The 135263-nt window shown below is 33.1% G+C and overlaps 7 protein-coding genes, 2 long non-coding RNA genes and 1 pseudogene across 23 annotated transcripts in view; 3 read left to right on the top strand and 7 right to left on the bottom strand.

The window, feature by feature from the left end:
• The window catches only part of LOC127150042 (uncharacterized), a 3812-nt gene extending 1371 nt beyond the window's left edge, over positions 1 to 2441 (bottom strand). The window contains exons 1-2 of the long non-coding RNA XR_007821973.1: positions 2349 to 2441; positions 1 to 1124 (exon numbers count right to left, since the gene is read on the bottom strand). The exon at positions 1 to 1124 is cut by the window's left edge and continues 1371 nt beyond it. This is a non-coding gene — a long non-coding RNA (uncharacterized LOC127150042). The remainder of the gene's footprint in view (positions 1125 to 2348) is intronic.
• Positions 2442 to 19033: 16592 nt separating this feature from the next.
• On the top strand, positions 19034 to 32179 carry LOC103493367 (cytochrome c-type biogenesis CcmH-like mitochondrial protein). 2 transcript variants are annotated; one of them, XM_008454080.3, is made up of 5 exons: positions 19034 to 19409; positions 20646 to 20732; positions 30389 to 30566; positions 31348 to 31479; positions 31573 to 32179. In XM_008454080.3, exons 3-5 carry the CDS (start codon positions 30423 to 30425, stop codon positions 31771 to 31773), a joined length of 477 nt encoding a protein of 158 aa, XP_008452302.1. In that variant the 5' UTR covers positions 19034 to 19409; positions 20646 to 20732; positions 30389 to 30422; the 3' UTR covers positions 31774 to 32179. The 2 variants fall into 2 exon arrangements, with proteins under 2 accessions (XP_008452302.1, XP_008452301.1); XM_008454079.3 differs by lacking the exon at positions 20646 to 20732 and having other exon boundaries at positions 19036 to 19409.
• A 1304-nt stretch (positions 32180 to 33483) lies between these two features.
• On the top strand, positions 33484 to 36132 carry LOC103493369 (protein PLANT CADMIUM RESISTANCE 8). Of its 2 annotated transcripts, XM_051086765.1 has the most exons (6): positions 33484 to 33731; positions 33863 to 33947; positions 34077 to 34244; positions 35253 to 35324; positions 35582 to 35794; positions 35886 to 36132. In XM_051086765.1, exons 3-6 carry the CDS (start codon positions 34085 to 34087, stop codon positions 35966 to 35968), a joined length of 528 nt encoding a protein of 175 aa, XP_050942722.1. In that variant the 5' UTR covers positions 33484 to 33731; positions 33863 to 33947; positions 34077 to 34084; the 3' UTR covers positions 35969 to 36132. The 2 variants fall into 2 exon arrangements, with proteins under 2 accessions (XP_050942722.1, XP_008452303.1); XM_008454081.3 differs by having other exon boundaries at positions 33486 to 34244.
• Positions 36133 to 40549: 4417 nt separating this feature from the next.
• Positions 40550 to 48515, top strand: LOC103493370 (probable CoA ligase CCL8). 4 transcript variants are annotated; one of them, XM_051086764.1, is made up of 18 exons: positions 40819 to 40957; positions 41263 to 41366; positions 41818 to 41987; positions 42365 to 42523; positions 42677 to 42875; positions 42957 to 43045; positions 43184 to 43255; positions 43358 to 43408; positions 43500 to 43607; positions 44212 to 44310; positions 44540 to 44632; positions 44765 to 44842; positions 46143 to 46247; positions 46639 to 46729; positions 47550 to 47623; positions 47728 to 47907; positions 48015 to 48068; positions 48149 to 48515. In XM_051086764.1, the coding sequence occupies exons 3-18, from the start codon at positions 41838 to 41840 to the stop codon at positions 48191 to 48193; spliced, it is 1647 nt and encodes a 548-aa protein (XP_050942721.1). In that variant the 5' UTR covers positions 40819 to 40957; positions 41263 to 41366; positions 41818 to 41837; the 3' UTR covers positions 48194 to 48515. The 4 variants fall into 4 exon arrangements, with proteins under 4 accessions (XP_050942719.1, XP_050942718.1, XP_050942721.1 ...); XM_051086761.1 differs by lacking the exon at positions 41263 to 41366 and having other exon boundaries at positions 40551 to 40957; XM_051086763.1 differs by lacking the exons at positions 40819 to 40957; positions 41263 to 41366 and adding an exon at positions 41431 to 41569.
• Positions 48516 to 56433: 7918 nt separating this feature from the next.
• Positions 56434 to 57696, bottom strand: LOC127149762 (F-box protein At2g17036-like). Its single transcript, XM_051085633.1, has one exon. It carries the CDS (start codon positions 57694 to 57696, stop codon positions 56434 to 56436), a length of 1263 nt encoding a protein of 420 aa, XP_050941590.1.
• Positions 57697 to 59158: 1462 nt separating this feature from the next.
• Positions 59159 to 75046, bottom strand: LOC103493372 (diacylglycerol kinase 1-like). Of its 7 annotated transcripts, none has more exons than XM_051086759.1 (13): positions 74350 to 74552; positions 73817 to 74021; positions 73605 to 73727; positions 73322 to 73450; positions 72789 to 72874; positions 72214 to 72310; positions 71275 to 71323; positions 70441 to 70523; positions 69977 to 70044; positions 69521 to 69595; positions 69283 to 69370; positions 59651 to 59767; positions 59159 to 59518 (listed from the first exon to the last, which is right to left on the bottom strand). In XM_051086759.1, exons 1-13 carry the CDS (start codon positions 74403 to 74405, stop codon positions 59456 to 59458), a joined length of 1239 nt encoding a protein of 412 aa, XP_050942716.1. In that variant the 5' UTR covers positions 74406 to 74552; the 3' UTR covers positions 59159 to 59455. The 7 variants fall into 7 exon arrangements, with proteins under 7 accessions (XP_050942716.1, XP_050942717.1, XP_016901206.1 ...); XM_051086760.1 differs by lacking the exon at positions 59651 to 59767 and adding an exon at positions 69073 to 69189 and having other exon boundaries at positions 74350 to 74547; XM_017045717.2 differs by lacking the exons at positions 59159 to 59518; positions 59651 to 59767; positions 74350 to 74552 and adding exons at positions 68353 to 68932; positions 69073 to 69189; positions 74898 to 75046.
• LOC127150041 (uncharacterized) lies at positions 59804 to 64587 on the bottom strand. Of its 4 annotated transcripts, none has more exons than XR_007821970.1 (4): positions 64300 to 64587; positions 61295 to 61383; positions 60101 to 60564; positions 59804 to 59940 (listed from the first exon to the last, which is right to left on the bottom strand). It is a non-coding gene; the product is annotated as an uncharacterized LOC127150041 (long non-coding RNA). The 4 variants fall into 4 exon arrangements; XR_007821971.1 differs by lacking the exon at positions 59804 to 59940 and having other exon boundaries at positions 60076 to 60165; positions 60393 to 60564; positions 64300 to 64585; XR_007821972.1 differs by lacking the exon at positions 59804 to 59940 and having other exon boundaries at positions 60076 to 60165; positions 60469 to 60564; positions 64300 to 64583.
• An 11278-nt stretch (positions 75047 to 86324) lies between the features above and the next one.
• On the bottom strand, positions 86325 to 87200 carry LOC103493375 (calcium-binding protein KRP1). The gene has a single exon (XM_008454090.3). The coding sequence runs from the start codon at positions 86809 to 86811 to the stop codon at positions 86455 to 86457; it is 357 nt and encodes a 118-aa protein (XP_008452312.1). The 5' UTR covers positions 86812 to 87200; the 3' UTR covers positions 86325 to 86454.
• A 14355-nt stretch (positions 87201 to 101555) lies between these two features.
• Positions 101556 to 102750, bottom strand: LOC127149761 (G-type lectin S-receptor-like serine/threonine-protein kinase SD1-1; annotated as a pseudogene).
• A 611-nt stretch (positions 102751 to 103361) lies between these two features.
• LOC127150040 (uncharacterized) lies at positions 103362 to 104843 on the bottom strand. The gene is made up of 5 exons (XM_051086757.1): positions 104592 to 104843; positions 104286 to 104501; positions 104019 to 104210; positions 103583 to 103937; positions 103362 to 103497 (listed from the first exon to the last, which is right to left on the bottom strand). Exons 1-4 carry the CDS (start codon positions 104748 to 104750, stop codon positions 103590 to 103592), a joined length of 915 nt encoding a protein of 304 aa, XP_050942714.1. The 5' UTR covers positions 104751 to 104843; the 3' UTR covers positions 103362 to 103497; positions 103583 to 103589.
• Positions 104844 to 135263: the final 30420 nt, after the last annotated feature.

Raw genomic sequence — 135263 nt, 5'->3', positions numbered from 1 at the left:
TGCATAACGCGTCTTTCAATGCCAGATCACACAACAAGCAAAAGAAAATGCTTGTTGTACCATATATATGCATGCAAAAAAAAAAAAGAGGTGAAAAGTAACAATTTAATAATAGCAATTTTAATCTATGAAATGAACGTCGTAGTTAAGAAGATTAAGGAAAATGCTTTTAAGAAAAATATTGCATTTCATGAAAAATATATATGCATGGAGAAAAATTAGTGGAAACACAAGATCAAAGCTTAAATTATTACTAGGAACATCGTAATTAGAAGCTTACTTAATTCGATGTACAATATATATGCATGAAAAAATGAAACATCACGATTGATACTAAATATATTGAATGAATATCATAATCAAATCAATTTACAAAAAAATTGTGTTTTGGATCTCCAATATATATTTTAGAAAAAAAAATTGCGAAAAACCTAGGTTGTAATAGTCTGCACACCAAAAACAGTTTATAATAACACAGATAACGGTAGTCTGCACCTCAAACACAGAGTATCATAACATATAGACTATCATAGTCTGCACCTCAAACGCAGACTACTAAAAGATACTATAATAGTCTGCGCACCAAACGCAAACTATCACAACACATACCATAATAGTTTGAGCTCCAGACACAGACTATCATAATACTAACTATTATAATATTAGCACTATCATAAATCATTGATTGCACCAAACGCCCCCATAATAGTTGTTAATCTATTATAAATGAATAATTAATTAAAAAGTGTATCCTCTACATATAATTAACCATTAAAAAAGATAAAATAACGATTTAGAATTTATACTCGGCAGGCATTTTGAATTTTTGTACCTGTGAAGAAGTTGTGAAGATGGAGGAAATCACTGGACTATTTTGTCTTGTGCATGTCACAACCAACAAGGAATAGAGAGATGTGGTCAAGATAATTGATGGCCTTATTTTTGTTAATTAAACTAGTTTGTATTAGATTGTAGACAGGACATGAGTCTACAAACAATTTGTAAATGAAAGAAAAAGAAAGGAGGCAAACCTTGTTTTTGTGGAAACCGCAGGTGGACGCCCCCTTTCATGTGAGATGATGTTCAGTCGGTTGACGTAGGGTACTATTCTACAACTTCAGCTTCTTAAACACAATAGCATATATATATATTATAAAATTTAAGAGGGAAATGAAATGAAGAGTAAAAAGTTGTTTGGGATTCAAAAGGGAGAGTCACCTACGATGTCGATTTTAAACCAATACGAAAGATCCATTATTTTTAAGAGAAACCGACATTGTACATCCATTTTTAGTTTTTTCAACCGACTTCAACTAAACCCAATTTTTTTTGTAGTGAAAATTTTTCTTTACGTAATTTTCGACATTTGAAATCATATGATTTAAACCCATTTTCTCCTTTTTCTTGGTTTAAAAGAAAAGATATATTAAACTTGTAAAAATGATTCGAATAGATTAAATTCTTAAAATGCATTTTTAAATAGTCCATAAAAAAGAGATAGTGACATATTTGTATTAAACAATGTTTTTTAGCACATAAATTAAAGGTAAAAAATCCGAACCACAAACTTTGTGATGAGTGCTTATACATTCAAATAATATATGGTAAATTAATTAAGCTTTTGTTGAGGTTAAGTTAGGGAGCATTCTTTCTATTTTGATTAGACAACTCATGCAAAGTAGCATAGGGTTGGAATAAAAGTTAAAATAAGAAATAAAAACAAAACAATCTCATTGTTCTTGTCACCCTTTTCGTCTTTTGCTATACATTAATTATTAGATGAATGTTTTGACACATAAAATTTAAAAATGAATGAGTGGTCCAGTCCAAGTGTAGCACAAATTTTGGTACACATATCCTCCAAAATACTTCATAAAGAAAAAAGAAACAAGGCTGAAAAGGACAATGGAAAGAAAAGAAAAAGAGAAAGGGAAGGAGATGGAAGATTTACAAGGACGACAAGAACAATGAAAAATGTTATATGGTAACATAAAAGATTTACCCTACTACTTTTAATTCTTTTTACTATCCCTTAGTTCTTCAAATTTCAAAGAGAAAGAAAAAAAAAGAGCCAATCAACTTCTAACTTTTAACCTTTTTTTTTTCCACAAATTCTAAAGTTTAAAATATATCTTTTCTTTTTTAATTCATAGATCAAAGAAGACGAAGAAATAAATGTTATGAACTTAGTTTTAAAAAAAAAATTCCTTTTAGTTTTTGAGTTTCACATCTTGTTTTGAAAAGTTTTTTGTGGTTGAATATTTTACAATGAAAAATTTAAAGGACCTTACGATCTTAACAAAATAGATGGACTATGGCTACAAGAAATTGAAGAACTTTTCACTTACGTGGCTTCATTATTGTTGGGAGATGAAAAATGTGGGAGCTTGAGTGTTGCTTTGCGTATTGTTGTGGGTCTTAACGTACACTAGAGGTTTGTGTAATGGCAAGTTAATAATTAACCATAGTTTGGTGACACTTAAAAATATCATAAATGTTCAAAAACATGAAGAAGTCAACATTTATTCTTGCAAAGAAAAATTGTACATTTTAGTATTTGTGACAATTTTTCTTGCCACTTAATTTGACTATACTCTTGTATATTGGACAACCATTTTTGTTATACTTCTACTCCTTTGCATATTAGGTTTGAGATGAAATATCATGTTATCTAATAACCTTTTCAAGTAATTTAGTTTAGTACTTTCATATGTTGACATAACATTTATGGTTAAAATACCATTTGAATTTAAAGTTTGTTGAATGTCAGTGTTTATACTTTTTAAAATTCAATTTTAATTATTACATTTTTAATAAATTTTAAATTCAATCTTTCCTATAAATTTGTCGTTGGTTTAAAAAAAGAAAAAAGAAAAAAATAATAGTCTACTTTCATTTTTAATGCATTCACAAATTATTAAATCCATTTGCGAAAGGAAAAAAAAAAGAACTTTCATAATCTAAATTTAAAATTTATTGAAAGTGAAGATTTGGACAAGTGAAATAATAGAAACCAAAATTAAAAAGAAAATCTAAATACAAGGATTAAAATTAAATAGTATTTGACCTAAATTTTATTCTTTTTCTTAAATTATATTAATTTAAAGTAATAGATTTTACTTTATTTTATTTACAATTTTTCAAAGATATTTATATATAATTGAATATATCACTCCTAATTAAAATGTCAACATTGTGATTGTCCCAAATAATTTACGATCCATTAGTGAGATATATGCTACATTGATTGGTACATTTAACTATAAATTTTGAAAAAATTTCATTTGCCTCAATAGATCACAAAAATGGGCATGATTGTCACCACACATCCCCTCAACTACTTAATATCTTATTTGATTCAATACAATTCATTTATTCTTACCTTATCTTAATTATTTGACTTTAAATGTTACCTATGATTTTTTCTAATAATATATAATTATTTGTCTTTTATCTCTTTTATATATATATATATATATATATATATATATATATAGAATAATTTAGAGAGATAAATATATAATTGTCTTTTGAAATTAAATGATTGCAATAAAATATTAAAATATTTATACTGTATGAACAATTTTGAAACAAGAAAAAGTCCACAAGTCCACAACGTGAAATAACAAAAATACCTCGCGATTAATCGGTCACACACGTGTGAAAAAACAATCTTGTACCTAGTTTAAGCGATATAGTACCCTTGTACAAGTCTAAACGATTTTGTACTCTTATACCTAGTCTAAACGATATTATACCAAATCTAAATGATTTTATACTAAAGTTGTTTAATCTATTAGTGATAATAGTTTATCTCTGTCTATTTGGGATAGACAACTGATTATTTATATATTGGTATACGATTGTTTAGATAGTGTACCAATATCGTTTAGATCTTGTACTAAGAAGAAAAAAGAAGATGAGAAAAGAAGAAGGAAGAAATTCTAGAAGAGGAAATGAAGAAATAGCAAACCATAAGTGGAAATATGAAGAGGGAGAAGTAATATAATATGAAGAAGAGAAGAATAAATCGCAAAGAAGAAGAAGAAAAGACTCTAAAAAATCATCTCGCAATAATCAAAATTCAATAAGGGCAAATATGAAATTTATAAATAGTAATTGGTTTATGGACTTTTATTAAATTGTAATACGGACCCTATATATTTAAAGCTTTTGTTATATTTATGTAAATTTATCTAACATATTTGTTTTAGTACAAAGATTTAATCTACGGATTTTCAGCGTACACTACGAGTTAGAGTTAAAAGAGTCAAGATGGTTAGCATAATAATATGATTGATACCCATTATTTTATTGGGCATCATGTACTAAACTACATATCAATAAGTAATATTTTCTTTTTGTAAATGATTAAAGTAAATGTATTTGTGATGATATTTTATTGAATAAATGAATCTTTGTAATTACATCAAAGAAAAGGGGGATAAATACAAAGACCTATGTGATAAATAAGGAAACAAATAAAATAAAATAATATATTCCTAATTATAAAAGATATTACACATTAATACTCTCTCTCAAACTCAAGGTGGTAGAGTAGCTGTCAGCTTAAGTTTGGTAAGTAACTAATTGAAGCGGGTAGATGGTAAAGTTTCGGTGAAGATATATATGCTGGTTGCTCAATGGTGGAAACAGATTGCAGAAGATGTGTGTTTCTCAAGAGATGATGACGAATGAAGTGACAATCATTTTCGATGTGTTTTGTACGCTCATGGAAAACATCATTGTGGGCAATCTAGATAACACTACGATTATCACAATAAAGGGGAGTGGGACCCTGCTAGGGAACACCCATATTAGTAAGGAGCCAACGAAGCCATAAGAGTTCAGCGGTAGCATCAGCAAGAGTACAATATTCTGATTCAGTACTGGAACGAGAGACAACACTTTGTTCCCTAAGAAACGAGAGAATCGCTTAAGTAGAAATAGTAACCTATTGTAGAACGTCGATCGGTAGGATCCCCAGTCCAATCTGCATCATAATATCCAAATAATACAAAAGAGAATTGAGAAGAAACTGAAGTCCATGCCCTAAAGTTCTCTTGATATAGCGAAGAATACGTAACACAACAGTAAAATGGATGGTTCAAGGAGTAACCATAAACTGACTAACAATACGAACAACATATGCAATGTCTGGACGAGTCATTGTTAGATAAATAAGACTGCCAACGAGTTGTCAATACAAACTGACATCTTCAAGAGGAACACCATCATAAGGGGTCAAATGAACATTGGGATCTAAAGGCGTCGAAGCTGTGTCGGAGTTAGTGATTCCTGAGCGAGTTAAAAGATCATAGGCATATTTGGCTTGAGACAATAAATACCAGTCCGAGCGTCGAGAGACTTCAGGCCAAAAAAGTAGTTGAGAAACGCAAGGTCTTTCATCTCAAAATGTTGACTAAGATAATGTTGGAGATCGAATATGGTCTGTGGATAATTACCAATGATAATCATGTCATCAACATAGAGAAGAAGAAGAACAATACCTTGAGGTGTATGGCGAGTAAAGAGCGCAGTGTCATTAGGGCTAGACGTAAATCCAAGTTGAGTGATGGTAGAGCTAAATGTGGCAAACCAAGCTCGTAGAGCCTGTTTCAAACTATATAGTGCTCGACATAGGAGGCACACCTTGTGAAGAGGAGGAGAAGTACCAAGAGGTGGCTTCATATAGACTTCTTCAGAAAGAGCCCCATTAAAGAAAGCATTTTTAACATCCATCTAAAGAAAGGGCCACTACTTAGCGGCAACAACAACTAATAAACTGCGAATAAACGTCATTCGAGCCATAAAAGCAAATGTTTCTTCATAGTCAATACCATATTCTTGCGAATATCCTTTTGCAACAAGACGAGTCTTATAACACTCAACAGTACCATCAAAGTAAGTCATGATTTTGTAAACCCACTTGCAGCCAATGGGTCTTTTACTGGGAGGTCAATCAACATAGTCCTAAGTGTGCACCTTTTCAAGAGCTTGTAATTCATCTTTCGTTGCTTTCTGCTATAAAGGGTCAGTACTAGCCTCTTGATAAGAGGTAGGTTCAACAAGGAAAATAATAGTGGAAAAATAGTGATAATCTTGGAGATAGATGGGAGGTTCCCCTACCTGAGTAGAACAACGACGAGGGGTGTCTAGAGTAAGTTTAAGACCATCTTCAAAGACGGATGACAGGTTCAGGTTTGCAGGAGCAGGTGTAGATTGAGAAAGCTCGATATCAGGAGTGGATTCAGAGAGAAGAAAAAGTTCAACAGTTGTATCAGTGAAAGAAAGGATAAGGACTAAAGAATGAGGTATGGAAGGAGGAAAAGCGAGAGAACATAATGTGCTCCCAAAATGTGACATGGCGAGATATTCAAAGTATGTTGGAAAGAGGATCCAAACAAAGAAAACCTTTATGCTCTGTGTCATAGCCAAGAAAACAACAGAGGCGGACACGTGGTTCAACTTTATGAGGATGCAGAAGAACAAAGTAAGCATAACCAAAGACTTTAAGGTTAAAGTAGTTGAAAGGAGTACTATATAGTCTTTCGAATTGAGAGATGTTCTGAAGAATAGAAGAAGAATAGAATAGTGGAGTCTTTATACTCCAAGGCATTATCAATGCGAAGAGTTTTGATAGGATAAGAGAATTTAGTGTGAATCATGTTAGCGAACTCAAAATAAGTGTAAGATAATTCAGAGCGGTGTTTAAGAAAATAAATCCATGTAAATCGAGAGAAATCATCAATGAACAAAACATAATAGTGATAACCATGGATAGTGGTAGTAGGGGCTAGACCCCAAATGTCAAAATGGATTAAATCAAAAGGTTTATCACATATAGAAGTGGATTGAGAAAAAGACAAAGCATGTTGCTTAGCAAGTTTGTAATTTAAACAATTAAAAGGGACAAACTTAATAACATTATTTAAATTGTTAACGAAAATTAAATGACAAAGTTTTTCAGAAGAAGCATGACCAAGAAAAAATATGTCACTGACATGTATCAGAGTCAGTGACAGAAGCAGAGATGGATGAAGGAGGAGGAACCTGAAGTGATAAGAGCTCAAACAATCTTCACACTTAGCAACTCATCCCAATCGTTTGTACTGTCTGCGGATCTTGAACCTAAAAACCATTGGGAGAAAAAGAAACAGTTAAGCCAAGATCACATAGTTGACCAACAGACACTAGATTAAAGGTTACGTTTGAGACATAATAAGTATGGGAAAGACTCAAACTTGGGGTATTAATGGTGTCAATGTGAGAGATGTCCATACAATTGCCATCAGCAGCATAAATTAGAGGTAAAGATTTAGCAAGACTAGGAGTATTCATAAGAGAACAATTAGATATCATATGATTGCAACAGGCAGAGTCAATAAGCCATCGATTACCTGGTAAGAGGGCAAGTGCAGAGGAAGATGTTAAAATTAACTGATTTAATAGGCTCTGAAGCTCACTTATCTGGAAATGGGGGGAGGTGGAATTATCTGAAGCAGCAGCAACAACAGAGGAGGTACTAGGTTTAGTAAAGTTATTTGCTTTTGTAGAATAGCTTCGAGGTCGAGGTAGTCTTACGGGACAATTATCCATAATATGACCTTGCTTATGGCAGTACCTGCATTCTATTTTAGGACAATCAATAAATTTGCGACCTGTGAGTTTACAATTCTTACAAAATATGCTTCATACTCCAGATGGTGGATAATGCATACAAGAACAACATGAGAATGTTTGGAGAGATTGATGCCAATAAGTTTTTCTTTAAATAATATCTCTTGGATAGTTGCATCCAATGAGGATAAGGGACTACGGTGTAGTAAGGCAGCCCTAACAGATTCATATTTTAGACACAATCCCATAAGGACCTTAATAAGACGAAGATGATCTTTACTGATTTTAGTTTAATCAAGCTGAGTCCATATTGGTTCACTACTACAAAACTGGGTTTACTTGACACTTTTACAATTGATATACTTGACAGTTTTAAGAAAAACTGTCAAATAACATAAAAGAGCGTCAAGAATAAGAGAGATTGAAAAAAACCAAAATTTTTTGTCTTTTTCTTTTAAATACTTGACAGGTTAAAATTGTCAAGATTACTTTTAATTACTTGACATTTAAAAAATTGTCAAGTAATATATAATTTTTTCAATTAAAATTTTTTCTCTTCTTATTTTTACTTTCCCAACCTTTTTCCCCAAATTTTGTAAAAAAATTAAACCCTAACAATTAATTTTTCCTCTTCTAATTTTACTCTTTCCCAAATTTTTTCCCCCAATTTTGTAAAAAAATTAAACCCTAACAATTAATTTTTCCTATTCTAATTTTACTTTCCCCAATTTTGTAAAAAAATTAAACCATAACAATTAATTTTCCCTCTTCTAATTTTACTTTACCAAATTTTTCCCCCCAAATTTTGTAAAAAGAATTAACCCTAAGTTTTCCCCCACCCAATTTTTGGAATTAACCTAAGTTTTCCTCCTCCCAATTTCTCAATCTCCCTCACACAAAGTCCTCCAAAGCTGTCACCGCTCGCCATCCGCCGATCGTCTGTCGCTGTCGTGTGAAGATTCATCTGTTGCCCAAGCCGCCCGCTCGTCTGCCGCCAACACCGCCCACGAACGCCCGCTCGGCTGCCGTCCACACCGCCCACGAACGCAGCCCGCTCGGCTGCCGCCCCACGATCGAAACCCGCCCACCCGCTCAGTTGCAAGTCGCTGCCCCTACACAATGCAACTCGTCTCCACCCGCCGCCGCTTCACGTTTCTTCTTCCGCAACCGTCGCCGCAAGCCGCCGCTTCACGTTCCGTCTTCTACAACAGTCCGCCGCAACCGACCACCGCCGCGAATTCTGCCCTATTTTCCTCCTAATTTTATCCCTAAGTCATTTTAATTAGATTTGTTTTGATGTCATTTATTTTTTTCATTTTTTTTATTTAGTTTCATGCTAATTTCTGCATCTATCTATTATTTGTTTTCAATTTTGTTTGGTGTTGGAGATTGAGGGGATATGAAGTTTCTTGATGTTGGAGATTTAGTGTTCACTTTAACCCACTGTATGTATTGGCCAATACGACTTTGTTATTGTATTATTTTCAATTAAGTTTATAGGGGAAATCATGGACCACCAAGCTTTTCTATTTGAGATATCATTGAAGTTATCTTATAGGGAAAATCATGGACCACCAAGCTTTTCTATTTGGGAGGATATTGAAGTTATCTTATATTGAAGTACTCACTAGAAACGTTTAGGAATTGTTTTGGATGTACTTTATAGTTGATTTCATCCCTTTAAAAAACCTAAAAAAACCAATCAAAATAAGCACTTATAGTATGTATTTTGATATTCCTTTGTGAAGAAGGTAGAGTACCCATTTAGACTTTATTTTAATAATTGCATTTGTTTGCATGCAAGTTCTTATTCCTTTGTATTTTGATTGTTGGATTTAATGTTATAGATTTGGTTATGGCCTATAATAACTTGTATTCTTTTTGTTTGTAGGAGTTGCTAAAATCTTGTATTTCTTGTATTCTTTCATATGAATTTCTTTCATATTATGAATTTCTTGTATTCTTTCATATATTATAATTCAAATTGATAACCGTTACTCAATAAATTCTCTTAGGACTTACACTTATGGATAGATCATGGATGCACAAGAGTAGGTTACCGAAAGATTATGAATTGGGTGTAGAAAACTTCATAAGTTTTGGATTTTCTAATACAAAAGATGCCTCTATTCGTTGTCCTTGTTTGAAATGTGGGAATTGTGAAAAGCAAAGTCGTACTACTATTAGAGATCACTTATATGTCAATGGAATAGATGAAAGGTATGGATGGAGTGATATTAGCTTTTCGGAACTATTGAAAACTTTAAAGGAAATTTTGCCTACTTTCAATGAGATCTCAACATCCATTTATGAAGCAAAGAAAACTTTAGGTGCATTAGGAATGAGTTATGAAAAGATTCATGCATGCCCTAATGATTGCTGTTTGTATAGAAAAGAACACGCTAATGCAACTGAATGTCCTGAATGTGGTGAATCAAGGTGGAAGTATGCTAATAATGCAAACGAAGGGAAAAAATAGATTCCTGTAAAAGTTGTATGGTATTTTCCACCGATTTCACGTTTCAAAAGATTGTTTCGAAGTATTAACAATGCTAAAAATTTGATTTGGCATTCTAATGAACGAGTAATTGGTGGAAAATTACGACATCCTGCAGACTCTCCAACTTGGAAATTAATAGATTTGAAGTGGCCAGACTTTGGTTCTGAACCTAGGAATATTCGTTTAGCATTGTCAGCGGATAGAATCAACCCACACAGTGAAATGAGTTCTAAATATAGTTGTTGGCCCGTAGTGATTGTTATTTACAATCTTCCACCATGGTTGTGCATGAAAAGAAAGTTCATGATGTTATCAATGTTAATATCGAGTCCAAGGCAACCAGGAGATGACATTGGTACATATTTAGCACCACTCATCGAGGATTTAAAACTCTTATGGGAAAGTGGTGTTAAAATGTTATGATGCTAATCAAGAAGAAATATTCAATTTAAGGGTTGTTTTGTTATGGACAATAAATGATTTTTCTGCATATGGAAATCTTAGTGGATTTAGTGTGAAAGGGTATAAGGCATGCCCAATTTGTGGAGATAATACATCCGCTATAAGACTAAAATATGGGAAGAAAATGACATACCTTGAACATCGAAGATTTCTAGCACGCAACCATTCATACCGGCGTCAAAAAAAGTCATTTAATGGTGAAAAGGAGCTATGTTTGGTTTGTATATGCCTAGTATGCCTAATATAATCTTCATCTTTCTTTGACAGTATATTCTCTTTACACATGGAGCAAACGATAGTAATAGACGATCAAGACAAGGAGGTTGGTGGAGCAGAGATTGATGGATTAGTTGTTAGAGTGGTTAATGAACATGTAGAAAAACCTAAACAACAAAGAAAGCGGGGACCAACGATTATGTTTGATGTGACACATGTTCGAAGCGAAGGTGAGAGAAAATTGGTTGAATACAACGAAGATGGCGTACCCATTGGAGAAAATGGGGCGAAGCTTAACTCCTTTATCGGGTCGTGTGTACACTACCACATCCCTATTATCTATGCAACATGGATAGATGTGCCTACAGAATTGAAGGAAAAGATATATACCATAATTGAGGTAAATTTAATTATAGTAATTTTCGTACAAGTTTATTTAAATTGGCAATATGAAACTAACTAACCTTTAATCTTAAACTGCATTTATAATCGACAATAGATCTAGGAAGAGCATTCTTAAGACTGCAGGAACAGCATTCCGTCAATTTAAGCATTGGTTGACGAAGAAGTATATTTTGCCTTTCAAGAATGAACCTAAACTCTTGAAACGACCACCATACATGTATTCTTATATTGACCAAAAACAGTGGAAAGAATTTGTTAGATCTAGACTATGTCCACATTTTGAGGTATCATTGAATTTATTTATATTTTATGTATTAAATATTTGTTAAGAAACTTTATAAAACTTTAATACGATGCTATATTGTGTAGGACAAAAGAAAACTTCAACAAGAGAGACGAAAGAAGAATAAGTATAACCATAGACTTTCAAGAAAAGGTTATGCTAATCTTCGAGAGGAATTGGTAAGAAATAGTTTATGTTTGCATTAGTCTTAAAAGCTTCTTACTCAATGTAATGAATGTATATGTTGAAATGTAGAAAAATATACCTTCAGAAGAAAGTGAGCTTGACCGAGCTAGCATGTGGAAGAAGGTTCGTGTAGATAAGAAGGGACAATACGACAATGAAGATGTCCAAGAAGTTGTGAATCGTATAGTAAGACACATTACAATTTTACATTCTTTAAAGTTTTAAAGTTTTATGAAATTAAATTATATTTTTGTGCATTTTTAGGATGAGATCTCCAAAACTTGTGCTGATAAAGAGTCGTCTCCAAACGATGTTTTGACACAAGCTTTGGGTACACGAGAGAGTAGTGGACGTGTACGTGGAGTTGGCGGGTTTGTCACCCCAAGTACTTATTTTCACACAGCAAAACGCTCAAAGAAACGGAATGAAGAAATTGACAAGCTTAGTGACGAGAATGAAAAGCTTCGTTTCAGAGTTCAAGTATTAGAGAATATTCACATATTAACACAATCTACACCGACGTTTGCACATGAATCTTGCTCCAGACCAAGATTGGAATACGATATTCAATGTAAAAAAATGTGGAAAAGGAGGTAGTTAAAGATGAGGTGAATGTAGATGTGATTATTTTGAATGATCTACAGAAGGATGCTATAGAGGTAATTAGTTATGTTTTGGCACAACTTGATGCATGAGTTTCTATAAGTCTTATTAAGTTTATTAATGTTGGATTTGTTTTTCTTAGGTTCGTAATGAAAAAGAAGTTGTATGTGAGTTTAATATGAAGATGCCACTACCTTTGAAGACAATACTCAGATTTGCTGAAAAGGTAATGGACAAAGATTCAGGAATTCGTTACCAACTACCATTCTCGTTGTTTGGTATCGGTAGGAAGACGTGTGTTCTTCGAGAAGATATTATTGATTTTTGTAACATGCGAGAAGTGAAGACTTTGACATTTGTTGCATATATGGTGTAAGTACTCATTCATCCACTCCAATCTTTTTCTATAAATACTTGTTTATTGATTTCTCTATCTTTCTTAGGTATTTTCATTCACAAGATAAACTTTCAAATTACATCTTCGTTGATCCATCCCTTATATCTGTTGGACACAACACCCAAGAAGTTAGAGCTCGCAATCTTTGCAGTAGATTGATGGCTTCAAAATCAAACCAACTCGTTCTTGCTCCATTCAATCCAGGGTAAGTAATTACTATACTAATCAATTAATTATGTGAAGACAATCTGGTGGTGGTGGTGGTGGGGGGGGGGGGGGTTATGAAATTAAACTATATGAAAACAATCTACTTTATTCTTTCTATGTAGTGGTCATTGGGCACTTCTAGCTATTAAGGCATATGATGAGGCAGTCTATTATCTTGACTCACTTCGAACAACATCAAGAGTAGATATTAGATATGTTACTGACATGTAAGTAAGCTTTCTTCATATATGATGTTTTCCATCTTAAAGTTTACTTCATTATAACGTCTAGTTGTTTGTTGGTATTAGGGCTATTACTATCTTCCGGTCTCAGAAGAATATTCAAACAAGTCGTAAACAACCAATATGGAAAACAGTGAAGGTAAGTGTACACATATTTCTTGACAATATGCATTATATTGGGTAGTATGTGAATGTTTCTTGGCAATATGAATACTATGTGGTTGTGTCTTGGAAATATGCATTATATTGGGTAGTATGTGGTTGTTTCTTGGAAATATGCATTATATTGGGTAGTATGTGGTTGTTTCTTGGAAATATGCATTATATTGGATAGTATGTGATTGTTTCTTCACAATATGCACTATTTTGGATACTATGTAATTGTTTCTTGGCAATATGAATACTATGTGGTTGTTTCTTGGCAATATGCTCTATATTGGGTACTATGTGTGGTTTCTTGGCAATATGCATTATATTGGGTACTATGTATTTACAGTGTCCTTTGCAAGTTGGAGTAGTTGAATGTGGATACTATGTGATGAGATACATGAGAAATATAATCACCAATAGGAGCGTAGTAGTCACAAATTTGGTAAGTTGTGTTTAAATGATTGTTTGAATTATTTTATAAATTAAATTCAAGTAATCAAAGTATTAACTTCAATATTTTGGGTTTTATATCAGATTGATACTAGGACCTCATACAGTCAACTCGAGTTGGACGAAGTACGAATGGAGCTTGCTGATTTTTTGGGTGGCCACATGTGAAATGGTTATAACTAAGTTCTTTTTGGGTTAGATAGACAAATTATGTTAATACTGGATATATGTGAACTAGTTTTATTGTTATTTTGTTGATACTGATTATATAGGTGAACTAGTTTTGTTGATAGTGGGATATAGGTGAACTAGTTTTGTTGATATTTTGTTGATAGTGGGATATAGGTGTGAACTAGTTTTGATATGGTAACGACACCTTTAGGCTACATATATATTTTGTTTATATATCGACACATTGATGGAAAGTTTAGGCTATTGTTAGAAGTTTGGGCTACACATATATATATGTTGTAATTAACTATGTAATCACAAACTTATATATGTGGTTTATTGATATATCTATGCAACTTCTTTGATGGAAAGTTTGAGTTGATTTCAAATTTTTAATTGATGTGTATTTTAATATTGTTGGACTTCAAAACAGGTTAATGATAAAATATATGGATATTTCAAAATATATAATTTTTTATTTGAACAAACCTTATATACTTAATACCTATAAACTGTCAAGTATAATTTCACTTGACGTGTAAAACATGTCAAAAATAAAACCCCATTATTCTTGACACATGATTATTTGACGCATAAACACTGTCAAGTATAATTCCATAATTGACGTGTTTTAAATATCAAGATAATTATACTTGACACTTCGAAACTGTAAAAAATAAACCCCTTATTCTTGACACTGGATTAGTTGACGCATAAAAACTGTCAAGTATAAGTATATACTTGACGCTTTTTCAATGTCAAGTATAATTATACTTGACACGTAAAAACTGTCAAGTAAACCTTCCTTATTCTTGACACTGGATTAGTTGACACATTGAAAAGCGTCAAGTAAACCAATACTTGACAGTTAAAAAGCGTCAACTAACTACAGTTTTGTAGTAGTGGTTGAAGCACTGCTAAATATTCATTAATAGATTGACCAACATCTTGATTGAGATTGATAAGACTATTGTACAACTGATAGTAATGAGCTAATCTGACAGATTTAAACCGTGTAGACAAAAAATTCCATAACTCCTTAGCATCTTCAAATGCATCAAATTGTGTATGGATAGCAAGGATTGATGTGTTACTAAGCCAGGTAATAATCTGATGATTTTTGTTGTCCCAATCTTCGAGGTGTTCGACAAATTTTCTATCACATTCTTTGTCCTGTTTGGTTGTTTTGGTTATATCATTGGTGACAATATGCCATAATTTTCATCCAATTAAAAAGCTTTTTATTTGATTTGCCCATGTAATATAATTAGAGACATCAAGAATAGTGTTAATTGAACGAGCAATTTCACTTTTCTCCATCTACTCACAATAAGAAACAAGTCAGCTATCAAATAAACAAAGCATAAACACATATCTTAAAGGAAAACTTCAGATAATAACGAAAGATTGAGCAGATCTACACAAGAAAAAATTAAAACTCAGAGAGCGGTGGTGATGAGCAATAGGGCCGCGGAACTATGCTGAGGTTGAACGGACGAATAGGGACAAATTTGGTCGAATATGTTCAGGTTGACGATTTGCCCTTCGTCGCGAATGGCTAGGCCGAACGGAGCGCATAATAGGGCAGAGATGGATGAGCCGATATGTGCCGAATTAGGTCGGAATAGTGAAGATGCGAACGAAGACGGATGGCTTTGTCTTAAAGCAAACAGAGACCGGAGAACGGAGCGATGGATGGCTTCGACTGGATTTCACGGAGACCGAAAAGTGGTTAAGAAAGGAGGTTTTGCTGTTTGATGCAAATGGAGAAAGGGCGGCTGATGGCTTCCACTGGGTTTCACGCGAACGGAGAGCGGATGCGGAGACTGGGTTTCAATCGAGTCAGAGGATATTGGGAAGGAGAGACAATGAGCAAAGAACGTCGTCAGCGAGTTTCATCGCCGAGGAGGCAACGACGACAGCTAACCAGTAAACCTACATTAAGCTCTGATACCATGTGATAATATTTTATTGAATAAATAAATATTCATAATTACAAAAGATATTACACATTAACAGTATTAAAGCAGACAATGGTATTGAAATGGGTAGTTTTAGCTGTTTTATGTTCTAAAAAGAAATCGACCTATTTATTAAGACCAAATAGGTAATTTTGTGTAATAATATATATTAAGCACTTTTTATTCTTTAACGTTGGGAGAAAACGTGGGATTAAAGGTACATAGATTATATTAAAAACCAAAGCGCGAACATGGGACCGAAATTATATTTTATTTCATCTAATTAAAATGGCAACCTTCCCTACAAATTAACTTGAGATTGAAGAATAAAAAAATATATATGAGATTTCATCTCAACGTATTAAAATTAAAACATTAGTTTTAATAATAATAATAAAAAAAAATCAGCTTCATTTGCTAATTCTAATTGTTTCATTTTTTATTTTTAGTTAAAAACAATCCTTAAAAACTTGTTTTCTTTTAAAAATTTTCCAAAGCATTCAACTCTTCCACCAAATTGAAATTGAAGTATTAGGTTTAATTTTCAATCCCCAAATCAGAACCCTTTTACGAGAACGATGAGATGCCTATAATCTTTTCGACAAATAGCTAATTGATTTTGAAATTGAAACCTTTGATGATCTGTGCTCAAAACATTATATGTCTTGGTCCCAATAAAGGGAAATGGAAAGAAAAAAAGACAAACAGAGTATTCTTCTCCATCCCCACTTTAGGAGAGAGGAAGATTTGAATTTGAATGTCCATTAATATGTAACCCAAAGCTATTTACAAAAAAGAAAGTGAATTGAAGCTTCATTACAAAACTTCAAACACAAAAACCATCACAAACAGATACAAAAACAAGAGAAGAAACAACCTATATATATCATTTCTCTAGAAGTACTTTCTTTTTTCGTTTTTTTTTTTTTTTTTTCTTTTGGTAAGAACATTATATCTTCTACCCACATGACCAAGACCCACCCATAAACAAAAAACATCTCTAGAATCTAATAGTACTAGGTCCCAAACAGCTCAAATCCATAACTTTCCTCATCTTATCCTCTCTAGACTTATTGATCTGGTAAGCAATGGCGGAAGAAGAAGAAGCAGAGAGCTTCTTAGCTTGATAGTAAGATCTAACTTTGGTCTTCCCATGTTGTTGAAGAGATTTAATCACATTATTCCACCGGCAAACCCCTTGATCCTTCAACGCCTCCACCGCCCCGATGCTCGCCGCCACGAACCATGCTCTGCAAACTGCGCTCCTAGACATGCTGCTCTGTTTTTTACACAGTCTCTGTTTTTCTAGGTTTGGTGAATTGAATTGATGGGAGGAAAGGAAGAAGAAGAAAGAAGAAGGAAGAAGAAGAGATTTGTAATGGGCTTGTGGGAATTTTGGTGAGATGTGAGTATTTATAGAGAGAGAGGAAAAAGAAAGGGAAAATTAAAGGGAAAGGAGGAAGATTTTGGAAGCCATGGTTTTGAGGAGAAAACAAGGTGCTTGGGTGCAGGAGGATTCCTGGATTTTGTGAAAAAGGCGTTTACGCTGTTTTCTTCTTTCAATTGTTTATTTATTAACGTTACCTGTGATTTCAAGGACTAATTATTTTATTTTTCAAACTTAAATTACTAAATTGTCCTCATTCATTATTAAATATCTATGTCAATTCCATTTGCTAACAAAATATTCATACGTTAAGGTAAAATTATGTAGCGAGGTTTTTTTTGTAATTTAGTGGTGTTCTACTAAATCTTTTGCTTTTCATTGTTTTTTAAATAATTCTTTAGAAATAATTCTTTAGGTTAATTTTTAAGTTGTTTTTACTTCCAAACCCGATGTTGGATTGAATATTTGACATTTATTCTATTTTACGAGTATTTATAAAAAGATATTCGTGAATATTTAATATCGATATCAATTTAAATTTTATTGTTGGTGTTGAGCCTAAAGATATTCATGAGATGGAATGAGGTTTGAGTTGTTTCTCTTGTCCCTATCTCTGGGCTTCACTTTTCGTATTTGCAAAAAAAATCTCATTTAATTTTAAAGAGATTGTAGCAAAGAAGTTGCGATGCTTGAATTAATGCGAAGAATCATTTTCCATTTTCTTTGGAAAGAAATTAATTAAATTAGAGAAAATTGGTTGAAATTTTGTAATTAAATAGTTAGTTTTCACTGAATATTTTTATGTAAATGATTAATTTAACCTGATTTTTTTTAGTGCAACTTAATAATTAATTACATATCGAAATTCTCGTGTATATAACTTAAATATAAATGTTTAATTTAAACATATTCATCAAAATATTAGTTATTAAATACTAAAGGTTGAAATCTGCATATAATATTATATTTAAGTAATAATAGTATTACTAGCTACTACAATATTGATAATGCAAGATAATAATAATAATAATAAAAGTGGCAGTGTGTTAAACTTATTCTTTACTTTCACAAACAATAATATATTGTATAAAAGAAGAATGGAAAAAGAAAAAAAAAATAGAAAAAGACATTACTTAAAATTAGGTGTTGCAAAAATAATGTTGTATGGAATCCACATGTTGAATAAGAACTTTATGAAACCGCATACGGTAAATCCACAAGTTTTAATGGAATCCATTGAGTTTGATTTTCTTCCAAAAAATGAAAAATAAAAAACCACACGACTCAATGACTAAGTAATCACTTGGATGGGTTTCAAGATTCAACTTGAAAACCACTTTGACGAATTTATTGTCTTATTATTATTATTATTAAAATGAATTTTGAGTTTTCTCTTTTTTTGCCCACGTTTAATAATTAAAATTTAAATCTACTAAGTTTGTTAATTTATTCGCATATTCTATCGGATGAAAATATTTGTTAAAAGAAAAAATAATATTATTTTATTCTCTCAAGTATTTCAACGTTGATTATTTTAGAACGTGGAACTTCATGTACCATTGATTGATCAATTGGTTTGGACACTTAGACACTTAAGATTTGAAATGAGGGAGGTGATAGGCAAATGAAGATATGTCTTTATTTCCATGCACCGTCGTACTTGTTTGAAAAGTTTTACCGCTAAGAGAATGAATTTTAATGATATGAAATTTTTAATGATAACATAATGTAATTTTTGTTGACACAAATTATACAAGGTACATAATTTTTGTATCACCTTAAAAAAAACAATATTTTCCTTACTTGCCACCAATTTTCCTCCCTCTCGCAAAGTCGTTGAAATGTTTCTCACTATTTTTCTTTTCGCCGTCGTCTCTCTCCCTCAACCCCTCACGATTTTTTCGCCGCTGCCGTCTCTCTCTCAAACCGTCACAATTTTGGGCGTCTCCCTCTTGCGAACTCCCTAAAAAAACCCTCACAATTTTGTGTCGGCGCCGTCTCTCTCTCCGGTTCAGCTTCGCACGATTTTTCCTCTCTCTCGCAAACGATCCAGCCGCGTGAACTTGGAGTTTACCTTACCGTGAGTTGCTTCTCCTCCCTTCTCCGTCCGTTTCTGCTCACATTCATTCCTCAGTCTGTTTCATTCGCAGAAGGCTCACCAAGCATCAGGTAAAACTTTTCTTCATCTGAAACTTACATAATTATTGATTGCTACTTTTTGTTCCTTCTTTTAAATTTTTTAGGGCGGTGTGAGTGTAGAAGCTTGTAATGTGAGTATTTATAGTGGAATGAGGGTTCTCTTAGTAGCAATTTGAGTATTATAATGAGGAATTACGGCCATGTGAGGAAGGGTTGGCATTGTGAGATGTGCTTTAGGTTTAAAGAATCTTTTATATTTGTTTTACAAACTGTTTTGGTTTTCTTGTTACATTTTGGATCAGAAGAGTCGATCATTAATCTTGGTTTTGAAACTCCCGTGAACAGTATATTTTATTCTAATGGATTTTATTGGGGAAGAAAATGATTTGTTTTTTCTTACTCTCTTTTCAAGTTGAGAAGGAGAGGTTTTGAGATCTTGAAAGTGAGAAGTTTGATTTCTTGAATACAAGATATTAGGAACACCCTAGTTGAGAACTTAGAACACAAGAAATCAAACATCATTACTACTAATGTGTGAACCCCTAGTTGAAAACATGTCATGAATAGTGTTGTCTTATTGATTGTTCATCAATTTTATCCCTTTTATAAGATAAAATTTTAATGAGGCCGGCATCCAAGTTGGTAAATTTCCTGTTAAACGGAGTTAAAGTCTTTATATATATATATATATATATATATATATATAGTTGATTCGAGTGTAAACTAATAGTAACAAGATTAGTAACCTTTTGAAAATAGGACTGTAGTTTAAAGACTTACTAAACTTTCTTAAGACTATAGGGATAAACTGAAATGGAAAGTTATAATTTAGCCTTTGGATTCTTATGATGTGCGTATTGTATAACTTACCTTGATCAAACTTTGTAGCCTATTCTGAAGAAAATCTTGATAGCCACTAATATTGTACTGCAACTGCCTAGTGGGAAGGTCATAAAAATTGATGTTCAAGTCATTGGTTCCTGCACTAATAACAACCAAAGCATTGCTAATAATCCTCTTACTTTCATCCACACCCACAATACCTTGAAGCCTCTGAATGTAGTTCTTGAAATGATCAATTTCATTTGTATTTTTTCTTTGATTTGCAAGTCAATTGACTGAGGCGCTCCGTGTTCATTGAATTAATATTCGGTATATTGGAAAAGTTAGCATCTATGTTCATAACGAATCACACTAACATTTTGATGTCCTTGTATTAGTGGTATGCCCTTAAATAAAGATTTACTTTGCAACTATTTTCAACAGGTTGCTGAGGGCACTAGACATTTACCCCATTTATGGGACCTTTGTTACAATAAGATTACAGTTAGATCTGCAAAGCACATCCTCAAGGTGCTAAATCTAATTTATTCCTCCTTTTCTTACTATGATATTTATTACTACGGAGTGCATTATGCACTTTCTCAAAGCAATTTTGATATGTAGAATTTTATAGATTCTCCATGTTTGATAATTCAATCTGGCTATTTATGGAATTTGAGACGATGTGTTTCTCATGTTGTGGTTGTAAGTCTTACCTGCAATTAATGAAACGAACAGGTGTATTTTCATTCCTATTATTTCTTTTTTTTCCATTATTTTTAACGAAAATTAAAGCTCTTGCCTGATATCAAACACATTTTAATCTCTGATTGTTAAAATGCAACAATCTCTGATTGCTAGCTCTTCTTCGTTTTATTACACTTTTTACAGTTGCTTATTGCATTAACATAATCATTTTTAATCTCTGATTGTTACCCTTTCTTCATTATGCCAATATTAGAATTATGGTTTCTCATTGGAAAAAAAACAAACAAATGTCGTATGAATTTGCTTCTTTATTGATTCAATTTCAGTAGAATATTAAGGATTGAGTATGTCTCAATCCTCTGTACAAGCTAATTTCTGTTCCTCTCTCTCCAGAAGAATTCAGAAAAAACATGTTCTTACAACAATCCCCCCTTTCCCGCCCAAAAGACAAACACTCTTATACTCACTTTTCCCGCCCACCGACCTACTTATATCCCACGTGTTTTTATTTAAAAAAATCTATTTCTTCCTTCTACTGTACACTTGCCTAATAAGGGGTCTAACATTACTTTCCCCTTTTAAATTCACCTTGTCCTCAAGGTGAAAAGTTGGGTATTTTAACTGCATTTCATCATAAGACTCCCAAGTAGCTTCATTGCCCAGCCACGGTCTTACGATATTCAACAGCTTCTTCCGGAATAGATTTCCACACATAATTCTCATCAACAAACTGAATAGTTGGCTGTGAATCCTCATGCTGTCCAACTAATTTTCTCAACTGTGATACATGAAAAACAGGATGAATTTTTGAACTTTCTGGTAACTGAAGGCGGTAAGCAACAGGCCCTTTCTCTACAATTTTATACGGCCCAAAAAACCGAGGAGCAAGCTTTTCATTTCGTCTACTATGCACAGTAACCTGTTGATAGGGTCGAATACGCAGAAACACATAATCACCCACACAAAATTCTACATTTCTCCTTTTACGATCCGCATACACTTTCATTTGTTCTTGTGCTAAGCGCAAAACGCAAAGAAATCAAAACAACATCCCTTTCTTGCAACATCTCTTCAACAGTTGAGTTCTTAGAAAGCGAGCTTCCATAAGAAAAAATAGTAGGAGGCTGTCGTCCATAAACAATCTGAAATGGAGTCATGCCGATAGACCGTTGGAAGGTGGTATTATACCAATATTCCGCCCATGGCAGCCACTTAACCCACTCCTTAGGTTTCTCATTACAAAAGCACCGTAAGTAAGTCTCCACTCCTCTGTTGACAACCTCAGTTTGGCCGTTCGATTGAGGATGATAGGCTGTACTTTTATTCAGTTTAGTGCCTGATAATCGAAACAATTCAGTCCAGAAATGACTAAGAAATATCTTGTCTCTATCTGACACAATGGACAAGGGAAATCCATGCAACCTTACTACTTCTTTCACAAATAACTCTGCCACCAGCTTAGCAGTAAATGGATGTTTCAGGGGTAAGATATGTCCATATAATTTACTTAATCTGTCTACCACAACCAAAATCACTTCAAATCCACTAGATTTTGGAAGGCCTTCCACAAGATCCATTGAAATATCGCTCCATATGGACTGAGGAATCTCCAACGGCACCAACAAACCAGCCGGGGATAAAGCCAATGATTTACTTCTTTGGCATGTTAAACACTCTTCACAGTGTTTTTTAATATCAGCCTTCATCCCATCCCAATACAATTCAGTGGCTACTCGTTTATAAGTTCTCAAAAATCCAGAGTGACCCCAACCACAGAATTATGGAAAGTGTCTAAAATTACTGGTATTAAAGAAGAATGCTTTAAAATTACCAGTCGGTTCTTGTACATCAGTAAGCCATTCTGCAATGAATATTTGCTCTCAGTTGGTTCCTCAAATTGCTTAATTTGCTTTACAATCTTCTCATACTTTGGATCTTGGGATACTTCCTTTTTAATTACTTCCTGATCGATAGTAACTGGTACGGACAGCCCAAACAAATGTACTTCGTCTGGCTTTCTGGATAATGCATCAGCTGCTCTATTTTCAACTCCCGGCTTGTAAACTACTTCAAATGAATAACCCAAAAGTTTGGCTATCCATTTTTGATATTGAGGCTGTATTATCCTCTAATCTAACAAAAATTTCAGTGCTCTCTGATCTGTTTTCACTTTAAATTTTCCTATCAACAAATAAGGTCGCCATCTTTGTACCACCAATACAACAACAGCCATAAGCTCCCTTTCATACACTGGCCGGGCCCTATCTCTCAAAGCTAACGCATGGCTATAATATGCTATCGGCCTTCTGTCTTGAACTAAGACCGCTCCAATTCCAAAACTAGACGCATCAGTTTCTATTTCAAACGGTTGATTGAAATCTGGAAGGGCTAATACCGGCAAGGATAGCATCGCTGATTTCAACTTGTCAAAAGCCATGGTTGCTTCTTCAGTCCATCTAAACCCTCCCTTCTTTAACAACTGAGTTAAAGGAGCAGCAATAGCTCCATAATTGCGCACAAAACGACGGTAATACCCCGTTAAGCTCAAGAATCCTCTGATTTCCTTTATATTCGTGGGTTGTGGCTAGTCGGATATAGCTCTAATCTTTTTCGGGTCCACTGCCACACCTTCTCCAGAAATCACATGACCCAGATACTCTATTCTTTTCTGTGCAAAATGACACTTCTTCTGGTTAGCATATAGTTCATGTTGCTGTAAAATTGACAACACTTTTCCCATGTGCACTACATGATCAGCCTCATTTTTACTATATACTAGTATATCATCAAAAAAAACCAATACAAATTTTCTTAGGAATGGCTTGAAGATAGTATTCATCAAAGGCTTGAAAAGTAGCCGGTGCATTGGTCAACCCGAAGGGCATTACTAAAAACTCATAATGTCCTTCGTGTGTTCGGAAAGCAGTTTTCTCTACATCCTCATCGGCCATTCTGATTTGATGATATCTGGACTTCAAATCAATCTTGGAAAACAGAGTTGCTCCACAAAGCTCATCAAATAATTCTTCTACTACCGGAATAGGAAATTTATCCAGAATCGTGGCGTTATTGACTACTCTATAATCTACACAAAAACGCCAGCTACCATCCTTCTTCTTGACCAATAAAACAGGACTAGAATAAGGACTGGTGCTCGGTCTTATTACCCCAGAATTCAACATTTCTTTCACCAACTTCTCCATCTCTTCTTTTTGATGAAAACCATATCGATATGGACGAACATTAATGGGATTGGTTCCCTTCTTCATGTGGATATGATGTTCTATCTCCCTTCGTGGTGGTAGTTTTTCCGGCCACTCAAAAACATCTTGGAACTGACTAATGACAGAGTTGATCGGGCCATTGCTCAAAACTTCTGCATTTTGCAAACAGCAGTCATTACTCTCTACAGCTTTCACTTCTATTGATCGACATTCAATCAAGAACCTGGCATCCTTATCTCCCCAGTTTTTCATCATATTTTTGAGGCTGATCCTTGCTTTCGTTAGACTAGGATCTCCCTTAATATTCATAGATTTCCCATCATCAGAAAAAGTCAATGACAGATTTTTCCAGTCTACTGTAGTCACTCCTAGAGAATATAGCCATTGCATACCCAAAATTACATCAACACCACCAAGTTCTAGGGGCAGGAAATCCTCTACTATCTTCCAATTGTTCAACTGCACTTCCAATTTTTCACAGATTCCCTTACCTTGTACTGCAGCCCCAGAACCTAAGATCACTCCATACTGTGAGGTTTCTTTGATGGGTAAAATGAGCTTCTTCATCAGCTTTTCTGACACAAAGTTGTGCGTCGCTCCACAATCGATCAATATAATCACATCCTCTCCCATCAGTTTATCTCTCACTTTCATAGTCCCGGGATCATTTAATCCAACTACTGAGTTGATTGATAATTCAACCACAGTAGTAATATCCTCATTGATTTCTATGCGGCCCAACTCCTTTTTTTCTTCTTTTTCTTCTTCTACAATTTCGTATTCTCCTTTATCTTCTGTCACCACGAACATCCTCAATTCACGTTGTTCTTTCATTTTACACTTGTGGTCTGCAGAATACTTCTCATTGCAACGAAAACACAATTCTTTCTCTTTCCTGGCCTAAAACTCAGCATCGGGTAGCCTTTTATAAGACTCTTCCCTCCGATTTTCATTTGGACCGGAACTCCTCAAGGTGATGGTGCGGATCGGAAATGAAGTATTTCCTTTACTCTCCCCTGCTACACTACTGGAAGCAACTTTTCCATTTCCCGCCCACCGACCTACTTATATCCCACGTGTTTTTTAAAAAGATCTACTTCTTCCTTCTACTGTACACTTACCTAATAAGGGGTCTAACAACAAACTATTCTTTGCTGATAAAGGTAGTCATTTAGGTAATGAATATGGTTAACACCTTTTGCAATTGACAATGTTACAAAAATGTAGTCATTTTATGTTACTTCCAAATTCAAAGCTTGTGGTACAAAATAATCATTTTTTTTCCAATGACAATATTGTTTTTGCATTGCTCTTGACATTTTCTTGTGTAACATATCTATCTTGGTTATGTGGATTGTTATTCCTGGTTTCTTATCAAAAAAAGATAAAAGTAGTTTTTGTGGTAATGCTTGATTATGAGACGGAGTTGTGATATATTAATTTCTTTGGGGATAATAATTAATTAATTATGAATGGTGACTGTTTAATTTAGTAAAGTGGTAGAAAGCAGATGGTCTTCTTTCAGATTCGTGGGTGTTGTAACCTTTATGAGTTTGGTTGAAGTTGAAGCTTATTGCTCTAGAACTCATCTTCAAAGAAGGGTTATTTACCATAGATGATCACACAAGTTACACACAATGTTACTATAAGATCAATAACAAGAAATAAAATAGGTAGAAAAGAGAGTAGAAAGAAACATAAGGTTTAACAAGGAAGAAGGGTAAAAATAAGTCTGTCTTATTATATACATTGGGCATGACATCAAGTGTGAGATAAAACTAATTGATAACTGAATAACAAACTTCAGTTTATATGTGATACTCCCCCTGATTGAAAATATTCAACAAACCCATCTTGGATAAAAATGATGGATACAAAACAATAGATGTAAGTGGCTTTGTGAGAGTATCTACGAGTTGAATTCAGGAATTGATTGGTAAAAATCTTCAAGAAACCGAACAGAACTTTCTCTCTTATGAAGTGACAATTGAGTTCTATATGTTTTGTTTGTTCATGAAAGGTTGGATTAGAGGCAACGTGGACAACAACTTGATTGTCACAAAATAAGATAGTGTTTGAGGAAAGAAGTTGCAAATCTTTTAACCAGGACTGTAACCAAATCAGTCCACACATTGTCAACACAATGGATCAATATTTTTCATCTGCTGAAGATCTTGAGACTACATTCTACTTCTTGGACTTCCATGACACTGAGCATCTCCCAAGAAAATGCAAAATCATGGAGGTCGAACGTCGAGTATCAACACATGATGCCCACTCTGAGTTTGAATGCTTTCAATTGAAAGTTTTTGGTTGGTTGAAGAATCACACCTTGTTCTAGAGCATTTTTCAAGTACTTCAATAAGTGATGGGGAGCGGAAAGGTGAGCTTGACAAGGTTGAAACACAAATTGGCTTAGCTTGTTGACAATAAAACTAATATCCGATCTTGTTATAGTAAGATAAAGTACCTATCAATCATCCTTCAATATGTAGAGGAATCTTTCAAGGGCTCACTATTGGCCTTACTCAGTTTGAATCTAGGATCCATAGATACAGGTTCTGGTTTTCAACCAAGAAAATCAATATCTTATAGTAGTTGTAAAGTGAAATGTCTTTGGGATAGAAAAATCCCTTGAGAAGATCTTGCTAGCTTAACCCCATCAAGTATTTCAGTTCTCCTAAATCTTTTAACTTAAACTTCTTTATTTAGGAGGATCTTTAATTGTGTAATATGAGACTCATTTGCTCCAGTAATCACGATGTCGTCTGTGTATACACTAACAAGGCTAAGAAGTCAGCACCGTATGCATAGATGCATAGAGGCTAAGGTCACCTTAGTTTCCTCAGAGTTGGTTCCAATGCCTTAAAGTATGGTTCCATATCAAAGATGAAAATTTGAAGCTCTTTAGCATTGCAGTTCCCATTGAAAGCTTTGGGTTTCGGGATCTTGAACTTCGGCGAAACAATACATGCTTGATTCGTGGTCTGTTTCCTATTGATCGCATTGATAAATTTACTTGCACTTTCATCTCGGCCATTTCGACCTTGATTGTCTCTAACGTGGCTCTAAAGTTGCCTGAAAGATCGCTAAAACAACTTTAGCATGGCCTTCTGGGAATAGTCAAGCTTTTCGACACACTTTTCCATGTGTGTGACTAAACTCAAAGGGCTACTCCCATGTTCAAAACTACCCTCTTGGGCGGTTTTATGTTCTATTGAATCAATCCTCAACATCAATTCATTTATGGGTAGTTCGTCTACCTTAGCATTCAATGCATCTAATTCTCTAACCTTTTCGTCCAACCCATCCAGTCAGGTCTAGAGAAATCTTACTTCGTCTAACAATTCTCTCATATACAAGAATTTCTCTTCAATCTCAGTCAGTCGCTCAGACTGCGACTTCGACAGTTGTTTCATTGTTGACATAATTGCATCTCACTTAGACAAGGAGCTAACAAAGCTTTGATACCGCTTGTCACAATCGCAACCTTTCATATATTGGACGAGCGATTGCCTGGCACTTGTCCTAACTCGGTGTACAAGTCAGCCGTACTAAATTTGAAAGTCGCGGGCAAACTCACTATATGATATTGTCACGTCTTGCCTCGCACACCATTCTTAAACTTGTCGTGTGAAACGAAACGTGATTTAAAAACTTTGAACCATTAACCATTACCATGCAAACTTAACAGTAATTAACAACAACTTTAGAAATGCAGCACAACTCTCAAAATAAGAGATTAACAAAGAATGCTAAAAGCCTTCACAGTCTTCAGTTCTCGACAATCGCTTAGCTCTTCAACTCGATCGCTTAGCCTCGATTGCTTACCTTTCTAAAGATCGCTTAGCTTCTTACAATCTGGGAGAGGGAAAAACCTAAAACACAAGTCAAAAGACTTCGTGAGTGATATTTTTGAAATCCTTTGGGAATACATTTCAATCATTAAAAATTCGTTTTCATTTCATAAACATGCTTTCAACGTCTCATTTCAATAAAATATAAAACACACATTAGTCATCCACATTCCTTTTCACCAAAAACATGAACCATTCCTTACGCTAAGACTCAGCATCTTGCATTTAGACTAATGTAATGTCCTTTCCATCAACAGCATCCGGAAATAACCCTGGTTCACTTCTCATTGCTCAAGCTAAACGCAATACACATCTTTTAATGTGCGTTTGGGGGAAGGGTTGAGTGAGTTATGGAAGGGTTAGTGTTATGATAAAACTAGTGTTACGATAAACCTAGTTTTATCATAACCCTTGTTTGGGGGAAGAGTTTAGAAATGTAGTTTTATGATAATAAGTGTTTAGGAGAAGAGTTACGTGGGAAGGGTTATGATAGTGTTATGAATAAAATGTGTTTGGGGGAAGGGTTATGTAGGTAGGTTTATGGGGATTTTATGATAAGATGTGTTTGGGGGAAAGGTTATGTGGGTAGGGTTATGAATTTTTTTTTACTTATTAATTTTTTTTTCCAATTCACATTGTAGATGTAAAAAAAAAATTCTTATTTCATATTTTTTTATAACGAAAGCGTTGAAAATATATATTGTAACAGTTTGGCTTACTCTCTTAAACGACGACCTCTATCTCTAATGTTATTAAATTAGTAAATACAGTTGACCAATTTTCAAATAATTTCTTAACAAATTCTACTAACTTAAGACTAAATAGAATCTCATGTAACATGATAAATTGTTCTGATAAAAGGCACAACAAAAGTAAGACTTGTTTGCACTCACTTCGGATATGTTATGCAGTAACCACGAACAAAATTATAGGGCATATTACCATTATAGGGCATATTAAAATGGTACGGACCATAGTAAGGAGTAAAGAGGCATTTTACAGTTACTCCATTTTTTTAGCTGAAGAGAGAAATGCACTATTAAATCTTTATTTTTGATTAATCTAAAATTCCAGAAGTGGATTGCTCCAAGCCTCGACCGAGTTATCTTGTGAACATTGCCTATATGATACCTTGTACTCTGGAAAATCTCACACGCTCATTTGTATATTTGTGGATGTTCTATGTATGCTCAGTGCCTGTACTAGCAATGTAGAACCTATTCTCCAAATGACTAGTTTGTCAGTTTTTATTATCTTTGTTACTTTTAAGAAGGTTTTGTCACAACTCATAAATGCTACCATTAGCGGAGATAAAACCATTTGCACATTCCACCTCCAACTCCATTTCAATTGTGCCTGGACTTTAATGTAAACTTAGAACGTCAGAAACCTTTCTTTTAAAGGCAGAACACATCCTTCTATTATTTTTATACAATCTAAACGTAAAACTAAGAGAACTTTCAGATCAAGAAGAATGTGTGCTACCTTCCACAATTCTTAGTCCATTTCTCTCTTCAGCCAAAAGAACAGAGCATAGCCAAGACTGAGAAAATAAGGCAAAAGATTTTAATCCATTAATCAACCGCAAAGAACGATCTTCTTCTTCTTCTTCTTCTTCTTCCATAACCTTAGTACCAAACACGGGTTACTAACCCACAGTGTTAAACCGTCCCCCAAACACCGCCCCGCCCCGCCCCGCCCCGCCCCTATGCATTATCTTGTCTCATTCCACCATACAGACCTTTTCTACATGGCCGCCTTTACTCATTATGTGCAAATAATAATTTGGAATTGTCTGGATGAGTGCGTGGTGAGACACACTCGATGTTATTTAGTTGAAAATTATGGAAGTGTGATTTTCTTCAATTTTCCAGGTGTGAATAGTCCTTTTTTGGGAGAGACTCTGTCGAAATTTTTATAGAATTTTTTGAAAGGTGTTTTACTAACCTTATATTGGAAAAGAAATGTTTTTAAAGAGTAGAATCATACCACGATCTAGGTTAGATGGGAAAACCTAGAACGGGATGACATGTGTTTGGTTTCTTAATCTCAGGAATTTTATTCCAAATGCCCGAATATCGGTTTGACTTCAAATGTCAAACCCCCTTGATTTCAAACCCATGGGTCAAACACCCTCTCGATTCTTTGATTCTATAGATCCACCACCCTTTTGGCCTTATTATTCTATCATTTTTTCTTTGGTGAGGTTGATTGAGGTGAGCCACCTCTCGCCGGATTGTCCCAACGAGAGTTCATCTCTTCCATCCTACGATAGTAATTTCTAACTGGAATTTGATCTGCTACAGTTTTCTCTTTGACTTGCTTGATTTTTATGAAAGGTTTATATTTAACTTGCAGTTTGCATTCAATGATTTCTGGGTATTTTCTTGCGTTGCAGTTGGGTCTGGGCTTAAGGTTTCAGAGTGTCTAAAATGGAGATCGATGAGGATGCATTGAAAAAAACCCAGCTGGTGGAAGCCCGAGCAAGAAATATTAGTCACAATGTTAGGTGTATTGAGTGCGGTAGTCAATCCATTGAAGATTCACAAGCAGATATTGCGATTCTCCTTAGAAAGGTATCGGTTATTTAGGTTAACTTCAATCTAAAAAATTTAACTAACACTTCTTTCTCTTTTGTGCAAATTGCCTTTTTTATTTTTTTTTTTTCTCTCTTTTCAACGATGAAATTTAGAAATATGGATACTAGATTTCTGATGAAAATGCCTTGAGAAGTGTAGTTACTAAGGCTTGTTTTAATTGTGATTATAATACTAATTTACTCTCACAAGTAAAGGAGGAGAGGATGCAGTTACTGAAGTTGAAGTTCAATGATTCTTCTCGAGCCGAATAATCCAAATAACTAGAAAACCATCTCAATCCAGAAAAAATTTATAACCTGTCAATGGGGGCATACTTTGAGCCAGAAATCCTGCGATCTCTCTGGCAAGTACCAATGGAGGTTGAGAGTTTCACAAAAGATGGTTCATGTAAATGGGAAATATAGTATTTAGTGGTTTTCTATTTCATAAACTACTTGAAGGAAATAGAAATAAATCAGGATTTTCTTTAATAAAAAATTCTTCTTTTGGATTAGTAGATTATCTACAGAATAACTATCTATGTTGTCATCCCCTTGGAAATTTTAAAATGATGCATAGTTTTCAATAACTTCATTTGATCACAGTGCCTCTTATGTCATAATGATGAATGAAAAAGATTGTTATACCAGACCTTGAATCTTTGCCACATACCGATTTCTCACAGATTTGTTAAGTTTCCTGCCTCATAATTCTTGGATGAATATTGTTTTGCAATAGATTTGCTTCACACTGGGTTGTATTTGTTATGTAACCATAGTTGATTCGTGATGAGATTCGGTCGGGGAAAACGGACAAGGAGATCTATAAAAAGCTTGAGAATGATTATGGGGAGACAATCCTTTATACCCCAAAGTTTGACCTTCAAACTGCAGGCTTATGGCTATCACCGGTCAGTTAATATGTGTGTGAAATTCAGAATTAAGCAAATAGTTCTGCCTATTTCTTCTAATTTTAATTCTAAATATATTACACTTTGGAATAGGTGTTAGTGGCTGGTGCTGCTGTAGGAGTATGGGCTTATAGTAAGCACAAGCAAAGGTCTAATGTTCACATCATGGCTTTAAATCTGGTCAGGGGTGTTCCATTGACCCCTAAAGAGAAGCAAACCATGTTAGATCTCCTCTCACCTCCACCTTCTCAGAGAACCCCTTCTTCATGGTGGAGGAGTTGGCGTAGGCAATGAGGCAACTACTCCTTATTGCTAGCTCGAACAACAGTTCAAAGAGTTTCAGAGTATGTTGAAGATCTACAAATTAGATTACAGATCTGAAAGCATTACTATTTTTGTACTGTATTATACTCAACGATGGTTTTATGATTACTTTTGCTAGAAAAATGTTCCTACATTGTGAATATGAACTTGCACCTTACAATTCTGTTCATATTTGTTTTTCTTATGGCCAGTTTGGATGTTACCTAGTTAGGTTCATAGGTTTCTCTGAAGGAAACACACCAATGAACAGAAGTTTGGATTGCCACACAATTCTAGGTTGTCACACTATTCCTGGTCCCTATGTTCATTTAAAATTCTAAAGGATTATGCTCCAAGATAGTTTTGAGTTGTTTATGGAAGCCAACTTTTGAGTGAATATGGATACTTTTTGAAACCAAGAACAAAGTTCTTTTATAATGTAGCCTCCCATTTTATAAATGAACCTTTGTTGGCGACTCTTCAATTTAGTTTTATTGCAAGTTTTTACGGTTGGTGAGTGGAATGATAAGGATGGGATGGAGGGAAGACTTCCACCATATAAAACTCCTTAAAAGACCAACCTCCATGCAATTACAGAACAAGCATTGCGAATTCAACTTTGAGTATATATTCTTTGCCAAATATCAGATGGATGCACCCATTAACTGAATTTTCTGCAAGAAAAACTGACCATTTTGTCCATCTTCCTGATAATCCAAGTCATCCAGTGCTCCAAACATGTACTTTGGACAGCATATATTAGGAACGTGGCTGGACCTAGAACAGAGTATATATTTTCACCCTAAATGCTGTCCAAAGTACATGTTTGGAGCATTGGATGACTTGGATTATCAGGAAGATGGACAAAATTGTTAGTTTTTTTTTTTTTTTTTTTTTTGTTGAAAATTCAGTTAATGGGTGTTTTAACTAATAGTTGCTTAGATTCCCTAGGTTACATGTGTAAAAACACTATTTTAACTTTTAAGAAGAAATATTACTATGTTAGTATTTATCTTGGGATTTAGAAGATATGTTAACCTCATCCGTAGTTTGTGTTTTGGCAGCGGTAATGAGAATTGCTACGATCTAAGACATTTGAACAAACTGATGAAGTGATGGATTGCGGAGAATTGAGTTAGTTTGAAACAAATTTACTTTTCGTATTTCTTTTGTAACAATCTAGTCTTAAAATCTTATGTAAGAGTTTAATTTTTGTACTTCATATTTTGTAATAGTTTAGTCTCTTCTATGAAAAATATTATTACGATTAAGTGGACTACCCATATATTTTAAGCTCTTAGAACAAAAGGAAGGAAACTTACGAAGTTTAAGGAACTTTCGTAAGTTTTTGTTTTTGTTAATGAACTCTCGCTCTCATTTCTTCATTGTTTTTGTTTATCTTCACTTTGTTAGTTCTTGCACTCATTTTTTGGCCTTGCTTTAGTTTTGTGTTCTTGCTCTTAGTTTCTCTCTCACTCATTTGTCCTTTAGTTTCTTCCTCTCTTGAGAGTAAAGAGCACTAACATTTTAATCATTATAAAAAAGGAAATAGGAAAAACAAAAAACAAAAATTGAGAGCGAGAAACAAAAAAACAAGAGTGAGATTCACAATGTAACCTTAATAAAAGGTAAGTAAAAGGTTAACAAACTTAAGTTTTAAAAAGTCGTGCAATTTCAATTTTAGCCCAAATTTTACTTCACCCATACAATTATGTACGAGTTCCAATTTTCATTTTTATACCAAAACCCCAAAAGACAATTCAATCCTTCAATCCATTGACCTCATACGAGAAGCAAACTATGTTAGATCAATGTGCTGGCACATGCAGATTCTTGCTGAAGCTGCTATGTCAACTATCCAACTGGTATTACATTGTGTCAACGACTAACGCAGCCACCACACTGTTTTGGTGCTCAAAAGTCAGATCTGTCTTCATTTAAGAAATCATGTAAATCCAATCAGACATTCAAACAAAGGGGCTTTGCCGTTTTTTTTATCAGTTGACTTCAATTTAAATGATAAACTTAGTTGACCCAGCTCTTTATTCCAAGTTTTATTACTATTGTTATTTATGATTAGTGAGTGGAAGAATCGTACAATTGGAGGAGGGGAGAGGATTTCCACATTGAAAACTCCTTAAAAGACCAATTTCCAAGCAATCAAGGTACAAAACACATCTTGTATATTGCATATTCATCTTTGGGTAGATACTTTTGTGGTGAAGAACAGATGGATCGAAGCTCAGCTAATGGTTATGGTGGAACTACACAATCTGCTCAACCTGGATTTTCAGGTCCAAGAATGTATGAAGCAAATACAGGGAACCCAGCTACTAATTATGGTGGTGGTGGGGATACACTAGAAACTGAGTTCTCAGGTCCAACTATGTATCAGGCAAATACTGTCCGTGGGAATGTTTGGAGCACTGGATTGTTTGATTGCCATGAAGATGAAACAAATGGTTCGTTTTTTGCTCATAATTTGTCGATGGTTATGTATGTTTCTAAGCTTGTCTCTCTGCTTTGGAAGATTGTTTTATTGTGATTCTGTTGTGTTTTGAACTTGTGTATATGCTGTTTTTGGTTCTTTGAGATGGATGATTTTATCCAACATTAAGAAGAGGGTTCTTGACATCTTAGTGTTGGGTTGTTTGGTTCGAAGTCAATTTTTTTGTTTGAACTTTAGTTTGTAACAACTTAAGCTCCGTCTTTTAACCATGTCATTTTTCGTTTTGAAAATGAACCTATTTTCTCTCGAATTTTAGAATGGTTGACATCTTTCTTATGTACCAAGAGTTGAAATGTTAGCTAAAGTTCAAAAATAAAAACAAGTTTTTTAAAACTACTTCTTTAGTTTTCAAAATTTAGCTTGGTTTTCTTAAAAATTGGTAAAAGATAGATAATAAAGCAAGAAATTTAGAGGTAGAAGGAGTGTTATTTATTAGCTTCATTTTCAAAAACCAAAAACAAAATTCGAAGGGACCTTAGTTTCTAAACCTTTCTATGTTATGATTTAGTCCATACGAAGAAAAAATATTGGTATCACTCACTAAGATTTTCTTATATATATGTAAATTCATAAATTGATTAGGGACCAAATGTGTTTGTAAAAAACAAGGGCTAAGTCGTAGTATAACGAAAACGGAGTACTTAATTTTGATGAAAATTTTCATGGTATGGATTAAACAGTAAAAAGAAAAACTATCGTATAGGAAAAAAGTTGTTACAAACTAAAGTACAACAACAATTAGGTTGTTATAATTTACGATCGTTGGAACTAAATTGTTATTTTCATGAATGTTCATGGATCTAAACCGTAAACCTTAATCTTTTTGTTCTTTTTTAGTTAACGGTTGACTATTAAAAATTCTTGATGACTAGCATATGATCTGAAGATCCAAATTTAAAGTGTAGGGTTATACATTGAGGGTTTTGAACATATCTTTTACACATTAGTTTGTATTTGGCAGCGGTCATGACAGCATTCCTACCATGTGTTACATTCGGACAGATTGCAGAAGTGATGGATCAAGGAGAATTGAGTAAAGCTTTCCTTTAACCTTCAACTTCTTTCTTTTCTCAATTCCCTCTGTTTTTATAATATGATTACCATGTCCGTTACAAATTGTGTCTAAGATCTTACATCTAATGAAAGTGCTTTCTCCATCTTGTCAGTGGACATAACTAACACATTCTTAGTGAATCACGTAAATCTATGTGTCAATTCTCTATTGTTCTGCGTTGTTTGTATATATTTGATTGTCGATTTATGATAATATATATGTGATATTGATTGCAGCCTGTCCTTTGGGAAGTCTTATATATGCTTTGATGATGCCTGCTTTGTGCTCTCAATGGTTGATGGGCTCAAAGTACAGAACAAGACTGAGAGAGAGATATAATTTGGTAGAAGCTCCATACACTGATATCATTTCTCATGTATTCTGCCCATGTTGTTCACTTTGCCAAGAGTTTAGAGAACTTCGAAAAAGAGGACTTGACCCAGCTTTAGGTACTTACAGTTTCTAATTCTTTTATTTTTTGTTTTAAGGAAGTTTGGAAAGTTGAATTAATAATTTGTTAATGCAAGTTGTTGTGTACAGGATGGAATGGAATTTTGGCTCAAAGACAAGCAACACAAAACGAAACAATGAAAGTTCCTCCTCCAACACAAACCATGTTTTGATAAAACAAATGGAAAACGTGTTTGAATTTTCTCAACCATCAACTGTGTGTGTGGTTCTGTTTCTGCTTTATTTCTTCCTTTTCTAAGATTTTGAATTTGTTAAAATTTGTGGATTCACGTTAGATTTTTGTTACTGATGTAAATGCCATTTGTGTCTTCCCATTCTTTATAAATGTATTTGAAAGCAAAGTAGATCAAACAATCCCATTGAACATGTTTAAACAAAAAATTGAGTTTTTTGAAAAATATATTTTTTTCAATATTTAATATCTTTGTTTATTTTACATAATTTCATTTTTTAAAATCCTAAGATATTATTATCTAGGAGTTTCAAAATTAAACCCACTTAAAAGTTTTTTAATACCCTACAAAAGTATAGTTTAATTAATATAGTTTGGGAGATGAAACATACATATAGTTTAATTAATATCAATTATCTATTACCCTTAATTTTAGTTAATTATTGAATAATAAATATATTATTTAGAATTAATCAATTTCAACTAATATTTCTAACATTGATATTTTACTTCATCTTAACTATTTAATATAAGTTATTATTGCTCTTAATTTTAATTTAATTATTTTTAGTAATTAATTTATTTAATATGTTTAGTTAAAAAAATTTCTTTTATTTTTCACTTTATTAACTAAATAACCAATTAACGTAACAATAAACTAGTTTACGTTAAATTTAATTCATCTTCAGCGTTTAGTTAAGTAATTAATTATATAATTCTATTTTTTATAAATTATTGAATTAAGCATAAATATTTAATTTTTAGATATTAATTATCCTACACTTCAAATAGAAACATTAATCGTTCTAGACATTTAAAATTCAGACATTCAAATTACATATATTTAATATCTATTTCCATGAAACAATATCAACCTTTCAAATAGTCCCTAAGTTATCGAGAAAAAATAGTTATTCATAAAACATATCGTCCTTTAATAATGAACGTTACTTAGTACGATTATGTTATCCAATCAAATATACGTGTTTCCTCTTAAAAATCAATTATTCCAAAAATGTGTAGCAAAATTAATATTTAATGTCATTTATTTTTTTATACCAAAACAAGTTTGATTTAATGATAATTAACATGATATTTCATTCTAAAATTAGGAATTTTGAATCCACCAACGCTTGTACCGAAAAATATAATTTATTAAATTATTTGTTGGCCGACATTATCGGAGACACTAAAATGTTGTATAAATTGAATTAGGTTATATATTAAATTTACATAGAAATAGAATAGTATTGTTGGAATAATACATCATTTGAAGATATCCTATCCTCATTGAAAAATCATGCAAAACAAAACAAAATATTCCTAAACATCCTCTATCAAATATCTCAATTTTTGAGAAACTATTTCCATTTTATGATTTAATTTTCATTAAAATAATTGTGGAGCGTGAATAAGGATAGTATGGTATTATGGTAGTATTAGGAAAATTCTTCGACATGCTACCATCACAGAGAAAGCTCATCATTGAAGCCGATTGCCTCAAGATTCTCAATATTTTAAACAATATATACACTTTAGAAACCAAGAATTTGGTAGGTTTTATTTATGAGGAACCTCCTCAACCAAGGCTCTCCATGTCTCTTGTTAACTCTACTCTTCCTTTCCATCTCTTTTCTATCCATTCACTTCTTTCTGGGACAACTTATATTGCAAATCAAATTTGAACAACTTTTAAATGATATAAAATAAAGTTAAGTTATCTAAAATATTCCCTAACTTTATGCTTTTTGTTAAAAAAAAAAAATACTTTTAAACTTTCACAAATAAAAAAAAGTAATGGTTTCTATTCCTATACTAACATGTTTTCTTTTAAAAAAAAAAAAACTTTTTTAAAGTCAATGATATATTTGATACTATTAAAGAAAGTTTATAAGGTATTTTGAAACAAAGAATTAAGGGTGTCCTTCTAAAACTTTATTTTAAAAGTTTATGGGTTTTTTTTTAATGTTTTAATGTCCCTAAACTTTATTTGGTAAGACTTGTTTGGTAACTATATTTTTTTTTTTTAATTTTTAACTTTTAAAAATTAAATTTATTTTTTTCATGTAAGATTAAAAATTAAAGCTAGCATGAACACTCACGAATAAAAAAAATATATTTTCTCTTGGTTTCTAACAATGATTTATATCATTCTTCAATAGGATAATTGAATTTTTAGTCAATTTTCAAAAATAAAAGTCAAGTTATTAAATTTTTTTTTTTTGTAGCTTTTAAAATTTGGCTTAGTTTTTTGAAACATCGCTAGTAGATAACAAAACCTGAAATTCATAAGTGGGAATGAGGGATCAAACCTCTCATCTCTAAGATCGAAAGTAATGCCAATTATGTTTTTGAATTTTTTGAAAGCAAATGGTTACAAAATACGTAAATAATTCTCAATCATTTTGTAGAAAAACAGTTACGACTCAACTCTTTATTTCAAGTTGAGATTATTACTATTTAAAGAAAAATAAAAACTCTCTTAAGAAAATGGAAAATAAAACATCTTTTACTGAAAACATCATATATGCATTAAAATCATAAATAAATAAGTAATATAGAAATAAATCTAAAATAAACTCCTAATTCGGGCCCTATCTACTTTTAAAGAAAATAGTAAAAACAGGAGCAAAAATTTTCCCTATGCATCACTTCTTGTCAATCGGCAGCTTTCCTCTACCCTGATGCCTCTGCTTGAAAGATTAAACATAAAAATAGTGAGTATAAACATATATTCAGTAAGGGACCTTACTACTAGTCCCGCTAAGTGTTTGTTAAATTTCCAATCCTATAAAAAATATTCCTACACTGGTGCATTCTCGAACACGCACAATCTAATGATCCAGTAGAAACATCGTAAGAACATCTCTGATCTTTGGTGAACCCAAAGAAAACACCCAGGACAAAACTGGTCTTCGACAGTCTCGAAAGAACACCTATGACAAACTGATCTTTAGTGAATCCGAAGGAACACTTAGGACAATCGAGTTGTAAGTGATCCTGTCGAATCACTCATAAACATAACATCTCATGAGACTAGTAATCCTGTCGAACCACATAGTCACAAAAAGGTGGTGATCCCTAGGCACACCCATGTGGGTACGATTCTAATAGACAAAGTTAACAGAACATCCTATCCATAGCATGTAGCACATCATAAACATGACATGAGTATTAATCATAACATTCTAAATCATGAAATTAATATTTCATGCATTAACATTAACATTATTAGTCATCATCATCAACATAACTCAGTCATAAATATCAGTCATCATTATACATCATCAATATATTGTGCATTTTTAGCTACATCAATGCATAATAGAGAAATCACATGCAAACTCTTACTTCAATACGAGGGTCTAATAGGAGAATCTCTTACTTGGATATTAGTTTAGCCAAAAATATTCCTAACAGCAACAGTCAAGCTTTCGCAAATAATAAGTCCTAAACAGTAAGGAAGGAGGAAAATATACTAAATTCAATAACTTAACGGTTGCTTAAAGATTCAAAAACCATTTAGTTCAACTTACCCAAAGTTGAGGGGGAAAAATCAAAGTTCTTAGTTCCTACGATAAACTTTACCCAATCTCAAATGAATTCCACCTTAAAATCCAAAATTGAATTATTTAGGGTCAAAAAATTAATATTTATTAGACATATCTAAAACCCAATAAAAAATTACCAAAACTTATCAAAAATAGGTGGAAAAAGGACTAAAACTGAGTTGGGAGCTTGCTTAAGAAAATCAGCTCGAATTGGAAGGGATGGTGGCCCGCACGTACGGCTTGGAAGACAGGGACGACTCGGGTTGCTGCTGGTAGAGGACGGTTCGGCTTACACAAGGACATGCCTTGGAATGAAGATCAACTAGGATGCACGGCTTGCAAGGAGGTGACACCCGGGTGGTGGTTCGCGAATGGCAGCCGGTGTGACGGATGTGAACAGACCGCAATGCTTGGTGACCGACAATGTGCAGCGAATGCGGGGTTTGACGCGATGAATGGAGGCAGATGCGTTCATCGATTAGGGCGATGACTTCGTCGACGACAATGTTTTCATAGGAGGATGGAGTGGAGAATGGGCAATCCGACCAGCGACGTAAACGAAAACTTACGAACGACTCACTGAGGCAATCAAACGGAGATGATCGAAGTAGTGGGCAACGAGCTAGGGTTTTGAAAGTAAAGAAATCTCAACTCTTCTAACTTCTCATATAAAACAATCAAATCTCTTTTTTTATAACACCAAAATTCTAAATCTCCAAAATAATTAAATATTTTCTAAAAAATATTTAATTAATTCTACTCCTCACACAATCAAACCATTTCAATCAATAATTCAAATAACATCATAAATAAATTAAAGTTAAAATAATTACAATTAAAAATTACCTTGTTCTGTCGTTACAAAAACAATTCCTCATTTGTTGATGAATTAAAACACAATTACATTTCCTTAGTTAACAGAGTGATGCAGATCACAGATTAGTTATAAACTTGAAAAGCTTCCATTTTTTCTCAAAAGAAGTAAACAGCTTTCATTTGGATTTGGCATCTTAAATAAGCAAAACCCCATTTGGTGGCGGTGCCTCAAATTTAATACTTCGACAGCGATTTCCACGAACGTCTTGATCCCTCATTCACAGAAGCCCATTACTCGAATGTCCCCAGATGGTCAATTTATTACCTATTCAATTTGATTAAACTTTTTCGTCTACCATCTCCATAACCAAATATTATACTGTACACAAGTAGTTAGGACTCACCGTCTTTTTCCTTCTTAGCCACCTACCTTCTCTTCATGAACTCTTCTCCATTTAATAACCCCACCTCTTTATTTACTCGTATCTGTCATCTTTCACTTCCCTCTTCTCATTTGATTGCCATTCGATCGAGTTCTGCTTGCTTTTGTATTGGGAAGAGCATTCCCAAGTTCTGCTTTTCACGTTCTCGGTTGTTTTCGGGTGAGTTTTCTTCCTTTTTAGTTGTTTGTTTATTGTGGGAAAACATGAAAAGATGGGAAATGATGGGAAATTTGTTTTTCTTTTTTATTTTTGGTTTCTGGGTCATTTAGAAAGTTTCTCTACTTAGTTGATTGGAATTTTATTTTCCATTGTTCTTGTGTGGGTTTAGTTTCTGAAGTTGTGTTGCTCATCTACTCTGTCACCAGCTAGTTGGGCTTATTTGTTCTTATGTTTTTTGGGATGAGTTGTTGTATCTTTGACTTTTACTTGGGGTGGAATTAATGGAGGCTTCTTGTGTTTGGAAGCTAGGAAAATATTGGCGTTTAACAAGTGACTGTAGTTATATCTTCTTCAATCAGAGACCATCCCTTCTACTATGACGATGAGTCCACTTCGGTTCCTCCGCGTGGTGATCACAGTTTCTAGTATATGCTTAAAATGATGGTTGTAGTTCACTTCTAGAATGTATAATTGAAGCTCAATCATGCCATTGATACAGTCAATGACTACAATCTCCTTGATCCTGAGACCTTTCCTTCAGTCATGACGATTGATCCCATTACGGTTCCCTCTCACTTACCTAGCGTGGTGGGGCGGGATCTTTAGAGCAGGGTAGAATATCACCTTTCTGTTAGCTTTCGTGAATGTATAGCTTGAAACCCCACCATGGCATTTCTTCTGTTAAATTAATAGCTAGTTAAGAACTTCGGGGAGCTAGTTTTGTAATAATCTGAATGAATTTCTACATGGCATGCATTAGGTTCCACCAATTAGAAGTATAAAAGTTTGGTGTTAACTGTTTTGCATTACTGTTATACCTGTTCTTATTCTGATTATTATTTCCTCCTCATGTTATGCAGTATTAAGTTCTTATACCTTCATGGAGGTGGTCAAATCAGCTGCAAAGCATGGGGCAACTTGCCGTGAGAGTGTCGCTATTAGAGCTAACCAGAAAAGTCATAGTTACATACAACTGATCTCATCTGCACTAAAGATATCTGATCTATTGACTAGCAGTGATCTACGAACTGTATGTCTACTTTATATGGTGAAAACTGGATATTTTAGTTTGATACTGTGGCGTTTTCTTGGTATATTTGTACGTGATTTTGTTACAAGATTATAGTAAGCAGAAGGTCTAATTGATGTTTTTGTCACAAGATTGTAGTAAACAAAATGTTGACTTGGTTTGATATTGAACTACAAAATGTAGTTTTCTTTTTATTTCGAAAAAAATGTCACTAATGGATTCATTAAACCATTTAATTCATTGTTTCAGTGCTTGAGGCATGACTAAACTTTTAGTTCTTGCTACATTTTCTGAAGTATGATGAAGTGTACCATTATCGCTGTTTCTACCACTTTGAATCACTCAATTGATTCATAATCTTATTAAATGATGCGAAGGGTCATGGGCATCTTGGTGGAGCAAAAATTGGCATTGTAGCAAAACCCTCGGCTGAATTTCTTGCTGGAGTGCTGGGAACTTGGTTTAGTGGAGGTGTTGCTGTTCCACTTGCACTCAGCTATCCAGAGGCTGAGCTCTTACATGTCTTGAATGATTCGGTTTGGTTTGCCTACCCTCTCATAACTTTTTCTCCCTTCCAATGTCTTATTACTGGAAAATTCTACTTTGACTAGTTTCATCTTAACATCTATTTCTATTTTCCCTTTGTGTGAGGAAAGTTGTGAAGTATTTAACAGTTTACTTGACTGTAGGAGGTCTCCATGATACTGAGTACTGAAGATCATGTTGAATTTATGCAAAGTGTTGCTGCTAAAACAGTTGCAATAGTTTCTCTTATTCCACCCGTTCCTCACATTTATTCAGAAAGAAACTCTCATGATCAATCAACCAATATAGAAGTAAATGCAGCAGATGCAGATAGAGTTTTTCAGGGGACAGTAGAGAACTTGAGTAAGATAGTCGATTGAATTGCTTTGTAAACTTGGATTGTACCCATCAAACGTGTCTCTTATTCTCATTTCAAATGTAAAGGTGATGATCCTGCACTGATAATTTATACTAGTGGTACAACTGGTAAACCGAAAGGAGTTGTTCACACTCATAAAAGCATCACTTCACAGGTATAGCATGTTCTTCTTATGTGTGTGATAAATTATGATTAACGACCTCACTCTACAAAATTAATAACAATAGTATGTATGAGGTCCAGCATTCATAATTGATATAAAAATTTTTTGGATCCTTTGGTCTAATTTCAGGTTCAAACGTTGTCAAATGCTTGGGAATATACATCAGCTGACCAATTTCTGCATTGTCTTCCCCTGCATCATATCCTTGAATTATGTTCATTTTTCACAGGATCGCATTAATCGTCTTATTTCTGCAACTTACAATGGAGTGGAAAATTGTTGATGTTAACTAGTAATGCACATGTTCATGGGATGTTCAATGGCTTGCTAGCTCCTATCTATGCAGGTTCCACGGTAATTTAACTTTAATGAGATTTCTTGAAATTATGTTTTTTTCCCATTTCTGTTGTTCTATACATAATTCTTTCTCATGTTTCCAATCAAGGTTGAGTTTATGCCAAAATTTAGTGTCAGTGGTATCTGGAAAAGGTGGCGGGAATCTTATCCATCCAAGAGTTCTAAATCTGATGATGCTATAACAGTTTTTACCGGGGTAAGCGCAGTCTTTATGCTGAAGTTGCATTTTTTTTTTTATGTTATACGGCCTTCATGCCTAGATTTTAAATTCGACATGCATGCCAAAGCTTACCAAACATAAGCGCTATGGAATTTAACACTCTCTAATGTATCTAGCGAAGTCATTCCAATTGGCTTGCTTACAATGATCAGCTGTCTGACTTAGTGAATTAACTATTTTTTGGTTATGTCTCTATTTTGCATGTTTCTGTCTATTATTGATCATTTGATGAATTAATATTATTATAGAGTTTAAAAAATATACGCATTGAAGCATCATAATGATAGGAATGCTATTAGGAAATAATTAGAGTATTAAGAGCATATTAGCAATTAAAGAAGTTATGATAGTTTCTTATAAATAGAGTGTGCAAGGAAAAAAAGTTGTCTATATTTTGGTGAGTGAATAAGGCTTGAGAATGATCTCAAGATTAGGAGGCCAAGTACCTCTAAGACTTTTTTTTCCTTGTAGTTTGGTTATCTTTCATATCTCAATATATTTCGGTTCTATAACATTATTCATATTGAGAAGTTCTTATATATTAAAAACGTTTTCCAATCAAATATCCGTGGATGTGTAGGTTCCAACCATGTATGCTCGATTGTTACAAGGTTATGAAGCAATGGATTCAGAGCTACAGCTTGCTTCTGCCTCTGCTGCAAGACAGTTGCGCCTTATGGTGAGTTTGAGGAAAGAAAGGATCATGAAATATTTGCATAATTATGAACAGTTCATTTATCAAACCTAATAATGTTATCTTTGGGGGTTTCAAAGTAGCAAATATCTTGTATAGTAGGATAATGGACTCTGGCTATGGTATGTTCTTTGGTCTTTCCTAACGTATTTTAACTGTATCCTGCTACCAAAGTTCCTTGTTTTACCTTAAAATTTACTCTCATCTCCTTCAGATGTGTGGCTCTTCTGCACTTCCTCCTCCTATCATGAAACAATGGAGGGAAGTAACTGGCCATGAACTTTTGGAACGATATGGTATGACCGAAGTAAGTGACTTTAGTTTGAGAATTTATTAAGGTTGTATCCTAGTGACATCACACCATTTTGTTTCTTTTCATTTTATTTTTTGTTGCTAGAAAATTCGCTAAAATATTATCCTATCAATTATGCTTTTCTAGTTTGTCATGGCAATTTCAAATCCTTTAAATGGTCAGAGAAAGATTGGAACTGTTGGCAAACCCTTCCCTGGCGTGGAGGTTAGTACTCCCCCCCTCCTGACCACCACACTCGGACACACACAAAACCCATAATCAAAGCAGCTCACAAAAGTTGCAAAATGGTCTTCTTGTTAGTATTTATCAAAAGAGATGGGTAGTCTCAAGATGCCCTTGTCAAGAATGCTCCATCTACGAATGGACAAATAATACCAAATTCTTATTTTATTTTATATTATTATTTTTGGAATAAGAAACTAAGGTTTCTTTGAAAGAGATGAAAGGATATTCAAGGGCATACAAATAAAAAAAACCCAAGAAAAAAAAAGGCCCAGATACAATTGTAGAAGAGGTGCCCAATCCAAAAGAACAAAGACAAGCTAATAATTACAAAGGAAGGTTTTAAAGCTCCTTCCTTCATAGATTTTGAAATTCACTCCCCGAGCAGTTCATTTTTTTTTCACAGAATAGATGAAGAAAGTTCGCTTAATTCCAATTGGCAGATTAGAAAAGCTAAAGGTCTCAGAGTAATTAATACCTACCAAGAAGTTGTATGTTTGAATTTTTGGGTGAGCTTAATTAAGGAAAGCCTTGATGTTTACAAAGTCTGGTTTTGGGGAGAGCATGAACTTAAAGGAGGAAATAAAAAGTAAGGAAAAAATAAAATAAAATAAAAACTAAACGTAGTGCAGTTTGGTATAATTTGATTGCTCCATCTTGAAAGAGTTGAGGACGTAGCGGGTCTTGCTGGAGGTTGCATTCTGAACTTCTGAATAAGTATGATGATCCGGAAGCTCGTAGGAATCAGTCTTTGACCGGCGAATGATCCTCAGGCTTCGGACTAATTAAGCTAGTCCTCACTGCTTTCATTTAGTCGAGGCGCGAAGAATTTGCGAATAAAGTCAAAGCTCATTGAACAAAGGCTCTCTTTCTGTCTCGTTCTACAAGTCACTCGACCCTCTCCCTTCTTTTTGCTTCGCCCCTCTCTCCTCCCGGTCTCTCATACTCTTCCCGACTGAGGGGACCTCTCCTCTAACCTTTTTTCTTCTTATCCTTCTGCCTCAGCGGAAAGACCAAAAAATGTTATTGCAGTCCTGTAGATAGTAAAGGCTTAATCATTTATATTAAATAGTATTAACGGGTGATGTGAACTCTATCAACTGCAAAGATGTAATAAGCCCGTAAAACTAGTGGTTGTTATCCCGTGCATCCGACAAATGAGATGAGCTTTCTGCAATCCTTTCAAAGTCGGTGAAAAAACTACTTACCACTGGATTCCGTACACTACTTGTGTCTCTAGCCCTTTAAATTTCTTTTAAATGCTTTTCTCTGCACGTGTTAGGCCAAGATTGTTGCAGATGATGGGAGTACCACTGGTTCAAGCTTGGAGGGTGAGCTGTGTATTAGGAGCCCTTCAATGTTTAAAGAATATTGGAAGCTTCCCAAGGTAGGTAGAATTCTAGAAATATGAATGACACCTTAAATACTGTGGTATTATTCTTATATTCTTGAAATGCACTAGTTAAAAAAATTGAAGAATGAACTACCAATGTGAGCATAACTTAATTGGTCAAGGCATATACTCTTGACTCCCTCAACCTCAACCAAGAGGTTAGAGGTTCAAATTCTTCTACTCTACATATTTTTTAATTCTAAAATGGAGAAAAAAGAAAAATTATGTGGCATTTCAACTGATAAAGTCCAATTAGTTTGAAACTTCTATTCTAGCTTAAGGTTTCCTCCCTGCACTTGTACCTTTACTAAAGGGAGAAGAAAAATAATAATAAAAGAAGGAATTGTAATTGAGTGAAAAAAATCCTATGATTTTCTTTCTGTAGGTAACCAAAGAATCTTTTATTGATGGTGGTTTCTTCAAGACTGGAGATGCTGCCAGACTTGATGAAGATGGTTACTACATCATACTAGGACGTAAGTTACTTATAACATACATTCTATTTATAGGATACCTGAGCTCTTTTAACGCTTTCACTTCTATAACCTGCTAATCAGATGACATGTTTTATGTTCCGAGCATGTGATGGTGATGGGGTAATGAATTGATACCTATTAGACAATAGCATTAGCTTCGACCCTGTTGAATCAAACATGCTTCCTTGTCAAGGCATGAGAATGGTTCTGGATCTTTCTGTGTTCCATCTTTTTGCTAGTCCTGTTGGAGTAGGGTTGTACATGCATCTGATAACTTGAAGTTTTTAATAAAGCGTTTCAGAGATGTCTTTGCATGCTCATACTCATACCAGTTTGCAAAGGTTAACTTTTATCAGCTTCAAGCTCTTGTCAGCTATGCATATTTTAGTACATTTTATTAAAACCCTCCTAGTCGGTGATGTGCTTCCACATTCACAGGTGAGAATAAGCAAGAGAATTTACATGTAAATGTATATTTTTCGATAAGTATATCCAAAGTGGGTAACAGCATAAGGAATTCAGGTCCCTCTTGTGCGATTTTGTTTTGGTCACAACTCTCTCGATAGTGTGAGTCACCTAATATTTGTAACATGTGAATTGTGGGGTTAGCCTCAACATTTAGTAAATTTAACTGATTTGACATTCTCCTTTCTGTATACAGTTGCTATTTAATTCGACATTCTCCTCTTTCTATTCGATTAGATCTTAATAATTTGAAAAACTATTTTAAAGTGTTTGTAACAATAATAATCTATGCCATGAATTGAATGGTCTTTTTTTTTTTTTTAATAATTTTTTTCTCCTTTTTCTGATGTTTCAGGTTTGAGTGCCGATATCATGAAAGTTGGGGGATATAAGTTATCAGCATTAGAGATTGAATCAGTGATTTTGCAGGTAGCTCCATCGGCCCTTCTATTATCTCTCTCTTAACAAAAGTGAAAGACAACCCCCTACCACAGAAAAGAAATAATGACTACCGACTAAATCACTTTGTGCAGCATCCGTCTGTCACAGAATGTTGTGTGTTGGGATTACCAGACAAAGACTATGGAGAACGTGTCTGTGCAATTGTTGTGCTTCAGGCTAACACAAAAACGACAATACCTGATGGGTCCAATCCTAGTATGAGCTTAGATGAACTCCGAACATGGGCTAAAGACAAGCTTGCGCCTTACAAGGTAATTCAGAGAGGAGTCTTTAGTTGTTAAATCTCTCATCATTTCTATGCAAATACATTGTTAAGACAGTCTGATAAACTAATATTAATACGACACGTTTTTTCCAGTTACCGACCATGTTATTGTTGAAGGACTCGCTGCCTCGAAACGCAATGGGAAAGGTTTGTTACATTTTCAAGAGACATTTTTTCGCATTCCTTCCTTGTGTCTAATTGAGCTGTAACTTTCTCTTGAATTACAGGTCAACAAGAAAGAGTTGAAGAAAAAGCTCATAGCCGAAGAGTAAACCTAATAGACAATTTGGACCTATTGGCGATGAAAAGCAAGGCATAGATATTTGTTCTTACTAGTAGTATTAGTGTTGATTATTTGATTACTTTGGTAATCTCTGCTATTAAGTAATTAATTAGGTTCCATAATGTATACCATTCCTAGTCAACTAAGAAACAAACAATGGTTCTCTAATGAAACTAGTTGATTTTTGGAAGGAGATGCAAAAGTAATAGAATAATCATTTTATATTTAATTATTCTCGCTTGTATCCTATTACTTTGCCTATATATACTGGCTTATTCTCATTAATAAAAGTTGAGGGGGAATTTTGTTTAGTCTCAAAGTGAAATGGTATTAGTGGTTGGCTTGCAAGCTTCATAAGTCTATACATAGACTTAAAGCAAGCTTCTCGGCAATGGTTTGACAAGCTTTCATACGCTTTGCTGCTTATGGGGTTTAGTCAATTCAAATCCGATTATTCACTTTTTGTTTGAGGATCAGGATCCACTTTTGTTGTTTTACTTGTATATGTGGAGGATATAATCATCATATGGGCTTCTTCTGTTAGTGTTGATAAACTAAAGAGCCATCTTAATATAGTGTTTGCCTCAAAGATTTAGGTGCTCTATGTATTTTCTTGGTCTCAAACTTGCTAGATTGTCTTTTGGAATTTATCATTCTCAAAGGCATTGTATAATACAACTTCTTGAGGATCAGGGTCTTTTGGCCTGCAAGTGAGCTTCTCTTCCTTTAGATCCTCATTTGAAGTTGCAATATGATGTTGGAAGTTTGTTGGCTGACCTGACATCTTATAGGAGGCTTGTTGGTACTCTTGTACTTGACAAATTCGAGATGAAATATCACACGTGTCGTGCATAAACTAAGTAAGTTTGTGGATAATTTGAGGCAACCACGTTTTGATGCAGCTTTGGTTTTGTTGCGATATTTGAAGAATTTACTAGGGATAAGGTATTATTTTGAAAGCTACTACATCTTTCGATCATGGTGTTTTTTCCTGATGTTGATTGGGGTCATATTTAGACTCAACAAAATCGACAACTAGTTTTTGTATCTTTCTTGGAGATTCTTTGGTTAGTTAAAAAACTAAAAAGCAGTGAACAAACGAATTATATCTAGTTGAATTACCATTTTGATCTTGAACACGCTTGCAGGACTGTGAAGCTTCTTCCAATTCAATGTCATTTACGGCTTGTTGATATATAAGCCTTTGTCTGTCTCTTCCTTGTTTGACATATTCACTAACTACTTGTACATTAATTTTTCTAATCATAAATATTAGAACAAAAATGACATGCATCGTTTATCACTAAATTGTTAATGCACCTAACTCTAACTCAAAGTAAGTATCAACCTTGCATACATGAATTTAACAATAAAATAAATAAAAATAGATATTTACCGTAATTATCTAATAAAACAATTGTTTCCTAGATAAAAAAAAAAAAAAAAAACAAACAATTTTGAGTAATTCTTGGAACAGAACATAATAACATAATAAATGTAGATCAATTCTAATTAGATTGTTTAAAATTCGAACTTTAGTTCAACTGTATCTAAATTTCTTAACTATATATCTTGCTAGTATAAGATATTTTTTTAAAAAAATCACTTTTCCAGTTTTTTCTTTTTATTTCATTTTTTTATATATATTTTTGGAATACTATTTTGCTACTTGCTAAACCCTAAACCCTAAATAAATTGCTACTTGTTATATATATATATATTATTATTATTATTTTTGTCAAGCTATCTTAGCTCAAGCTCAAGTCGTGGGGCTTATTTACATATAAAAATACAAATATTTGAAACTCTTAATTAAGATGTCATTAAATTCCTATACATGAATGCAGATTACATTCCATAGATGTGAGTAAATTTTTAGTGCTGAGGCAACTACTTCATCAATCATGTCAGATGCATCGGGTGACAATGAAACATATACATGAAAACAAGAAAAGCCAAGATGTCAGAACCTATTGATAATGAACTGTGTCAGCCACATCAAAATACTTAAAGGTAGAAGTTGCACCAAACTTCTGTACTGCCTCGTATTCTTCTGTAAATTCATCGTCCTCGTTAACATAATCTTTGCTGCTATGACTGTGAGTTGAAGACAGGTCATGCACACTTTTAGCTCGGCAAGGTAGGTTGGTCTACCAAAATGACTAATTTCTATAGACACTTTGTCATCTTCCACAGAAAGGGGTTGCTTCCATGGCTCCCCATCAATTCTCATATAAGCATGGTTAATTACACCTTTGTGAAACTCGAACTGAACCCTTTTTGCCTGCATGGATAATAGGAATGGGAACAACTAACGTTAATTTCCAAACATAAATTTAATTCTAAAAACCCCCCAAGCAACACATTCAATATATAAAAGTAGAAGAATGAATACCAAATGAAACAGAGTTTTCGATTTAAAAGTCAATTTTATAATTTCTAACATAAAATTTTAGAGGCACTCAACAACAACAAAAAAAAAAAAAAAAAAAAAAAAGACTAAACTACCAACAAAACTATGTACCAAACATATGTGACTATGGAAGTTTCAACTAATGCTACCAGAAACATCAACACAGTGCATACCCCCACTCCAATAAATTCCAACATTTCATAAACCATACCTCAACAAGAAACATCATAGAAAGGCATGCACGCAAACAATTAAGTTTAGGAAGATAAATAAAAGAAGAATTTTCATAAACCATACCTCTACAAGAATCCATCCGTTTTTTGTTGAGATTCTCCAGAATTATCGAACAAACTTTAAGTTGGCCACCCCCCTCAATGGCCCATCCCCGATCAGTATTTGAAGCATCACAAGGTCATAAAAAATCAAATTATAAGCAAAAGTAAGAATTAAGAGAGAAGATTATTAAAGCACAAGAACACAAATGAAAGCTCCTTGCAAGAGCATTTAGACGTGCAAATGAAAGCTCCAACAGAATTAGAACCAAGATAGGAGAACTGGAGAAGAAAATAACTTGATTTCGTTGCTCAATTTCATGACTACACAAGTGCTGCAACATTTGAATTTGAAAAGGCACGATTGTGACCTTCAAGAATGGAAACTAATACAAAAGGAAAGAACATTAAAAACCAAAAATTAATGTATACATGGAAGGAGAAGCAACAGTGCAGTAGTCCTCGGAATTAGGGGAAGAAAAGGGAACGAGTTGCAAATTTTGAATTGATGTTATTGGACTGCAGATTTATGGCTGATTCTTGGAGATTGCTGCCCTTGAGAGATTCATCTTGATTTGCTTGTTGATTTTGTATATTAGTTAGGCCCAGTTTTCCAACAAGCTCCAAGCGTATCTCTTTGCCATATTTTTTATCTTAATCAAAGTTAACTTCTCATTAAACCCATACTCTAGGACACTTGAAACCCAACCTGAGCGATTAATTAGTTTTAAGGAAATGAAAAATTAAGTAACTATTAAAAAACATCGTGAATTTGACAGCCCAATTGAAGTAATGAGATACAATCCTGAAACATGACTTCTTGAAAAAAACAATCAACCAAACTACTTCAATTGATAAAAGCTTAAACTACTCTTAAAGAACTCAATAACTAACAATGTAAGTTCTAACCACTCAACCACCAAATGCATCTCTTCTTCAAAACTTAAGACATAAGAAATTTATATTTTAAAAAACTCTTGTACTAAAACATTAAATATTCTTTAAAAAAAATTACAATCATATCAAATCCTCTCCAATTATAGAAAAATTTTAAATATCTAAAAAAACACAAACAAAGAAATTGAAAACTAATTAACACTAAGACCATGTCAAAATTAGTATCATAATGTTAAAAGTAAATGATATATATAACTTCAAACATTGTCTCCCATAGTTGGAACTCCAAAAAACTCATAGTATAATATTGTTCTATTTATTTTCAAGAGAAAAAAAAAGAGTTTAATGGAGACTAACCCTTTAGGAAGATTATGTTTTATGCTTTTCATGAGAAATTTTGTTTCTAAAAGTTATTTGAAAAATATTATAATTCAACCATATAAATTCTAAAAACAATTCTCTATATTAGAATTTTAAAATTTATATACAAAATTACATTGTGTAAAAAATAAAATGACATTATGTTGTAAACAACATTAAAAAAAATTCATGCTCACATAAATGGGGACATAAACTATTTTTCCCTAAAATATTCTTTTTTTCCTCTCTCCCTCCAACACTTTTTCCTAAGTGCTAATAGACTAGATAACTTTCAAATTGTTCTTTCCTTTTACAATTATAAAGTCCCTCCATTCCATTAACTTGTCTTTCACTTCACTTTCTTCACCACTTGTTCTTTCATTTTGTTCACACATCAACTATGTCAAGCTAACAAACTACGTCAAGCACACCTTAATTTCCTTGCACTTTGTGTGAAAAGGTGTACGAGAACAACAAGCACCTAGTTGACCATCAGAACGACCGCCACAGGGGAAAGACTCATACTTGTCCGACATGTTCGGTCTAAGTATGAGTCCAAATCCGATCTAACAAAGCACCGGAAGGAGAGTAGACACTAATGCTCGTTCTTTTGGTCTATTTTTATGTTTATATTTGTTAGTTATGTGTTTTTTTTATGTTTGAGTCTGTATTTATGTTTAAATTGTTATTCAGTGTGTGTTCTTTGAGAAATGTACACAGTGAATACCTTTGAGAAATGAGAAATGTACCAAAATTCCAACGACCAACATGTATATAGATATATTCATTGATTTACATAAAGTTGAAAGAACACAGTGAATACCTTTTTTCAATAACACTGTGAACATAAGTAAAAGAACACACTGAATAACAATCTAAACATAAATACAGACTCAAACATAAAAAATATACATAACTAACAAATATAAACATAAAAATAGACCAAAAGAACGAGCATTAGTGTCTACTCTCCTTCCGGTGCTTTGTTAGATCGGATTTGGACTCATACTTAGACCGAACATGTCGGACAAGTATGAGTCTTTCCCTTGTGGCGGTCGTTCTGATGGTCAACTAGATGCTTGTTGTTCTCGTACACCTTTTCACACAAGGTGCAAGGAAATTGAGATGTGCTTGACGTAGTTTGTTAGCTTGACATAGTTATGTGTGAACAAAGTGAAAGGACAAGACTGGAGAAGAAAGTGAGGTGAGAGAAAAGTTTATGAAATTGAGGGTTTTTATGGAATTGTGAAAAATTACAACTTGAAAGCTACCTAGTCTATTTAGATTTGAGGAAAAACTGTGAAATTGTTGAAGGGTTAAATAAGGGTAAATAAGGGTAAATAAGGGAAAAGGGTGAAGGGAAAAATAGTTTATGTCCCTCATCTATGTAAGCATGAATTTTTTTTTTTAATGTTTGTTTACAACGTAATGTTATCCCTTTTATTCCTTACTAATTTTGCATATAAATTTTAAAATTTTAATCTAGCAAATTGTTTTTAGACTTTAAATTGTTTGAATTATATCATTTTTCAAATAACTTTTAGAAACAAAATTCTTTGACGTGTTGAAAAACATAAAACATAATATTTTAGTCAAGCCATTCAACTCTTTTTTTTCTCTTGAAAATAAAGAAAACAATGCTAATACTCATAGTATGAGTTTTTATGGAATTCAATTAGGAGAGACAAAGTTTGCGTTATATGTTTATATGTGATACTAATTTTACATGGTGTTTTATCTAAAAGTATTAATTAGTTTTCATTTTCTTGTTTGTCCTCTTTAGATATTTAAGATTTTTCTATAATTGGAGAGGATTTGATATGGATGTAATTTTTTTAAAAATATTTAATTGTGCTAACTTTAAAATGAATTTGAAAGAAAAACAAATCATTTATATTAACTATGTTTTATGTTTTTCAATACATAGAGTAATTTTGTTTCTAAAAGTTGTTTGAAAAATACTATAATTCAAACAATATAAATTCTAAAAACAATTCTCTAGATTAGGACTTTAGAACTCAAAATTACATTGGGTAAAGAATAGAAAAATGACATTATGTAGTAAGCAACATTAAAAAAAGAATTTCATGCTCAAATAAATGGGGGACATAAACTATTTTTCCCTAGAATATTATTTTTTTTCCTCTCTCTCTACAACACTTCACTTTATCCTTATTTTCCCTTCAACACTTTTTCACACTTTTTCCTCAAGTGTTAATAGACTAGGTAGCTTTCAAATTGTTCTTTCCTTTTGCAATTCTATAGTCCCTCCATTCCATTAACTTTTCTTTCACTTCACTTTCTTCGCCACACTTATTCTTTCATTTTGTTCACACATCAACTATGTCAAGCAAACAAGCTACATCAAGCACAACCCAATTTCCTTGCACCTTGTGTGACAAGGTGTAAGATAACAAGAAGCACCTAGTAGAACATCAAAACGACCGACACATGGAAAACATGTCCGGTCAAGTATGAGTCCAAATCCGATCTAACAAAGCACGGGAGGAGAGTAGACACTAATGCTCCTTCTTTTGGTCTATTTTTATGTTTCTATTTGTTAGTTGTGTGTGTTTTTTTATGTTTGAGTCTGTATTTATTTTTAGACTGTCATTCATTGTGTGTTCTTTTACTTATGTTCATAGTGTTATTGAAAAAAAGGTATTCAGTGTGTTCCTTCAACTTTATGTAAATCGATGAATATATATATATATACATATTGGTTGTTGGAATTGTTGTACATTTCTCATTTAATTGTGCTAAAAAATATGTATTTCTTTTAAAAAAAGATGGATTTGAAGAAAAAACAAATCATTTATATTAACTATACTAATCCAAGCTCCAAAAAGAAAAGAAAGGAAAAATTGCAATCGGGGCCATTGTTTGTTTATCGCAAAATGTAGAAATATCTGATTGGTTTGATAAAACCTCACAAATAGAGTTAAGTTTGAAATTATAGACCCAATTTGAAATTAAATCTTAAATATATCAAATATTCAATAAACTAAAAGAAAGCAGATTCAAAATATTAAGCTCATCTCCCTCAAGGTTAACCAGAAGCTGAACTTGGACTTTTAATTTTAAGAACTAATTTTCATATTGAAAACAAAAAAGAAACAAGAAATGATGGTTATCAAAGCTGTTCTGTTCTGTCCTTTTTGGTTTGGTTTTGTTTGTTTGGCTTTTTTTTTTTTACATGGTAATTAATAAAAGATTCATACAGTTTTCATAGGGAAGGAAGTTAAACCATAACAGAGAAAATAAGTTAATCCTGTGTTCCTTCGCTCGGGCTTAATCAACGTGATCATGAGCATTTCAAAGTCAATTTTAAGAAAAGAAGGAACTTCCTAAATGTGGTATATCTAAGTCCCAAGGAGATTCCCAATCTTCCATTAACTCAGGAGCATAGAGAATTGAGAAGGAAGAGATTAATTTAAAAAATTCGAAGTAAAGGGGGAAAGGAAGGAGGCAACCAACCTGTGGTGTCATCCTCTGCTGGGTCTCGAAGACATACTTCTTTGAGGGAGAGGAAAGAATCCTGAGCAGCACGGGAAACCAGGGCCAGGGCAGAGAACCCGGCCGCCATGATTAGGGTAATTGGATAACCCAAGGAGGGAGTGGGAGATCTATAATGTGGAAATCATGAGAAGCTAGGGTTTTGGGAGAGAGGGAATTTGAGGAAGAGGCGAAGACGATGAGTTATCGTCGAAAAAAAATGAGAGAGAAAGGGAAGATTTTAGTTTTCTTTTTTCTATATAAATTCTCTTTTCCTTAATTCTCCTTTATTTTGATTTGTTAATTCAAACAAAATTCAAATCAAACTTAATTGAAGAGACAAATTTGAGTTTTAGATTTTTTTAAATTTTTAAAAAGTATCCCTTTACGTAAAATATTGAAGTTATTTAATATAATCAAAACATGTTCTTTTAGGTTTCTAAAATCATCACTTTATTTATTTATTTATTTATATATATATATATATATAGGTCTTAGAATGTGTTTGAAAGTGATTTTGAGAACATCACTTTCTCTCTTGACAAAATCACTTTTAAAGAAAAGAATGATGGTAATATTTGACATGTTCTAAAACTTCAAAAATAAGTTTTTGTTTTCTTATAAACAAAATTAATTAAACAAATCATTATGCAAATTGTTTTTTCACAAAATTTTTTATTACAAGATTATATGTATATATATTCATACTCATGAGATCGAGGAAAAATAAATATAAAAGATCTAATCATTAATTCAATAAAATTATAATAATACAGAGTTGTTATCTCAAAATTAGAACCACCCGCCCTGTAGTAACACTATACCTAAGCACCAACTTAATATAAATATTATATTCCAATAGAAACTCCTTTTCAAAACATGGGGCAACGGATCCTCAAAATCTCTGTAACATATCGTTGGGATGATCCATATGGGTGGAGGCAAATTTCTGTGTGCACTGTCGACTATATAATGTCTATCGAAGCTCTTGTCCTCTAGGCGGTATATTCCTGCATCTTGATGTCCATGTAAATAAGGAAATCTATAATGGTGACAATTATCTGTAAAGTATACGCGATCAGGTAAACATTTGGGAAAATCTCTAGTTGACGCACAAATGGATTGGTTGTCACCAATAAACATAGCATCGCCGTCTAAACTCTCCACCTCTACAACACACATCGTTCCATCTTCACATTCACGAGTAACTTTGTAGACTATAAACTTGGAAGTCCTTGTGAACAACATAATCCCATCTGGATCTTGTCCTTCCCGTTCATCAACGACAAACCTACTAACTAATAAAAGCTCACGTTTGGAGGACACGACAAGATACGCAATATCAGCTTCGACAAAATCGATACTAAATATGACCTTCTTCAAATAAATCGAACTATTCTCAACTTTCACAATCCAAAGTCCAATCCGCCAATCCAAAACATACAAAACGTCGTCGAGAACATTAATATCGTCAAAACCATTAGTCCTGTTTAGGTTGTGATAGATCCACCTTTTATCCTTTGCTTCCATGAGACACAATCTACGATACGAACTATAGATGGCAACAATGGTGAACCCGTGTGGATACAACGACGGATCTTTGGTTAGTATGGCTTTGTGTATGGCAAGAGGACAATAATCAGGTTCATCATCTATAGTAATGGGAGGAATATGAATGACATTCCCATTAAAAGGGTTAAACAAAGTAATGTCTAGTGTCTCTTCAAGCAAGATCAACCAACCGAAAGATGAACCACAACACCTTTTGTTGAAGGAACGTACGAAGTCTACAGGACGGATTTCATTGTTAGTGAGATCGTAAAGACAATGTTGTTTCTCACTATCATATTCTGAAGGAACAATAAGCATGGGAAGTTGAGAATGGTTAGAAGTAATTAAGGATCGTTGATGTTTGTGGCGTAAGGCAATAAAATTCCAAGACTTACATACCCGGCTAAATTGAAGATAGTCATAGAGAGATACCATTTTGTTAAGAATCACACCAAGGACATCGTATTCGAGTGTTGACCAATCTCGAGACTCCAAACAATCCATGTTGTGCCTCTTCTTGTTGTGTTTTTGCCCTTTGTGTCTAATCACAAATGAGAGAGGGAGATGAGTTTTATGAATATCCCATAAAATTATAACCTTTATTAATTGTCCTATATCTTTCTTATCTTCACATTTGGCAGTATATTGGTATTTTCTATTAATTGTTTTGTCACAAATGATACATAAATTTTATATTTTTAATACAATACGTAAATTTAAAGAAAAGAATGGAAAAAAATATATATATTATTTGTGAATGTTTCCAAAATTGTTTCTAACCATAATTAAGATGTCATTAAATTCCTAATTTGAATAATCAATTCCTTAAAAATAAAAATATAGATTAAAGAAGAAACACTTTTTCACCAATTTCATTTATTTTCATTTCTCCATATTTATTTATGGACGATATTATAATTCCTTTCTTTTACCGTATATATTTCTTTTTTTTTCTTTTTCTTCTAAACATGGTTTTCAAATGATAAAATCTAAATTAAACAAAGGAGCTTCAAATTACTTATATTTTAGTTATTATACATAATAAAAAGAATTTAACATTCACAATATTATATCTAAAAGTAGGATAATTTAATATATATTTAAAATTATATGGGTTTGTTAATTGAAACAAAATTAAAACCAAACTTTCAAAAAATAATAATAATAATAATAATAATAATAATAATAATAATAAGAGAAAAAAATTGAGTTTTAGATTTTTAGAACTTTAAAAAAGCACCTCTAATTTAAATCCATAATTATAAATTCTTTTAGATCTTAAAGTTAAATAGATATGGAAATAATAATCAAAATGGGGAGAAAATAATTGCCATTGATAAAGATTTAGATTCTAAAATTAAATAGATATAGAAACAAAATATAAAAATCAAACGTATATTAATGATAATATTGAGAAACTAAATTCCAATTTTATTTTCAAAACATGAAAGAAATATTTTCTTTTCTTCTTTTTTTTTTTTAAATATAGCAATTAATTGCCAAAACATTCTTGATGTGTTGGAAGGGTTTATGAAATGATTTTTGTTTTAATCTTTAAAATTTAAATATAAGAAATACGTGAAGGAATTAAATGTGTTTCGAATGAATTATTGTTATGTTAGAATGTCTTAAATTTGTTATACAAAGCTACAAACAACCTAACTAAACACGTGTACTTATTTACAAGTTTATTACGATTTTGATCCTAGAGTTAATGTAATATTTATATATTCTCTAATCTAATCTAGTAGCTTTCATATTTTGATTTTTATCTTCTAAATTTTGCAAAATCCAATTTAAATTAAATGCTAAATTATAAATCAAATTCCTAAAATAAATGATATATTATAAAATTTTTCCTAATATAAAATTTTCCTTAAAACTTTAATCAATAAAATAAAATAGGTAAATGATCTTATTTCATATGGGGGGGGACTCCAATTTCTATAAATACTAAAATTGATAATTACAATGTAATCAATCTGTCAACTTTATTAATGAGACTGCAATTAATTGTTCTAATACATCAAATTGAAGCATTTTTTCGAGTGGATTATTAGCCATAAATCTCGAGATTTAAATTCATCGTCCTCGTTAACATAATCTTTGCTGCTATGACTGTGAGTTGAAGACGGGTCAGGCACACTTTTAGCTCGGCAAGGTAGGTTGGCGAGCATGTTGACTGTACCAGAATGACTAATTTCTATAGACACTTTGTCATCTTCCACAGAAAGGGGTTGCTTCCATGGCTCCCCATCAATTCTCATAAAAGCATGGTTAATTGCACCTTTATGAAACTCCAACTGAACCCTTTTTGCCTGCGTCCCTATAATAGGAATGGGAACAACACTAATGTTAATTTCGTTCGGATTGCATTAAAAAGTGGTGAATTACGATGAATGTTGGTTTGTTCTTTGTTTTAGAATCTGAGCCAATTCTAGTTGTTGCTTGAAGTTACCTGACCAAGACGAGTTCCATGTCCATTTGGAGCAAGTAGGACGAGTCCATGCCAAGCATTTCTAAAACCAACGATCTCAATAAGCCCATCATCCACATATGGAGGAGTTAGATCTCTCTGTAATATGTTAATTAAAACCAACATCATATCTAAACAGCAGCTCATGGTTTAAGAGGGAAAATAAGATTGTAACTAACATGACGTAATTTATTTTTTTACTTGGATCTCCATCACAAGGATCAAGTCCACCAGAAAAACTTGGCAAATTAAGACAAATTATAGATCTGATACTGCAATTTGAGATTAAATAGAGGAATTGTCAAAACCTGTTATTCCATTTTTTTCTTTTTTTTAATGAGATCATCTCAGCCATACGGAGAAAGTAAAGATTCAGATATGCCAGAATATTAAATAACACCAAGCAATTGGAAAAAAATTATTTTGAATCACCTTGAGGGAATCACGACGTCCTCGCATATACCTTCCCTCTTCATAATCTTTACCGTTACAAGTCTCTAGTGTTAAAGAATAACAAAAGAATAATAAGCGGTAAACTCTTGCAGCAATTGAGAAATCCTAATATAGGCTTGTTCTATTTCTTAGGCAAACTCCAACTGCAGTAACAACTAGTAAGTACTTAACGTTCTGAAATCCTTATTCTCAACTTCTTTTTAAATCTTGATGCAACCCAACTAGTTCAATTTATTTTAGTTCAAATATGTTGAACAACAATCGTAAGAACCTGTAGTTCATTCTTGAGGCGTTCAAGTACAGTTAGCTATTCTCTTTACTATACGTTGTTTGTCAGGCTGGGATACCTGATGGAACGCACGCAGACAGTGAGGGGGTTCGAGAGCCGCAATAGAATCAGAAGAACCTTCCTTTGACTTAGCATTCTCATGAGAATATGCCAGCTGGAATGAAAAAAAAATTGAGTTTATGAAGAAAACAATAACAAAGTCATTCTTATTAAACAGCCAATAAACTAAGAAGAAATTTTCCAAGGTTTGTAAACTAATATGCAACGTCTTAATTGATTGATCCAATAAAGTCTTAACACAGAACTTGCCGAAAATAACTTGAATCGTAGCTGAAAAGTACAACGAAAAGAAGTTCCAAGTGTTTTGAATGAGATAATGAAAATTATCGACTAATAGAAGAAACTCAACAGCAGGAGGTTCTGAACACTAACAACTCCTTACATTTATAAAGCACATAAACAAAACTATCAAACACAAATAACTAACAACATCACAAATTCAATATATAAAAGTAGAGGAATGAATATCAAGTGAAGCAGAGTTTTCGATTTAAAAGTAAAATTTTATAATTTCTAATACAAAATTTAGAAGCACTCAACAACAACGACAACACCAGCAACATCAGCAAAAAAAGGGAAAAAGAGGAAAGAAGGAAAAAAAAAAAAAAAAAAAACTAAACTACCAACAAAACTATGTACCAAACAAATGCATCGTCACAATGGGTACATGGAAGTTTCAACTAATGCAACCAGAAACATCAACACAGTGCTAACCCCCAGTCCAATGAACTCCAACGTTTCATAACAAGAAACATCACAGAAGGCATGTTTGGAATCTGTCCGTTTAGGAAGATAAATAAAAGAAAAATTTCCATAAACCATACCTCTACAAGAATCTGTCCGTTTTTTTGTTGAGATTCTCCACAATTACCGAACAAACTTTAAGTTGGCCACCCACCTCAATGGCCCATCCCTGATCAGTATTTGAAGCATCACAACGTGGTCATAAAAAATCAAATTATAAACAAAAGCAAGAATTAACGGAGAAGATTATTAAAGCACAAGAACACAAATGAAAGCTCCTTGCAAGAGCGTTTAGACGAAGGCTCTAACAGAATTAGAACCAAGATATGAGGAGAAAATCATTTGATTTCGTTACTCAATTTCATGACTACACAAGTGCTGCAACATTGAATTAAAAAAGGCACGACCGTGGCCTTCAGGAATGGAAATTAATACAGAAGGAAAGAACATTAAAAGCCAAAAATTAATGTATACATGGAAGGAGAAGCAACGGTGCAGTAGTCCTCGGAATGGATGGAAGAAAAAGGAACGAGTTGCAAATTTTGAATTGATGTTATTTGACTGCTGATTTATGGCTAAAATCATGGGCGGCCTGTGCTACCTTGATTCTTGGAGGTTGCTGCCCTTGAGAGATTCATCTTGATTTGCTTGTTGATTTTGTATATTAGCTAGGCCCCGTTTTCCAACAAGCTCCAAACCTATCTCTTTGCAATATTTTTATCTTAATCAAGTTAACTTCTCCTTAAACCCATACTTTAGGACACTTGAAACCCAACCCGAGCGATTAATTAGCTTTAAGGAAATGAAAAATTAAGTAACTTGAAGAAAGCATCATGAATTTGACAGCCCAGTTGAATTAATGAGATACGATCTTGAAACATGATTTCTTGAAAAAAAACAAACGACCAAACTACTTCAATTGATAAGAGCTTAAACTACTCTTAAAGTACTCGATAACTAATAATGTAAGTTATGAACACTCAACCACCAAATGCATCTCTTCTTCAAAACTTAAGACTTGAGAAGTGTATATTTTAAAAACTCTTGTACTAAAACATTAAATCTTCAATAAAAAAAAAATTACAATCATATAAAGTCCTCTCCAATTATAGAAAAATCTTAAATATCTCAAAAATGACAAACAAGAAATTGAAAACTAATTAACACTTTTAAGAGATAAGGACCATGCCAAAATTAGCATCACCTATGAACATGTTAAAAGTAAATGATATAGATAACTACAACTTCAAACTTTGTCTCTCCTAGTTGAACTCCATAAAACTCATACTATTAATAGTATTAGTATTGTTTTCTTAATTTTCAAGAGAGAAAAAAGAGTTTGATGGCTTGACTAACCACTTTAGGAAGATTATGTTTTATGTTTTTCAATACATAGAGTAATTTTGTTTCTAAAAGTTAATTGAAAAATACTATAATCCAAATTCTAAAAACAATTCTCTAGATTAGGATTTTAGAAACTTATATGCAAAATTACATTGGGTAAAGAATAAAAAAAATGACATTATATAGTAAACAACATTAAAAAAGAATTTCATGCTCACATAAATGGGGGACATAAACTATTTTTCCCTAGAATATTCTTTTTTTTTTTTTTCTTTTTCCTCTCCCTCTCTCTCTGTCTCTCAACAACACTTTCACTTTTTCCTTATTTTCCCTTCAACACTTTTTCCTCAAGTGTTAATAGACTAGGTAGCTTTCAAATTGTTCTTTCCTTTTACAATTCTATAAAATCCCTCCATTCCATTAACTTTTCTTTCACTTAACTTTCTTCAACCACACTTGCTCTTTCATTTTGTTCGCACATCAAATATGTCAAGCAAACAAGCCATGTCAAGCAAACAAGCTACGTCAAGCACACAAGCTACGTCAAGCACACAAGCTACGTCAAGCACACCACAGTTTCCTTGCACCTTGTGTGACAAGGTTTACGAGAGCAAGAAGCGGCTGGTTGACCATCAGAACGACCGCCACAGGGGAAAGACTCATACTTGTCCGACATGTTCGAGTCCAAAACCGATCTAACAAAGCACCGGGAGGAGAGTAGACACTAATGCTCCTTCTTTTGGTCTATTTTTATGTTTCTATTTGTTAGTTGTGTGTGGGTTTTTTTTATGCTCCAGTCTGTATTTATTTATGACTGTCATTCATTGTGTGTGTTCTTTTACTTATGTTCATAGTGTTATTGAAAAAAGGTGTTCAGTGTGTGTTCTTTGAATATATATATATATACATGTTGGTTGTTGGAATCGTTGCACATTTCTCACTTAATTGTGCTAACAAATATGTGTTTTTTTTTTAAAAAAAATGAATTTAAAGAAAAAACAAATCATTTATATTAACTATACTAATCCAAGCTCCAAAAAGGAAAAAAAAAAAAAAAAAGAGAAAAGAAAAAGAAGGAAAAATTGCAATCGGGGCCATTGTTTGTTTATCGCAAAATGTAGAACTATCTGATTGGTTTGATAAAACCTCACAAATAGAGTTAAGTTTGAAATTATAGACCCAATTTGAAATTAAATCTTAAATATATCAAATATTCAATAAACTAAAAGAAAGCAGATTCAAAATATTAATCTCATCTCCCTCAAGGTTAACGAGAAGCTGAACTTGGATTTTTAATTTTAAGAACTAATTTTCATATTGAAGACAAAGAAGAAACAAGAAAGGATGGTTATCAAAGCTGTTCTGTTCTGTTTGGTTTGGTATGTTTGGCTTTTTTTTTTTTTTTTTTTTTTTACATAGTAATTAATAAAAGATTCGTACAGTTTTCATAGGGAAGGAAGTTAAACCATAACAGAGAAAATAACTTAACCCTGTGTTCCTTCGCTCGGGCTTAATCAACATGATCACGAGCATTTCAAAGTCAATTTTAAGAAAAGAAGAAACTTCCTAAATGTGGTACATCTAATTCCCAAGGACAACGACCTCATTATTACACGTCTACACCACAAACAGCTAAAGGAGATTCCCAATCTTCCATTGACTCAGGAGCATAGAGAATTGAGAAGGAAGGGATTAATTTAAAAAATTCGAAGTAAAGGGGGAAAGGAAGGAGGCAACCAACCTGTGGTGTCATCCTCTGCTGGGTCTCGAAGACATACTTCTTTGAGGGAGAGGAAAGAATCCTGAGCAGCACGGGAAACCAGGGCCAGGGCAGAGAACCCGGCCGCCATGATTAGGGTAATTGGATAACCCAAGGAGGGAGTGGGAGATCTATAATGTGGAAATCATGAGAAGCTAGGGTTTTGGGAGAGAGGGAATTTGAGGAAGAGGCGAAGACGATGAGTTATCGTCGAAAAAAAATGAGAGAGAAAGGGAAGATTTTAGTTTTCTTTTTTCTATATAAATTCTCTTTTCCTTAATTCTCCTTTATTTTGATTTGTTAATTCAAACAAAATTCAAATCAAACTTAATTGAAGAGACAAATTTGAGTTTTAGATTTTTTTAAATTTTTAAAAAGTATCCCTTTACGTAAAATATTGAAGTTATTTAATATAATCAAAACATGTTCTTTTAGGTTTCTAAAATCATCACTTTATTTATTTATTTATTTATATATATATATATATATAGGTCTTAGAATGTGTTTGAAAGTGATTTTGAGAACATCACTTTCTCTCTTGACAAAATCACTTTTAAAGAAAAGAATGATGGTAATATTTGACATGTTCTAAAACTTCAAAAATAAGTTTTTGTTTTCTTATAAACAAAATTAATTAAACAAATCATTATGCAAATTGTTTTTTCACAAAATTTTTTATTACAAGATTATATGTATATATATTCATACTCATGAGATCGAGGAAAAATAAATATAAAAGATCTAATCATTAATTCAATAAAATTATAATAATACAGAGTTGTTATCTCAAAATTAGAACCACCCGCCCTGTAGTAACACTATACCTAAGCACCAACTTAATATAAATATTATATTCCAATAGAAACTCCTTTTCAAAACATGAGGCAACGGATCCTCAAAATCTCTGTAACATATCGTTGGGATGATCCATATGGGTGGAGGCAAATTTCTGTGTGCACTGTCGACTATATAATGTCTATCGAAGCTCTTGTCCTCTAGGCGGTATATTCCTGCATCTTGATGTCCATGTAAATAAGGAAATCTATAATGGTGACAATTATCTGTAAAGTATACGCGATCAGGTAAACATTTGGGAAAATCTCTAGTTGACGCACAAATGGATTGGTTGTCATCAATAAACATAGCATCGTCGTCTAAACTCTCCACCTCTACAACACTCATCGTTCCATCTTCACATTCACGAGTAACTTTGTAGACTATAAACTTGGAAGTCCTTGTGAACAACATAATCCCATCTGGATCTTGTCCTTCCCGTTCAACAACGACAAACCTACTAACTAATAAAAGCTCACGTTTGGAGGACACGACAAGATACGCAATATCAGCTTCGACAAAATCGATACTAAATATGACCTTCTTCAAATAAATCGAACTATTCTCAACTTTCACAATCCAAAGTTCAATCCGCCAATCCAAAACATACAAAACGTCGTCGAGAACATTAATATTGTCAAAACCATTAGTCCTGTTTAGGTTGTGATAGATCCACCTTTTATCCTTTGCTTCCATGAGACACAATCTACGATACGAACTATAGATGGCAACAATAGTGAACCCGTGTGGATACAACGATGGATCTTTGGTTAGTATGGCTTTGTGTATGGCAAGAGGACAATAATCAGGTTCATCATCTATAGTAATGGGAGGAATATGAATCTTATTCCCATTAAAAGGGTTAAACAAAGTAATGTCTAGTGTCTCTTCAAGCAAGATCAACCAACCGAAAGATGAACCACAACACCTTTTGTTGAAGGAACATACGAAGTCTACAGGACGGATTTCGTTGTTAGTGAGATCGTAAAGACAATGTTGTTTCTCACTATCATATTCTGAAGGAACAATAAGCACGGGAAGTTGAGAATGGTTAGAAGTAATTAAGGATCGTTGATGTTTGTGGCGTAAGGCAATAAAATTCCAAGACTTACATACCCTGCTAAATTGAAGATAGTCATAGAGAGATACCATTTTGTTAAGAATCACACCAAGGACATCGTATTCGAGTGTTGACCAATCTCGAGACTCCAAACAATCCATGTTGTGCCTCTTCTTGTTGTGTTTTTGCCCTTTGTGTTTAATCACAAATGAGAGAGGGAGATGAGTTTTATGACATGGTTGGGAGTGGATGAATTAATTGTCAAAACATTCCTAATGTATTTTTCTTTTTCATTTTTTTTTTTGACATGGTTGGGAGTGGGTATGAAATGATTTTTTTCTTAATTTTTAAAATTTAAATATAAAAGCAACTCTCAAGGATTAAATATATGTTTTGAATGAATTATGGTTAGAATACCGTGCAACGCAACAAAAAACTTAATCGAGCATTGTGTGCTTATTTATAAGTTATTTACGATTTTGTCTTTAACTTAGTCGCGTTTTGTATTCTAAACTATTATCTCTAATAATATTATTTTTCTTGGACTAATCATGTATATAGACTTTTTGATTGTTTAATCTTTGATTTCGTAACAATTTTGAAAGTGGTAAAACTAATTTTAACAATTTCAAAATCAATCTTAAACATTCCCACTCATTTGATTAAGAATGTTTTTGTAGGAAATGAATTACTATCAATATTCTGTTCTTGAATAGTAATAATGAGAATACTATTTTATAAGTTCTTTTTTGATATTTCATAACAGTAAAACCATATTACACATCTGATATTCTAATGTCTAATTTCTAGTTCCTAATTCAAATTCTAAATTTCTAATCATATAAAGGTAAAGTTATTAACTATTTCTATTTTCCATAATTAATAATGTTTTAATTCCTATTTCATATTTCTTAATTTCCATCTTTATTTTTTTTATTTGACTTTTATCTTCTAAATTTTCCAAAATCCAATTTTTAGAATTTAAATACTTAAAGTTAAATGCTAAATTATAAATCAAATTCTTAAAATAAATGAGCTATTATGCAAATTTTCCTAAGATAAGATTTTCCTTAAAATTTCAATAAATAAAATAAAATAGGTAAATCATCTTACCTACCTATCCCTAAATTAAAAGATTTAAAATATATATATATATATATATATATATATATATATATATATATATATATAAACCAATTCCTATTTCAAAGTAATTATATTTATAAAAAAGTCAATTATAAAATTTACATTTGTAATTTTGCATTCTTAGGTTTAAGACTGGTAGTGGTCTTGACTCTAGGAGAATAGAGGAGAAAAAGGAGAGAATGGAAGCATTGAAAATTTTGAATTAACAAATTTCTAAAATTATATATTGCTATAACTGAAATTCTGAAAAAATATATATTTTTTTAAGGGAAAAAAAAAAAAAAACAAGATTACGAAATCAGAAATAGGAAAGAAATTAATTACCTATTAAGAGAGATATGAAATTGGAAAATTCGAACAAGGATATTATGTTTTTGTATCTCCCACCTCAGCTAATTTTCAAAATTTGTTTTCAAATTTAAAATTCAATCTTAACTGAAATTTGCAGATTTAAAATTACTTTTAGTGTTGTAATATTGTTAGCAATAATTACTTCTTATGTTTGAGACAATTAATGCATAACAAATATTTTTAATTTTTTTTTTTGACTCAAGAAGTTTCTTTTAAAAAGTTCTCGTTTTATCTAATAATGTCGAGGTGTAATTTAAGTTAATTTGGATAAAAAATTAATTTTTCTACAAATATACTAAATTATGCTCACAATTTTCTATTCTATTTTTTTTTTTCCTTTTTCCTTTTTATATTTTTATATCTTCCACCATAATTTTTTTATCCTTTCTGTTGCTCTTTGGAACAATAGTTCATTTATATCTTTTTATCTCTTTGATTTTGTTAACATGTTTTTCATCTGATACAACTCTGTTAATCTTTATCTCTTTGATTTTGGTTTATATGATCTCTTTGATTTCGTTGACATGTTTTTCATTTGACAGAACACCGTTTAAGGTATAGCCAAACCACGTCCAGTAACATGTGTGAACCCACCCCTACAAGACTCTTCATGAAGGGCTTCGTTGTTAATTAAGAATCTAAGATAACTCCAATAACATCCTTGTAAATATTTCACATGAATGAATCAAGTATTTGCAGATCAAATGAGTGTGTTCAATCTAAACATTAATATCATACATCGGTATTGGGGGGGGGGGGGGGGGGAATCCTACTCTACACTTCCTAAGATGTGAGTAATCTTTTAGAGCTGAGGCAACTACTTCATCAATCATGTCAGATGCATCAGATGACAATGAAACATATACATGAAAACAAGAAAAGCCAAGATGTCAGAACCTATTGATAATGAACTGTGTCGGCCTCGTCAAAATACTTAAAGGTAGAAGCTGCACCAAACTTCTTTACAGCCTCGTATTCTTCTGTAAATTCATCGTCCTCGTCAACATAATCTTTGCTGCTATGACTGTGAGTTGAAGACGGGTCATGCACACTTTTAGCTCGGCAAGGTAGGTTGGCGAGCATGTTCACTCTACCAGAATGACTAATTTCTATAGACACTTTGTCATCTTCCACAGAAAGGGGTTGCTTCCATGGCTCCCCATCAATTCTCATAAAAGCATGGTTAATTGCACCTTTATGAAACTCAAACTGAACCCTTTTTGCCTGCATCATCGATAATAGGAATGGGAACGACACTAGCGTTAATTTCGTTGGCATCATATTGAAGAGAGGTGAATTACGATGAATGTTGGTTTGCTCTTTGTTTTAGAATCTGGCCAATTCTAGTTTTTGCTTGAAGTTACCTGACCAAGACGAGTTCCATGTCCATTTGGAGCAAGTAGGACGAGTCCATGCCAAGCATTTCTAAAACCAACGATCTCAATAAGGCCATCATCCACATATGGAGGAGTTAGATATCTCTGTAAGGTGAGGAATTGTGTAATATGTTAATTGAAACCAGCATATCTAAACAGCAGCTCATGGTTTAAGAGGGAAAAAAGATTGTAACTAACATGACGTAATTTATTTTTGCTTGGATCTCCCCAAGGATCAAGTCCACCAGAAAAACTTGGCAAATTAAGACAAATTATAGATCTGATACTGCATTTGAGATTAAAAAGAGGACGTGTCAAAGCCTGTTATTCCATTTTTTAATGAGATCATCTCAGCCATATGGAGAAAGTAAAGATTCAGATATGCCAGAATATTAAATAACACCTAAGCAATTGGAAAAAAATTATTTTGAATCACCTTGAGGGAATCACGAGGTCCTCCCATATACCTTCCCTCTTCATAATCTTTACCGTTACAAGATTTGCTATGTTCCTGCATTGCATCATCTCATTCTAACTCACAATTGAAGGCAAAAGAAAGTTGACATAGACAAGAAACTACCAACTTGAAAGTTGATGTCATTGTACACGAAATGTTTATCGAACAAAAAGCAAACAGAAATCTGCAATTCTATACTGGATTCTATCAGCCATTCAAAAGATAAAATAACCTAAGTTCTAGAAATATAGGTAAAAATAAAACTAATCATATTTTTCTTTTTAAATAATTATAAATGTTGTTTGGGCTAGTTTATGTACACCTAAATCTTATCAATGTTATCGTGGTGTGGGATGTAACACTCGCTATATTATAAACAATCTAGGAAGGTGACTAATGCTTAAATAATAATATACATATAAATCAAAGACATACCTGGAAGTAGGATGACATAAAGGAGAAACAAACCATCCTTGTTTACAAGCAATCTTCAGATATGCTTTCTGTCTCAACCAAAAAAAAAAAAGTCGATTGTTTAATAATACAACAAAAACTATTGGTAAAGACGCCCAATTAAAACAGTTGAAGCGCATGAAAACCAAGAAAAACTATAAATAAGCAAAACATGCGGGTACCTATCATTTAATGTAGGATAGATACTAGATAATATAAATATGAAATACATTCCTTTTCTGACAATTTTCTAGTACTACTTAAAGCAGGAAATGTCTTGGATTGTCAACAGATTGACAACCGCCAAGTTCCACCTACTAATAACGTGAAAAAGATTTAATGGAAGAAAATTGGTCAGTATTTTTTTTTTTTTTTTTTTTTTTTTGTGCAGATCTTAACAGAAAATTTAAGTCGTGTCACGCTTGAAAGGAAAAATAAGTCAGTACCTGATTGGTCAATTGATTCTTAAAGTTTTCAGGATGCAACTTTCTCTCGGAGTGAAAAGCATATGATACCTGAGCATCCATTCCTGTAGTATAGACCATTCGTCAAATTTATGGGGAACTCAATTGGAATATTTTTAGGTGTACTTGTAGCAGCAAGAAGATTAACATAGAGTTTCATCATTATACATGGAGTGTACTACCAATGTCTAATATAAAATAATTATACTATCATACAACACTGAAGGCATGGTCCAATAGTACTCCCTATCAAGGTTAAGTTTCATTTTGTTGTTGAAAAAAGGATAATTCTAGGATTCCGACCCCATATCATTATTAAACATTAACATGGTTATGATAATGTAGGAGAGTTATGCTATAGGGCTATTCTTGGATAGAGCTTAATCAAATAAACTAAAGTGCTAGTCACTCTCTTTTTCGCTCGCTCAGTATCAAAAGTCAAAATTATATGTGGATGCATGGTAAAAAGATCATGGCTGCAGAATTTGCATTTGAATCTGTCGTTGAAATCAGAAAAGTATACATGATAAAAAAAGAATTGATAGTGTTGGAGTCTTGCTTATCTAAACCCAAAGCTCAATCAAATGAAAGCCATGTGATTTTAAACCCATGTAGTTTGAATCAATCAGTCTATTTCAGTCAATCAGAAATAAAGTAAACTATCTCTACCTGCTGATAGAAGTCTATTATTGATAGAATTTGAAATTTTGTTGTATTGTGTAAATATTTTGGTTCATTTTGCTATGTTTGCAAATGCACATATTTTTTATGATTTAGTGAAGAGGTAAAACGTATTAAAAGCACATATTTCCTTACCAATACTGAAGTAATTCCAAAATCCACCACGAAATACATGCCAATTGTCCTGCAAATAGGAACAACAAGACAAAAAGCATAGAAAGCAACGTCAAACCAAATAAAATCACATAGATTCCACGATGATAGCCATTTTGATATTGATTATTTTTTTGGGAACCCACTTCACCAAAAGACGAAGCTTTTCTAACAGTTAATTGGGTGTAAAAATAATTTAAATATAATCTTCAAACGCTGAATTTAAATATTTAATTGCCTTAACGGAAGAAACTAACCCCAGTATAGAGAAACTCAAGCATAACCCCTAATGTGCAATTGAAAATCTCTAGTGTTAAAGAATAAATAAGGGGTAAATTCTTGCAGCATTTGAGAAATCCTAATACAGGCTTGTTCTATTTCTAAGTCTAATAAACAATGAAGATACCATCCCGAAACTCAAACTCCAATTGCAGTAACAACTAATAAGTACTTAATGTTGCTTTTACAAAAGTAAAGTACTTGATGTTTTGAAATCCTTATTCTAAACTTCTTTTTAAATCTTGATTCAAGCCAACTAGTTGAATTTAATTTAGTTCAAATATGTTAAAAAACAATCGTAAGAACCTGTAGTTCATTCTTCAGGTGTTCAAGTACAGTTAGCTATTCTCTTTTCTGTTTTTCTAACTTTTCTTTTCAATCAATCCATGAATTTAATTTCAGAATTCAACAGAACCAATCAGAGTGTTCTTGCTATTTTTATCCACATTTAGAAACACCTTCATTTTTCTCGTGAAAATTTTCATTTCCTACCGATGGACTATGAGCATTAGTGCTTGATTCAGAATAGTTTCAATTCAACTTGCTGAACATATAAGCTGTTGAAAGAATGAAAACCTGAATTTTCATTTAAAATAAGAACCAATACGAGTTTACTATATTTAGTTTGTCAGGCCGGGATACCTGATGGAATGCATGCAAACAGTGAGGGAGTTCTAGAGCCGCAATAGAATCAGAAGAACCTTCCTTTGGACTTCGCATTCTCATGAGAATATGCCAGCTGGAATGAAAAAAATTGAGTTTATGAAGAAAACAATAACAAAGTCTTCCATCTCAATGGAATTTGGTAAAACATTAAATATGTCCAATGATAAAAAATGCACTATCCTAATTCTGAACACTAAAGTTTCAGATCTACAGTTTGCCTAAGCAGCACTGCCCAAAAATTGACAGAAAGTTGTTTAATTACACAATGACTAGTCGATCTAAAAAGGTATAGCTTGGTAATACCAGAGTAGCGCAACAACTATCTAAGCTTCCTTCCACTAGATAACTCCTTAGTCTGCCCATGCATTGGTTATGTTAGTTGAGAATTAATCATATTATTATATAATGCTTTAATCGATAAAATTGTACAATGACAACGTTTAAGTACATGTCCATCCTACACCCTTACACTACATAATTGGTTGGTCAAGCTAGAACAAAAGGAAGTTTTAATAAACATGCTTGGATTTTCGTGTTAGTCGACGTATTACCTATCAATCTTCATTTCTCTTGCACTCCTTACTTGGCTCAAGAATGATTCAACGGATTGACTGTCTGTTCCAGGATTTTTCTTTCCCTGTGAATTAATAACAGTTACTCTTTTCAAATTCAGACTTCGATCAGCCCAGGCACCAAGAATAATGTACACAGAAAGCACAACTCGGATGGTGCCTGGTAAAGTGACAACTCATATAAGTGATTACATAGAAAAACTTCTTAACAGGCTTGGAAAATTAGAAGATGCTAAAATTCTTGCCACAAAATAAACCATGATTGTTTTTGTCAGAGTTTACATTCGATAAGACCACTAGAAAATTTTCCAGTGAAATGATTAGTATTCCAAAGCCAAATACGGAACAAGACATTCAAGTTGAGATTTTTTGATCAATTAATATTTTTATTTAATCCAGTTAATACGAAGATCATAGCCTAGCATATAGATAATGTGGGGGGAATCATTATTAAACATATATATAGATGACAAAAAAACATCAAAAGCACAGTGTAATAAAGAAAAAGATACCCATCCAAAGGAAAAGTGAAGATTGTTTCCCGTTCCCAATGGCACAGTAGCAATTGAAGGTGGATGAGGCAGTTTCATGTCAGAAACGACTCCCAGAAGCCAGCTTGCAGTACCATCTCCACCTGCAACCTAATAATTAGAATCACATGTTAAGAGCAAGGAGTAGAGATTGATGATAATTGAGAGCTTATGGTCTTTACAATTGCAATTGTAACAGACGCTCAGTCATGAATTCTCACTGATAGACAATACAAGAGAAATCAAGACTTAACAAGTAACTTACGATTAATCTAAGATTCTTTTCAATATGAGCAGCCAAGAGGTCTCCATTGTCCTTGAGCATGCCAAGGTTACGATAAAGTTGATGTAGCACCTTGTCAGGGCGACTCTCTCCCAGATCAAAAACCTGAAGAAAGTTGCCTCAAATTTGAATATCCATAACCATAAAGAACTCAAAATAGCAATAATATCCTACATTAACATTGATAAAATTACCTGACTTTTATTGAGAAGAGCACGGTATCGGATAAGGAGTTCACCTCCCAGCTGACCACCACTTTTGGAGTTAATGAAAGCAATAACTGGACAAACAGGGAGATGGCTAACACTTTCCCCCTCCGATCCAATTGACAAAATATAGTTTGGAATGTAGAAGTCCTTCAAGTTAATTTCATTCATGAGACTTCCCATAGCTAAAAGCCTGTTGCAGAGAAGAGATCTTTTACATGGTATTAATATAGTACTCAACGCACTTATGATTAAAACACCAGATGCCTTACAAATCAAATTTGAAAAGTATGTATTCCACTGTACCACCTAGTGTACTCATAAAAAGACCGTTGACTTTTTCAGACGACAAAGGGGTCGATGTTTTGACCCTTACCATGGACGACGCAAATGGAATCACTCAACAAACTTTATAGTGGTCAATATTGAGTAGCAAGAAAATCCTTTGTCTAACTTTGGTAAATTACGACACAACATCTTCTCCTTCTATAATTTTAGAACCATTTAGGAGGTGGACATACTTTCCTTTAACTCTGTCCGCTGAACGAGACACAACATGAAACAGAAATTCCTCCATCGCTTAGAACAAGACGGTCAGAGACTTCCATTTTGCAGCAATTATAAACGTTACAAAAACAGACAACCCCAAATTTACGAATCAAAATACAAATTTTAGTAAAACCCATTTGCGTGTGATGTGAAAGCCAAAGAACTCGACCAAAACAAGGAAGAAAAAAGGGGTGAGAATCAAAATAAGGGAATCAGATGCAGAGAAAAGATAGAGGATTAAGGAAGGAGTGGAAAGCAAGAGACAGCGTGTATACCTGGAAAGGAATCAGTTGGGGGAGATTCAAGATACGAAGCGAAAGATCCAATGGTAACTTAAAAAAGAAGCAATTATGGAGGGAAGGTTTGTGGGAGGGATGTTTTGTACTTTTGTAGCGTGAAACAGGAAGCGTTAAGAAACCCAAGAAGAAGAAGAATGGAAAATTCTTGGGGATTTCGAGGTCTTACCATTTCAACGAACGTAAAGGGAATTAAAGAAAAGAGAGGTGAGAAATGGGTTCACCTGCTTTGCCATATTTTCGTATTAAAATATTCATCGTCTTCGCGCCAACGCCATTATCGATCAACTCCCATTTTTTTCTTAGATGAAGGCGTCGCGTGTGGAAAATTGAAATTGTATTGAATTATTTGGCAGACCTTTTTACATTTTAATAATTGATACGTAAGAATATATTTAACATTAAAAATACTATAACCAATAAAGTTTCCACCAATCCCATCATAAAGTCCAGGTTTCATCTACGCAAAAAAAAAGATTAAAATACATTAAACTCACATATTTCTTAATCAACCACCTATCTTTTTTCAAACTTCCAAAAACCATTTTCTAATTACACCCTTAAACTTTCCATAACAACGGTTAAACCCATAAACTTTTTTAATGTTAAAATTTGACACTCAAACCTACAATAATTATAAAAATTGAACCAATAACAAAAATTAAATTCTCAAACTTATATAATTATTACAATTTATACAATTGAAGGAAGACTTTATTTTTTTTTTTTTTATTTTGAAAGTTTAAATGTATAATTGCAACTATCAACATACTATAAGTCATTAGAGATTGGTTTTTGCAATTTACCCTACATTTTAATCAATGTTTTCTACTATTTGTATGTAGTTGATCTCTAATATGATGAGATCATTTGAATAGGGCAATGATTAGGTGCATCTTAGGATGTATTTATCTTATATGTTCCTTATCTCTCGAGTGATTTTTAATTTTTTTTTTTTTTTTATATTTTAGAGGAGCATAGGAGACAAATGCATCTTCGGGTTCACCAATTAGACTACAAACTTACTAGCAATGGGACCTCTTCTTTTGTAAGAAAATGTGGTCCATTATATCATTCATAATAAAATATAACATCTTTAAAAAATTATAAAGAAAATAGACTTAATGATTAGGTTATATGTGTAAAAGTCCAAAAAGTATATGCGATCTCTTTCCTTTTAACTTCTAAAACGAGATCCCATTCTTCTTCTAAAGAAGGCACGTGTTGATGAAATAATGTGATAGAGATGAAAGTTATATACAACATTTCATCTTTCAATATTCATGAGATTCGAAGGTAGAATAAAGGTATATAATTAGTATTAGAAATGTTTAGAGGTATTGTGTTTATTTTATGGATACTACTTTTGTGTAGCATTTCTTTTTGACTATGACTGGTTTGTAGAGGTATTATATTATATTTACTTTTACGTTTTGGTTTCTAGAATGGTATACTTCATATATTCTTGAAACAATATCTTTAACCATTCCCAACATTGACAAATACACTATCAATTTCCTCTTCTCTCTTTCCATTATTTAAATCCTATTCTTCTTTTGCTTGAAAATTTGGAAGTTTGTATCCTTTTTTTCTAAAAAAATACTAATGAACTTAGGATGGTTCATGGCTTGACAATCTTGAAAATAGAGTAATTTTTTATTTTATTGTAATGGAATGAAATAGACGATGATTGGTATTTTTTTTTTCGTGTTGAAAATGAACACAAAAGAATATATGCTATTTTTATGTAGTAAGCATCTTCCTTACTAGTAGGAAAGAAAGAAATTTTGTTCAACATTAGCTTTTGGTCAATATTTAAAAACGAGAAATCAATCTTACAAAAAGTTCAAACTCAATAGTGAATCAATTAAAATCGATAAGTTTTAAAAAAAATCAAACTAACCTTGTTGAAGATCCTCCAATTCTATACTTTTGGTAAATTGAGATTAGAATGGTAATTTGGATTTTGGGTATGGTTGACTTTAAATTCAAGATGTAATGTCATTTGTCCTAAATTTGAAAACAATGTAATTAATATAACCTTTTGGCATTAACGGAATACAGTAACAGTGTGGTTTTAGTTAGTGTAAAATTAATTAGGTCATTGGTGTAATAGTGTTTCCATGCCCAAGGGCTTTTCATGATCGTTTGTAGCTTGGCTCACTTTCAATTAATATAATATAATACAATATAATATATATTCCACTAATGAGGGCTTAACCGCTAATATGAGTGCAAGTGAAAGAGTGAGGAGGAATACGAGCATAAGGAAGCGAGAGAAAAAAAAAGGTACTAACATGTGAGAATGCTCCTGAAATCATAAAATTTAGATGATTATCCTCCTTTAAAATCTCTTGACAATTTCGTATTAATCATTTTGAGACTTAAGTCATCAATAGAAAAGTAAATAAATAAATAAATAAAAAAATCCTAACTTTGACAACATTTGAGAGATCAAAATTCAAACATTGACAGCAGTTGAGATGAATTTTTTTTCTCCCACTCCCACAAAGTCTCACTTTGCCCATTGACAACTCTTTTTAGGACCACTTGAACCTGTGGTAGGTTACATCCGCAGCTCATTTTCAAAATATGTGTTTCATTTTAAAACAGGTAAAATTACGTATAATAAATACCCCGTTTATATCCCATTTCGATCTTTAAACTTTGTTTCTTACTCTAATTCCTAATTAAACTTATAAGAATGTTTATTTCAATCTTTGAACTTTTAAAAAGAGCTTACTTTAGTCTATGCCATTAGGATTCCGTTAATTTTTTTAATGTAATGATGATGTAGCTTCTATATTTAAGGAGTATTTGGAGCAAGGAGTGATTTATTATAGTCTTAGATTATTATAGTTTCTAGTTGAGATGTAGATTAATTTAAGATTAGTTTAGTTTGATTTATAATAATATGTGTTTGGTGTATATATAGAATATTTTAGTCTCATAAATAAATAGTAAACGTCCGTAGGAAAGAATAAAAAATGATGAATGTAAAATAATAAAAACGGTAGAAAATTGAGAGTTTTGAAACTTTTAAATAGTATTTGTTGTATCAAGAGATGGTTATTATAGTCCAAATAATCTTTGCTCCAAATGGTCCCTAAATGATTAGGGTCTAAATTCATGATCTATTAATTAAATTAATTGATTGTGGGAATATCTATGTGTAATTTTATAAAGTTTGTTTTCTAAATGAATTGTTATTTTATATTTTAAAAGTTTAAACCTTACCATGAATGTTTCACCAGTTTTATTTTGTTCATGGTTTGCATCAAGATTCCAATTTAAAAGTAAAAAAATAAAGAGTGAGGGTAAGGAGAGTGGAGGTGGGAATGAGTTTAGAGTTTTGGAGGAAACAAATAACAAAATTAGTTATATGATTAAAGTGTGATTATGTTGAAGTGTTTGCATGAAAAATTTATGGAATATATTATCATTACATGCTTATTTAGTTGGAACATCCTCCATTTTCACGAAAGAATATATACAACCCTCTCCAAATGAATATGATTCTTAAACATCTTTCTATATAAACCTACACAAATCCATATAAACAGATCATTAACTTCCATATAGCGATCACGAGCATTGAGCAACCTACAATTATGTAACGACCCAACTCTTTATACTAAGCTGAGGTCGTTACTAAAGAGAAAAAATGACAAGAGACACTTTTTTTTAAAGGAAAGAATAAATTTTCATTAAAAACGGAATATTAAAACACTGAAACATAAACGCGGAAGCAAAACTAAGTCCCCATATGACATGTCACGGATCCTTCTCTGTCGCTCGCCAGCTTTCCTCTACCTTTACCTTCGCCTGAAATGTTAAACATAGAAAGAGTGAGTATAAACATATACTCAGTAAAGGACCTACTACTAGTCCCGCTAGGTGTCTGTTAACTTCCCATTAGAGTCCTGTAAATGGTACCCAATCTCTGGCACGTTCCCGAACACGTGCAACATGCGCTCCCACAGGAACGAAAATCTGGTCTTCGGTGTCCTGGGGGAGCACTTAGGACATGCTGGTCTGTAGTGAACCCGGGGTAACACTAAGACAATCGGGATGCGAGGACCCCGTCGAATCACTCGAATCATATCTATATCCATGCTAGACTGGCGTCCCGTCGGACCACACAGTCCTAAATAGGTGATGATCCCGAAGGACACTCATGCAGGTACGACTCTAATAGACAAAGTTAACAGAACACCCTATCCATAGCATGTAGCATAACATAACATCATAACATGGCATGAATATTAATCTTAACGTCCTTAATCATGTGATTAATATATCATGCATTAACAATCATCAACATCAATCTACCAGTCATTAACATAACATCAGTCATCATCATCAATCATCAACATAATAATCTCAATCATCATCATCAACATCAATACAATGACAGTCATTATCAGTAGCATCAAGTTATGGATTTTAGCTACCATCAATGCATAATCATAATTACATGCGGTCTCTTAGAGAAGAAGATAAAAAATCTTTTTCTTTTTCTTTTATTTCCATTTTAAGCATTCCAATGCTATTTATAGACCCAAATAATAACAATAATAATAATTATTATTATTATTTCCTTTTCATTTTCCTTTTAGGATATATATATATATATATATATATATATATATATATATATATATATATATATATATAATACCAAAAAAATATACATATATCTTTATTCCCATTATCTTTCCTAAATAAATGACTTAAGTATTTATAACCATTAGTAATAATAATAATACTTCTTTCTTATTATTATTTTTCTCTCACCAAAATCTATAATAAACATATATTTATTTAAACCATTATTCTCTCTATAAATAAATATATATATATATTTCGTTCAATCAAATCAACCATTTCTCTCGTTATGGATTATCTTCTTTTCCAAACAAATATAATTATATTCCATCATATAATTAACTTCACTTTTCCATATTATTAATTAAATATATATATCCATATATATATACTCAATTAATTACAATTCCACCAAAACTAACTTTTCCCTCCAAAATCTCAAATTAACTTAAGTCCTCAATTAATTTAATCAATCAAATCTTTTCCAATAAATCACTTATAAATTCCAACATGAATTATCTTAAACCAACCATAACAACTTCACTCCATAATCAAGATTTATCTTTCTGCAGAATAATTAATTATTTTCCATAATAATTAATTATTATTTACCTTTCTTCCAAAATAATTAATTATCTTCTACAATAATTAATTATTATTTATCTTTCTCCAAAATAATTAATTATCTTCCACAATAATTAATTATCATTTATCTTTCTCCAAAATAATTAATTATCTTCCACCATAATTAATTATTATTTATCTTTCTCCAAAATAATTATCCTTTTACAAATAATTATATTTTCCCAAAATATAATTATTTTACTTTTTCTCCCTTACCAAATATCTTTTCTCCAAAATACAATTACCTTTTCCTTAAATAATTATATTTTAACAAATATAATTATCTTTTCCTTTAACATAATAATTATATATATATTTTCACATATACATACAATTATCAAATCTCCAACAAACTTTCCACCCTACGGTTTAATTAAATAACGTTCATAATTATTTAATTAAATTCAACTTCAACAACACTAAAAATCCACAACTTTACTTAATCCTCTTAATCTACCATTTAAACAAAAACTTAACAAACACCACATGCCAAAACCTCTAATTAATTAAATATTCATCCAAGAAATATTTAATTAATTTCAATTCCCACCTAAATCAAATAATTCTCATTAAATGGATTCAAAATAACGCCCAATAAATTATCTTAAATTTTGGGCGTTACAAATTAATAAAGGGTCTTTTTAAAAAATATAAAAAAACGATAAAATATTTACACTCTATAGAACAATTTCAAAAACGAAAAAAACTCAAAGGCCCACAGTGTAAAATACCAAAAATGTCTCATCAATAACGCGCGCGTAATATATTTGCGATTTATACGCGATCGTTTAGATATTGTTCAATATATACGCGATCGTTTGAATATGGCTATAATTTATATGCGATCGTTTAGATATGACTATAAGACAATCTTTTAGATGTGGTTATAATTTATACGCGATCGTTTAGATATGACTACAATTTATCTTTTCAATTCCATCGTTTAATTTTGTTACACGATCATTTAGATTTGGGGACCCAAATTTAAATGATTTTTTTTTAAATTTGGTACACGATTTTTTAAATTTGTTTGGTACACGATCGTTTAGATTTATTTACACGATCGTTTACTTTTTTTTACACGGTCGTTTACATTTGTCTACTCCAATCCAAATGATTTTTTTTCAAGAATTTTTATACACGATCTTTTATTTTTTTACACGATCGTTTACTTTTTTAGACGATCGTTTACATTTGGCTACTCCAATCTAAATGATTTTTTTTTCAAAATTCTTTATGCACAATCTTTTATTTTTTTTACACGATTGTTTACATTTGGCTACTCCAATCTAAATGATTTTTTTTCAAGATTCTCGATCTTTTAGATTTTGCTATTTTGTTGTACACAATCTTATACATAGTAGTTTAAATTTGGTTACCAAATGTAAACGCGTAAAAAAAGAAAAGAAGAAAGACGATGGAAAGAAATCGAAGCGAAAAAAAAACGAAAAGGAAAATGATAAATGACAAACCCTAAACCCTAAAAAAAGGAAAAGAAGATTAAATGACATAAATAAAGAATTGGAAAATAAGAAAGATGATGGAAAGAAATCGTAGAAAAGAAAAAGAGAAAAGAAGAAAAACAAAATCGTAAGAAAAACAGAAAAGAGGAAATAACAGGAAGAAGACGAATCGCCAAGAAGAATATAAAGATGGAAGGATAAATATGAAATATTTAAAAGATGACTAATCTTATCGGTTTTGTTACACTACACTAAATTGTAAGTTTCCCATTAATAAACCCTCCTTAATCAAAAGAATCATTTTCACACTGCTGGAAGAAAGTTACAAAGTTCAATTCTACTTTTAATTAAATTAAGTTTAATTCTTATAAATATAACACAACAACACATCTTGGCGTTACAAAATCAAAAAATCCATAAAACCAGTCATTCTTTCTAAATATTTCAAGTTTGTCATTCCTTCTCATCTTCTTTCTTCCCTTTCTTCAATTTTTTTTCTTTCCATCTTCTTTTTTCTGCAATTCTTCTTTTATATTTTTTGAAATCATGATTTTTGTTTTCAATCAATCATAAATTTTGTATTATTTTTTTCAAAATGTTATTTGGTTGAAAATTGTGTACCAAATATAAAAGATCTTGGTACATGATTTTGAACAAAAATCGTTGGATATTGGTACACAATCTTTTAGATTTGGATATTGGTAGATACAAGATAATTTGGAAAAAAAAAATGGTTGGATATTGATAAATGATTGTTTAGATTTAGATAGCAAAATCTAAACGATTTACCAAATATAAAAGAATTTTGTAAAAGAAAATATTAGTACATAGTAGTCAAATCTAAACCATGTATAAATATAAAATAATCTTGAAAAAAATCGTTAGGATATTTATTTGGTACATAAGCTTGAAAAAAAATTGTTTAGGACAGGATCTTGCTACACGTGTACCAAAAATATATTAATTGGGCGAGTAGCCAATTAATATCATGTAATTAAGCAGATAGGTGGCCAATTAATTGTGGGTTGACAGAGACATTTTTGATAATTTTCATTATAGGATTGTAGACTTTTTCTGTTTTCAAAATTGTTCAATATAGTTTAAATATTTTGTCGTTTTGTTATATTTTTGAAAATCGTGTAGGTTGTGTTGTTATTCCATTTATTTGCCATTAATTTATCGTCAATAATGGTAATAATAATAATAATAATAATAATAATAATAATAATAATAATAATAATAATAATAATAAAATTTAAAAGTAATTCATCATTTTTTCTGGGTCTTAAAATATAACAAAGCGGCAAAATATTTACACTGTATAGAACAATTTTGAAAACAGAAAAAGTCTACAATCCTATAATGAAAATTATCAAAAATGTCTCTGTCAACCCACAATTAATTGGCCACCTATCTGCTTAATTACATGATATTAATTGGCTACTCGCCCAATTAATATATTTTTGGTACACGTGTAGCAAGATCCTGTCAATAATGCACACCGTGTAAAATACCAAAAATGTCTCGTCAATAAAATACCCCGTCATTTTTTTTTGTCTTAAGATATAACAAAGCGGCAAAATATTTATACTGTATAGAACAATATCAAAAACGGGAAAAGCGTAGAGACCCACCATATAAAATACCAAAAATTTTCCGTCAACAACGCGCGTGTAATATATTTGCGATCGTTTAGATTTGGTTATTGTTTGGTACACGATCGTTTAAATATGACTACAATTTATCTTTTCAATTCTATCGTTTAATTTTGTTAGATGATCGTTTAATTTGGTTACGATTAAATTTGCTTATATGATCGTTTAGTTTTGGAGACCCACCAAATCTAAACATTTTTTTTTTCAAAATTTGCTACACGATTTTTTTAATTCTTTTGGTACACGATCGTTTAGATCTCTATAAACGATAATTTTTTTTTACAAAATCGTTTATTTTTTTTACATGATCGCTTACATTTGGCTACTCTAATTTAAATGATTTTTTCAAGATTCTTTATACACGATCTTTTATTTTTTCTACATGATCATTTACTTTTTTTTACACGATCGTTTGGCTACTCCAATCTAAATGATTTTTTCAAGATTCTTTATACACGATCTTTTATTTTTCTTTTACACGATCGTTTACATTTGGCTATTTCAATCTAAATGATTTTTTTTCAAGATTCTTTATACATGATCTTTTTTTTTTTTTGCTTTGATTTTTTTTACACGACCGTTCACATTTGGCTACTCCAATCTAAATGACTTTTTTTCAAAATTCTTTATACACGATCTTTTAGATTTTGTTATTTTTTTTGTATACGGTCATTTAGATTTGGTTACCCAAATTTAAATGACGTAAAAAAAGAAAAAAAGAAGAAAGACGATGGAAAGAAATCATAACAAAAAAAAGGAAAAGAGGAAATACGATGGAAATATTAAATGACGTAAAAAAGAATAAGAAAAGAAGAAAGACAATGGAAAGAAATCACAGTAGAAAAAAGAAGAGGAAAAGAAAAAAGACGATGGAAAGAAATCGCAGCAAAAAAGGAAGAAGAGAAAAAGAAGAAAGACGATGGAAAGAAATTCCAGCAAAAAAAAAAAATGGAAAAAAAGAAAGATGATGAAAGAAATCGTAACAGCAAGACAGATGAAAGAAATCGCGAACAAGAGAAGAAAGATGGAAGGGCAAACTTGGAATATTTAAAAAATGATTAATTTTACGTGCCTTGTTACACGGGCAATAAATAGTTTGGTGTTTTGTTATAACGAAAGTTTTTTTTTTTATTTTTACTTTTACACGTTTATGAAAATAAAAAAGAAAGTTTATTTGATAAAATAAATAAAGTGGGTGTCTTTTCTTTTACTATAATGCAATTTTAGTAATAACATTAGTAACAAAAAGAATAAAATAAAATTAGAGAGAACAATAACTTAAAATTAAGAATTTAATACTTATTCAAATGACACAAATGTAATAACTTAAATTAAAGAGGCTAATTTAGTTTTTAAATGTTTTTTAGGAATCCCACATTTGGTATAGGTGATGTGTTTTGCCATCTAGGTCGTTGACGCGTATGTCGATTATGGACTAACGGTAATTGTTTTCTAGCTTGGATTTCTAGGAGTTTTCTTTTATTTCAATGTATATATGTGAGATATCGAACTTAACTTATCGTATTGTCGGTCTCATATGCTTGATGAATATTTTTCATATTGCCCGATGCTTGTGGGTTGTATGATTGATGCTTTTGATTGTTTGTATAATTTGCATTGTTAAGTTGTAAGTTAATCTCAAGAAATATTAGGTTATGTTAGCTTACTAATCAAATTAGACAAGTATTTTTCTAACCAACTTAGAATTGAACCAATTGAACATTTAATTAGGCATTGAAAAGCAAACATTTAACCTAACTTTGCCCTAAATCTTAATGCAATTAGGGACAAATTGGATCTTGCATGCTTTTCATCGGTTCAAGTAAGACATGTTAGTAGATTAAGACAATTTAATTAGCTTGGTTGGGTGATTTGGTAATGAGAATTCGATGATCAAATAGTTTAAATATGGAAAATTCGTACAACGCTCAAAGTTAGGCTTTCTCATATTGATTTACATATTTTATCTCTTACCACGCCACTCTATAGTTTACCCTTGAGCTTTGAACTATTTAATTGGAAAGTTCACGTGCTCTTTGTGATTGACTCTATCTTGTCACTAAGACTTAGTTTGTTGTGGTGGATACTTTTATTACAGCGTGATTGGTTGATTTTCTTAAAAGGTAAAACTTGAGCAATATGTTGTGCAATATGTCAAAGACATTGTCAAGAACATTGTTACCGACATGCATCAACTTTAGCAAAAATATATTTTTCATTTATAAATGCACGATCTGCAAATTTGCAGATTTCGTGGATTCCTTATTCTCATGCACATTTGTCTTCCTTATTCTTCTTCAAATGATATTTTTTCTCTCCGAAATATATTTTCAAAGCTACCCATATTTAAATTGTACTTTTATTCATTTTTAGAGTTAGTCGTCTCATTAGAAAAGTTTGTACATTAAACGTTTTGAGCTTAGAGGTTGTCTAAGCCTCAACTTTCATGTATCGTTATTGAGTATCATTGTGTTTTTCTTACAAGGTCGTTTTTCCTATAGCCATTGTAGATCTTGAGAGAGGTTGTTCTCTTCTTGTATAATATTTAGGAGTCCAAATATGATGAATGTGAGGGGATCTTACTCGTACGAGGAGCCTAAGCATATAATATTGAGGAGATTTCATAAAAAACTTGAAGAAACATGATCGTGGAACGAGGAGAACTCATACTTAGGGCAAGCCTAAGTCAAAACTAAAGAGAAAGCTCTATATATGAATCACTAAATAATGGGGATAAGTACTTTTGGTGTAGTTGCTAAACTCTTTACATGGTGGAAACCGAGCTTATTACTTACAACGAATTGGGTTAATAATCTTCGTGTCTATATTTTTATGAACTAGGTCATCAATCTTCACGTCTTTATATTTTTATTTGCTTCCATGACTACCACTTTGTTGTACTTATTGTTTGTGACATCGTGGTTGATATTGCATTCCATGTTAGATCCACATATATTTTTTTGTATACGATTAAATATCATTTGGTTTAAATTTGGACGACGAAACTTGTCCAACCCGGTATATCAATATATCAATAAAAATATCAATGAGATTTTCTATAAGTAAAAAAATTTAGAAAATTTATTCAGATTAATAGATAAGTTATTTTTACTTCCATACTAAGTTATAGATATTGTTAATTGTTAATTGTTACTAGTATTTCTATTTGCACAAAATAAATTGAAAATATGAAAGTTACTTATTTTATATGAATGCCCAAATTTAGGGACATATATATCTTCATCATTGAGGAAGTGCTAAAGATAGAACACAAGTTACTATGGATGAATTTGGAAGTTGGTTTTGTAAAAAGTATTAATTTACTTTAATTTTATTTCCAAGTAAATTCAGTAAGTTAAGAAAATCAGTAATTAATTAAAAAGAAAAAAAAAGATAAAAAGAAAGAAAGAAAGAGAAGAAGAAAAAAGAAATCAACAAAAATCCTTGAATTCTTGATGTAGAGCTTCCTCAAGCAAGAACCAGGATTCATCCATCAATTCAGGGCTCAATCTAAACATAAGAACACAAAACTCCATCTGATTAAGAGCACCATCACCATCAAAATCCCCTTCCCTCAACATTGATCTCAGATCCTCATCGCTTAGATCCGCCAGCCCTAGCGCCGCCGCGTTCCTCTTCAGGCTCTCAAAATCAATCACTCCCTTCTCTCTATCCATCAGAAGATTGAATCCATTGCACAGCTCCCCGATGAGCCCCTCGCCGCCCAGCCTCTCTGCCATCGTCGGTAGCCAGTCCTCGAATCCTGATTTCTCAGCGGAAAATGCCATTGAAGTCAGATTGTGAGATAGAATTAGGAATTAGGGATTGAGTTTGAAGTGAAGAAAAGTGGGAGTGGAATGGGGGATATATATGAGGGAGAAGTGAAGAAGAAGAAAGAAGAAGAAGAAGAAGATTAGAAGAAGAAGGAGAATGTGAATGTGGTTTCGGAGAAGGAGCGCCATGGAAAGCCAACTAAGGTACAGATAATAATGGAGATTAATTACGCCAGATTCGGATTTGCAGGTTGTGTGATTTTCGGAGAAGCCTCCTTCAAGTGGTATATTCGTCATTTTACTCTATATTATTTGATTGGCGCCTGGGGGTTTGCCGTTCTCTTTGGGATAACCAAATTGATATGGAGGGTAGAATCGTCCTTTTCGTTAGAGGTTGCCAGTTCTAAATGGCAATGTATATTATCATATTGATATTAAATACACACTCCATTCTAAGTTGGCCACATGTTCACCAAATTAATTGATAAACTAATAAATAATTAAAAATTTAAAACTATCCAATCCTTTTTTTATTTTATTTTTATAACTATTTTCTCTTCTTTTTCTTGTTTTCTAAAATTATGCCTAACAACAATATTTTTTATCTCTATTTTTTTTTCTTTCCATCTCAAAATTTGAAAACTTAAAAAATAACTTTTGTTTTTTAAATTCAAACCATTGGTAAATTGTGTTGCACTAAATACATCTTGGACAAAATTATTATGTATAAATAATGTGGTTAATGTAAAATAATATTTCGTCATCTTAGATACAACGAATGGTGGACAACCATGGACGAAGGCGATGAGAGTTGATGGTTGATTGCGACAAGGGTGGAGCGTTTTTCGGATGAAGAAGAAAATGAGAGGGGTTTTAGATTTGGGAACCACGAACTCGTGGATCTGCATGTGGCAAACCATGTAATCGCACGATTTGATTAGCTTACATGACGGCCATCTAATACCAAAGTTGTGGATCTTGTCCAAGGCTTCATTGAACTTGTGGACTTGGTACACGATTGCAAGGAAAGCATAGATTAGACCCATGATTTTGCAACCTATGTTTTATAGATTAAGTCCATGATTTTGCAACCTATGTTTTACGATTCTTTCGCTTGAACCCTATTTCTATCATTATTTATTAAAATAATATTATGTTTTTTTAAAAAAAATTAAAAATAGAATATTTTCAAACCATTCAAAAATTTACTAATGTAAAAAAATAAAATCTAAAATCTAAAAACCTAACCATCAAGATTTTATTAACAATTGAAAAACATAGTATTTTTCGAAACATTATAGTCCATACTTTTAGCAAAATAATAGCCCCAAAGTCTTCCCAAATCCATTGTACTAAAAAAATAATTAACTTGATGAACAAATACATTACACTAAAAAAACAATTAACCCAATGAAATCAGACAAATAATTTCAACATGATGACAATACCACGTCTACTTTGTATTTGCCTCTTTCCAAATATAAACATATAACTATTAGTCTTTGAATCTAAACCTCACAAATACAATATATTGAAAAATAGCTAAACATACTTATCAAAAAAAAAAATGTAAGTTATGAATAAAGTCAATATACAACTCAAACATTTAGTATACGAATGCGACCATTTTAGTATACTGAAGTAATTCGTTTTGCACACACACTTATAATTTTCTTCATTTTAGAAAGAAGAATAGAGAAAAAAAGTTACTACAGAGAAAGAATGTTTGTTCAAATGCTGAAAAGAACGTCCCCTCTTTTGGAATCAATGTTAAAGATATCAAAAGGAGAGAGGTAGGGTGAAGGAGTTTATCGTTATTTTCTCTTGTGGTATTTACAGATTAAGCTTCTTTGTATAGAAGAAACTTGACAGTTACTAACTAACAACTGGAATTGACAAACAGAATACTAAAATTAAGAACAAACAGACTGCAACTGATCTTTATAACAAACTGATGTAACTGATTTACAGTTTTATTATTGATACTCCCCCTCAAGTTGGATGATGAATGTCAATGATTCCCAACTTAGATATTAGTCTAGATAAGGTAGACATAGGCAAAGCTTTAGTAAACATGTTGGCTAGTTGTAAGCTAGATTTGATAGGGAGAACTTTGAGAAATTCATCAGCTATCTTGTCCCCAACAAAGTGACAATCAATCTTTATATGTTTCATTCTTTCATGAAACATTGGATTAGAAGCGATGGCGATGGCTGCTTGATTATCACAAAATACTGTGGTGGGATTTAAGATCTTTACATGGAGATCATTAAGGAGTTGTGAAATCCACACCAACTCACTAGTAACCGAAGCTAGTGCTTTGTACTCAGCTTCTGCAGATGATTTGGAAACAGTGGCTTGTTTCTTTGATTTCCATGATATTATAGAGTCTCCCAGGAATACACAAAAACCAATAATGGATCTTCTAGTATCAGGGCATGATCCCCAATCAACATCAACAAAGGCTCTTAGATGGAAAGAGACAATGAGATTTATTAGAACACCTTATTCGGGAGACCCTTTTAGATATTTTAGCAAGTAGTGAGTAGCATCTAGGTGAGGCTTTGTAGGACTTTGGATGAATTGGCTAAGCTGGTGAATAGCAAAGCATATATCTAGCCGATATATTTGAAGGTATATTAATCTACCGATCAGCCTTCTGTAGCAAGTATGTCATCTTCTTTTAGACACTCTCCTTCATTCTTTGATAACTTCAAATTAGGGTCCATAGGTGTAGTACCTGGTTTGGCCTTAAGAAAACCAGTATCCTCAAGTACTTGAAGGCAATGTTTTCTTTGAGAGATCATGATTCCCTATTGGGATCTTAATAATTCTAATCCCGGAAAGTATTTTGCTTGACCTAAGTCTTTGAGTTTGAAGTGTCCTTTAAGGATTTCTTTCACTGAGCTGATTATTTGAGGGGATGGCCCGATTAGTAATATGTCATCTACATATACTAATAGAGTTATAAAGTTATTTCCACTTCCTCGAGTAAAAAGAGAATAATCAAACTTGGATCGGTAAAAACCATGTGAAGATAAGGTTGTTGCAAACTTTAGAAACCATAGTCTTAAGGCTTGCTTTAATCCGTATGTGGATTTATTAAGTTTGCAAGTTAACTTCTCACCCTTTTGTCGTACTTGTGAGGTTTGATAGCCCAATGGTAGAGACATATGCACTTCTTCAAACAAATCTCCATTTAAGAAGGCATTATTGATGTCCATTTAGGTAAGAGACCAATTGTAGGATGTAGAAAAGGCTAGAAAGGTCTTGACAGTGACTATCTTGGCAACTGGTGAGAAGGTACCTGAGAAATCTACTCCTTCTTGTTGATTGTAGCCTTTTGCTACAAGTCTTGCTTTGTATCTATTAATTGTGCCTTCTAGTTTACACTTAACTTTGTAAACCCATTTGTTGCCAACGGTATGATGATTATTTGGAAGAGAGACAACAATCAATGTGTTGGTTCTTTCCATGGCTTCTATTTCTTCTACCATGGCTTTCCTCTAGTTTTGATGTTTTACAGCATGGTGATAATAAGAAGGTTCATATATGAAGGTAACATTTAAGAGGTAGTTTTTGTGGTTTTGGGTGTAGGTATTATAGAAAAGGTATTTAGTGAGGGGAAACGACGTTTTTCTGTAGGATGTAAGGTTGCAGTGAAAGTCTTTTAGGTAAGAAGGTGGGCAATGTGGTCGTGATGACCTTCTTGGAGCTATAGGGATGGTTATTTGGGTAGGATTATTGGTTTCTTCTGAGGTTTCAATAGAGAGATTTTTGGTCATTCACACCATGGCTATCTTCACAGATGCTTTCTAAGGTATTATCAACAGAATTTTCATTAATACCTTTATTTTCAAGTTAATCAAATAGGGGGCACGATATGAAAAACTGATCAATGAAGTCATGTGAGACAAGCTTGCATTCTTCTTTGATAGATTGGAAAGGGAATAATTCTTCAAAAAATAATACATCCCTAGAGATAAGAAATTTTCTTTTAGTTACATCATATAACTTGTAGCCCTTCATACCTGATGGATATCCCATAAATACACATGGTTTTGCTCTTGGATCAAATATAGATCTATTGATTGGTGGTGTGGAGACATAGGCAAGACAGCCAAATGTCTTGATGATATTGTAGTATGCAACCTTGTTAAACAAAGTGACAAAGAGTGTGCTATTGGAGAGCAAAACCATATATAGGTGTTCTGTTGATTAAGTATGCTGCTGTTAGGATACATTCTCCCCAAAAGGTAAGGGGGACTTTGGATTGAAACATCAAGGCTCTTGCAACATTAAGGAGATGCTGGTGCTTTCTCTCAACAACTAAGTTATACTGAGGGGTGTATGCACATGAACTGGTGTTTGGTTCCAGTTTTAGCAAAAAATCCTTTGAAATTCAACTTAGGAGCATTGTTAGAACGAAAGTTTTTTATTTTCTTTGAAAATTGAGTCTCAACAAGTTTGAAGAAACTGGGAATGACTTGTAGGATATCATTTTTATTTTTTAAAAGATGTATTCAAGTATATCTTAACTTATCATCAACAATAATGGTAAAGTAAGAATGTCTTGCATGTGTTTGGATTTTAAAAGAACCCCATATGTCACAATGTATAAGATTAAAGATATTCTCAACAACATTATTCAAAGTAGGGAATGAAAGACGCCTTTGTTTAGCTAAGGAACAAATATGATAGATTTCTTTACAATTTAATGAATTAGAAATTTCTATCATCTTTGATAATTTCTTTATTCTACTAATAAAAGGATGTCCCATTCGATTATACCATGTAGTTGCAGAGGCTTTACAAAAAAAAAAAAAAAAGCAGATTCAATAGAGCAATCTTTAATCTTTTCATCATTAACTTTGAGCAAGTAGAGGCCACTGATTAGTTCAACGTTCCCAATCATTTTCAAAACTGACTTGTTCTGAATGATACAATCAGAATTAGTAAAGGATATAGAGTATTTTCCATCCTTAAGTAGAGCACTTACCAATAGCAGGTTATACTTGAAATCAAGGATGTAAAAAACATCTTTCAATATCACCTATTTTGCCATTGAGATATCACCTATGTACTCTATTGGGTTTTATGTCCTAAAACTCGTAGATAGTAAATATAATCAATTGACCGTTATTAATAAAGTGTTTTATTATTATAATTTTAATAAGTATTATTGATTATATTATTAGTTTTGTCTTAATAACCTAAATCCAATAAACTAACATCCTAAGCTGTTTGATGAGTCTTGAACAATATGTAGAGATATACGAGGATCAATGTTCAAGATTAGCTTAAAGGGTCTATAGTATAGGGTTAAGGTTGGGTACCTTATCTTGTTAACACTATGGATACGACTTATTTGATACAAACACATTGATCTAATGCGTTCATGTATGCGACATGCGAGTGAGGGTATCCTAGGCAATGGATTTGCATAAGACCGGATCACGAAATAGTAATCACTAGATGTAACTCCATTAACTAGTTGGGTTTCTATTTCATTAGGAGGACCTAGGTAACTTAGTCTTAATCCTGAGTGTATTATGAACTCCTGTTTGCGAGAGATTGTCCTTTGATTTGTACGGGTGAGAGTGACCAGATTACCGACTCAATATGCTTATCATTTTAGGGACAAGACCGAGTGAGGAGCTGGGAACATAATCACACAAGATGGAATTCACTCCTTCCCACCTTTAGGGTAAGTAGATAAGTGTTCCCTTAAATAGTGTCTCTACCTTGCAATTTCTTTCGTTGTCTTTCTTCTTTTCCTTCTTTTTTTTCTACTGCGATTTCTTTCCATCATATTTCTTCCTTTCCTCTTCTTTTTTTTCTGATGTGATTTCTTTCCATCGTCTTTTTTCTTTTCTGATTCTTTTTATACGTCGTTTAATCTTTTCATCGTATTTCTTCTTTTTTTTTTTTTGCTGTAATTTCTTTCCATCGTCTTTCTTCTCTTCCTCTTTTTTTTACATCGTTTAAATTTGGGTAATCAAATCTAAACAATCGTATACAAAAAATAGCAAAATCTAAAAGGTCGTGTATAAAGAATTTTGGAAAAAAAATCATTTAGATTAGAGTAGCCAAATGTAAACGATCGTGTAAAAAAGTAAACAATTGTGTAAAAAAATAAAAGATCGTGTATAAAGAATCTTGAAAAAAATCATTCAGATTGGAGTAGCCAAATGTAAACGATTGTGTATAAAAAATCTTGAAAAAAATAACTTAGATTGGAGTGGCCAAATGTAAACGATTGTGTAAAAAAAGTAAACGATCGTGTAGAAAAAATAAAATATTGTGTACAAAGAATCTTGAAAAAAAAATCATTTAGATTTGAGTAGCCAAATGTAAACAATCGTGTAAAAAAAGTAAACGATCATGTAAAAAAAAATAAATTATCGTTTAGAGAAATCTAAATGATCGTGTACCAAAAGAATTAAAAAAATTGTGTACCAAAATTTGAAAAAAAATCATTAGTCCCCAAATCTAAACGATCATGTAACTAAATTTAAACGTAACCAAATTAAACGATTATGTAACAAAATTAAACGATAGCATTGAAAAGATAAATTGTAACCATATCTAAACGACCGCGTACCAAGAAATAACCAAATCTAAATGATTGCAAATATATTACATGCTCGTTGTTGACGACGTGGTTGATGGGGGCATTTTTTGTATTTTACACGGTGGGCCTCTGAGCTTTTTCTGTTTTCGAAATTGTTCTATAAAATGTAAATACTTTGCCGCTTTGTTATATTTTTGAAAAGACCCCTAAATATTATTGTTATTATTTGAGTTTATAAATAGCATTGGAATGCTTAAGTTGAAAAGAAAAGAAAAAAGAGAAAAGTTCTTCATCTTATTCACTAAGATAACCTTCTGCTGCCGCCGCCTCACCAGTTTTAGTTATGATTGGTCCCTTTGGCAAAATTTGAAGATTTAAGTGATGAATTTTCTCATCAAGGTTTAGATGATTTTTCAACCTCAATTTGGTTAAGTTTGGTAAATTAAGGTAGTTATATTAGTAATTTGTTGGCAAACATTGTTAATTTAATTTTGGATCTAATTGGGTTTCTTTAAAGGTTCAATTGGCTAATTTTTTTTTAGATTTAATCTTGGATTTTTTCCAATCAAGGTTGAATTGGTTTTGACCTTAAATTTTGGATAAATTAAATTGGAAAATTTTAGATACTAGCCATTGGTAAATTTTATTAATTAAGTTATTGATTTTCCCTTAATGTTTAGGATCTGCTTTAACTGGAAAATTACTGTCAGCAAAGAAATATTTTTAGCTAATCTCCAGGTAAGAGATTCTACTACTGGACTTTCGAACTGAATTTAAGAGACTGCATGTGTTTATGGTTATGCATTGATGGTAGCTAAGATGCATAATGCGATGCTAAAGATGATGATTGATATTATGTTGATGATGATGACTGACATTTGGTTGATGATAATGATTGATATGCTTATGATGTTTATGATACATAATATATTAATCACATGAATAAGGACGTTATGATTAATATTCATGTCATGTTATGATGTTTATGATGATGTTATATGCTTTGGGTTGTGGTATGTCTGTTAATTTGTCTGTTGAGCTTTTTACCCCACCTATATTGTGATCCTATCTATGGGGTTACTCACACGACTAGGGATGTTCATATGAGATCACTCGCACGATTTAGAGGTGTATCTACGGATCACAAGCATAGTTAGAGAACAGTTGTATTGTGTATACGGGGCCACTCGCACGACTAGGGGTGTTCCGACGGAACCACTCACGTGATTAGGGGTATGCCTACGTATTACATATATGTTTATGGAGTGTGTACTTGCGATCAATCGCACGACTAGAGGTGTTCCCACGAGATCACTCGCACAATCTAGGGGTGTTCGTATGGTCTCACTCAATTAGGTGTGCTCCATTGGACAACGACGTTATGATTATGTTTCTAACAAAAAGTTAACATATTACCTAGAGGGACTAGTAGTGGGTCCCTTGCTGAGTATATTTATGCACTCACTCTTTCCTATGTTTAATATTTTAGGCTAAGGTAGAAAACTTGAGAAGCTAGCGAGCGACATAAAGTGATACATGACATGCCATATGGGGACACAGTTAGCTTCCACATCTATTTATATGTTTTTCAGTATTTTAATTTTTAACGATTTTACTTAAGATTTTATCATATTTATTTGTTTTTAGTTCTTTAAAATTGTTAAAGTCTGCGGGTCACGTTTTCAAATTATTTTTGTTAATTTTGATAATCTTATATTTTTGTGAACATTTTGATATTAATTTTATAAAGATTTTAGTTATCCTCTTTTCAAGAAAGTGTCTTTTGATGTTTATCTTTTGAGTAATGACCTTAATTTAATTTAAAAGTTCAGGTTGTTACATTTTGAGTGCTGTGAAGTTCTTTAAATATGGATTTAACATGACATATATGAGAAGATGCATCAGAATCTATGATCCAAGAAGAACTGGTGAGTGAGGTAGAGAGACAAGTACCTACTATGTAGGTAGTTTCTGTCTTGGAGTTCTCACCAATTTGTGAAGCATTAAGATGTGTTTGAAGCATACTCAAGAGTTGTGAGTATTGATCATTATTGAGGCTTGCAAAAAATGTAGACTGACTGTCTTTAGGAGTTTATGTTTTATTCTCATTTGTAGTTTGCATAGAGTTGCTCTGCCTCTATTGGTGAATTGAATTATTATTTGCTAGTCTGTGCCCTGGTGGATAGCTATGTAGCTTATAGCATTTGTCACCGGTATGGCCTCTGTATCCACAATTAGTGCATATTGGTTGAGTGTCTTTCTTCTTGAATCTTTAGGGTGTAAATTTCTTCTCAGTGTTAGCCATTAGGGTGATGCTTTGAATGGAAGATGTAGATCCAATGGATCTTTGTCTTTATTCTTGGATGATAAGAGAAAATACCTTGTTTATTGGGGGTAAAGGATCAATAAGTAAAATATGTGCTCTAATTTGAGAGTATGACTCATTTAAGCCCATAAGGAAAGTCATTACAAACTCTGCATTAAAAAATCAATCATCTTCTTTAACCCTTCATATGTGCATTCATCCATGGGTCTATATTCAACAAGTTCCTGCCATATGGTGGTGATCTTTTCGTAATGTATCTCAACTGAAAGATTTCCTTGGGTGGTAGTTACAAGGTCTTTCTGTAGTTGGTATATATGTGGCCTATTAGACTGCCAATATCTCTCTTTTAACTCATCCTATATTTCTTTCACACTTCCACTGTGGACTAAGCTAGCAACGATTTCTTTTAAAATGTAATTAATAATCCATGAGGCTATCACATCGTTATTACACTTCCAAGTTGAAAAGAATACTACCTTCTGATGGTTTCTCAATCACTCTCGTAATGAATCCAATCTTGTTCTTCCCTGACAGTCCAAGTTTCATTGCTCTACTCCATGAAGAGTAGTTGCTTGATCCTGCACGTGGTGTAGAAACCAAGTTAGTGGTCGGAATAACCGAATGGTGAAGAATGAAATGATTTAGTTGGGCATCGAGTTTAGAAGAGGTGATTGGAGTTGAGGAGTTGGAGCTGCCACATGTCGAACTCTCAGGTGTTGTCATGGTGAAGATCGCACGAGGGTGATGTAACGTTCGAGTAGTGCTTTAACTCTCTCCTTTGCGGAAATGCTCTGATACCATATCAAAGGGAGAGAGGTATGTGTGAAGAAGTTTATCTTTATTTTCTCTTGTGCTATTTACAAATTGCAAGCTTCTATATATTGAAGAAACTTGACAGTTACTAACTAACAAACAGCTGGAATTAACAAACAGAAAAGTGGAATTAACAAACAGAATACTGGAATTAACAACAAACAGAATACAACTAATCTTTATAACCAACTGATGTAACTGATTTACAGTTTTATTGTTGATAAAAGAATCCAATGTCTTGTTTAAAAACAGACTTCTAAATACTTCTTTCTCAATTTATTCACTTTTTTTTTTCCTTCTGTACATCCAACATATGATCCCTGTACACAAAAAACAACAAATTTAATCAACTCTTTTTTTTTCTTTTTTGTAAAGTGGGGAAAAAAAAGAAGGGAGAGTTTGTTTACTTACGAGCATGAAAAACAGAAAATGAGCCCTAGTAGACAAAATATGGAGCAAAAAACTCGAAAATGAATTTCTACTAGTAGCTTGCTCCTGATTAGATTTTGAGCAATTGGACCAGTAAGTGAGTTCTTAGCAAGAACCAATTGTTTTAATTTTTTCATATATTACCCACAAATCCATTCTATAACAAAACCGAAGATTATATTACGACTTTCACAAACATCCTAGACTGATCAAAATTTGTCCAATGGGCTAGGGTGGCGTTTAGAGAAAGACGACGATGAAGTAGAAACATTTACCCACACTTAGTTTGTTTTTGGGATTCATCTAGGTATTATGTCTTCCTAACTCTTTTTTTAAGAGTAATATGCTTTTAGCCGCCAAGATACATAGGTATGAGTGGACAAGACTACACCCCTCCATGTTGAAGGTGATATCGCACAATCTATAGTGTGCAATATTTTTTTAGCATACTGTCAAAGAAGAGGTATGAAAATTGAAAATTGTATTTGTATAACAATATTTTGAACGAATCTGAAAAAAAAAAAATATAATATTGAATTTGTAAATAAATCTTAAAAAATCTACCTAATATTTTAATAAGTGCTTTTTCAAGAATAATAAAATGTACAAATAATATACCTTTTATGGCGAACAAAAAGGAAAAAAGAAAAGCCACTGGAGACAAAAACTTATTATACTTAATTTTACTGCCAGGTATAAATAATTTATCCATTTTATCATTTTATTAAATAAATATCAATTAAAAAAAGAGGCTCTTAAAATAATCGAATAACGTAAATTTAATAAATTAGTCAGAATGCATTTAGGATTGTCCAAGGGCATTTTAGGATTATTGTCAAAAAAGGAAATCACATGCAGATAAAACCATTTTGCCATGAATCTTAATAAATTTTAGTTTGGTCAAATATTCAAAACAAACCTCAAATATTGTAATATACAAAAGTTTCCTTTGTTCTTCCACTCAACCCAACCCACAAACACCATTTCCTATTGTTTCATGCAAGTTAACAAGAAGAATTATAAAAAAAAAAAAAAAAAAATACCCAAATGGACAAAATTTTAGAAATCTTTCAAAAATAGAAAAATTAACAAAATATGTTTTATTTTTTTGACAATTTTCTAAATATTTATACTTTATGAAAAATCAAATATAGTGAATTTTTATCTTTTAGGAGTCTTTTATTATTGTAAATAGCTTGTTTTTTAATATTCTTAAAAAAAAAAACCGCTCTAAGCTTCAGTTTTTAATGATCGATTTAGTCATGTACTTTCAATTTTGTAACAATTTAATCCATCAACTTATATATAACAATTTAGCTCTTTTACTTTCAAATTTGTAATAATTTAATCTCTAACGTAAAAATAAAATCAAAATTTAATGCCAATTTTTATTATTTTATGATGTAGACTACGTATTTTGTAAAAATATGGTCTCTAACTAGTTTATCGGTTATTAAACAATAAATATTATTAAATTTTAATATTAATTTTTTTAGTAGGGACTATATCGTTGCAAACTTTAAAGTATAAAAGCTAAATTGTTACATAGTAAAGCTCGAGGACTATAATGTTACAAAATTGAAGGTACGAGAACTAAATCGTTACAAATCAAAGTTCAAGGACTAAATTGTTACTTTTGTGAACATTTAGCTGCTAAACGTGATTTTTAACAAAGATGTAGTGTGTGCTTGAGAGTGATAGTTGGAGTAGTAATTTTATAAAAAAAGATTTAGGTACAATTAATTTTGTAAAATCGATTTCTAAACAATCAAATTTATGTAAGGTAACAATCTCTTGAAATTGATTTCATATATTTAAAATTGATTTTCAACCATTACGATTGATACACAAAATGATTTTAAAACTATCAAATTACTCTTTTGGGTATTTTAAAACTAAGGGTGCGTTTGGTTTGTATTTTAAAAAAATGTTTTTCTAGAATACATTTCCTTTTAAACACTTTCTTGAAGATGAGTTTAAAATTTAAACACTTACATGTTTGGTTAGATTTTTTATAAGTGTTTATAGATGAGTTTTGTTTGGTTTGTAATATAACAAAAATGTTTATACTTAACTCAAATTACCATAGAGGACTACTAAATAATATTACCTAATTTCATAAAGAAATACATCTATTTTTATTTTTTAAAAAGGAATATATTTTGAAATTAATAACATGCTATCTTAAAACTAATTGTTCTAAAATTTTAAAATTAGTAAATTAAAACCAACCATAACTTTTTCGTACTAAATTTTTTAGATAATATAAAATTAATATAATATAAATTATATTATTATTATTTTTATTAAATTTAATATTTTTTTAAAAAAAATCTAAAGGGCCGTTTGGGGGAAGTGTTGGGTTATGGGGGATTAGGGTTATGATAAACCTAGTGTTAAGATAAACCTAGGTTATAATAAGATGTGCTTGAGGCAAGAGTTATGGAGGAAGTGTTGTGATATGATGTGTTTGAGGGAAGTGTTATGAAGGAAGTGTTATGATAATGTTGTGAAGAAGGATTGAGGAAAAGTTGAAAAAGGATTACGAAATGTTGAAAAAGGGTTGAGGAAGGGTTAAGGAGTTAAAACTAGGGTTACATAACCCTTCCCCCAAACGGGGGTTAGATTACATAACCCTAACCCCCATAATCCAACCCTTCCCCCAAACGCCCCCTAAAGTTTTCTTCTCTCGCACACACACCCTCGGTTTCTCCTTCTTCTTCTTCAACGCCTCTAGCCGCACACCCCTCTGAGTTCAGCTTCTTCTTCTTCTCACCGTGTGTACCGCCGCCTCCTCCAAATCTCTTCCTCTTCGTCTTCTTCTTCTTTCTCCAACGACTCCGATGCAACCGCCCGCCCCGAGTTCAGTCCCCGCCGTTCCTCCTCCTTCCACTGTGACAGCCATGCAGACGCGACGCCCAGATCTGCCGCTGCTCGTCGTCTCTCCTCAGTCTCGTTATAAAAAAATGGTGCTTTCGATAGTAGGTTAAAAATGGGGAGGAAGAAGAGAGAAAGATGGGTAATGTGGAGGGTATATTTGTAATTTTGGTATAAGGTGAAAAAAAACTCAATTTCCTGATCAATCACCTGAACTTCATTTTGCAAAAATGTGGTATTTCAGGATTTGTCCATTTTCTAAAAAATGCATTATTTTAATTTGCCAAACACTACATTTTTTAAAATAGTATTTTTTGCAAAATCAATCACTTCATATTCCTAACCAAACACATCCTAAATGTGGTGATTCCTATTTAATCATTTTTTCATGATCACTAAAGAGGCGATGCTTCAAAAATCAATTTTGAGTAATTTCTTATTTTTCTAAAATCACTTTTTTAAAGGTTGCCAAACACCATCTTTTTGTGCAAAAACTGATTTTGGACGGTGAAAAAGTGATTTGCTACGAAACACACTCTTAATCAATATGCACTAATCATTTAGCATAATAGACGTAGGACTAACAACAAAGATACGTTAATGCCAAACTTTGGAGAAAAGAAAATGTACTTGACCTTCACGGGCTAGTAACAGTGAATTCTTAATTTGGAGAAGAGAGAACCTGCAAAATACAGAAAGAGTTCCGATATGAAAGTTAGAGATGAAAAACTATAGAAGGGAGAAAAAGTCGAAGTTTAAGTCATATCTTATGGAGATATAATAATGTATTTTCCTAGAATTTGATCTAAGGTTTATCTTAATCTTACTAGAATTAATATATGAGTTTTTCTGATCCCAAGCTAGCTACGATTAAATCTTATCTTATTTAATATTTTTCATTATAGTTACGAGCTAAACATTTTTGGACCCTAATTTGGGAGTATAATTTCCTCTAGCATGTGTTGCTTCATTGACATTGCCAATTGACCATCAAGGTTCTTGTGTGTTATTTTTCATATATGGCACGTGTTTAATCATTTATCGGGTGAAGAAAATAACGTTGCATGAACTTGAACATAGAACATCCAAAACCCTAGTGATTTAATTTCAAAGCTTAAACCTGTGGACAAACATATATTTATTTATATATCATCTGACATGGTCCACCAACATTTTGATCCCCAAAGTTTTCAAATGTATATTTCAATATCTAGAAGAAGAAAATCAAATTTCATCCTACTTAACTATATTATTTATCTACGTAGTAACTCACTTGTTAAATGATTGACTTGAAATTAACATGATAGTACACAAAATAAATGTCACTAATTTGTTATTAACAAAACACATTGGTAAGACTAAAATAGTTGTTTCTTAAATTTTAAAGACTAAAATAGAAATTTAAAGATTTAGGATCCAAAAAAAAGAACAAAACTGAAAGTTCAAAGAACGATTCTTTTAAAGTTGGGAACTTTTCAACAGTAAGATAGGCATCCCTCATGGGAAAAATGAATAGAAGCTGAAGTGTAGGTTTTTGTACAACACTTTGATTCAAGGTAATATTGAGAGAAAAAGCAAGGTTCTTGGGTGTTGAAGCCTAGTTCTTATTGAGTATCTGAGAGTGCAAATAATGTCATCCCACTGGCTGAAGCTCATTCATCCCTACTTGAGACCCCATCCATTCCAATGCTTTCATTTTCTGCAAAAAAATCCTGGTTGTTTTGGTTGTAATAAAGGAATTTAACACCCTAACATCATAACTACCGACGACATCGTGGGTCGAATGTTGGGATGTTGTTGAACACACAACAAACTGATATGGATTGTGTCATCAATCAATTCTCCTGGATTTCTACCTTTCCTTAATTGCCATGCCTATCATCATAAGAAAGCATATCATTCTCAACCAACAGTAATAGAAGAATGATAAAAACAAAATTAATTCTTGGGGCTTACATAACCAATGAGATTTCGGTCATTTAAGCGACGAAATCCTCAACTTCCTTTTCTGCCAATGATCTCCAACAACAAAATGCCATGACTAAATGTATCGGATTTTATTGAGAATTGTCCATTAAAAATATATTCTAGAGCCATATATCCACCGTTGAAAATATAAATTTTAAAAAGGTTAAGCATCGGTCAAGCACAAAAGTAAGATGTTCAAGGAAAAGATAGCAAGAGCACATACTAAGTACAGACTACTTGTACTGTCTCTTCTTCAGTGTAATCCCCTCCACAAGTTTTAGCAATACCAAAATCAGAAATTTTTGGATTCATATCCATATCAAGTAGAATGTTACTTGCTTTTAAATCTCTATGTATAATCCTCAATCTAGAATCTTGATGAAGATAAAAGGAGTCCTCTTGCAATTCCACAGATCGACAATGTGGTGTTGTTGCGACCAGTTTAATAGTTGATGTTGCCTTTCATCTGTCGATTTCAAACTTACTCGATCCAACCATGTTATGTTGAAGGTGTAAGATTAACGTTTTGATCAAAATGTAATAGGCTTTTATTTAATAGAGGACAAACTAGGTAAATTTAAAGAGTTGAGAGATTTTTACCAAATAACAAGAAGTCCAAACTTTTGTTTGGCATGTACTCATAAACTAGCATTTTCTCATCTCCTTGAATGCAGTAATCAAGAAGTTTTACAAGATTTCGATGTTGAAGCTTTGCAGTTAGGATTACTTCATTCTTGAACTCATTCGTTCCTTGTCCAGAACTCTTTGAAAGTCACTTCACAGCAATATATCTTGTCCATTTCCAAGCTTATTCTGAAAATTCAAAGTTTCTTAAAATTCCTGATTTGAAAAGAATAAGAAGTTTTGGTTAGATTTGGATAAAAGTGGCAAAATTACCTTGTGTACACTGGTCCAAAGCCACTTTCTCCGAGCATATTTTCAAGTGAAAGAAGTTATTAGTGGCACTAATTATCAAGGAACAATCAAACAAGGGAAGCTCCAAGTCTTCAGCTTCTAATTTCTGACGGCCATCTGAAATTTGCAAGCTTTGTCAATGTTGAAATTTATATGAACATTCACTAACCGTAAAAAGGATTTTTTTCTATTGATGCTGCCAAAAGTGTGAAAGTTTATGGGGAGAAAAAGGAAGAAAAGAATAAGGAAAAAAGAAAACTTTCAGTAATAATTTTGTTTCACTACAAGAGACGTGGGTACTCCCGACGCACAAATACGTCGGCGAAAATGCAAAGAACGTCGGGAAAGGATATCCCGACGTACAAAACGACGTCGGGAAGAACGTCGGGGGAAATGCGTCGCTAGAGGCTTTCCCGACGCCGTACCAAATCGGCGTCGGGAAAGCCTTTCCCGACGCCGTGAGATGCGTCGGGAAAGCCTATTTTCCGACGTTTTTTTCCCGACGTAATGAACGTCGGGAAATATTTTTTATATATTTTTTTAAATATTTTATTTTTACTTTTTTCCTTATAATATTTTGCTCAAACATTCACAATGATGTTCGGATTGCTCAAAAAAATTTGGCGACGTTTTGGATTAAATTAATAAATATACAAACACAAATTAAAAAATAGAATTAAAATTAATAATACGAATAAGTTGACTACAAGAAAATATAGTTCTCAATATACAAAAAACATAAACATAAGACCCAATCTCCCAACGAGGTGCGTATGCGCGTCATTCTACACCTTCGGTCCTAAAAATGGTATAAAAATAACTAAGTTTAATACATAATCATATATTGCAAAAACTTAAGAATAATAGAGACATATACGACGTACCACAGGGCTAGGGATCATGTGGTGGTCCCTGTTGTGCACGAGTTAGGTCTTCAATCATCTTTTTCATAGCTTCCACTTGTGAAGCTAATGCTTGGTGATTTCTATCTTGTACTTCAATCCGTTCCAAAGCTTCATGAAGTTTAGCTTGTAATTCAATCTCTTTTTGTGTGGACTGCGAACAAGATGTCGACGAACTGCTTGCACTTGCCGTTCTGCGGGCCTTCGGCTTGGGTCCCCAACCAAGGCCTTTTGAGTAGCCTGGTCGTCTACCCAACACCTGATCGCATATCTCATCCTCAGAGAGTGGCTGACTACCCTCTGGGGTAGGCTGGGATTGGAGTTCCAGCATTTGATTCTGCAACAAATTTAAAAATTATGTTAGGTAACGCGCAAAAATATATAATAAAAGTGGATAATTAATAAGGGTATAACTTACATGCGCATCCTCGGCGGCCTGCGACACGAATGTCCCAGCTCGAACGTGTGTTTCCCGGAACAATTCCACACGATCGACCGGCTGCCCTCTTCTTTCAGCGAGCTCATACTGTCGTTGTAGAAACGACTTGGACCCGCTACTATGATTGTAAGGCTGCTTCTGTCTAGCAGCCTTGTTTGTCCGTGATTGCTCCTGCATTAAAACAATTATATTGTTTATTTCTTATACATATAAAAACTTGTTATCATAATTAATCATGACAAATACCTGGAATGCACGGCTGATATAATGGTCGCAGAGGAAGTGCCAATCCTCATCACGTCCAACCAATGCGTTTGGTGGGTTGGCACGAGCCTCCTCCGGGTCGCTGTACTTTTTGAAATGTTTATGACAGTCGGCCCGGAACTCTTTAAAGGTCGTGAGCATCTGATGCTCAACAAACCTGTTCATTGCTTGATCATTGAAATCAAGCACAAAGAATCGCTGCACATTACAAACATAACACATTAGATTGGTTAAAGTTAGATATGTTTCAAATGAAATCATATATAAATGTGTAGTGCATTTAATTACCTGGAGGTCGCCCTTGACGACCTCAATGTATTCTCTCCCAACGTCCGTCCACTTAAGACAGCGGACGGGAAATGTCTTTCGCACGCACACGCCTATCGCTTGGCTGAAGCGAACGGCGTGTGGAGAAATAGGCTTCTCCGCTCCAGGGGCGATCGTCATCGGAATGCGCCCATTTATTGCAATGTGGCGCTCTAACTCCAAGAGTCGAGACTGCGCACGTCTCCTAGGAGTCGGAGTCGTTTGTTGAGAAGAAGACCCTGCTCAATAAATAGACAATAAGATATAAAGTTAGGAACCCCTACATGAAATATTTGTAAGTTAAAAATGAATAAAATTCTTAGACTCACTCGTATTGTCGCCCACAGATGACGACCCTCCCGCAATGTTATCTAAATCCTCCTCAAACTGGAGGAACATATCGTCCGTCTCCATAAAACTTGATCGTCGATATGACATAATGACTATGGACATATAAAAAACAAACATTCAATAACCAAATACAAACACATAGCTAGAATCAAAATATATAAACTAGATATAAATATGTGCATACGTGGTTTAATTTGTCACTATAATTCCTCATCGCTTGCATGTGACAAGTATCTTCAAACTACAAAGGCTACCATAACTGCAGGATAGCCAACACAACCTAATTATTAACAACAAAATACTTCAAGCTATCCTAACTACCACCCCTTGATACCAGCAAATTCAAAACAAAAAAGGCTACCATAACTGCAGGATAGCCATCCCAAACATAAACAAATTCAAAACAAAAAAGGCTACCATAACTGCAGGATAGCCATCCCAAACATAAACAAATTCAGAACAAAAAAGCTACCATAACTGCAGGATAGCAAAAACAAATCTTAACACACATATTACATTCCCAATTCAATTTAACTATTAACTCCCCCCCTCCAATTTCAATTTTTCATTCAACTATAAATTCCCCTCCCCCCCCCCCCCCCCCCCCAATCTCAATTTTCAATTTAACTTAAACCCCCTCCCTCCAATTCAATTTTAAATTTAACTATTAACTCCACTCCCCCCCCCCTCCTCTCCAATTTCAATTTTCCATTCAACTATAAATTCCCCTCCCCCCCCCCCCCAATCTCAATTTTCAATTTAACTTAAACCCCCTCCCTCCAATTCAATTTTAAATTTAACTATTAACTCCACTCCCCCCCCCCCCCCCCCTCTCCAATTTCAATTTTCCATTCAACTATAAATTCCCCTCCCCCCCCACCAATTTCAATTTTCAATTTTCAATTTTCAATTCAAATATAAACCCCCCTCCCAATTCAATTTTCAATTTAACAATAAACCCCTCCCCCAATTCAACCCCCATTCAATTTTATTCAATTTTCTAAAACAAAAATCCTAAACCATTCAAATTTCAAATTTCAATTCAACTACAAATTACACACACTCTATACAAAAATACATTTAACAAACAAAAATCTATTCCAAAAGAAAAATCCTAAACTAATTTTCATAAAAAATAACCCTAAACTAATTTTTATCAAAAAAACCCTAAAACATAAACTTAAACTAAATAAATTTACATATTTCACTTACCTAAAGTGGCAGACGGCAACGAGGAACAACGGCGAGGGCGGTCGGCGACGGACGGCGGCGGACGGCGGCGGAACGAAAGGAAACAACGGCTGCGGCGACTTCTTCTTCTTCTCCTTTCTTTTTCTCCTCTCCTCTCGACTTCGGTTCTGTGAATACAGAACTGAAATGAATTTAAAGGGGATTTCCCGACGCAGTCACGAGGCGTCGGGAAATCCCCCAAAATGCGTCGGGAAAAGGGGAATTCCCGACGCTCATTAAACCCCTTTTCCCGACGTTTCACGCGGCGTCGGGAAAAACCCCTATTCCCGACGCCGCTCCCGACGCACTGTGCACGGCGTCGGGAAAAGCCCCTTTTCCCGACGTATTCTTGCCGACGCCTTCGTGGTGCGTCGGGAAAGATTGTTTTCCCGACGCATCTCCCGACGCGTGGTTGATGGCGTCGGGAAAGCCCTTATTCCCGACGTTCTTTATGCCGACGTGATTTTCGGCGTCGGGAATTCTCCATTTTCTTGTAGTGTTTGCTCCTTTTTGAATAGTGAAATCAACATGATCCAAAAAGATTTAAGGCTATTATTTATTCAGTTTCTATTAAAGTATTTGGTGTACCCTAGAGTGAGAATGAGAATTAATTGTAATAGAGTAAAATTGTTAGTTAAGAAAGTTAGAAGGATAGTTTGGAGCTTGTACTCATATTTTCCTATAAATACAATAGCTCTTCCCTCATTTGAGGAGAATAATCATTTTGATGAAAAATTAGACTTTTTGGTGTACTTGGTATCAGAGCAACTCCAAGATTCGGGATTGATGGCTAGAAGAAGAGCTAATCAACCGATTGTGGAGACAACCGTGTGGAAGAAAACCCCACGTCCCTAGACCCTAAACCCTAAACACTAAACTCTAAAACCTAAACCCTAAACCAATATAAAAAAATGTTGACAAGGAACAAGAAAGATAGTCGATTATGTTGAAAAATTTCACCGATTAGGAGTAAGAACCAACTTGGCGGAAAATGAGCATCATTAAAGAAAAGGTAGAACTCCAAACTTTTCATTTTTTGGTTGATGCTATTGCTTTTGCCAAGACAGTGGAGAAGTTGAACGAGATTCAATCCAAAGAAGGCTTCAAGAAAAGCAACATGGGAAGCATCCACAGGTGGAAGAACCAACTTTAGTAGTAAGAATAAGGAAATTGTCTGCCAAACAACCACACATAAAGGCAAAGAATTAGAGAAAGCAATCAAGAAGCCGTTATAGAGAAGAAAACAAATGGCAAGAAGAAGACCAAAATCCTTATATGCTTGTTTGTTATAGGTGTGGCCAAACCGGAAACCCTTCTAATACTTGTTCCTAATGCAAAATAGAGGCATTTATTATTGAAGAAGATGTAGACTCATTCGAGAATATCGAAGAAAGTGAAGAAGATGCGAGGATGATTGAACCGGGATGAAAGTGAAGAGGATGCGAGGATGATTGAACTGGGATGATGGAGACCGAGTTTCTTGTGTTCTTCAAAGAATCTTGATTACACCAAAGGGAGAATCACACCCTCAACAACTTTGTCTTTTCAAGAGTACAAGATGCACAATCAACAACAAAGTTTGAAATGTCAACATAGATAAGTAGTGAGAACTTCGTTGCCAAGTATTGGTGGAAGCCTTGAATTTAAAAACCAAGTCTCATATAAGTGCTTACAAGATTGGGTGGGTGAAGAAAGGAGGAAAAGTCCAAGTTAATGAGATATGCACTGTTCCATTAACAATTGGAAATAACTACAAAGATCAAATAGTTGGTGATGTTTTGGAAATGAATATGTGTCACAATCTTTTGGGGAGACCCTGATAATACGATACTCGAGCCTTGTAAAGTGGAGAGAGAATACTTAAGAATTTCAATGGATGGACAAAAAAAATAGCGTTGTTACCTTTGACGAAAAAAGATGGTGAAAAGTGTCAATTTAACAAAGAAGAGGATCAATCATTTGTTTACTACAATCAGTGGAAAGAAGTTGCTAAAGGAGAGAGAATGAGACATACTAGGACTTGTTATTGCTAAAAAGTCCATTGGCGATGAAGATCGTGAAGTCCCTAAAGGAGTTCAACAATTGCTTGATGATTTTTTGCAAATTAAGTGAGAACTGAAAGGACTACCACCTTTGAGAGATATTCAACATCACGTTGACTTAATTCTGGAGGCTTCGCTTACTAACCTATCTCATTATCAAATGTGCCTTAAAGAGTACGAGATTCTACACCAACACATTGAGGAGCTTCTAAAGGAAGGGCATATTGAACCAAGCTTGACTCCTTAAGCGATGCTGATTCTCCTCACTTCATAGAAAGAAGGTGGTTGGAGAATGTGTGTAGATAGTAGAGCCATCAGTCTCATTACGGTGAATATACCGCTTCCCTATCCCAAGAATTGACAATTTACTTGACGAACTTGGTGGAGCATTGGTTTTCTCGAAGGTAAACTTGAAGAGTGAATATCATCAAATTCGAATAAGGCTCGTTAACAAATAGAAGACAACTTAAGATTAATGAAGGACTTTTAGAATGGCTTGTTATGCCATTTGGCCTATCAAAGGCGCCAAGTGTCACAATCGTAACCTTTCAAATACGATTGTGCGGCATTTGTTATGCTCGATCAACAAGTCAGCCGTTCAATATTCGAAACCCGCGAACAAGCTCGCTATATGATGTAGCCTCCCTCCACATTCTTGGAAAAATTGTTTTATAAAATGGGAGAGAGAAAATAAATTGTTGAAAACATCATAACAAAAAGCATTGAAGAGTACTGTCAATTGTAAAGAAAATAGCTTAGATTGCAAAGAGTGCGACAAGGCTTGGGCGGGGGTTCAAGTAGTGTGCTACCCGCTATAGTACATATTGAAATTTTTGACCTTGGAAGGCTTGCATATGAAAAAGATGAAATGTCACACTGTGGCTCGGCGACACAAAAATAAAAGAAATAGACTAACCTACTTATAATACATAAAGACAAAGCGATTTAGGGGTATTCGGGTATACGACCATAGGCAAACAACACCTTGGACAAGTATGCTCGTGATATTCTCTCCCACCTAAATGGTTGATGTCCCTGTCAACTGGCAAAGCTGGAGCTCTTCGGTCTTCTTCTTTGATGCTTCAAGATCTTCGACATGTTCGTCGCTTGTTACCTCCACGAGGGGTTCTTCCACTTCACTAGGAATTTATGTAGCTCCCTCGTGGGCCTTCTACCTTTCCTTACTCTATCGGCAAGGACTTCCTTGACTTCTCTATCTTTTTTCTGTTTCAGGTTGACAGATAATTGTGTGGCATTGTTACACCGTTGATCGGAAACTTAGTCGTCCACTCGAACTCAAGGGGGCATCACTTTTGATCCACCCTCTCCTCCATCGGCCTTGAAGCTTCTTCTAGGCACACTCAAGTGATATCAGCCATCTGTTCCCATTCCTTTTCAACTTTGTGAACTTGAGGACTGTTCCCTACATAAGGGCCATCAGTGATCGATGGCAATACAGAATGCGTACTACCGTCAATCTCAAACTGACTTCTCCTGATCAACGAATCTGTTTGAGCATCGTGACCGAACTGGAATACATTTAGCATCTGAACCCAATTCCTTTGTCTGCCATCAACAAAATGATGCAGATATTCTCCGAGCATATAGTTGAATTGCTCGGCCTCAACTTTGGAAGGTTTGGTTGCATCGGCGACCCTAAGACTTGGCCCCTCAATCGTGGCTTGCTTCAGACCATCGAAGGCGGCCTGACACTCGAGGTTCCCACCCCAATGAATGTCTTCTTCTTTCAACAACTCAGTCAGTGAGCTTGCACTTTTTAAGAATCCCTCAATGAACTGCCCGTTACGATTGGCTAGTTCGAGGCATGAGCATAACTCTGCGACTGATTTTGGTATTCTCCTATCACACGTTACGACAATGTTCCTCTTTCCCACCTCAATTTGGTAAAACTCTGGTGGGGAAAAATCCTGTAATCACTAAACATTTGGCTGATGGCATTGGTATGACTTGATGTTCAAGGAGGAACTCCATTCCCAGTACTGCATCGAAGTCGTCCATCTTTACAACCACAAATTCTATAGGGACTTTTCATCCTCCCAACTTTATCATCGTCGTTTTACTAGTCCGACGATAGGTAGGGCAACAGAATTCACGACCTTCATTCTTTCTGAATCCTTCTCCCAACATTGTCTTAGACGTCTGGCTTCTGCCTCTGTTATAAAGTTGTGAGTTACCTCGGAATCAACCATAGTGCTCTTAGTCTGTTTTTGGTTGATCCAGGTGTTAACATATAATAAGCCTCTTTCTACTTGTACGCTTCTCTCCCATGCCTTTTTCTGGAGAGACGACAGATATTTCAAGGCCCCTATTCTAGGCTTCTCACCTCCTTCTATCTCATCCACTTCACCTTCGGCTTGATTCGATCTATCATTTATATCAAGGGTTAATAAGGCGTGAAAAGCATGGAAGTCAGCTTTATTAGGATAATCTCTTGCCAGATGTGGCCCTTCACATATGAAACAACTAAGGGGACACTTGGGTGGGCTTCGATTATTCGACCTTCGCCATGTATTCTCTGTGTTTGATTGGTAAGGTCGGCGGTCTTTACCAAAACGTTTGTCTCCCCCGACAGCTTTGGGAGAACTTGGGCGACTATTCCTATTCCTTCTAGGTGAGGAACTTTGGTGACGTCTTACATCTTGAGAGTCACTAGTCAGATCAAACAATTGTTGGGCTGCTGCATACACTGACGTGAGGTCTTGGGCCCTTTGTTCATATAACTTGGTCTTGGCCCATGGTTTCAACCCTTCGACAAAACAGAAAACTTTGTCTTTCTCTGACATATCGTGAATGTCTAACATCAACCCCACAAACTGTTTCACATACTCTCGAATACTACCAGTGTGTTTCAGCTCACGCAACTTTCGTCGAGCCAAAATCTCAACATTTTCAGGAAAGAATTGTGAGCGGAGTTCTTTCTTCAAAGCATCCCAAGTATCTATCGTACAACGTCCTTCTTGCATGTCAACATACCAGGACCTCCACCATAACTTAGCATCCTCCGACAGATGCATCATCGCCAGTGTAACTTTGGCTTCCTCAGTAACCGTATTCGTGGCCCTGAAGTACTGTTCGAGGTAAAAAATATAGTTCTCTAGAGCCTTTGCATCTCTTGCCCCCACAAAAGGGCTTTGGTTCCGGAATCTTTACTCAACTAACCAGAATTGCTCCTTCAACTGGAGCTTGGTTTGCCATTGCTCGCACTGTGAGATTCAATCTTGCATTCACATCTGTGATTCCATTTCTAACAACATCGAGGGTGGCTCGAAAGTCCTCCGACATTCCGTTTCTCATCTCTAAGAGCGTCTTCTGAAAGCTATCTAGCTCGTTGACACGTTTCTCCATGTGGGCAACAAAGTCCGACGAACTGTCCCCACGCTCGTAGTTAACAGTTCTTCTAACATTCGCTTCTAAAGTGTCGACTCTTGCCAACAACTCTTGTATCAATAACCCTTTGACACATTTTACCAGTTTCTTGAAAATTTCTTTGAGACGGGACTCCAAGTAGCGGATGGAGTCTGAAACTTCGACTAGGTAGAGCATCTGCTCTTCTAGCTCTATTAGTCAATCTCTCTGAGCCTTGCTCGATGGATTCGCCGACGACATACTTCAGTCTTACTGTTAATTAGTCGATTTGGCTTTGATACCACTTGTCACAATCGTAATCTTTCAAACATGATTGTGCGGCACTTGTTATGCTCGATTAACAAGTCAGCTGTTCAATATTCGAAACCCGCGGACAAACCTGCAGACAAACCCTCCACGTTCTTGGAAAAATTGTTTTATAAAACGGGATAGAGAAAATAAATTGTTGAAAACGTCATAACAGAAAGCATTGAAGATTGTCAATTGCAAAGAAAATAGCTTAGATTGCAAAGAGTGCGACAAGGCTTGGGCGGGGTTTAAGTAGTGTGCTATGCCCTATAGTACATATTGAGATTTTTGTCCTTGGCATGCTTGCATATGAAAAAGCTGAAATGTTACATTGTGGCTCAGCGACACGAAAATGAAAGAAATAGACTAAACTACTTATAAGATATAAAGACAAAGCGATTTATGGGTATTCGGGCATACGGCCAAAAGCAAACACCACCTTGGACAAGTATGCTCGTGACACTAAGCACCTTCACGTGGCTTATTAATAATGTGTTGCATCCATTTCTCTACAAGTTCATGGTGGGTTATTTTGATGATATTTTAGTATATAGAAGAAGTAAAGTAGAGCATTTACAACACCTACATACATATACCTTATTTCAAGCTTTAAAAGAAGCTAATGTACATCAAACTTTGCGATGTACCTATTCTTGGTGAATGAGAGGTCTCATTCCTTGGTTTTCTTATTGTCCAAGATCATATCAAAGTGGATCCGAAGAAGGTAAAAGTTGTAATGTAGTGGCCAATTCCTTCAAAAGTGAGAGACATACAAGCTTTTTTAGGCTTGGCATCATCAAGAATTTCAGCTCAATTACAACCCTTTTGATTGACTGTTTGAAGATATGAAGCTTTTTTTAAGGGCAGAAACAACAAGACAAGATTGGTTCATATTTTATTGTTGAATTTTATTTTGTGTTATTATTATTATTATTATTATTATTATTATTTTATTTACGTCTATATTTTATTTACAAGCTTTTAAATAAGACAAGGCAAGATATTGACTGTTTGAAGATATAAGCTTCTTTTGTTGAATTTTCTTTTTTGTTGTATTATTATTATTATTTTATTTACATTTATATTTTTTTCGTATTTATTGTTTATCTTTCTCTATATCAGAAGATTTGGTTCAATAATGTAGAGGAATAATATTACATTATTATTACTTCCCATTTTAAAGCTGGTATCAGAGCAGAAATAGCATTAAAACCCTAAAACCCTAATTATTAGAAAAAAAAAACCTTTATAGCCTGCCACTGCCACGTAAGTTCGCTGCCTTGAGGGTTGTCGTAGTCGCCACCACTCACCGGAAGCTGTTTTTCTTATGTTTTTTTGTTGTAAGTTGGTGGGTTCTTATTTTTTATCTGTGGTTATCTCTTTCTATGTTAGCGGCTACCATCGTCTGCTTCCACCTGTCGGTGACTATCGTCAATGTTTTTTACTTCTCTGTTTTTCAGATTTGTTAGAAATATTTTTGAACCCAAACCCTTGCTACCCAACTTTTTCCACTGCTACCAGAACCCTAGTCGTTGAAATTATCGATGCATATTACTTTCGGTGAGGGTTGTATTGTCATCAGTAGGGTGAGCATGAAAGATTGAAAAACCAAATGACAGGAATGGCATAGGCGGTCGGTTTTTGATTTTTGAAAATAAAAAATCGAACTAAATTCGGTCAAAGGAAATGATAGATATTGTAGACTTTTCTATTAGAATTAAAAGAGAAATAAAACAAAATTAAACAAAACTATGTAATTCTAATTTTTTAAAACCATACGTCAAAGAAAATTTTGTTCCAACAAAAAATCACAATCCATATATTTGTTTGGTAAATATTCATTGATATTAATTTTTAAGAGGATTTAAAGATGAATAATATGTTATTAAGAATCAAGATATAATAGAAATTAAAAAGAACCAATGGAAGATTGACGAAGGTGTTATAGTGGAGTTAACAAAGTCTAGTGATGTAAGTGAAGTGAAGTTACAATGATATCCAAATAATTCAAAGGATTCAAAGGTCGTTTTCACTTTTCATGTTAAAAGAAAATTTAAAACTAAATAAAAAAAATTGAAATTTGAAAAATCGACCGATCGAAGCTCGATTAGTTAGTTTTGTTGGAAACGGTGGCCAGACTTGGGTCAACCATTTCCATACTGACTTGTGGTTGATCGGAGTCGGTTTAACGAAAAATTGACTCCGACTGATCGTTGATCACTCTTAGCCATCAGTAATCAAAGCCACGAACTGCTCAGCTAAATTCATTTTTTTCCTGGTTCGATTCTGTTTCTGGCAGTTCAGAATTTTATTTCTTGGTTTGGTTCACAATCTTTTATGCTTCTTTTTTCCTACTAACGTGGTTTTCTGGGGGATTAATGTGACTTAAAGTACACCTTAGTATATGGAGAAAATTAATCAAACTCCGCAACTGCTACGACCTAACGCCTCATAATCTTTGTGTTTCCATGGCACAAATAGGTAATTATCCTTTACTCATTTTCTTGTAAGAATTCATCGCCCTGGATTATCAATTTTGGAGCCTTTGATCACATGACTAGTTCATCTCATCTATCTAATTCCTGTTTTATTTCTTATGAAAATAAAAAAAATTAAAGTTTGCAGATGGTTGTTTATCTCCTATTGCAGGCAAATGAACCATTAAATTGACCGATAAACTTTCTTTGCAGTTAGTTCTCCATGTTTCTAAACTAGCATGTAATCTTTTGTCTGTTAGTAAACTATATCGAGATTCTAATTGTCGTATACGTTATCTTTTTTTTATTCTCATTGTATTTTCCAGCTTCAGAAATTGAGACATTAAATTGGGTGTGCTAGGATTCTTGATGGTCTCTGCTACCTTGATCAATGTTCTTTTAGTAATACAATAACTTAGGGTCTTAGTAGTATTAGTTCTCCTTCTGGTCATGAACAAATCATGCTTTGGCATCTTAGATTAGAACATCCCAACTTTAATTATCTTAAACATTTGTTTCAAAATTTGTTAAAAATATGGATTATTCTTCTCTTCAATGTGAAAGTTGCATTTTTGCAAAAAGTCATCAATCCACCTATTTTTCAACCATATAAAACCTCCAAACCATTCTATCTCATTCACAATGATGTTTAGGGTCCTAAAAATTTGACTCATAGTGGAAAAAAGTGGATTGTTACTTTTATTGATGATCACACAAGTTTATCGTGGGTCTATTTAATGATAAATAGGTATGAGGAGAAAGATTTTTTTTAAATTTTTTATGATACGATTGAAAGTCAATTTCAAATCAAAATCAACATTTTACATTCTGATAATGCAATAGAGTATTTCAATGCCTATTTGAGTGATTTTTTTAGAAAAATGCATTTTACATCAGTCTATTTGTCGTGATACCCCCCAACAAAATGGAATTGCTAAATGGAAAAATAGACATTTACTTGAGGTTGGACATGCCATAACGTTTTATATGCATGTTCACAAGTATTTATGGGGAGAAGTTGTACCCACGACTACCTATTTGATAAATAGGATGCCTAGCAAAGTCTTAAATTTTGGAACCCCTCTTGAATGTCTTAAAATTAAAACTCGTTACATATACTGTAATTTACCCTTAAAGGTTTTTTGTTGCACTGCATATGTTTACATACCTAGTCTTTTTCGACCAAAACTTGATCATAGAACTACAAAGTGCAATTTTTGGGGTTATGTCTCGAATAAAAAAGGGTACAAATGTCTTGATCCTATGCAAAAAAAAAAAAAATCATGCGAGTATGGATGTGTCTTTTTTAGAAAAACAACCATATTTTACCCCAAATTCTCTTGAGGGAGAGAAGTTAGATGTAGAAGATAATATTTTGGAAATATTTGTACCTCTTTCTTTTGTTAGTCATCTTGACATGTTCGTCCCATGTCCTTCAAAGTCAAGTATAGAAATCTCTCATTCAGGGAGGAGAGATATTACAAACTGGCCCTATAGGTTAAATTACTGAGTTAAAGTTGTTTTATACTAGAAGAGGACAATCAAAGGAACCAAGACCATAGAATTGATTCTATACAAAATCAGTTTAAAACCCCAATAAATGATGTTGTAAGTCCTTCCTCAGTTCCTAATAATGAAAGTTCATGTGATCCTTCTACTTCTTTTATTCTCAATATTTTGAATGTTCAAAATATCCTACCTATTATTTTTTATCTCGAAGTTCCTATTGCTATTAGAAAAGAGACTAGAACATGTACTAAATATCCAATTAAAATTACATCTCACATGCAAAATTGTCAAATAATCTTAAAGCCTTCACATCTAGGATAGGTAACTTATTTGTTCCTGGGAATATACAAGAAGCCTAGATGATCTAAATTGGAAACTAGCAGTTATGGAAGAAATGAATGTTCTAAGACAAAGTGGAACATGGGAAATAACAAACTTACCAAAAAATAAGAAGACTATAGGGTGAAAATGAATGTTTAATAGTAAGGTGTAATGGTGATGGTAGTATTGAACGATACAAGGCCAAACTAGTAGCTAAGGGCTTTACTCAAACCTATGGAATTAATGATAAAGAGACTTTTGCTTTGGTTGCAAAAATCAATGCAATTAGAATCATTTTTTTCTTGCGGCTAATTTGGATCAACCTCTTCATCAATTAAACATTAAGAATAATGCTTTTCTCAATGGTGATTTAGAAGAAGTGTTAATGTGTTTACCACTAGGATTTGAAATGAAATTGAAAAATAACAAAGTTTGTAGATTTTAAAGAAATCATTATATAGTCTCAAAGAGTCTCCAAGGGCATGATTTAAACGCTTTGGAAAGACAATCACTTGTGGGTACGAGCAAAGTCAAGCAAATCATATAATCTTCTATAAACACTTTGGGTATGTTTGGGGTGGGGTGGGGTCTTTGGGTATGATAAATAGGGATTAGGGTTATCTTCTCTTCTATTTTCCTTTTCTTACAATTCTACATTACCCTATCTAAATAACCCAATCCAAATTCTGTTATTGTTTTTTAAATTACTACAATCATAACCCTTCCCCCAAATACAAATTATTATCATAATCTCTCCCCTAAACACATACTATCATAACAGTACCTTTCATATTCTTTCTCCCAAACACATATTACCATAATACTATCGATAATAATCTTTCTTCCAAACACATATTATCATAATCCTAGGATTATTATAATTCTTTTCCCCCATAACTCTTTCCCTCCTCCAAACGCACTTTTTGAGAGTAATAAAACTCACTACAAGAAAAATGACATACTATGACACTTCACTATAACCCAAATTGAAAGGAGAGAAGAAAAATTGTCATAAAATGTCAAAATTCACGTTTTTTCTCGTTGTTTTCGAAATCCACTTTTCTGTGATGGTTACTTGTTGTCATAAAAGGTAAAAACAGTAAATAATTTATTAAAATAAAATTTAATAAATGACCTTTCAATTTTCTTAGAAACTCACACAAATCTTTTACGATTAAATCGCTACCGACCACTATTCACACAAACCCTTCACGATTTCAAACATCGCCGACCATCTCCAAACGTCGTCATTCATCGAAAATTTTCATCGGTCATCTATCATCGGCACTCCTCGCTCGTCATCGGCCATTCCTCAAGTTAGTTTTTTTTTCATCCAACACTCACTGGCATCTTTTCCTCGAGTTAGTTTCTTTTTCGACTCTGATTGAAGATATCTTCTCTGCATCTGAACTATGATTCTACTTGGATGATTTTGATGCAAAAGTAGTATCGTTTTTTCTTTTTTGAAGTCCAAGTGTTGATTGGTCGCGTCGCAACTCTAGCCTATTTGTACTATTCATTTAACTATTTTTAAGTGTTAAATAACTTAGATTATGACTTTTGGTGTCGATGAAGCCCATTGATGATAATTCTGCTTGGTTGGAAGTTTTCCCTTTCTTTTCTTCTTCTTCTTGTTTTTCCCTTGGGTTTCAGAACAGTTCCATGTCAATTGCATCCTTTGTAGGTTTTGTATACTTTGTTCATGGTAATTGTTCTCATTCTCCTCGGTGGAGAAGGTGGATTGGAACAAAAAATGTTGATGGATTATGTTGATTTGTGTAATGAGTATCATGTGTTTGTTCTTTTGTTACGATTTTCAGCAATTTTGATTCATAGTTGGTTGCCTGGTTCGAGAATTTGAGGAATTCTGTTCATTTGAGTCTTCAAGGGCTAGCTTTGGCTTTTAGGATTTCCGGAATTTGGACCAAGTTTCGGGATTATGGCTTTTTGACTAATTTTTAAAGTTTTAATTACATTCTTGGATGAGATTGGTTGTCATCACTTTATTTGGAGCTCAAGTTTTCTTTTCACTTCACCCTTTTTAGTCCTCTTTCGTACCTTATCAAAACTTCAATCACCTTCAAAACTGATTTGATGATCATGAATGTAATTAAGAATTAGAAAGATCTTTATAGAATGTTATGGTGCAAAATAGAATCTTTATTCCTGTTCACTTTTCAGATGCTTCATTCTAGTGAAATGCTTGGAATTAATGCCAAGTGAATTATTTTTGTGATCTGCTACTGACTGAAAAAACTGTTAAGAATTTTAAAGATGACAGATTTTAACTATTGTGGTAGGCCATTTTTCTTGTAGCGACTGCTATTTTAATTGTCTATGTTGATGACAGAAAATGATGAAGAAGTTTTACTTGATCTGAAGAACAATCTTGCAAGTGAGTTTCAAATCAAAGACTTGGGAGCCTTAAAATATTTCGTAAAGATGGAGTTTGTAAAATCTCAGAAAGGGATTTATGTTTACTAGAGGAAATATGTTATTGTCTTGCTTCAATAGACATGCTTACCTAGTTGTCGGATAACATAAACCCCTATTGAACCAAATATGAAATTATAAGATGCAAATCTCGAGGAAGTCAAGGAATAAGGCAGATACTAAAAGCTTGTAGGTAGATCAATTTATTTATCTCATGCAAGTCTAGATATAGCTTTTGCTATAAGTATAGTGAGTCAATTTATGCACTCACCTGAACTTACTCACTTCGAAGCAATGTATAGAATCTTGAGATACTTCAAAAGAACTCTAAGTAAAGGTATATTGTTTTAGAAACATGATCACTTTCAAGTTGAAGTGTACACTGATGCTGATTGGTCTGGAAGTATTACCAATTAGAAGATCTACTTCTGGCTATTGTTTATTTGTTTAAGTAAATTTAGTTACATGGCGTAGTAAAAAACAAAATGTAGTAGCCAGGAGTAGTGCTAAAGAAGAATTTAGAGCCTTACCTATGGAATTTGTTAAGGTATATGGATTAACAGGATCCTTGAAAATTGAAAGTGTCTTTAAAGACACATATACAAGTTTATTGTGATAACAAGTTTGCCATTGCTATAATTCATAATCCAATTCTACATGATAGGACAAAGCACATTGAAGTTGACGAACATCTCATAAAGCAACTCAATGATAAACTATTAATTTAGCCGAACAACTGTTATTGTCACACCCCCTCCCAAACTACCTTCTCTAAGCCTAAGAAACGTTGTGAAGCCAACAAATACCATTCTTCTTCATTGATACCTGCTGACCCTTATCTTGACTACTAACTCCTATAATATAACAACTGGAAAACATATATGTATATTCAAAAAAATAAACTTCAACAACTGTAGTACAACCCATAACTTAACCAACTGTGGTTCTAACTTATAATAACAAAACAAAGGTCTCAAGTAGACAAACAGAAACATACCCACTAGCCAACTTCTATACAACTCCCGATCACTCCATAATGGAAATATATACATACAAGATACATGTTTTATGTACAAAACATACTATGATGTAAACTAAAACTCAATAGCATATGTGCGGTAAGTCAGGCTTTGGGATCACGATTTTTACATGGAAGTGGAAAAACATTTTAAACATATGAGCTAAAACTCAATGAGTGACTAACTTAAACAAAATATGCTTTCTAAAGCAAATAATGTTTTCTCAAAAAAAATCTATCGCAATGCCTTTCACATGCAATAAACACTAAAATGATTGATCATTTTGCTACTTCATAATCTTTACGTGGTAGTAGGACATGCCCAGTAGTGGGCATGCTCGACACTCCCAACAACATCGTTATCGTGGAGTAAACTCAACACACCAACAATGAATTAATCTTTGTGTGTACACATAATAAATTACCCTTAGACTAAATATCTCAATCATGCAACTATGAAAATCTCATAAACTCATAGAAAGTTTTAAACCATGCTTTACTTTAATATATTTGCTATATTCTCATGTTCATCTCAAAGCTTACATTTAACTTATGCCCAATCAAAGCTTAGAAATATCTTGTTGTATACAAAACCTTTACTTAATTCATGCTTTGCTTAAAAGTATGTTATATACTTGTTTACTTAAACTGAAATCAACTCATGCCCATAAGACAAATCTGAAGCATACTTTAAGCTCATGCTTTTGTAAATATCTTACTTAAATAAGTAAGTAAATCATACTTAAGTAACTAAAACATTTTCAACATAATCTAGCTTGAAATCATGTTTGAAAACAACATTTATACACATTTTGTTACTCATAGATTTTAAGCTCTTCCTTAAGGTTGATAGATTTCCCAATCTCCTCTTGCCTTAAAATAAAAGAATTTTATCTCTAATTAATCTTCTTAATTAAAAAATACTCCAAAAATTGCTAAACATTTTCAAAAACATAAAAAAAGGCCTAAAATACCACTTACGCGTTAGCTGGCACATGATATGATCAGTAGAAACTACACGTGTGTGCACATGCCCTATTAAGGTGCTTGACCACATGCTAATCTCACAAGAGACTTTGCATTGTCTTTAGCACCTTGCACATGCCTGGCCTGTGAGATCTGAATCTAAAAAGGGAGTCTTGTAGAAGAGGAGCTCCGCTTGGAAAGGTTATTTTTTACTAAGAATAGAAAGAGGCATTATGCAAAGAAGGATATGATAGGAGAAAGGGGGATGCGAAGAGAAGTATTTACGTGTAAGTCCCATTGCATTAAAGTAAGCAACACGATGAGATTAGTCGGCGAAGAAGAAGCATGAGATGGATGCTAAGAACTAGGTGTTGGGTGTAGTAATGCAAGGAGAAGTGCCTGCACGTGAGTATGGTCCTGAGGAGGAAGGTGCTATGTTGAAAAATTGGACGTCTGTGTCAGGTGATTGGACAACCCTCTGAGGTAAAGCAAATGATTTGTGACTTTTCGAGAAGAGAGTTAGATGATAAGAAGTTTAGCTTTTTAAGGAGATAAGGTTGGCATCACAAGGAAAGTGTCTATTTGTAACTAATGCTTGGCCTACGTGTCAAATGTGGGTTGGCTGCATAGTGTGGTGAAATGGAAAGATGAGGCGTGTAAAGCAAGAAAGTGACCCTTGGATGTGAAAGGTCACTATAAATAGGACCAACGAGGTCGGGAGAAAAGTGGGCATGAAACGTTAGACTTTTTGATACAAATAAGTAGAGGAAGTTCTGAGTGTGGAACGGTTGGTTGAAGAAAACCGCTAGGCGAGAAGAGGAAGCTGAAAGTATTGAAGGAAAGAGTAAAGGGTAAGTATTTTGTGAGTGATCTTTTATCAATGGAAGTAATGTTTTATGAATGATTGCAATCCTTAGAATCTTATGTTTGGTGTTTATTACTTAGAACTGTTACTAATGTGCTACGATGTGTTGTATGAAAAGCTTATGAGATAATATTCCCTTATTGTTGACTGTGATGATTGTATGGTATGGTTGTTGGGGTTGTGCGCTAAATCTTATGGTCCCTTGTAGTTTGTAATTATATTATACAAGTATTTTATTTTATTTGACATTTAGTTGCATTAACCCACAAAACCAATAAACTAACGTCCAAGGTTGTCTTTTGTAACCTAAACATGTATGTGAAGACATACAAGTGGATCATGTTTAAGTGATAACTTAAATGGTTTGTAGTAGATAACTAAGCTTGGATACCTTTTCCTGGTGACACTACAAATATGACTTGCTTTATAGTTGTTACAATTGTTTTAAAGTGCTACAAATAATTTAATCCTAATCATTCATGTCAAGACATTAGAGCGGGGTATTCTATATAAAGAGTTTGTATAAGACCAGAACATGCAATGAATAATATCTCTTATTAATATCTTACTAATTGATGTAGCCACCTAATTTTATGCTACATTTTTTATTATTCTTTAAAATATTAATTGTAGCAATGGTTAAGATATTTTATTCATTTATTTTGTTAAAAAAAGAAAAGGTAAAATCTTTTGTAATAATATAAAATCTTATTTTTTTTTTTAATCTTTTTATTAAAATGGAAAATAGAGCCATTAATGAGAATGTCTATTATTTAAAAAAAATTCAAATCATTTTTGACTTATCATTTTAGGAAAAGATAAATACAAAATATTTTCTGATTTATCATTTTAGAAAAAACAAATAAGTATTATTTTGGGACAAAATCTTTTAATATCATATTTTTACTATTTTAGAAAAAAGAAATTCAATAAAATAACCTAATTTGATTTTATACTTATTTTTTTCCTAATTTGTAGCACACTCCGACGTCTATAAATAGAGATCTTTTGTCATTTGGGAAGGAGAAAAAGGGTATTAAAAAGAATCTCTACGAGAGAAAACTATATATATATTTTTTTTTTTGCTTAAAGAATCTCTGGAGAAATTTTTTAAGATACATATTTCTCTACAAAAGGTGAGTCATTACTTCTTTTCGCTTTATTATTTCTATGCGTTATTTTCATTTTTATTTATTTACTTTGTCTTTTTTTTTTTTCATAACCTAAATCTAATCCCATGGAGGAAAAACTTAGTTAGAGGTTGCATTAAGTAAGAATTTATTTCCAAGGATCTGCACCTCATACAACAAGCAACTTCCTTCGGGATTCAGTCCTTATGTTTATTCTTCTATTTTTTAAACGTAAAAAGAAAGAAAAATTGCATAAGGAAAATTTCATTTCTTTTTTGCTACCTTTTTATCCTTATGCTGAAAAAAAAGTCTTTTAACATTTTTCTTCTCTCTAAAAAAATATAGAAAAAGAAATAGTTATAAGCAAAAATCTTATATTATTATTATTATTATTATTATTATTATTATTATTATTATTATTATTATTATTATTATTATTATTATTATATTCTTTTTAACTTTGTGTTTGTTTTTTCTTTCTATATATATAAATTTGATTTAGCTTTTTATATTTATGATTTTTTTAAAAAAAATTTTTGTTATTTTTATTATTATATCATTATTATTATTTCCTTTCATAATTTTTTTGACTTACTATCATCCCTATGTCCTCTTTTCTTTACTTATTTATTTAATTTTTTTTACATATTTATTTGTTTATCATTTTATTTAGTTCTTTTTTTTTTTATTTTTTTCTCTTATTTTATTTATCGTTATTATGTATCTTTTCTTTTCCTTTTCTCTTAACTTATTTTTTTATTATTATCGTTATATTTAGTATATGCATGCATTAATATTTTGCCTAATTTATTGTGTGGTATATTTGTTATTTCTATTTGACTTTCATTAAAAATTTCTTGAAAATTTTAAAATACTTTTAACTATAATTGTATTTAATTTTGAAATTTTTTTTTAAAATTTTTCTCTTATACCATTTAGAATTTTTTGTTGCTTTGAAATTATTTCTTTTAAACTCAAAATTAAATCTATATTTCATAAGGTTTCCTAATCTACATTTTTTTATAATAATCCACGCCGATTTCAATAAAAAAAAATTCCTACGATGGAATCTAGAAATTTTTGGGAGTCGTTATTTCTAGATTCTTAAGGTAAGAGATCAATATCTTTGGGAGTCCGAGATTTGATCCCAAGAGAAAATATATTTAATCATGTTTTTTTTAAAAAAAAAACTTTATTCGAAGACTAGCCTATGATAGAATTTGAGAAATTGTAATAATTTCTCATTCTCTTAAGGTGAGGAATTTTTCCTCAATATAGTCTAATTAATGGGTGTATCCCACTTATTTTATGGGATTATTGTTCCAAATATTGGAGTAGTGAGTAATGAAATAAGACATAGTTATTTTTAAAAAAATGAATTTTATTCAAGACATTAAATTTGGCCACCGTTTTCTAAAATGGGTGTTACGGGGTGCACGGGATGCTAACACCTTTCCCGTACACAAATGACTCCCGAACTCAACTCTAATTTTTTTCGTAGACCAGTTTTATTTTATTTAAAGTGATTCACTTTATTTCGGTGTCCAATCACATCATAAAAATGATTGGTGACAACTCTTTTTTTTTCGTTTTTAAAATAAAACTCTTTTTAAGGATGTCGGCCGCTTCGCGTCGTCTCGGGTATGTGGCGACAGTTGAGACTACATTTCACCAGGATGACCGTAAGTGACTTGACTTGAATCCTGAATGAGTTGTGACTCATGTCTATGAAGGTGGTCCTTTGATTTGCATAGGAGAGAGTGACCTATGTCACCAACTCAATATACCTACTATTTTGGAGGTTCGTTTGATTGGAGAGTTGGGAACAAAGCTACACAAAAAGGAAATTACTCCTTTGTAGATAGAGTAAGTAGAGAAATTGCTCTCTTAAGGGTTGATTCCAAGGTTTGAACAATATGACGCCACACACTCTCTTGGCCCAAGAGGAGTTCAGTTTAGTGAGACTATAACTTATTGTTCACTAGAGGAATTCGTGGTACTTAAGGAGTTAGATGTAACTAGAGGGGCAAAATGATATTTTTTGGCCTAGCTGTACTTACGAGCAATTTGTAAAGAGTTATTGCACTGTTGATTGGTTATATCTAATGAACACAAAAATATATCTACAGTAAGAAGAGTGCAACTGTTAGATTTACTGGAATGACTAATAGTTAATGAATGAAGATTAATTTAATTAAAGAGTTTAATTAATTAATGGGACGCTTGCAAAAATAGCAAACAAATTTATGATAATAGGACCCATGTCACTATATTTTCTAATTTGCAAAAATAGAAAATTTAAAAACAGATGGCCCTCTGATAGCCCTCTAATGGCTCTCTAATAGCCCATTGATAGCTCTTTGATAATCCTCTAATAGTCGTTTGATATATCTAATTATTTATCATATTTGCAATATGCAAAAAAAATGTGCTATGAGTTACTTTTCTAAATTTTTTTGTCATCTGATGCAATTTCTCTTGATTAATCTCATATCATTGAAGCTTCAGTCTGTAGGTCCATAAGATCCTCTTGTTAACTCAATAAGGATAAATGAGAATAAAATTTATTTTGGTTTAATTTGAATTGTTCAAATTGATTAAAGGGAATAAATTGTATATGATACAATTAATATAATGTATTTAATATATTATAATATAAAATTTTTATGAGAGAAGTTAATATTTGAGTAAATATGAATAACATTCATAAACAAATTAATCATAGGTTAAAATTAATGTGGATTCGATTGATATTAGAACTATAAGTCATACAAGAAATCTAACTCATTGGTTATATTATAAATGATATAATATAAAGTTTATATTGTAGGGTAATTTTCATAAATGTAAGAAAACACCAAACTATTTACGGCCCGTGTAACAAAGCCCATGAAGTTAGCCATTTTTTAAATATTCTAGATTTGCCCTTCCGTTTTTCTTCTCCTCTTCGCTGCGATTTCTTTCATCGTCTTCCTCTATTTTTTTCTGCTACGATTTCTTTCCATGTCTTTCTTCTTTTCCTTTTCTTCTTTTACGTCGTTTAAATTTGGGTAACCAAATCTAAACGATTGTGTACAAAAATAGCAAAATGTAAAAGATCGTGTATAAAAAATCTTTTCTTTTTTATTTTTTTACGTCGTTTAAATTTGATAACCAAATTTAAACGACCATGTATAAGAAATGGCAAAATTTAAAAGATCTTGTATAAAAAATCTTGAAAAAAATCATTTAGATTGGAGTAGCCAAATGTAAACAATTGTGTAAAAAAAATAAATCATCGTGTAAACAAATCTAAACGATCATGTACCAAATGAATTAAAAAAAATTGTTCAGCCAAATCTAAACGATCGTGTACCAAATCGTTCAGCCAAATTGTCGCCAAATCTAAACTACCAAATCTAAACGATCATGTACCAAACAATAGCCAAATCTAAACGATCGTGTACCAAATATATTACGCCCGCCTTGTTGATAGTGTGATTGACAGGGCATTTTTGGTATTTTCCACGGTGGGCTTATGAGCTTTTTCCGTTTTCAGAATTGTTCTACATAATGTAAATATTTTGCTGCATTGTTATATTTTTGAAAAGACCTCTATATTATATGAGATATAATATGGTTTAAATTTATATTAATTTTATTTTATTTTAATTAATAAAATATCTCCCAAGTGAGGGAGAGGGAGGAAGTTATTTGATAACTTCCCCCTCCATCTCTCTTTATTATTATGGTTAAGATACAATCTTCTCGCTCTCTATGTGCTTTACGATCTCTATTAAAAAAAAAAAATCTTCTCTAAAATTTTTTTTCCTTTCACCAAAACAAATCACAAGAGCCCACAGCACTGCCCACAACACTACTCTGTTGATTTTCACCTTGAGAATAACAAAGAAGATTTCATGGTGTTCTTGAGATTCTACAAAGGTTAAATTTTTTTCCCTTTTTCTCTTTAGAAGAGCATGTTTAAGCTTTTCTTTCGTTTTCTCTGTATTCTTTTTTTTTAAAAAAAATTGAATTCCATTTGCACGACATTCAAACGCTTCCGCTATGGGAATTTCATTCTTTCAGTGGTGAGGTATGATCTATCGCCTGATGCTGGTAGAAATCCCAGATCTATCATGAGACACTGGTGAAAGAGAATCCCAAGTCTAAGTGATGAGATGCTGATGAAGTGAATTCCAGAGCGAGTATGATTTTTTATCTTGATGCTAGATACCGGTGAATGTGAACCCAGACTAGGTGAGGAATGTTATGTAAGATTCTGACGAAAGTGAATTCCATGTTTATCGGGAGACGCGGGTGAAGAGAATCCCAAGTCTAGCGATGATATGTTGGCGAAAGCAAATCTTAGGTCTATGAAAAAATGAAAATTACGAGACACTGGTTGAAAACCCATGAAAATTGTGAGATGCTATGAAGTGAATCTCAAGTCTAGGAGATGGGAGAATTTTAGGTCCCAATGATGTTTAGTGAATGCTTCAATGACTTGGACTGTGTGGCAATATTGCAATTGATGTGGCTGTGTGCAATGCAATAAAAGCTTGTGATTATGAAATGATGCAATGAGAAATATTATGTATATAAAAGGACCTGGTGTTGATTATATTGAAAACGTTGTATTCCCCAAACGGTATTTCCTAAATCCATCACTCATTAAGACTTCAACTTATGTTTTAAGTTTTTCCTCCTAGGTTGTCAAGCGTTGAAGCCAAGTAAAGGAGGAAAATGTGGGTTGTTATGTAAACTTGTGTAGCGTTCAAGCAGTGTTATCCTATCTTGCGTTTAAGGAGTTAGTTGGTAAGAACTTTACTCCTTAACGCTAGGGGCCATAGCTCGGATCGAAGAAAGGTTGTGTGACGTGTCACACTTGGCGAGGTCGAAGACGATGAGTGTAAAAGAATTGAGATGGAAAAGGAAGTCCTGAAGGTTGTCTCTAAAATGGTTTTTGGGCTACTAGGAAGATGGATGAGAATGAAGTCTTTACACCTCTAATTACCCTTGTCGTAAGGAGTAGCGTTGGGTGGTGGAGAAAGAAAAGTGGATCAAAAATTAGTTTTAATTTTATGATTTGCGAGAAAAGGAATGTAATTGTAAAAGCACGAACTCTATAAAGTGTTAAGTTAATAGATAGAAAAAGTAATTATGTTACTTTTGCTGTATTATTATTATTCTAGCTCATCGTCTAGAAGCTAAAAGCTAATTTGTATTATATGAAGAATACTAGACAATGGAGTAGAGTATAAAAGTTGTAAATTTTCGCTGCGATAAGAGTCCAATTTTGAGGCAAAGGCTTTGCGAGGAGACAAGTTAAAAAGTTGTTCCACTTACTAGGGGTTCAGCGCATCATCTCACGGAGAGCTACACGATGGTGTGTAGATGGCACGCCCTCATCTGGTCGCATAAGAGCGACATTTGGGGTGGGGCGTTATAGGCCTATCAGATATCCCTAGCGCACACCTCATGTTGTATGGCTATGCATTAGGCCATCCTAATGCACACTTAAAGCCTCACTCACCATTTTGCACGACTACCTGTTAGGGCTAGAATAAATTGAACATTTTGTACTTAAATTTTCCCCCATGCATCCATATACTCATTACATGCATATTTTTACAAGGAATATGAATCTATACATCGATACAAGTTCGAAGCAACAAAAATCAGCTAAAACGAAACTAAAACAAGCTTAAACGTGTCAAAACAAGTTTAATGGCATTTTTATAAATAAGATGTCCTCCCCTAGCCCGCAATTTGTGCCTATTTAAGGCCGATTTCACTTGCATTTTGACACATTTACTTCATTTTTTTCATTTTTCACTTGATGAATCAATTACCTCGTACAAAATTCTCTCTATCATCAATAAAATACTCTATTTTTCTCCAAGCTTCTACAGTTTCTTCATCAATTATTGGCAAAATTCTCAGGGAATTAATTGCCTCTTGTTCATTCCAGGAAAGTCTTTATTTAATTAATTGTATTAATTAAGATCTTGAAGCAATTTTTTTTAAATTTCTTTCAATAAATAATTCTTTTTAATTAATCTTGATCGAGATCAATCTTGTTGCAAGCGTGCTAAACACACACAATCGAGAAATTCTTGCTAGTTTCTTTTGTTTAAAATTGATTCTTTTTCATGTAAACTTGCTTCAGTAATCTTGTTGAGAGTAGTGGCTTCACATTCTAACAAGTCATGATTTGATACCTCTTGATCATAATGCATTTTTTTGTTCTTGTGTGAAAATTACTAAAAGAGAAACGCTTAGAACTTGATTTAGTATGATTATGTGGAAGTGTTGCATATTAATCATTGTATTAATTGAGGCAATTAATTCTTGGGGTCAAATAAGGCTTTTAATCTCTTAATTGATGAAGGATCATAATTCTTGCAACTATTCTTTTACTCTATGATTGGAATCGTTTGGAATCGACAAACGCATATCTAATTCCTTTGCCCTTTAAATCTGGAAGAAAAACTCTTGTAATTTTGTTGATTGATTGATTCTTGAAGTGAACAATTATCACATATCTCACGTTACTTTCATTTGCTTGCATGTTGTTCCATAAACACTCCCCATTTTATAATTATAATTCCTTTTAAATTCTTGAGATTATTAATTTTCTTTTATGAGATGTTGTTTCATACATTGCTTATCAATAGCTCCCTTGCGTTCGACTCCAACTTTGCTTTACTACGTTAATTCATTGTAAGTTGGGTTTATAAATTTCTTTGAAATATTTTTTTGGTAGGTTATTACCCATTTGTATTTCCTTTACAATTGCTTAATCTTTTTTTGTCCATTGATGACTTAGCTTGTATTGCAGTTGCGTTGCTCTCCATTTAATTCTTATATATTCTAGTGCAGACCCTTCTGCATTCTTAACGGTCCTAAGAAAATCTTCTTTCAAAATGGTGCCATTACAGGGAGCTAGGTATAGGCAAGTCTTTTTGAATTTTGATTTCTTGATTTTTAGATTTCTTGAATCTTTCATTCAATTTGTACAAAAAGCCCAAAAATAGTTGTTTGATAAAATTTATTATTTTTCTCATGTATTGCATGACCGTTCTTCCATTATTTAATACAGATTCCTTTGAGTGTATTTAGGAAAGAGCGTTTGATTTTTTTTATAAAGAGAGAAGAGATGAAAGAAACTTTGATAAATAATTTTTGAAACCAAGATCACTTAGAGGAAAATCTAAAAGTAGAAATAGAAATGTCAAGAGAGGTAAGAGAACTTTGCTCTCAAACTTCACATTCAACTTCTCTTATGATTTCTCATTTTATAAACGGAGGTTGTAATCAAAGGCATATTCCCTACGAGAACAGCCATAACTCAATCCAAATATGGCAAGGGCTAATAAGAGGCATGACAAAATAGGAGGCTCACTTTAGATAAATGGATAATTTATTTTTAAATTGACAAAATCACAAAACATAAAGATTTTAAAAGAAAATTGCATGAGCAATGTCTTTAAATGCCCCTAGCTAAGTGACAAACTTGAATCCTAAATCTGTTTAATAAACCTATCACCATCAAAACTCCACATAATTTCTGTAGTTGTTTCATATCTTTTTCAAATTGTGCGCGTTCAGGCATTCAAACATTCAAGCATAAATGATTGAAGCTAACTTCGAGCTTCGTCCCCTTCAAAGTCTTCATACATTTGGCGCAAATTAAGGAATTTTCTTCTTGTCAGCTCCTCCGACCGGAGACTCACGTGTCATATAAGCCATTGCAAACCCCAAGAAGAACCACAATTGAAAAATAGAACACCCACAACGAAACTCACCATGAAACCCGCAGCAACCCCACGACCAACGTTGGATGCCGTCAAATGTTGCTTGAAAAAGCTCGTCGTCGCTTACGTCGAAACTTCGACGTCTTCCTTTTGTCAGTCACACTTTTCTCCTCTCTTGTTTGCAAGAAAAACTTTCTCTCTCTAATCTTTGTCTCTTGTGTCGGCTACTCCCTCTCTCCCAATCTCCTTCTTTTCTTTTTCTCAAATAAAACCTAAAAGAAGATTCAAATAATTGCAAAGATGGCATCGAGACATAATTACGGTTCTAAAATATAAATTCAAAATGTTATAAAAATATATATATTATGTATTATTTAATAAATTATTTAAAATATAAAAAATTGAAAATCTTGTATTTATATTTGGCATTATTTTAGGGGAGGATCTAAAATTTAAATTCAAATTGTTATTAAAAATATTTAATAAATTGTTTAAAATATAACAAAACTGAAAATCTTGTATATATATTTGTCATTACTATAAAGGAGGTTGTTGCAATTTTGTCCAGCAACAAACTAGCAGATTTAGTTAAAATTTATCAAATTTGAATGTTGTTTGCAAAATACATTGTCTTCGTGCTATTTCCAATATCATGTCTCATTTTTTTAGTTATTCAAATACACTATATTTGGAATATATGAATTATCCTATACTCAAGGGAACGATACTATATCTTAATAACCAAATCTTTTACCTTTTTACGTGTATTCAAAATCTATTGCTTATAATATCATTCATATACTCGACATAAACCATGTTTGGAAAACATAATTCTATTGGCTATTATAAAGTTTGTGTAGTTAAACAAACATTATTATGATTCAATGACACTATTTAGAAAATCATTCTTATCTTGGTTTTGTAACAAATCCATCTTAATATTAAGTTTTTTGGATTTGAAAAGCATATGATTATATGAGTAAATAAATATTAATATTTGAATATGTGATCATGATATATAACAAATAGTTTATCACATTATTTAAAAGTATAAATTACAATGTTATTGTATCAGCAACAAATGTTATACATTCTATTAAATACTGTAGTATGTACAAATACACTGTAACTCTATAGAAAATCAACGCAATCAAACATGGTTGATTTAACCAATAGATCAATTTTATTAAATTAAGAAATAAACAATAAAACAAATTGAACAAATTAAATATATTCAAATTTATACTTTCCTTATGTTTTTCAAATAGGTTAAAGAAATATATTTATTTACTAACCATAAAAATATTTTTAAGAAGTTCTGTAACGACCCAACTCCTTATACTGAATCGAAGTCATTACTAAATATAGAACAAGTGGTTTAAGTCATAAAATTTATTAAAAACGCATAAGGTTTAAGAAATTTTATTTATGAAAACTTAAACAAGGTAGTTATGCAAAAAGGTGTAAAGCGTTCTAAAGTCCTACTCGGGCCCTATCTACATAAAAAGATGATAAGTAATGAAAAGTACTCAAACTCAAATACGAAAGTCTGAAATAAGGATAAGCGGAAGCAGTAGTCCCTATGGCCCTCCACGGTCACTTCGGGTCGCTCGCCAGCTTGCCCTTGCCCTTGCCTCGTCCTCTACCTGAAAACATAAAATGAAGAGAGTGAGTATAAAATACTCAGTAAGGGACCCACTACTAGTCCCACTAGGTGCCTGTTAACTTCCTGTCAGAGTCCTGTAACTGGTACCCAATTTCTGGCACGTTCCCGAACACGTGCAACATGCGCTCCCGTAGGAACGTAACTCTGGTCTTCGGTGCCCCGGGGGACACCTAGGACAGTCGGGATGCGAGGACCCCGTCGAGTCACTCGAGTCATATCTATATCCATGCTAGACTGGTGTCCCGTCGGACCACACAGTCCTCAATAGGTGGTGATCCCGAAGGACACCCGTGCAGGTACGACTCTAACAGATTAAGCTAACAGGTATCCTAATTGCAGTATACATACACATGGCATCAGCATATAACATATCACATAAATCATCTCTACACTCTCCGTCTCGACATTCGTCGTATAGCCATAACAGCTCTCGCCACACATAACAGGCTATGGTATAACCATATTGCCATTCGCATCATACTAACATTTATTTCAGGCATCGTACTGTCTAATCCTTAACATGAAAAATTGGAGCATACATAGTCTCATACTTCTAAACATGAAGCTAGTAGTAGAATCTCTTACCTGGAGATTTACTTGTCGAGCCCTAACCGCGAGGCAGTACGCTTTCCAAGCGACGAGGTCCTAACTGTTTAATATGCCAAAATTCGTAATTAGGTCGCCAACGACTAACGGTTCAAGACTCATTTGAAATAACTTACCCTAGAAAGAGGTTGCAGTGCTCGAGCCCCTACTGAAGAAATCCCGCGCTGCAGCAATTACTTGGTCCAAGACGTCCCTTAAGGAAAATAATTTAATTTAGTCCCAAATTAATTTAATTAACGTCCGAAGCATGGAGTCTTACTGGGAAATGCCACAATAATTAATTAAATTACCAAAATTTAGGTGGATGAAGCCAAATTAGTCTTGGCGGCTCGACTGGAAGAGGATAGGGACCGGCTCGGCTTGCAACAGGGATTTACGCGTGCGGCTCGGCTTGCAACAGGGATTTACGCGTGCGGCTCGGCTTGCAACAGGAGGGAGACGCGGCTCGGCTACGCAGAAGCGCGCGGCGCGGCTTCACACGCGGACGCGGCTCACACGCGGATGCACGCGGGCGCGGGTCGGTTCGGGTCGCGGGGCGGGTTTTCGGTCGGATCTTTGCGCGCGAGGCGTCGGCTTCCGGATTTCGGGTGGCGCGGCGGCTGCTGGTGGTCCGGCTACCGCGGCTTCGCTCGGCGACGGCTGCAGACTTGCGTTTCGGCTGCGCTTGCGTCGGATCGAAGCGGCGCGACTCGGCTGGCTGACGGGTTGGCTGCGGACGCGCGAAGGTGGCTTCGACTCGGCTTCGGGCGTGCGAGAGACGGCTGCTCCGACGGACGCTCGGCTGCGCAGATCGGCTTGGACGATTCTTCCGACGCGGCTGGAAGCTCGGCGACGGCTCGGTTTCGACTGCAGGCTCGGCTGCGCTGCTGAACAGAGAGGGGATGCTTGGCGGCTCGGGTTCGCGGCGGCGGCGGCGGCGGCGGCGGCGTGCGGCGGCTAGGGTTTCAATAATAAAAAATTTTCCTTTTTTTTTCTTTTTCTTTTCCCCTCTTTCTTTCTTTGATTGATTTTTTTTTTCTTCCTCTTTACGCACGAGTCCCAAGGCCTTTTTATAAGAAAAAAATGGCTCTTTTCTTTTCCTTTTAATTAATTTGAAAACAACCACCTCCTATATCTCCAAATCTTTTGAAATTTACCTAATTAACCCCAACTAGTCCCCACATTTCTCCCTTAACCAACCAACATTAGTTTTATAAAACTTCCCTAATTATTTCCAAAAATACTTATTATCTTAAACCAAATAAAGATTCCCAACCTTAATTACTCGAGAAATAAAATGACAAGGTTCTTCCAATAAGTTTAAAATTCCCATAACCACACTTAATATTAATGACAATGGACAAACAAAAGAAATATCGAATTTGTTGGGCGTTTCAAGTTCAATGAAATATTTTAGATTAAATTGAATTTATTAATTTTTTGTTAATGAATAAACAAATTTGGAGATTATCAAAACAAATTAAAACTAATAAATTTGAATTGTTATTTTTTGTCATCCAATCAAATCGTTATCTATAGAATCATTTTAGGGATAATATATAAAATTTGAATTCAAAATAACAATTATGTATTATGTATTATTTATGAAATTATTATTAAATCACCAAAATTTGGAGGATGAAGATATTGTAAATGAAGTTTTATCTTTAGCATTATATTAGGGATGGTAATGTAACTCAAACTTAAGTTTGGTATCTTTAGCATAATTTTAGGAATTCAAACTAATGATTAAGGTATAAAATTTGAATTAAAACTAACGATTTTAGGGTGAGATATATATTTCTAAACTCAAAAAGTTACTAAATATCAAATATGTATTATGTATTATTTATGTCTATTTTTTGATAAATAGTTTGAAGAATAAAAAAATTTGAAATAGTTGAATTTATCTTTGCCATTATTTTAGGGATAGAAAGTAAGATTTTAATTCAAATTCATGATTTTAGGGGATGATATAAAATGTAGATTCAAATTAGTATTAAAAATATGTAATATGTATTATTTAATAAAGTTTTGATAAATAATATGAAATATAAAAAGTTGTGACTTAATTAATATAAATCCTAATAATTCGTAAATCTAGTTGAAACTAAATCTTTAGAAGATGTTGGTGTAATTTTCTAAAGTAAGAAAATGTTTTTTTGATTTAGTTAAAAAGTGAATATGTTTACATATTTGATTTTGCTATGGATTAAATTATTTTTGCGATTTGTTATTTTTATTTTTGGTATCCAATATTTTGTTATTTGGATGGGTTATCTGGCGTGGGAAACCCAAGCCCAATTGAATCAAAAGCCCATCTACACCGCTCCTCTTTTTTCTTCTTCTCAAGCTTTCCAACAACAAGCACAAGGAAACACGGCATTCCAACAAGACTTTGGAACCAGCTCCACAAACACGGAGCCTTAGCCATGACGGAGAGCGAGTTTGAAGGTGAACATCAATTTCCCACTCACCTTTTACAAACACAAAATTTATTTTATGCTCATATTGGTTAAAGGAAGTTTCAATTTAATTAATAACACGTGAATTAAAATTGGAAATTATCTTTTATAATATATTTATTGTTACAAAATTAACAGACTTTTAGAAAAACTAAATCTAAAAACTACTACTTAGCTAAATT

The sequence above is a fragment of the Cucumis melo genome, chromosome 6 (assembly GCF_025177605.1).
Source record: "Cucumis melo cultivar AY chromosome 6, USDA_Cmelo_AY_1.0, whole genome shotgun sequence".
Lineage (NCBI taxonomy): Eukaryota > Viridiplantae > Streptophyta > Magnoliopsida > Cucurbitales > Cucurbitaceae > Cucumis > Cucumis melo.
This window is presented reverse-complemented; position numbering and strand designations above follow the sequence as displayed.

Bases quoted from the DNA above. Each gene is read 5' to 3' on its own strand.
- LOC103493367 (XM_008454080.3), top strand. From the start codon at position 30,423: ATGGAGATCGATGAGGATGCATTGAAAAAAACCCAGCTGGTGGAAGCC. The intron at 30,567-31,347 runs GTATCGGTTATT...ATGTAACCATAG, and splicing joins TTGCGATTCTCCTTAGAAAG to TTGATTCGTGATGAGATTCG. The intron at 31,480-31,572 runs GTCAGTTAATAT...ACTTTGGAATAG, and splicing joins CAGGCTTATGGCTATCACCG to GTGTTAGTGGCTGGTGCTGC.
- LOC103493369 (XM_008454081.3), top strand. From the start codon at position 34,013: ATGGATCGAAGCTCAGCTAATGGTTATGGTGGAACTACACAATCTGCT. The intron at 35,325-35,581 runs GTAAAGCTTTCC...TATTGATTGCAG, and splicing joins GATGGATCAAGGAGAATTGA to CCTGTCCTTTGGGAAGTCTT. The intron at 35,795-35,885 runs GTACTTACAGTT...TGTTGTGTACAG, and splicing joins AGGACTTGACCCAGCTTTAG to GATGGAATGGAATTTTGGCT.
- LOC103493370 (XM_051086761.1), top strand. From the start codon at position 40,795: ATGAACTCTTCTCCATTTAATAACCCCACCTCTTTATTTACTCGTATC. The intron at 41,988-42,364 runs GTATGTCTACTT...AATGATGCGAAG, and splicing joins CTAGCAGTGATCTACGAACT to GGTCATGGGCATCTTGGTGG. The intron at 47,624-47,727 runs GTAGCTCCATCG...CACTTTGTGCAG, and splicing joins TTGAATCAGTGATTTTGCAG to CATCCGTCTGTCACAGAATG.
- LOC127149762 (XM_051085633.1), bottom strand. From the start codon at position 57,696: ATGGATTGTTTGGAGTCTCGAGATTGGTCAACACTCGAATACGATGTC.
- LOC103493372 (XM_008454085.3), bottom strand. From the start codon at position 74,405: ATGGAGGAATTTCTGTTTCATGTTGTGTCTCGTTCAGCGGACAGAGTT. The intron at 73,728-73,816 runs GTAATTTTATCA...AACTTTCTTCAG, and splicing joins CTCTTCTCAATAAAAGTCAG to GTTTTTGATCTGGGAGAGAG. The intron at 70,524-71,274 runs GTAAGGAAATAT...TCTATACTACAG, and splicing joins TTGGAATTACTTCAGTATTG to GAATGGATGCTCAGGTATCA.
- LOC103493375 (XM_008454090.3), bottom strand. From the start codon at position 86,811: ATGGCATTTTCCGCTGAGAAATCAGGATTCGAGGACTGGCTACCGACG.
- LOC127150040 (XM_051086757.1), bottom strand. From the start codon at position 104,750: ATGACGATCGCCCCTGGAGCGGAGAAGCCTATTTCTCCACACGCCGTT. The intron at 104,502-104,591 runs GTAATTAAATGC...TGTAATGTGCAG, and splicing joins TCGTCAAGGGCGACCTCCAG to CGATTCTTTGTGCTTGATTT. The intron at 103,938-104,018 runs GTAAGTTATACC...AATTTGTTGCAG, and splicing joins AGGCCGCCGAGGATGCGCAT to AATCAAATGCTGGAACTCCA.